The following is a 144,179-nucleotide window of genomic DNA, read 5'->3' on the forward strand; positions in this document are numbered from 1 at the left end:
CAGCTCCCACAGGCCTTCCTTCTGTGGTGTCTCCACCAAAGACAGGAGAGGAATAAAAATGCATCGAATGAAAAGAACTTTCCAGGTGCAAGGAACAAAATCCAGGCAGATTGTAGGCCCGGGCAGGCGAGGCACTAGCTTTTGCAGATGTCCAGGAAGAGCCCACGTTTGACGCTAACTAGTAGAGGGAAAGACACTTCCAACCGTAAAGAGCCAAATGTTGACGTTGGAGGGCTATGAAAACAAACTATCTAATTTATTGGAACATGTTTTTCTAGCAGCTTTGGGCCAAAGCTGCGATTGCCTCCTGCAGGGATGTGTGACCTCATCTTTTCTCCCCCACCCTCTCCAACTGTAACTATAGGGTTTTCCCACTTATAACATAACATATGGTTTGCAGCAGGAAGTGCGAAATCCCAGGAATGAGCAGGGGCTCAGGTTTCAGACTCAGAGGGACTCAGGTGAGCTACAAGGAATGGCCTTTGTTTCCTATGAAAACAGAGTTGAAAACAGTGTTTAGTGACCCCTGGGTTTGGAATGAGGTAATTAATTCTCCAGAAACCCTCTCCAGTTTCCTGGGCAACAAAATCAATGTGTTGTTGATAGAAATACTGGGGATAATAAATTGGTTTAAATTACAGATTTTCTTTTTAAGAGAGATTTCCTCCCTACCAACCAAAAATATAAAACAAAACAACAGAAAGCAAATAAAAAATTCAAACAAAACACACACACACAGAGCACACACATAAGCCTAAGTGTCCCTCTTCACCCTTGACTTAGCCTCGCTCTTTTCCAAAGTTTAAGTTTGGTGCTCTGTGAATATTACTATGTTCTAGAAGTAGGGAAAGTAAAAGGTGGGTCAAATCCCATGAGTAATTATACACGGAACAAGAAAATCTTTAGCTAGTCTTCAGGTCAAAGATTCTCACACTGAGTGGGGTGATGGTAGGGTCAGCATATCAGAATTCCTGGGGGTGTCAGAGGGAGGACACCAGTATGAGATTTTTGTTTATCAAAAAGCATCGAGGATTAAAAAAATAAAACCGACTGAGCAACTGAGTTAGACTGCCTTAGCTTGTTTCCATTTCAAAACCAACTAAGTAAAGTTTTGCTTTTTTTAATGACCAATTTAAGAACAACGTAAATGGTATGTTCTCCTTCGAAATCCTATTGGCAGCACTTTGGGAACTCCTGGCTGAAGTCAAAGCCTGCTTTCCCCTTTCCTTCTCACTATGCAGCGAGGCAGCAAGGATTTCTTCCTGCATGGCCCGAGAACATAGGCTCCAGCTCCAAACCGCCTGGCTTCTACCTTGTTTCTCCCACCTTCAGTATCTCATCGTATTTAAGATGCCATTGATTGTAAAACCTTATCATGACTTTAAGCATCACTAAGAAAGAAAAGAGTTGTCAGTTAAATTCTGAAACAATGCTACTATGCCATCCACTGTGGGGGGGGGAGGGAGTGGAAACAGCATGGTAACACCCACACATTGCAAACTGTGGTTTTAGACAAATGAAAGCAGGCCAAGTCAGGAGAATGATAACAGACCCTCTCGCTCTGCCTTGGCCTCTGGGTGATTCCTTCAAGTATACCCTGGTTCCCACAGAAAAGGGCCTGGCTTATCTGGTAATCGTTCTATTGTGGGAAGAGCTTTTGCATTCATAATGCTCTTGTGGATTATTTTTGCCAAGTTTTTTGTTGCTCTAAGCGCTTCCTGGAGGCACCGCAGCCACAGGAGGATCCTGACCTCTGAGGGATGCCAGGTGGGGTTTGATGCAAACAATCCACGCGGTGCATGGACCAGATGGTTCCACACAGTAAGCATTGTTATTTCATTCACAAAAAGTCAGAAACAAGCTGATTTTGCCATTTCAGTCCTAGCAAATGGCAAAGTGAACAACCGTATCTTGATATGCAGGCCCATATTGATGTAACTTATTTTTGCAAATCGATGAACATTGGTGCAAATGCAAATTTCCAAAGTCATTGCTGCTGAGATGTAGTTGACTCAGAATTAAAACCCGTGAGGGCAAGGCTCCAAGTCCACATATGCTTTCCAGCTTCTTGGAAACTCTTGCATTTTGCTGTTGTCCTTAGACTTCTGTTATCCCTAATTTCCTCCTGAAGTTATTGAAGAAATAGGCATTTGGATGATTAGAATGTGATCTAGCTGGCACTGATTTAAAGGCACATGTCTGTTTTTATACTCAACCAAGTTTGATCAAAAAAAGAAACTGTGTGGGATTTGGCACTGGGGTTTAGGAAGCCTAGCTCCAGAATTTGACAAAAAAACAACACATTGGATTGGGGGTTAGGAAACCCAAGTTCTAGCCTCTCTCTTGACTGACCCAAGGGTCACTCTTCACCGTTGTCTGGTTCTTACATTCTTCATCTATAGGGTCTCTCCTAGCCCTAAATCCCTAAGATGTAAGGAACTCAGGAAACATCTGGCTCTGCTGGGCATCTTTAAACACCAGGTGATGGTTAATTTTATGTGTCAACTGGCCAGGCTATGGTGCCCAGATGTTTGGTCAAACACTAGTCTAGCTGTTGCTCTGAAGGTACTTTGTAGACGTGGTTAACATTTACAATCAGCGGACGTTAAGTAAGGGAGAGTAGCCCCATAATTTGAATGGGCTTCATCCAGCCAGTTGAAAGTCTTAAGAAAGAAGACTGAGGTTTCTTGGAGAAGGAGGAATTCTGCCTCAAGACTATAACATAAAAAGCTCACCTGAGTTTAAATCCTATTGGCCTGCCCTACATATTTTGTACTCAAACCTGCAATACTAGCTCTTACTTGAATTTCCAGCATGCTGGCTTTCCCTATGGATTTCAGAATTGCCAGCCCCACAATCACATGAGCCAAATTTTGAAAATAAGTCTTCTTCCTTCTCTCTCTCTCTCTCTGTCTCTCTCTCTCTCTCTATATATATATATTTTTGTACTGGATCTTTTGCTCTGACTCACCTTGCACTTGACCTCCCTACCTGACCTTCCCAGCTTCTGACTTATTTTTCTACACATGAAGTCACCTCACTCCATATTTCTACATTTTAACCTTGTATTTTTCTCCTAGATGGCCATGATTTAAACTTTCTTTTTGGCCCAGCTGCTGTTTATTTTCCTGAATAAAACTTTCTTTGATCTGCTTCCAACCCTGAGACCTCACAGATTGACCCCAAGAGACCTGGGTAGGTATGACTGAACTCAGTGAGGTACATGCACGACTGTTTGCAGGCTCACGACCTCCCGGGCTCCTGCTTTTTTGTGCTTCAGTGGCTTGTAGCATTCTTGCCCTACATACTTCTGCTTGGAAATCATGTTCTTTACACAGAAATCCCATACTTTTACAAAGGGTTAAAAAGAAACTGGCCTCATTTCCATCTCCTGGGTGTCGTATTTCGTATTCATGTCACAGGAGATATGTGGTTATGGGAGGACATGTTTGTTAATGAAAAGGGAGTGTGTATAATTACTTTTTTGCTTATTTGCAAGGGAGATTTTAAAAAGTAAGTATAGTTGTATGTGTGTGTGTAAAGTTATTTTACAGCAAATATTTGAGGAGCTCTTAGAGATACATGGAGGGAAGTTACTTGGCTAATGCCAAGAATTATTAGAAACACAGGCTTTGCTAATATTGACCCTATTCTAGAAGACTCTTATCACATAGGTGTTTGCCTTCATAAGGGGCCCCTCACAGGAAGCCTACGGCTTATAATGATGTCAATGCATTGCCTGTCTGTCGAGGTCTAAAGGGCTCTATATATGGTCTCTCAGTGTGTTGTATGTTGAAGACATTTAGGTATTTTGCTCTCCTGTGTACTTTAGTGGAGTCAGGCCGAGCTCATGTTATATAACACCACCATCTCACTCTGTAATGAGCAACTTCTGAGGAGGAGGCAGCCGGGAGAACAAAGCCACCTGCCCTTTGCCAACCCCTCCATGCTCTGCCAGTGCACCTGCAGAGCTCCGAGGGCTCAGCCGGGAGGAGACACCGCTTATTATTTTTCTCTGTGTGGATAACACAGGGCCTTCCCAGGACAGGCCAGTCTGAAAAAAATCTCTGCTTTGTTTCTTGGCCAGGTTTTATCCGAGGTCTTCTAGGGGTGAGGGATCATTAAACAGCTGCCTCGCTGAACCCCTGCCTTTCACTTCACCTGCTTTCAGAAATCTGATCGACTCAGACAGAGGCATGAAATATTTAGAGGAAGCTCCCAACGATCAGTGTCTCACCGGCCTGCAGGGTTAAATGGGGGGGAGTGTCACATGTTGGTTACGCCTCAGTAGGACTTGTCTGCAGTTCCAGTCTGACTCGTTGGTGTGCTAAGTCAGAGTATAATTTTGTCACCATTCTTAAGTCTAAGTTAAGCATCCTTCTCTCTGTCATTACCTGTCACTGCTATGGTGGGAGAGATGAACAGTGAGGGCCCTTTCTGTTCGGAAAAACTCAATTCAAATTGGTTTAAGTGAAAAAGGAAATGCGTTAGATGGGCTAGCTAAAAAGCCCAAGGCTAGGATGGCTTCAGGAGGGGCTGGCTTCTTGACTCAAATGAGGTCACCCGGACTTGGTTTCTCTCCATCTCGAGGCTCTGCCTTCTGTTGGATTGGCTTCATTTTCAGACATCCTGTGGTGGCCCCAGCAGTTCCAGACTCCCCCTTGTGGTGGCAAGATGGCTGCAATAGTGCCAGCCTCAGTGTAAAGCAGGGGTCAGCACACTTTCTGTGAAGGGGCCCGATAGGAAATATTTTAGGCATTGTGGGCCGTGCTTCTATTGTAGCTATTCCACTCTGATGTTTGAGTGCAAAAGCAGCCAAAGACCATATGTAAATGAATGGCTGTGTTCCAATAAAACTTTATTTAAAAAATTAGCAATGAGCCTAGTTTTGTCTATGGGCTATAGTTTGAGGATTCCTGGAACTAACTATGTATACAGTTGTTAGAAAGTGGCTTCCCAGCCAGGAACTAATCTCCCAGCTTCCCTTGTAATTGGGTGTGGCTACTATGTGACTGAGTTCCAGTCAATGAAACACGAGTTAAAGTTATGTGGACCATTTTTGGGTCAACTTTTAATAAGCAGGGATGCCCCCTTTCACTCTCTTCACCCTGTGAGACTGGATGCAGATGAGGAAGTTCTAGGAGTGGCAGAGCCACAGGGTAAGGGAGTGTGATTTCCGAGTCACCCTGCAGATGGGGAGTCATCCAACAATCAGGAGCTGCTGCCTTAGACTGTTACATGAGTGGGAAACATTTCTATTTTGCTCAAAACATTACACATTTTGGCTCTGTTTTTAACAGCAGTTTTCCTATCTTAGGTAATACAAAAGTTGGTGTTAGAAAGGGAATGCTAATGTAAAAAACACCTAAAATATGTGGCACTCAGTTGTGCAGTGAGAGACAAGAAAACAGAGTAGGCAGCAAAAATGGTGAGCTGTGTTGCACGGTAGCAAAATATTTGTTATAACGGTGGCCAGCAATCATCTGAAAAGGCAGATCAAGATGGACCGGTAGCTCTAGAGAAAGCCATTAGAAAGAGACAGAATGTTAGTGTGTGTTAGAATTGAGTGTCTTGCTACAAGTTATTACTAGAAAAATAATAAATGACCAGTTTATTATTGGTCAAACTGACAATAAATGACCAGTTTATAAGCAGAAATAAAAGGGAATGAAGAGAACACCCACATTTGGAAAAACCTATTGATTCTGGATCCCCCACAATAAGAAATAAGATGGGAAGAATGTAATTAAAACCCCAGATTTGGAAAAGACTAAATCCCATTAAGAATTCTTAGTTAAATATAGCAGCTCAACCCCTGTAGCAAAAATTAGATTAAATGTGTAGCCTTTCTACTCAAGTCTGTTGTTCAGATCACCTCGAGGTAGTTGCCATTACGTTGAGAGAAAGCTATAGAGACAAGGAAGCAAATAATTTAGGCTTCAGAACTATGTCCACGAAGGAATGTTGGGTGTGGTTACTGGCACTTGGAATACACTAGAAGCAAGTAAATGAGAATCTTACTAAGTTTTTGAGGGAATTGTATTATTAAAGAAATCACAAGCTTAGATGAAATAATCTTTGTTGGTGAAACCTTACCCTTTGGTGCTAAATTTACATGAGCAGAAAGTGGACTATGAAGGCTAGCTATTTAGAATCTTCGAGGAGGGCAATTCCGAAATGGCCAGAAGGGATAATGGACAAGGAAGGATATCCAGAGGGTAGAGTAAGGGGCCCTAGAGAAAAATAGATCATGAATTCCTCCTAGAAAGCAGATTAAAGGACTAAGCAAGGGACTTATCCCCTCTTAGCAGGCAGAGGGTCTTCATTCCATCTAGAGGGTTCCTTCATGCTATTAACCAAGGACTCTGCTTTTCCCATTCTTCCTTTTTCTCAAGAAGAGTGTCATTGCAGTTCAAGTCCCTGTTCCAGACTGTTGAGTGAGTAACGACAACATAACAAATCATATTGTTTTTGAGCAATTATAAAATTTTGTGTACTTGTTACCACACCATAGCCTACTTAATAAAAGAGGGAACATGGTCTCTCTCTGTGTCTACTTAATTCTGTCTCACTCTGAAGACTGGATTTCATTGTTCCTCTGTATGTAACCCAGATGGTAGCTGGAACTTCCCTTTTCCTTGAGTTCTAGGTGAAACTGGAATGAACTCTCAATTCCTTGTCCTATGGGTATCCTTTTCCAAAATAACACTAAATTGGTATAGTGGTATAGTGGATATGTGTTAGAGGGGCAAGATAACTGGTCTTTTAGTTAATAAATTGCTGGACCAATGAGGAGCCACATTCAAACCTAATTGAAAAGCCATTGTATCTTCAAGAACCCCAGATTTAGAGATGGATGTAGTGACTCAGTGGAGCTTTGGGGTGTCTTCTTTGAGAAAGGCATGGTGTAGACTCTCTGTGGTGCAAATGGAAGAAAGGTGCAAATGGACAGCGAGTGTCTGGAAGTGAGAGATTGATAGCTATTTACCAAAAATCCATTTCCTCTTTTTTTTTTTTTTTTAAATGTATTTTTACTGATTTCAGAGAGAGGAAAGGAGGAGAAAAGAGAGGCAGAAACATCAACGATGAGAGAGAATCATCGATCAGCTGCCTCCTGCATGCCCCACACTGGGGATCGAGCCCACAACCCGGGCATGTGCTCTGACCAGGAATCGAACCATGACCTCCTGGTTCATAGGTTGGTGCTCAACCATTGAGCCATGCAGGCCAGGCATTTCCTCTTTTTCTTTTTTTTCTTTTCTTTTTTTTTTTTTTTAAATATATTTTATTGATTTTTTACAGAGAGGAAGGAAGAGTGATAGATAGTCAGAAACATCGATGAGAGAGAAACATCAATCGGCTGCCTCCTGCACACCTCCCACTGGGGATGTGCCCACAACCAAGCTACATGCCCTTGACCGGAATCGAACCTGGGACCCTTCAGTCCGCAGGCTGACGCTCTATCCACTGAGCCAAACCGGTTTTGGCCATTTCCTCTTTTTCTTTAATGCATAGCTAGACCACACTTCCTGGGTTACACAGGCAGTTAGGTGTGGCTATATGCGTGAGTTCTAGCCAATAGAATGTGAGTGAAAGTGATATAGGCCATTTCCAGGCTAAGAAGGTTGTGTGTCCCCTCCTTGCTTCCTTTCCCTTCTGCTGGATATATATGACAATGAGGACCTAAACTCTAGAGGATAGTGTAGCCACAAACTGGAAGGAGCCTGGGTTTCTGAATCATCACATGGAAAAGAGCTGTCTTCAGACTGTTGAGAAAGCAACAACAATATAAAAAATCACATTGTTTTTGAGCAATTATAAAATTTTATGTACTTGTTACCACACCCCAGCATACTTAACACAAGAAGCAGCATGGTTTTTCTCTGTGACTGCTTAACCCCTATCTCAGTCTGAAGACTGGATTTCATTGTTCCTCTCTATGTAACCCAAATGTTAGCTGGAACTTCCCTTTTCCTTGAGTTCTAGGTGAAACTGGAATGAACTCTCAATTCCTTGTCCTATGGGTATCCAAAATTTTTTCCAAGTTATCACTAAATTCCCCATGGGGCTTCTGTTCTTATGGATTCCTTCCACTCTTGAGTTCTTTAGCTCAAATGGTCTCTGTTCTGGTTCACAGTGACAAGACATAAAATTCATACCCTTTTCTGACTTACACACACACACACACATCACATACACCTCTCACTCACACAAATTATGTACAAGCGTAAGAGGTTGTCCTGAGTAATTGGTTGTGGCATTAGAAATTAGAAACCCCGCCTGTGAGTTCTTGTTCTGCACCCTCTTGCCTATGTAACTTAGGCAAGTTACTGGAATCCTCTGTCTCCATTTTCTCCTCTGTAAAGTGAAGGAGGTATTATCATCCTCGTAGGCTGTGGTGAAGTGTAAAATAGCAGACGTGGGAAAGCCCGTATATCATAAGCCCTCTACAAACATTTAGTACATCTGAGTACAAGGAAGTTGCATTTTACACGAGGGTTGCACTTTCTAAGACCTCATGTAAGTGAAAAGCAAACAAATCTCATGACTCAAGACTCCTCCTGGGAAAGGATGGCAGCCACTTATGTTGACCAGCTGGCGAGAGAATAAGCAGAGTTTCCAACTCACTGGGCTCTCAGGTTAAAAAGTTTGCAATTTTGAGCACATTTTTAAAGTATTTGTATTTTCAAAAATGAGTCTTTATTATTACCTTTACATGACCCACTTTTAAATATACTCCAATCAAATTTGCTTAAAATGCACCGAATTCCATGATGAGAGAGAAGAAAATGAAAAGTGCACGTTGTGATGCAGAATGGATGCTTTATGTTCCCGCATTGCATTAGCCTCTGGATTTGCTCAGCATTCACTCTGGAATTTTTAAAATGTCATAACAGCGGGCTTTCAAAATAGTATGCTCGTGCACCCCCACCCCAAGCATGTAATATTGTCAGGATGTTTTATCTGGTGCCATATATCTTGCACATGACAAGTCCATTCCTCCAAACAAACTATCACACACCATCTATAAATCTGGAATCCTGACATTTACCTATGCTATTACCCTCTGACATTTGGATCGGCCTGAGCTGGGCATAATTGGGGGTGATGTTTGTAAGGAATGAAGGAGGATGTCTCTCTTTTCTTCCTGATGGGTCCCCTCTGGGGAAAGTAATGTCAGGAACAGACAAGGCTTAACCCTGCTGGAGAAAGCCCCAGATGCTCACCCCAGGGCACCAGGAGATTAAACAGGCCTGATCTATAAGCATCCCCACTCCAGGGGTGATAACAAGGTCATTCTGTACTTAGGTTTGGCTTATAATAATACATCTGGCATCAATAGAGTTTCTTTCTTTCCAAAGTACTTTCCTACTTATGATCTCATTGGCCCTCCTGGGAGGAGGGAAGGGAGCTGGTTAGGATGAGCAAACCTGAGTTCCTCCTGCTGTGGGGCTGGGCAAATTGCTTCACCTTTCTCAGATTCAGCGTCTCCATCTATAAAATGGTATAATGATTGCTGTAGGGAGCTTAGGGTTGTATCCGTGCAAGTGTGCCTGTGAGTTGAGTGGGGAAGTGCTTTGAGAAATCCACAAAGCTATAGACAGAAATGTGCTGTGATGATAAAAGTCATGTACTCAGTCTGGAAGAAACCTAAGAAATAAATCTAAGAATTACCACAGTAAAGAGGTTTTCACCCTTTATCTTGTGAAGAGCCACAGATGAATTGTGACCATGACAGGAGACACTATTTTAGTAGGCTCAGATTTTTGTTCTCTCACTTCAAGAGTCACCTAAATGTAGGTTGAATGCCATCACTGGTGTTGGCTCTGTCTTCACCTCCTGCTCTCACCCTGAAGAAAGCATAGCAGAATGCAAACGAGAGCGATGTTACTCTAAAGTAACCTTGATTTCGTGCAATTTATTTTGGTTCGATCTATTTTTTAAAAATTGCAAACTGAGGATTCTTATATGTGACAAAACCCTGACCCAAAGTGACGTCAGCAAAAGGTCAAATTTATTGACTTGTGTAAGGAAAAGTACTCCAGTGCTTTCTTAATGAGATGTGTGCAGTTTAACTGGATCAAGGCTTTACATTGCCTGGAGGCCAAAGCATAAGTAATCACCTTTAGGGGTCAGTTCAATTCAACCAATAGTTATTGAGGATTTCTTACTAGCTGTATCTCTCACTGTGCTTTTGGTTGCAAGTAATAGAAAACCCAGTTCCAACAGTCTTAAAATATAAAAGGAATTTCTTGACAAGCCCCAGTGGTAAGATGGCCTTCGGGGGAAGCTTGATCCAGAAGTTCACCAAAGACCCAGTTTCTCCTCTCTTTCTTCTGACGTTCAGGCTGTCTGTTTCACTAGCTGCCTTATGATAACAGGATGACTGCCAGAATGTTCTGAGAGCTTCCTGCTTTCTTATTTACATCCATTGGAGAAAAGCAGTTGTCCATGGAGTTTATAGGTTGAGGCATATTTCCCCCCAGAAAATATCTCTGCACATCTCACTAGTTCAAAATGGATAATGTTCTGCTTATTCCTAAACTGAATGTTGTGGCCAGAAGGATGGGATATGCTGATAAACAAGAAGCTAGGCCTGGCACCATCTTCCCCAGATGCCCTCAGGCTGGGGATGGGGAGGGGCGAGGACCAGGGGTCTTGTCTGAATGAAAACCCATGTACTGTCAACAGAAAGGGGATAATTATAAAAATGCATGTCATTCAGTGCTGGCTTTCTATTAATGAATAGAAAGGTATTGAATATTTGTAAATACAAGGAGAGAATCAAATATCAAGGAGAGAAGATAATTGAAATTTTGGATATGTTGAGTTTCAAGTGCCTGCAGAATATTTGGGCAATACTATTGAGTAGAAAGTTAGAACTAAGGACCCAGTGCTCAGAAAACCAGATTTGGGCTGGAGATAGAGGTATGATAGTTAAGAGATGTGACAGTGGAGGCAAGCTGGTTTAGGGAAAGCACCCAGAGGCAGTGCAGGGTGAGTGAGAAGGAGTCCTGACACCTGCAAAAATGGGAAGAGGAAGGAGGATCGAGGGAGCTGGAGAAAGTGAAGGGAACAGCCTATCAAGAAGGCCTCGGGGAGGAACAGTTCATGAAGGAGGGAGTGGTCATCTCTGAAGCCAAAGTAATAATGTCTGTTTAGGCCAAGTCAGGCCTCAGCAGTCTGTTCAGTTTGGCATCTGGGAGGTCATTGGTGGCCCCTGCACAGGGATGTGATAGGTTGGGGAGTGTCAGTGAGTAAACAGGGGAAATGAGTCATGGAGGAAGTGACAGGGGACCTCACCTTGCAGAGCCTGTCCCTGAAGGTTAAGGGAAGAGAGGGCAGAATTTGGAGGAGAGAGAGAGCTTTTTTCCTGACAGGGCCAGAAAGAGATCAAATACTTTTTGTATTAGGTCATTTAACCTATTGATGTTCCTCTATCTGGACTGGGAGGGCAGGTGTGGGCACAGGAGGTGAGGGCAGGGGTCTACTACAGATGGTGGACCAGAGCATATAGACCCAAATACTTCCTTCTAGACTAGGTAAAAACCCCAGGGCTCCCATCTGTAATGTGCTCAGGTATTCAGGTACTTTCCTGCTCTCCACCCACTCCTGCCCAGGCCAGCCCAGGGGCATCTTCCAGGAGTAGTTTGGGCATCCTGGGTATAAATGGGTATCTCTCCTCCTCTCCACCTCCTACCTCATCCTAAAGGAAGGTATGAGGGCCCCTTCAAACTCCATACAAGAAACTCCCAGAATGCCTAATGTGTAGACTACTTCCTCCAACACCCAGGTTCCCCAAATCCTTTCCCTTTCACTCCTGTCTTCATCTTACAGCTCAACCTTCATCTGTTTCTGTTTCAAAAGCCCTGTTTGACCTGTGGGAGTGTCTGTGCCTTGGGAGGATCCGATGAACATTCTTTATTAGGCTTTAACCCCTTTGTGTCTTTCATCTTCCTGTCTCAATGGACTCACAGCCCCTTCTCCTTTCCATCTATTGCTGATAGTGTCCCTGCTGACTGCCTGTCCCCATGGAAAGCAACCTAGACTTAAGAGCGAGAAGATAAGCTGTGGTGACTGGGCCTGTGCCAAGGTGCCCCCAGCCCACCAGCTCCTCTTTAAGCCTCTGCTGATCAGTCAGCACTTCAGAGAGAAAATCTCAATGAGGGTCTTTCTTTCTTCCTTCCTTTCTTTCTTCCTTTCTTTCTTTCTTCCTCAGCAGATGATATCTTCCCATTGATTTTTAGAAAGAGTGGGAGGGGGAGAGACAGAGAGAGAGAGAGACAAACATTGATGATTGAGCCCTGACCAGGGCCCCGGCCAGGGAGGAGCCTGCAGCCGAGGTACATGCCCTAGACCAGAATCGAACCTAGGACCTTTCAGTCGGTAGGCTGAAGCCCTATCCACTTAGCCAAACCAGCTAGGGCTCAATGAGGGTGTTTCTGAAGCTTGGAGAAGGGAAGGCAGAGTTCAGGGCTTCACAGCAGTGCTACAGAGAATGCCTCTAATTAGCACCCAGAGGCACTCCTGCTCCTTCCAGCCTGCTGCTTTGTAATCACCTCTGTACTCTGCCCTACACCTGGGTATTTACCAGAAGCAAAAGCCACTTCTGGGTACAAGAGGAGGATTCCAGGAAATCCAGGAGGCCTCAGAGGGGTGGAAGTACTTGGGTGGGGCTAAAGCTGTCTTCATAAAGGCATGCTATGGGTTGGCTTCTTTATCAGGGGAGCTATTAGCTTTTCCCCCCAGAATCACACCTCCCTTCCGTATTGGAGCATCAGCTACTTCAGCTTCCAGGCCTTGCAGTCTGTCTGTGCCTGTTCTAAGCAACAATTGATTTCAGCAGGAGTCCAACCTGACCTGTGCCTACACTGTGTACCAATAATGGGCCACAAAGTAGATTTTTCCTACCTTTACCTCCCTTCTTATGCTAACAGCCTAGCTCCAAACATGAGACTTCTCTAAGTGAAATATTGAGGACCAATCACATTTGTATTCAGTTCCTAGAGAAATAAAAATCAAGGCAATACAGGGTGTCAGCATAACCTAGAGCTGTGCTATTCAATATGGTAGCTACTATGCCACATGTGGCTATTCAAATATAAGGTAGGGGAGAAACCAAGATGGCGGCATAGGTAAACACCTAAACTGCTGCCTCGCACAACAATTTCAAAACTACAACTAAAAGACAAAACGGACATCATCCAGAACCACAGGAAGGCTGGCTGAGTGAAAATTCTACAACTAGAAGGAAAGAGAAAAGCACACTGAGACTCACAGGAGCTGCGGAAGGCAGAGGTACAGAGGCACGTGTGCAGAGAGGGCTGGCAACTGAGTACGCGGCTGGCTTTCTCAATTGGGAGGGAGACAAAAGCTCCTGACTGCTCTGAACTCCAGTTCTGGGAGAGACTCTGGGGACCCAGACTCATACGGGGAGAAACTGGAATGTCTGGCAGTGGGCGAAACTCAAGGGCGGCTTTCTCTCAGAGGTGCTTGCAGCAATTACCGCGGGACACTGAGACCCAGGGGCCTTTTAGGGCAGGGCTGATGGGAAGCCATTGCTGTTTGCTCCTCCCTGAAATCCCACCCCACAAAGCCATTGTTGTTTGCTCTGCCCTGACTCCGCCCCATCCAAGCTGAGCGCAGAGGCTTTTGCATATGAATGGCCTGGTCCTTTGAACTCTAAACTTACCTAACAAACTGCAGCTGAGTCAGTGAGACCCAGAACATCCAAAAGAAGGCCCAAGGCCCTGCAACAGCTTGCATTGCTTCACAGCTGGGCCTCATCTGGGCACCTCCAAAACCCAAACAAAGAAGAGGAATCTGCAGATCTCTCTGTAGCTCCTGTTGGGTGGCCTCAGGCAGAGGCTAAATTAGCACCTCCTTGGAGATCCAAGAGCCAGTGTACCCAGGGGTCAGAGTGGGACCATCCAGGTTACAACTCCTCAGATCCATAAGGGACACACTGAGGGGGCAGACTCAGTGAGCACCAAAGCCCCACTGAAGCAAGTCTTGTCTCATAAGGGTGTCTCCAGCACAGAAGTTCTCCCATCGTAGACACAACTGACCTCACAGCCAATTGGCCTGAAGGTCAATTCCTCCCAGTGATACCAACAACAACCAAGGCTTAACTACAAGACTGTGCACACAGCCCACAAAGGGGTGCACCAAGAGTGTCCACCTCAGGTAACTGGGGAGGCTGAGCCACTGGGCCCTATAGGACACCTAGTACACAAAGCCACTCTATCAACTCAGGGAAGCAGCCAAAATACGGAGACAAAGAAACAGGTCACAAATGAAAGAAATGGAGGAAAGCAAATGACTGGATATAGAGTTCAAAACCACGGTTATAAGGTTTTTCAAGAATTTTCTAGAAAAGGCTGATAAATTTAGCGAGACCTTCGAGGATGTGAAAAAGGACCAACTAGAAATTAAGCATACACTGACTGAAATAAAAAATAATATACAGAGATCCAACAGCAGACTAGAGGATCGTAAGAATCAAGTTAAAGATTTGAAATACAAAGAAGCAAAAAACACCCAACCGGAAAAGCAAAAAGCAAAAAGAATCCAAAAATATGAAGATAGTGTAAGGAGCCTCTGGGACAACTTCAAGCATACCAACATCCGAATTATGGGGGTGCCAGAAGAAGAGAGAGAGCAAGATACTGAAAACCTATTTGAAGAAATAATGACAGAAAACTTCCCTCGCCTGGTGAAAGAAATAGACTTATAAGTCCAGGAAGTGCAGAGGACCCCAAACAAAAGGAATCCAAAGAGGACCACACCAAGACACATCGTCTTTAAAATGCCAAGAGCAAAAGACAAAGAGAGAATCTTAAAAGCAGCAAGAGAAAAACAGTTAGTTACCTACAAGGGAGCACCCATACAACTGTCAGCTGATTTCTCAACAGAAACTATGCAGGCCAGAAGGGAGTGTCAAGAAATATTCAAAGTGATGAATAGCAAGAACCTACAACCAAGATTACTCTACCCAGCAAAGCTATCATTCAGAATTGAAGGGCAGATAAAGAGCTTTACAGAGAAGAAAAAGCTAAAGGAGTTCATCACCGCCAAACCAGTATTATATGAAATGCTGAAAGGTATACTGTAAGAAGAGGAAGAAGAAGAAAAAGATAAAGATAAAAATTATGAACAACAAATACATGTCTATCAACAAGTGAATCTAAACATCAAGTGAATAAAAAATCTGATATACAGAATAAACTGGTGAATATAATAGAATCAGGGGCATAGAAAGGGAGTGGACTGACAATTCTCAGGGGGAAAGGGGTGTGGGGGGTGTGGGAAGAGACTGGACAAAAATCGTACACCTATGGATGAGGACAGTGCGGGGGTGGGGGGGGGGTAAGGGCAGAGGGTGGGGTGGGAACCGGGTGGAGGGGAGCTATGGGGGGGAAAAAGAGGAACAATTGTAATAATCTGAACAATAAAGATTTATTTAAAAATACAAAAATATAAAGTAAAAGTAAATAAAATTTAAAATTCATGTTACCAGCCATTCTAGCCATAGTAGGTGCTCTGTAGGCACATGTGGCTAGTGGCCACCATATTGGGCAGTGCAAAATTATTATTTTTGCCCTAGCCAGTTTGGCTCATTGGATAGAGCAGTGGCCTGCGGACTGAAGGGTCCTGGGTTCAATTCTCGTCCAGGGCACATGCCTGGGTAGCAGGTTCCAGCCCCATTGGGGGGTGTGCAGGAGACAGCAGATCAATGATTCTTTCTCATTGATGTTTCTATCTCTCCCTCTCCCTTCCTCTCTGAAATCAATAAAAATATATAAAAAAACAAACCAAATTATTTTAACTTTGCAGAGACTTCTATTGGGCAATGCTGGCCTAGAGCAGTGGTCGGCAAACTGTGGCTCACGAGCCGCGAGCCGAGGCTTGCCGCTCTGTTGACTAATGAGTTTGCCGACCACTGGCCTAGAGTAATAGAGGCCGGCTTCAGAGAATAGGTATGTCTCTGGCAGAATTAGACAGAAGAGGAGGGATGGGTCTTCAGGTGGGAGAAACTGTGACACCATGCAGAGGTTGGAATGGACCTGGCATTCTGGGGCCACACCCAGGAGCAGAGGGTTGGCTAGAGAAGATTATTTCTTTTGAGGAGCTGTGAAAACCATCATCACCAGGCACAGGGAATGAAAGGGAGAAGCCCACCTCTTCTCAGGTACCAACCCCTTATCCTGTCCTTCACACTCATTTTCCTTGTGAGGAGGAGGGATTTCTTACTGGACTTCAGGCTCTTGATTTCAGTGGGTGGCTGCTCGGCATCCTAAGTCCAGTTACCTGCTCTATTTGAAAACACTGCTGGGGATGGACTGAGAAGGGATTCTGGACCGTGACCTCCCTCTTCTTCCAATCGGGATCTCTGGCAAGCTGATCTCTAAACCTCCTTGGCTGAATGGAGAATGGGGAAGAGCCTGGAAGTCAGGCCCACCTGAGTTCAAGTACTGGCTCACTAGCCAAGTGCCCTTAGGCAAGCCATTTAACTCCAAGCCTCAGTTTACCCATCTGCAAAATAGGGGTGATGATAGCGCTGAGCTCACAGGGCAGTTATAAGGGCTCCATGGGCAATGCTTGCAAACGGCTTGGCCTAGTTCAGTGGTCGGCAAACTCATTAGTCAACAGAGCCAAATATCAACAGTACAACGATTGAAATTTCTTTTGAGAGCCAAATTTTTAAACTTAAATTTCTTCTAACGCCACTTCTTCAAAATAGACTCGCCCAGGCTGTGGTATTTTGTGCAAGAGCTACACTCAAGGGGCCAAAGAGCCGCATGTAGCTCGCGAGCCGCGGTTTGCCGACCACTGGCCTAGTTCATAGCAAAACAAATGTTTCCTATTCTTGATATTCCTTACTCTACTGAAGCTGTTTGCAGGGTCACTGCAGTTACTGTTTGTTTCCCCTTAATTAAAAAATTCATGTAATTAGTCAACTTTGCCTTCATGATTTATTTATTTTTGTTTGTTTATTTATTTATTTATTTTTTTAATAAATCTTTATTGTTCAGATTATTACAGGTGTTCCTCTTTTTTTCCCCCTAGCTCCCCTCCACCTGATTCCCCACCCCACCCCATGCCCTTACCCCCCACCACTGTCTTCATCCATAGGTGTAAGCTTTTTGTCCAGTCTCTTCCCGCACCCCTCACACCCCCTCCCCCCTAAGAATTGTCAGTCCACTCCCTTTCTATGTCCCTGATTCTATTATATTCACAAGTCCATTCTGTTCTTCAGATTTTTTATTCACTTGATTTTTAGATTCACTTGTTGGTAGGTATGTATTTGATGTCATTTTGTTGTTCATAATTTTTATCTTTACCTTTTTCTTCTTCTTCCTCTTCTTAAAGAACACCCTTCAGCATTTCATGTAATCCTGGTTTGGTGGTGATGAACTCCTTTAGCTTTTTCTTGTCTGTGAAGCTCTTTATCTGACCTTCAACTCTGAATGATAGCTTTGCTGGGTAGAGTAATCTTGGTTGTAGGTTCTTGCTGTTCATCACTTTGAATATTTCTTGACACTCCCTTCTGGCCTGCATAGTTTCTGCCGAGAAATCAGCTGACAGTCGTATGGGTGCTCCCTTGTAGGTAACTAACCGTATTTCTCTTGCTGCTTTCAAGATTCTCTCTTTGTCTTTTGCCCTTGGCATTTTAATTATGATGTGTCTTGGTGTGGTCCTCTTTGGATTCCTCTTGTATGGGGTTCTGTGTGCTTCCTGAACTTGTAAGTCTATTTTTTTCACCAGGTAGGGAAAGTTTTCTGTCATTATTTCTTCTAATAGGTTTTCAATATTTTGCTCTTTCTCTTCTTCTGGCACCCCAAAAATTCGGATGTTGGTACGCTTAAAGTTGTCCCAGAGGCTCCTTACACTATCTTCATATTTTTGGATTTTTTCTTTTTGTTTTTCTGGTTGGGTGTTTTTTGTTTCCTCATATTTCAGATCTTTGGTTTGATTCTTGGGGTACGTAGATCTACAGTTGAGTTTCTGTATATTCTTTATTTCAGACAGTGTATGCTTAATTTCTGACTGGTCCTTTTCCATTTTTTTGGCATTCTCATTAAGGTCCTGGAAGGTCTCACTAAGCTCCTCAGAGGTCTCATCAAGTTTCTCGGCGGTTTTTAGAAGATTCTTGAGTAACCTTATAAATGTGGTTCTGAACTCTATGTCGTCCATTAGTTTGCTTTCCTGCATTTCTCTCATTCGTGACATGTTTCTTTGTCTTCGCATTTTGCTGCTTCCTTGTGTTGATGGAGTGGCTTTGTGTGGTAGGTGACCTATAGGGGCCAGTAGCTCAGCCTCCCCAATCACCTGAGGTGGACACCTTTGGTACACCCCTTTGTGGGCTGAGTGCAAAGTCTTGGTGTAGTTAAGCCTTGATTGCTGTTGGTACACTGGGTGGAATTGACCTCCAGGCCAATTGGCTGTGAGGACCCGCTGTGTCTACAATGGAAGAACTGCTGCGCTGGAGACACGCTTATGGTGCAGGATTTGTTTCAGTGGGGCTTTGGTGCTCACTGAGTCTGCCTCTTGAATGTATCACTTATGGATGTGAGGAGTTGAAATCTGGTGTCTCACACTGACCACTAGGTACACTGGCTTCTGGATCTCCAATGGGGTGCAGGTCAGCTACTGTCTGAGGCCACCCAGCAGGAGCTACAGCAAGAACTACAGTTTTCTCCTCTTTGCTTGGGGTTTGGAGGTTTTGGAGCTGTCTGACCCAGGCTGCAAGTATGCTAGGTTAAGCTGCGATAGGGCAGGCCATTCATATGCTAAAGCCGCTGCTTGGAGCTTGGGTGGGTTCGTAGATTGTGCAGGGCGGGGTCTCAGGGCGTCACTAGGCTAGGGCATGGCAAACAGCGATGGCTGCCAGTAAGCCGGCTCTGCGGCTCTGCGTCTCCAACCATGTCCCCGCGTCCCCCGCCTCAGCACAATAAACAATTGTTCCTGCGCGCAGCCCTGCAAGCAAGCCTCCCTCACTTTCCGACCCGATGGCAGACAGTTCAGCTTCTCCCCGTAGGAGTTTGGGTCCCCCGCGTCTCCCCAGAAACGAGTTCAGAGTAATTGGGAGCTTGTCTCCCTTCGGGTTGAAAACAGCAACGCTCCCAGTCACCCGTCACCAGCCCGATTCGCGCGTCTCCGTACCTCAGCTTTTCAGCACTTGTGCACCCCTCAGTGCTGTTTGCTCTTTCCTTCTAGTTGTAGAACTTCCACTCAGCCAGCTTTCCCGTGGTTCTGGGTGATAGACGTTTTGTCTTTTAGTTGTAGTTTTGAAATTGTTGTGCGAGGCAGCAGTTTAGGTGTTTACCTACGCCGCCATCTTGGATCTCTCTCTGCCTTCATGATTTATATTCTTTGTGTCTTGTTTAAGAAATTTCTTCCTACACCACAATCTTAAGGATAGTCTCCAGTATTTTCTTCTAAAAATATTTTTAAATAAAATTTTAATTGACGTATAATAATACTTACAGGAAAGTGCATAAGTAATAAGAGTGTAGCTCCATGAATTTTGATTGGGTAACCACTAACCTAACTTGCAATGTGACAGATAGGTTTCTCCTGTTATTGAACTTTATAAAGGAGGATTCAAACAGCATGTACTCTTAGATGTCTGAGCCTTGTTTGTGAGAGTCATTCATGTGCATTTGTTCATTCTCATGGCTTTATACTATTCAATTATGTGGACATACCACAATATATCTATTCTCCTGTTCATGGACATTTGGGTAGTTTCTGATTTGGGGCCACAATGAACAGTGCTGTAGTTGTATGTGCTTTTTAGTGAACATATGTATATATGTGTGTACGTTGGGTGTGCAGACCTAGGAGAGGAATATCTTTGTCAGCAAGAACAGGTCTGGAAGCACATCCAGGCCTCAGTATTACAGATAAGGGTGTTGTGGCCCAGTGGGGATTGTGGTTTGAATCCTTGGGGTCAAACCACAGCTCAGCACTAGGCAGACCCAGATCTCCTAAGAGCCAGGACCCCTTCTCCTTTCAGTTTGTTCTGCTGCTTCTCAGAGAAATCATGTGGATCCCATTTCCTTTAAGCTCCGTGACCCTCCCCTCCAATCCCAACCTTGGAGCACAGTTTTCCAGGAAACCTGCAGCCCCTTAGGGCATTTACAACATGCAAAGGTCCTGAGGCACAAAGGAAGAATGAGGGAGAGGGTTGGACACTTAAGCAGGGCAGCTTAAGGTTTTTAGATTTTTAAAGCCTGTTTCTAGTTGACAGGTCTTGAGAATTGCTCATCATGGCATACCACAAAATCTTTAGCGATTTTGAATCTATTACTTTAAAAAAGAAATGTTACTTAACACCCACATGATTCCAGTTCCACCTAACTTCAAAGAAAGGAAGGGAGAGACCTGGTTGGCGATGAGTTCATACAATAGAAATTTCTGTTTTGTTTTCCTCTCTCTGCATTTAGAAGCAGTGCTTCCTTTGCTCTTACCTCCTTCAGCCTCCCTGCGGCTTCTTTGTGCCAAAGAGCTGGGGAGAGCCATGGGGCCAGGCTGTTTGTACAGCTGTGCTGAACTCCAACCCGAGAGCCTTCCATCCCACTCCTCAGACACTCTGGGCAACTCTGGGGAGGAGGGAAAGGATGTAAATCACGCCCTCCCACATGGGCTCCCGGCTCATTTGTCTCTGAGCCTCACTCAGGGGCCTCTTAAGTGCTGACTGTTACGTAGTGAGCCCAAGCTGCCAGGAAAGGTGACGCTTCAGCATAACAGCAAGGCCTCCCCCATGGGCAAACCTACCCTGGTGTGTACAGGTGTGCCTTGCTTGACACAATGTGGGCATTGACAAAAGCCTAGACTGATGGGACCACACACTGGTCAAGACCACCACCTCATTTTAGGAAGAGGGACGCTGCTTTTCTCATAAGTTTAGTGCACTCCACGCTCTCCGAGGACTCCTCCGGTTTTGACTGTCCTGATTTTATGAAGATGCATAGCCATCCGATTTAAAAAATGCTCTATGGGAGTTCACCAGTATTAATGAACACTTATTGGGTCCTTTCTAGCTCTAGACACAGTGGAAAGTGCTTTTCTTGTGTTCTTTTCTTCCCCCCTCATATATTTTTACTGAATTCAGAGAGGAAGGGAGAGGAAGAGACAGAAATATCAATGATGAGAGAGAATCATTGATTGGCTGCCTCCTGCACGCCCCCTATTAGGGATCCATCCCGCAACCTGGGCATGTGCCCTTGACCAGAATCAAACCTGGGGACCCTTCATTCTGCAGGCCGATGCTCTATCCACTGAGCCAACCCAGGTAGGGCTTGCGTTCCTTTGTTTAGTCTTCATAATAGCCTTTCCAGTCAGGTAGCCTTTTTCCCAATCACCAATTAGCAATTGATTAGAAGAACTTGGTGTGCTGCACAGCCGAGCAAACTAGATGGCACTTTCTGGAAACAAGCCCAGCTCTTTGCACCAGAGGAGGCGAGGGGCCGCTGCTCAGGGGACGGCGTGCTGTTCCCGGACTCTCTGTGGGGACTTGTGCTCTGAGGCAACACACTGTCTTTATTTCTCTTTGAAATCTGTAGAAGCCTCAAAGCACCTGCTGCTAATTTTGTGCACTTAGGCCAAAAGGAGGCCCCAAGGCCTCCTCCTCACTCTACTCGCAGCACTGTGATGTTCCTGTTTGATCACCTCCCCGGCACACCCCACGCCCTCCAAGCCTGCAAAGATCTCAGTTGCCTACCAGGATTTGTCTGTCAGTCTCGTGACTGTCTTTTTCTCTTTTAAACAGGGCCACGTAGAGTGGTAGTACTCCTGCAGACAACAAATGCACCAACACCTCTTCTATTTCTCTATGACCTGAATTGAGTCCTATTCATACACTTCCAAGAACTAGGTAGGTAGCATGAGGGGCGAGGCCCACTGGGTGGGCACTGGGCGGTACTGTGCAACCCCAGCCTGTTTGTTGGAAAGTTTAATCAGGAACCACAGGTCCAATGTGAATAGATTTTTGGAGGTGAAATCACTTCATTGTTATGAGTTGGTAACTGTAAAAAACATCTTAAGATACCATGTAGGATAAGCCTCGGGTACCCAATTCGCAACCTTTGGTCAAGGTTTTCACTTGAGTGGGTTTTGTGGTAGGTGGTATGCCGGGGATCACCTAATTTTTTGCTTGGTGTGTGTAATGATGCAGCCTTTGCCCCAGTGTTGGCTAAGCTGGGTTTGCACAGCTGACTGAGAGACCAGGTTGAACTGACAAAGTGATGAAATCAGAAGACCTGGGTTTCAGTCTTATTCTTTAGCAAACCAGCTGTGTGGCCTTGCTCATGAGAATCTCTCTCTTGCTTTCCTCATTTATAAAGTGAAAGCGCTGGTGAAGAGATCCTTAGGGTTCTTCCAGTTTCAAAATTTCATAAATCTATGGTTTTACTTTATGTGATTGAATTACTTTCTTTTGCTTCTATCCAAAATATCCAGACGAGGTGCTTAGAGACCCAGGCTTACGGTTTCTATGGCAACAAACCTGATTTACTAGAGTAAATGGGACCTTTGGAGTATACTTTTTTTCCAATGGCTTCCTTAAAACAGAGGCTAAGTAAGGGTTCACTCTGAAATGAAGTGCCACTTCACTTCTCCAGTGGATAACATCATTAGGAATTTCATTTAGAATCTGGGGAGAGTTGATGGAGGAAGAAGAACAAATATACTGATAAAGAATGGTAAGAACAGACAAGGCTGTGCAGAAATTGGAAGCCTTATTCACTGCTGGGGGACATCTAAAATAATACAGCCATTTTAGGAACAGTTTGGCAGTTCCTCAAAATATTAAACATAAAGTTATCGTATGACTGAGCAATTTCACTCCTAGGTATATGTTGAAGAGAAATGAAAACATATCCCTACAAAAAAAATCATCCATGAATGTTCATAGCAGCATTACTTTGCTTAAAATTTTATTTATTTATTTACTGGTAAAAAATAAAAAAGTATATATTTCGGGTATGCAATGTGATGTTTTGACATTGTGAAATGATTACCATAATCAAGTTAACATATCCATCACCTCCTAAAGTTACTTTTTTGTGTGTGGTGGGGACACAAGTTTCAAGTATATAATACATTATTAGCTATATTCACCCTGATGCACATTAGGTCTCCAGAACTTATTCAACTTACAACTGGAAGTTTGTACCCTTTGATCAAAATCTCCTCTTTCCCTCAGCCTCTGGTAACCATAATTCTACTTTGTTATTATGATTTGACTTTTTAGAAATTTTATTAAGAATCCACATGTAAGTGAGATCATGTAATAATTGTCTTTCTGCGTCTGGCTTACTTCACTCAGCATAATGTCCTTGAGGTTCATCCATGTTGTCTGAAATGGGAGGAGTTTCTCTTTTTTTTTTTTTTTTAAGGCTGAATGATATTCCATTGTATATACATCACACTTTCTTTATCCATTCACCCATCGATAGGCACTGAGGTTGTAATAAACATGGGCGTGCAGACAGCTTCTCAAGGTGGTGATTTTATTTCCTTTGGGTCTATACCCAGAAGTGGGATTGCTGGATCATATGGTAGTTGTATTTTTAATTTTTGAAGAGCTTCCATATTATTTTTCAAAATGTACCAATTTATATTCCCAACAAGAGTGCAAAAGGGTTCCTTTTTCTCCCCATTTTTGCCAATACTTATTATCTTGTCTTTTTTTTTTAGCCATTATTAGCATGGTTTTAATATCCATCTTAACAGGTGTGAGGTGATATCTCATTATAGTCTTGTTTTGCACTTCCCTGGTGATTAGCAATATTGAGTACTTTTTCTTATACCTGTTGGCATGTGTATGTCTTCTTTGGAAAAATCTCTATACAAGTCCTTTGCCCATTTTGTAATTGGATTATTATTATTATTAATTATTTTGCTATTAAATTGTTTTTTATATATCCAAAATGTCCACTTTAATAGATAAATAAAATTTGGCATATCCATACAATGGAATATTATTCTTCAATCAAAAGGAATGAAGTAATGATACATGCTACAACATAGATGAACCTTGAAAACATTGTGTTAAATGAAAGAAGCCAGACACAAAGTTGACATAGTAAATGTTATTTTATTTATATGAAATGCTCAGAAGAGGCAAGCAACTCTACAGAAACAGAAAACAGACTAGTGGTTGCCTAGGGGTGAAAATGATGGGGGAAATGGGGAGTGATGCTAAAAGATATCAGGTTACTTTTCAGGGTGATGAAAGTGTTCTGAAATTAGATAGTAGTGATGATTGTACAACTCTCAGTGAGTATACTAACAATCATTTACTTGTACACTTTAAATGGGTGAGTTGTATAGTATGTGAATTATATCTCAATAAAGCTGTTTAAAAAGAGAACAAGTAAGAATAAAACAATATTTACACCTGGCCAGAGTGACTCAGTTGGTTGAGCATTGTTCTGTGTACTGAAACATTGCTGGTTCAATTTCTGGTAGGGGCCCTGACTGGTTTGGCTCAGTGGATAGAGCGTTGGCCTGTGGACTGGAAGGTTCCAGGTTCGATTCTGGTCAAGGGCATGTACCTTGGTTGCGGGCACATCCCCAGTGGGGGTGTGCAGGAGGCAGCTGATCGATGTTCCTCTCTCATTGATGTTTCTAACTCTCTATTCCTCTCTGTAAAAAAATCAATAAAATATATTTAAAAAAAACACACAAAACAAAACAAAAAAAAATACAAACAATTCCTGGTAGGGGAACATACCTGGGTTGTGGATTAGATCCCCAGTTACAGAAGGCAACCAACTGATGTTTCTCTCTTTCTCTCTCTCTCTCTAAGCATGTTATCAGGTGAAGATTAAAAAAAAAAAAATAAAACTATTTAAATAGATAGATGAATGAAAAGTTAAACAAAAGTGAGAGAAACAGGTGAAAAGAACGTTATGTGACAAGGTTCAGATACTAATGAGTCTTTTTAGAGATCCACATTTTATTCTCAGCAGGTTAGTAGGCAAATTATGATTAGGGAAAAGGATGATTAACAATCGGAAATTGTGATTTTCATTCTTGGCTATGTTCTAAGCATGAAATTGTTTTTCTGATATTTTTATGTAGTGTTTCAAAGCTCAGGCAGCCTGTTACTCTCTCTCTCTCTCTGTGTGTGTTTTTTAGCTCCATTTGTTTGAGTTTGGCTGGTTTGCGTTAGTAATAAGGATGCATTATGGCAAGGGACACTCATGACATCAGTACCAACAAGGCTGCCAAAATTCTAGAGGCCTTGCCAAACCCCAGTGAGTTACCCCATGCTTTGCAAAATACAAATGGCAAAACAGGAAGAGTGGAGGACTTGATAGTTCATGGTGCTAAGTTTGGGGGATTCTGTGTCAACAATCAATGTTTCTCTTCTCTCTCTCTCTCTCTCTCTCTCTCTCTCTCTCTCTCTCTCTCTCTCTCTCTCTCTCTCTCTCTCTCTTCCTCTCTGTAAGTGTCAAAGGTGAAAAGATCTCGGAAAGAAGTAGTTGATGTAACTCAATGGCAAGGACAATTTCAATGGAGTTGAAATCCAGACCATGCTTTGTCAAATTTTTTAAGAGAAGGAGTCACACCTGGGATGTCTACAAGAGCCTGGCAGGTAAAGTAGAAGTGCCTCCATGGTCAGATGGAGGGCTCCCCGTCCCGTTTCAAGGGGGTAGCCCTTGCTCTATTCATGTTGCTTGTTGCTGCACAGAAGGAAGGACCAGTGTTGCCAAACCAAACTTCTGGTTTTCCAACAGAAGCTGACGATATGGATTTTTAAAATAGCAACCTTTCTTTTTAAATGTTGCTACTTGATTAGAATAAAAAATGCAGAAAGGGAACCCTGGCCAGTGTAGCTCAGCTGGTTGGAGCATTGTCCTGCACAACAAAGGGTGGTGGGTTCAACTCCCAGTCAGGGCACATGCCTGGGTTGTGGGTTTGATCCCTGGTCGGAGTGCATGCTGGAGGCAGCCAATCATTGTCTCTCTCTCTCTCCCTCCCTCTCTCTAAAAATCAATAAAATTTTAAAAAACGCAGAATGGGAGATAATGTTTATAAATTACATATCTTGATGAGGGACTTTCATCTAGAATAAGGAATACTTACAACTCAATAATAAAGATTTTTAATATAGGCAATGAATATGGATAGACATTTCCCCAAAGAAGATATATACATAGCCAATGAGCACATAAAATGAAGCTCAATGTCATTAGTTATCAGGGAAATGCAAATCAAAAACCACAGTGAGGTACCATTTTTATATCCACTAGGGTGGCTAGAGACAAATAGAAAGATAAGTGTTGGTGAGGATATGGAGAAATTGGAACCCTCCTACGTGCTGGTGGGAATGTGACATGGTGTAGCCCCTTTGGAAAAACACGTCAGCGGTTTTCTGAAAGGTTAAACATAGAGTGACCATATGACTCCACATTTCCATGTGTAGATATATGCTCAAGAGAAATGAAAACATGTTTACACAAAAACTTGTACTTGAATGTTCACAGCAGCATTATTCACAATATTCAAAAAGTGGAAGCAATCCAAATGTCCATCAAGTCATGAATGGATAAACATTATATGAATATTATTTGGCAATAAAAAGAAATCAAGTACTGATACATGCTACAACATAGATAAACCTTGAAAACAATGATAAATGAAAGAGGCCAGTCAAAACATGATTCCATTTATATGACATGTCCAGAAGAGGCCAAGCTGTAGAGATATGAGGTTAGAGAAGGAAGAATGGAGGGAAATGGGAAGTGACTGCTAAAGCGTGCAGGTTTCTTTTGGGGGGGATGAAAATGTTTTAAAATTGATTGTGGTGATGGCTGCACAGCCCTGTGAATATATCAAAAATCATTGAATTCCATACTTCAAAGCAGCGATTTTCAACTTTTTCTTTCTTTTTTTTTAAAAAAAATATTTTATTGATTTTTTACAGAGAGGAAGGGAGAGGAATAGAGAGTTAGAAACATCAATCGATCAGCTGCCTCCTGCACACTCCCTACTGGGTATGTGCCCGCAACCAAGGTATATGCCCTTGACCGGAATTGAATCTGGGACCCTTGAGTCCGCAGGCTGATGCTCTATCCACTGAGCCAAACTGGTTAGGGCTGCGGTTGGCAAACTCATTAGTCAACAGAGCCAAATATCAACAGTACAACGATTGAAATTTCTTTTGAGAGCCTAATTTTTTAAACTTAAACTTCTTCTAATGCCACTTCTTCAAAATAGACTCGCCCAGGCCGTGGTATTTTGTGGAAGAGCCACACTCAAGAGGCCAAAGAGCTGCATGTGGCTTGCGAGCCGCAGTTTGCCGACCACTGGGTTAGGGCAACTTTTTCATCTCATGGCACACATAAAGTAGTTACTAAAATTCTGTGGCACACCAATATATATATATATATATATTTTGCCGATCTGACAAAGAAAAGGTATGATTTGGGTTCATTCACACACGATGGCTATTGTGGTGTTGGCTGTTGTCATTTTTAAAATTTATTTGACAATTTAAGGGAAAAGAGGTCAGTGCCCCTGACTAAATAGAAAGGTATTGTGTGTTTTTAAAATTCTTACAGCATACTAGTTGAAAGTCACTGCTTTAAATGGATGAATTGTATGGCATGTGAATTATATAAAGTTTTTACACACACGCAAGAGAAGGAATACAGTGAGGGTCACATAAAACACATATGCCAGGCTGTCAACTTCAAGTTCTCTGATTATGACTTGATCGAATGCATAGCAGGCCTGGGAGAGGCTGGTCAAATGCACTTTTTTAGGAAATCAGTGGAGAGGGTGGTCTGCTGGCCCGAAGTCACTTGCCTCTTTAGTGGCAGGGGTTAGGGTCAGAACTTCTCTCTTGACCTTAACCTCTAGGTCATGCTGCTTCTATCCAAAGCCCAGCTTTTAAGGCATAGCTAGAAAGGGCTTATGAGAAGTCAACATTAGGAACAGCTGGATATATACTCGCTTCCCTTCCCCACATTTTACAAAGAGCTCTCAAAGACTTCCTGAGCAAGGGATAAAATACGGTAAAAGGAATGCACCTTAAAGGAAGAGACAAACAGTGCTTCCCTGAGCCCATTTTCCTATAGCATGGGATGTTTCTGTGTGTTTGAGCCACTTACTCTGTATGTTTCTGATTCATTTACACTTAGCTCATCAGCATGTTGTTTGTGCAAGAACCATTCGTTGTCCAAGAAACCCTCCCGGCCATTTTTTAAAATTTGAACCAGAGAAGTGAACTTTGCCAAGAGTAAATGGAACTCAGATATCAAGAGGTCTGAGTTCAGTTTTCATTGAATACAAAGGGTGAGTGAATTCTGAACTGAGCCAAATGCATTCTCTCACCCTTAATTTACAGTACATTGTTCTGGCAGACTCTACAATCCTGAAATTTGGCCTTTCTTCTCCCATTCCTTTCTAGGGTGTAACCACAAGCCTATCTTTCAGTTAACTTTATAAAAAAAAAATAAGGCCATGTTATAACAATTTATGAGAGCCTCACTCATCACTGTTCCTATAACTATCAATTTTATTAAAACAAATTGAAATCTCTGAAAAGGTTAAAACCCTCCTCTAGAGTTGTAATTTGTTTGCTAGTCTATAAGAATTTCTATTTCACGGTCCTTTCATCTAGGGGTTTATCAAAGGGGATGTTACCCCCTTCTTTGATCAATGGTTAGGCCATCAACCAGTTATCAAATTGAAGATTGGAGGACTATTGCTGGTGTTGCTCAGATTTGGAGGATATAACAGGTCCTTCATTCTATCTTCAAAGGAGAAATGATCAGAGAAATGATTAGTATTTGAGTTTGTTTTAAATAAAAAAGAAAATCTAAAAAACCCAAACCCAACCCCAAAAAAGCATAGCAAAATTAAGATCACCCAAAAACCTGCCAACTCAAGAAAAGCACTGTTAATATTTTGTGGATAATTTTCTTTTTATTTTAAAATTATGTCTATATATAATTATAAAATTACATATCCCATATAATAAAAGCCTAACATGCAAATTGTCCCCTCGGGCAGTTGTTCCCCCAGGAGTCTGACCGCTTGCTGTGATGTGCACTGACCACCAGGGGGCAGCGCAGAACATGCAGGCATCAGCGATGTGGCACTGGCAGTGGGTGGCAGTGAAGGCGCTGCCAGCTCTGATGGGCCCTGAGGACAGTGGGACCGCGGCGGGATGGTGGAGCAGGTGAGTGGGTGGTGCCAGGCCACTGCGGGGTGCCAGATGGGGCTGCAGGGCTGCAAGACTGGGGGCACGAGCTGGGGCCTGATCCCTGCAGGCCACCCCGAGGGACCACCGGTGCATGAATTTGTGCACCAGACCTCTAGTATAATTATAAAGTAGAATATTACATTGTTTTATAATTACTTTTTCCATTTCTTAGTTCATAACTAATGATCAATATTTAAAAGGTTCTATCTACTTCACATATAAAATTCAGTTGCACAGATGAAACAAAGTTAAAATTATTCAATGAGGAGTCTTTTTATTGCAAATAGCAGAAAATCCATGCCACACTGAGTTAAACACAAAAGGAAATTTTTGGCTGACATCTGAAAAGTCCAGTGGGAGATCTAGTTTCAAGCAGGGCAGGATTCAGGGCTAAAATAATATTGTGAGATTTCTGCTTTTGTTCCTCTCTTCTCTATCTTCTGCTGCTTTGGTGCTATTCACATGTTGCATGTGGAGGCAAGAGTTTCAGAGCATCTGCATCCAGGTTCTCACCTGGCAGAGAACAAGGCTCTGTTCCAGCACTCACCGGGAAACTTCATTGCCCTGGTCCAATTGCGACCTCTGAGCCTATCCCTATGGCTTATCACTGGGTCACGCTCCTAGAATCCAAGTGTTTCAGTAAGAGAACACAGACTGAGAATAAAGGAGGGAGGGAAGGAAGAAAGGATGGATCCTCAGAGGGAAATAGGTGGATGGTAACTAGAAGGGTAGTGGATGAATGTTGTGTGGCCAAAATGACAGTTTCACAATTCATACACCTGGACACTTAGAACTCATTTTGTATTGTTTCCTAGGGCTTTCAGAACAAAGTACCACCAATTTGGTGGCTTCAATGGAAATCTATTGTCTCACAGTTTGGAGGCTGCAAGTCCAAGATCAAGGCATTTGCAGGGCTGGTTCTTTCTGAGAGCCATGAAGGAAACTGTTCCATGCCTCTCTCCTAGCTTCTAGTGGTTTGTTGGCATTCCTTGGCTTGTAGATGCATTACCCTGAATTTTGCTTTCACCGTCACTTGGCATTCTCTTTGTGTCCAAATTTCCCCTCCTAATAAGGATACCAGTCATACTGCATGAGGGTCATACTCTAGTATAGTGGTTCTCAACCTTTCTAATGCTGCGACCCTTTAATACAGTTCCTCATGTTGTGGTGACCCCCAACCATAAAATTATTTTCGTTGCTACTTCATAACTGTAATTTTGCTACTGTTAATGAATCGTAATGCAAATATCTGTGTTTTCCGATGGTCTTAGGCTCTACAGCAGCTGTTCTCAACCTGTGGGTCGCGACCCACAGGTTGAGAACTGCTAGCAGGGTCGCCTAAGACCACTGTATTAAAGGGTCGTGGCATTAGAAAGGTTGAGAACCACTGCTCTAGTATGACCTCATCTTAACTCAGTGATTTTCAACCTGTGTTCTGCAAGAATTTTTAAAACATGCAATGCCTGCCCTAACTGGTTTGGCTCAGTGGATAGAGCATTGGCCTGCGGACTGAAGGGTCCCAGGTTCAATTCCGGTCAAGGGCATATACCTTGGTTGTGGGCACATCCCCAGTGGGGGGTGTGCAGGAGGCAGCTGATGGATGTTATTTTCTCATTAATGTTTCTAACTCTCTGTCCCTCTCCCTTCCTCTCTGTAAAAAAATCAATAAAAATATATTTTAAAAAAAATGCAATGCCTGACTATTTAGTCAGGGGCACTGACCTTTTTCCCCTGAGACTGTTAAATAAAAAAATGACAACAGCCAACACAACAATAGCTGTCTGGTGTGAACGAATCAAAATTATAACTATTTTTTTTGTCAGACCAGCAAAAAATATGATAAAATTTTTGGTGTGCCACAGAACTTTAGTAATTAGTTAATGTGTGCCATGAAATGAAGAAGGTTGAAAATCGCCATCTTAACTCATTATATCTGCAACGACCCTATATTCAAACAAGATCACATTTTGAGGTACTGGGGGTTTGGGCTTCAACATATGAACTCTGGGAAGACACAATTCAACCCATGTTTCCACACACTTAGGATTTCTGGCTCCATTTAAAACCTACCCAGTCTGAGTTTGAACGATGAATCTGGTTGCCTCCCTCCTTCCACTATGTGGGCTAGGCTGCATGATGTGACTTTCAGAGTTACTTCCATGTAATTTAGTGATTAAGTGTTCAGGGGCTAGGAATCCATCCCGCTGCCTGAATGTACACCACAGCCCCATCACACACTAGATTGCAGACTTTGGGCAAATGACAGTCTCTTAAAAACCTGTCTCCTCAGCCAGTAAAATAAGGTCAACAGTCCTTCACTCATTGGGTCATTGTGGGCCAGGCGCTCAGTAACTGTTCCACCTCTTCAAACATGTGAGGACTGCAGAGCCACGAGCAGAGCCTAGTGTTCTCAACCTTTAGTGAAAACTCGGCTCACTTTCTCCTTAAGGTTCTGCTGAAAGAAGTTCAAGAGGGGGGAGGGTGCCCTGTTGTCCTGCAAACAGGACTACAAATCTGTTTCAGGGAACACAATTATTTCTCTTTTTCTCCCCTGAAGCCAGATGCTATAAATTCTGAGCAGACTCCTCTAGGCAACGTGATTACGAAATACCTGTTCCCTTTAGGTCCCAGTTATCTATCTCTTTGACTTCTCCTTTTCCCTAGTACAACGTGATCTTTCCCACCATCTCTCAGCTGTGGGCTGGAACCAGTCACTTTATTTACAAGCTCTCTCGTTTTGGCTCCATAAATTTGGGGAAATGGAACAGACATCTGCTGCTTTCCAAGGCACCACATCATTTATTTTTATTTTTTCATACTTGGTCTACAGGGCCGGATTTAGCTTGTCGAAATGCTTGTTGAATAACTATTAGAACTTCAGGCTCTTGAAGACAGCAGAACCTATTTGATTACAGGACTTCACCAAGGTCAAAGCAAAAAAACACACACACACACACACACAAAATCACGGTCACTTTCATTTAGCAAATATTTCTTAAGTGCTGACTCTGTGCCAGGTGCCATTCTAAGCACCAGGGTCATAACAGTGAACAAGAGAGCTACTGTCCCTACCCTTGAGGACTTCACATTCTGGGGATATTCATTCCTACAGAAAATATATGAGAACTTCTACGTATCAGGTATTGTTCACCATTAAACAAAATAGAAACAATCCCTGCACTGATGGCAATGTGTGTGTGTGTGTGTGTGTGTGTGTGTGTGTGTGTGTGTGTGGTATGTAATGGTGGACAGAATGCAATACATATAAATAATTTTTTTTATCATGTAAAAAGGCAGTAAGTGCTATGAAAAAATAGAGCTGAGTAAGGGGACTTAGGAATGTGTGTGTGTGTGGTTTATAATTTTAAATAGGGTGGTCAAGGAGGTCTCATTCATTGAAAAGGTGTTATTGAAGCATCCATCTTATATAAAAACTGCTGTTTGAAATTTTAACCCTGCTATTTTGGCTTTTGTAAATGCTTGCTTGCTTAAATAATAAGGAAAATAAGACTACTCCCACTCCAGAGAGCCCATAAACCTTTCCCAGACGAAGTTATCAGTGCTGGCGCCAGGCCAGGCCTTTGGTTGAAGTCTCAAAGCCCCAGCACATAGGGCTCTTTAAGAACTTGCAAAGGGGACCGGAAAACCCCATATTTGGGAGACAAAGAAGATAAAAATATATAAATAGGGTAACTTCCTCCAAATCGGGGCCCAGAATTTGAAAGACATTTTTCTCTGGGCCCGTGCGTAATAATAATAATACTAATAAATGTAACTCCATCTCTCTAAGCATTGCTTGGTTCTTCTCCAGTTTTTCTGTAACACAGCAGAACAGACTTGAAAGCAAGGTGAGGGAAAGGTAAGGGAGCCTGGGTATTTGGGGGAAGCGCAAGTCCAAAGGCCCTGTGGCATGAGGGTACTCAGCTTTTTCAAGGACAAGCAAGTAGGCTGGTTTCGCTGGAGCAGAGTGAACAAGGTGATGAGTTAGCTGCAGACCAAGTACAGCTTTTAGCCTGAGTGAAATGAGGAACCATCGCCCTAACTGGTTTGGCTCAGTGGATAGAGCATCAGCCTGTGGACTGAAGGGTCCCAGGTTCGATTCCAGTCAAGGGCATGTACCTTGGTTGTGGGCACATCCCAGAAGGGGGTGTGCAGGAGGCAGCTGATCGATGTTTCTAACTCTCTATCCCTCTTCCTTCCTCTCTGTAAAAAATCAATAAAATATTAAAAAAAGAAAAAAAAAAAAAGAAATGAGGAACCATCAGCAAGTGCTAAGCAGCAGAGGGACATGAGGGACATGATCTCAGACTGCACAGGACTGACCTGGCTGCTATGGCTGCTGTGTGTAGGCCAGACTGCAGGTGCCTGGTGGCAGCAGGGAGGCCAGTCATCAATCACCTGGGTGAGGCGGTAGTGACACAGGCCCACAGGTTGGAGGAAGCAGTACAGCTGGGGGTGGTGAGAAGTGGTTGGATTATGGATCTGTTTTGCAGACAGGGCCAACACGATTTTCTGACTGGCTTGATGTAGGGTGTGGAAGAGGAGGAAGGGATGGCTCTAAGATTTTGACCTGAGCATCTGAAAGAATAGAGTAGCCACTGATTGAAATGGCGAAAATGGTTTGGTGGCGCACGTTTTTGGTGCGTAGGGCCAGGAGCACCATTCATATGCGTTAAGTTTGGGGTGCCTATTAGCTAGCCAAGTGGAGTGGACAGCTGGATTTTGAAGCGATCTAGAGAGGTGATTTTGGGGGCAACTCTAAGACCTCAGGATGTGAGACCCTACAGAACTGGCTACGTGTCCCTCTTCTTCACCCTCCTTGGAAGGCGGCTCTTCGTGCTGCAGTCCTTTCAGAGAACAAAGCCCTTCTTTGGGGACTGGTGAGAAAAATTAACAGAAATGACACACCCTCTAACTCGCAACACTACAAAATAAACTGATGAATGGAGTGGATCAGAGAAACTCTGACGGAAGGCGGGGGAAGGGTTGTGGGTGGGAGGTAATCAACCAAAGATCTTGTATGTAAATATTCATAATCCATGGACACTGACAATAGGGTGGTGACGGGTGGGGCGGGGGTGGGGGGCGGGACCGGGCTGGAGGGGGAGAATGGGGGGGAAGGGGACATATGTAATACTTTCAACAATAAATAATTATTAAAAAAAATAGTCTCATTGAATCCCTAGGCCAACCCTCTCCCGCCCCCCCCCCCCCCCCCCCCCCAAAAATGAGGACCATCGGCAAGCGCTAAGCAGTAGAGGGACATGATCTCAGACTGCAAAAGACTGACCTGGCTGCTGTGTGTAGGCTGGACTGCAGGTGCCAGCAGGCTGGACTCAGGGTGGAAACCGCACCGCCCGGACCTGGGTGGTGGGCGGGCCCTGCGGGTGGGCGGGGCCGAGGCGCCCACGCACGCCACAGCCGGGGGCGTGGCCGGCGGGCGCGCGCGCCTAGCAACTCGCGCACCGGCCGTCCTCCCTCCCTCCCTCCCTCCATCCTTTCCGCGGGTGATCAGCTGGTCTGTGCACCCCCTGACGTGGGTCGGGGCACGTCACCGCGAATGGCAGCCTCCAGGAAGGCACCGCGAGTAAGGTGAGGAGACCGCCCAGGAGCCGTAGGGCGTAGGGCGCGCGCGGCTCCCCGGGCCCGGTGCGCGTGTATTCGTTCCGAGGGCAGGGACGCGCTGGGGTAGAGCGGCGGGCGGCCCGCTGCAGGCCGGGGAAGGCCCGGGCTGGCTGGAGCCCCCCTGAGCCAGAGCTGGGGGAGGGCGCCCTGCAGCGGGCAAGTTCCGGGTTGTTTCCGGCGGGGCCGCGGGCACCCCCAGGCAGCCTGAGCCCGAGTCCGGGCCCCTGATGAGTGTGTCTGCTGAGCGGCCGCGTTCGGCCCGAGGGGGCGGTGACTGTGGCCGTCCCGGCCCGCTGGAAGGCCACGCTGTCTCTGGAAGTTGACGCCTCCTGGCTCCTCCGGCGAGTCCCTCCCCTCGCCCATGGGCCCTGGGAATCTAATCGTCAATGTACAACCCAGACAATACTGACACATGCAATTCGCCGGACTGATCTGTCACCTAACAAAGATAGGCAAACGCGGGCTCCTCCCCACCCAATTGGTTGCAGAAGGCTGTGTAAGGCCATACTTTGACATCATCTCCTGGGGACTCCCATCAGTAACATGTCCTGTCTTCTCCCCGGATAAATCCCCAAGTCTCACATTAAATACATTTCAGCATGTAGTGCGCCCCTCCCCCCCCTTCCCCCCTCCTGGCTGCTGCCAGGGTATACTTATCAGAGCAGCTAACAGACAAGGAGACTGAGAGAGAGAGACATGCAGTGTTCACAAAGGCCAGAAGCCAGACTCCCTGGAGATCCACATGGGGTCAGTCAGACATCCTCCAACCTGTTGACATTTGAATGAACACGCTTGGCACTATGGCCAGGCTCACTTGCTGAACACAGATGATGGCGTGTGGTTGTGTTTGTGAGTGGATAGATCACAAGCCGACCTTGACGTGGACGTGGCCTTGCTGCAGCACGTTAGGCATGAGATGTGGCAAACCTGCATGTGGAAGGAGCGGCCTGCAGGTTCCATGCTGAAAATGGGGTCAGGCAAGCTCATAATGAGGAGTCTAGGTCAGGGGTGGGCAAACTTTTTGACTCGAGGGCCACAGTGGGTTCTTAAACTGGACCGGAGGGCCAGAACAAAAGCATGGATGGAGTGTTTGTGTGAACTAATATAAATTCAAAGTAAAGGAGCGGAGGGGAGAGCAAGAGAACCGGATAGAACAGCCGGATCCGGCCCGCGGGCCGTAGTTTGCCCAGGGCTGGTCTAGGTGAAGAGCCTTTGAGGACCAAGGTGGTCTTTGCTGGGTTCACAGAATCACAACATTGGAGGGGCAGAAGGGTCCTTCAACATCAGCTGATAAAAGCTCTTTACCTTACACAAGAGGCCACCAGAGGCTGAGAGAAGGGAGATCATTTTCCCCAGGCACCTCCCCTAGTGGAAGAATTTGAGTGCCACTCAGTGTAAAAGTGAGGCAGTTTAGGTGATGGAAATTGAACTCAAATTGATGTAGTAGAAAGGGGTTGAGCTGGCTTCTGGGGCAGCTGAGTCAGTAGACCAACACTGGCATCAGTCTTCCCTCTCTTTCACATCTCTTGGCTCTGATTTCTTCAGTGTTGACTTTACTGATAGGCAGCTTTTCCTCATGGCAGGTCAGTAGCAGTTCCAGGCTGACAGCCTCCGCAGAAATAGAGCCTTCCTAGAACTTACTGGTTGGAGCAGAAATCTGTCTCCCTGGGCTGATTTGATCCTTTTGACCATCCTAAGCCAGTCATTGTGGCTGGAGGGATGGATTGACCAGATCTGGGTCCCAGAACTTGGTGGGTGACTCATCTCAACTCTGTGGACTGAAACTGGAGAAGAGACATTCTCAAAAGGAAAACTAAGGTGCTCTCATCAAAAGAAGAAGAGATGGATTCTGGGTAGGCAAAGACAACATTACTCACATCTCCACCCTTGAACTTGTTCCATTCTACCGTTGCCTCACCTCATGGGGTATGAGTGAGGATCTTGGTGGTCCTTGTTTTTTTGCCCCATCCTGAGTGATAGATTCTCATCATGGGCTGGGGGAGGGTGGAGAACCTTGCTGGGATTTCTTTAAAAAGAGAGAGGGAGAAAAATGTGCTATAACTGTCCTATGCAAAGTTCTCTGCACCCTTCTTTTCCCTTACCCACCCAGTGGCACTTCATGGTGTCGAGAAGGTGTAGACTGAAGAAGTCTTGGGAAGGGGAACAGCACTGAGTCCAGTTGAGAGTCCTTGCCTCTAGTTCTAGACAGTCTCTGTCACCAAATTGCTGTGAGGCCTTGAGCAAGTTCTTTGATCTAATTTTTGGATATTATGAACAATATTGTTATGGACATTTGTGTACAAGTTTTTATGTGGACTTATGTTTTCAATTTCTACACCTAAGAGTGGAATTGCTGGTTTATAGGAAAACTCTAACTGCTGGAGGAACTCTGGGCTGTTTCCAAACCGACATTCCCACCAGCAATGTTTGAGGGCTCTAATTTTTTCACATCCTTGCCCTTACTTGTTATTGTCTGTTTGTTTTTTAAATTATAATCTTCCTAGTGGATGTGAAGTGGCATCTCATTGTGGTTTTGATTTCATTTCTCAAATGGGTAATGACGTCGAAAATCTTTTCATATGCTTATTGACCATTTGTATATCTGACCAGGGGTCCTCAAACTTTTTAAACAGGGGGCCAGTTCACTGTCCCTCAGACCGTTGGAGGGTCGGACTATAGTTTTAAAAAAAACACTATGAACAAATTCCTATGTGCACTGCAGGCCCGGGACGAGTCGGCTGCTAAGCAGAACAGGCAGCGGCACCTGGCGGGCCAGATAAATGTCCTCGGCGGGCCGCATGTGGCCCGCGGGCCGTAATTTGAGGACCCCTGTTAGACATTGAAATGTCTATTTAGAACCTTCGACTATTTAAAAATTGGGTATTTGCCTTTTTTTTTTCTTGAGTTGTAGTAGTTCTTTATATACACTGTATACTGGACTCTTACCAGATATGTGACTTGAAAATATTTTCTTCTCATTTTATGGATTGTCTTTTCACTTGTGTTCTTTGAAGCATAAAAGTCATTCATTTAACGCTGTCCAGTATATCTTTTTTCTTTTGTTGCTTGTATTTTTGATGTCATATTTGAGAAATCATTGCCTAATCCAAGGTCAGGCAAATTTATGACTGTTTTCTTCTAAGAAAACATTCATGTGTATGACCTATTTTGAGTTCATTTTTGTATATGGTATATATAGTGTGAGCTTTGTTTTTTTGCATGTGGATCTCCAGTTGTCCCAGCATCATTTGTTGAAAGGACTATTTTTCTCTATTGAATGGTTTTGGCACCCTTGACAGTAAATGTGAGGGTTTATTTCTGAACTCTCAATTCTACTTCATTAATCTAGAAGTCTATCTTTATGTCAGTACCACACTATCTTTTTTTTTATATATATATTTTTTATTGATTTCTTTACAGCGAGGAAGGGAGAAGAATAGAGAGTTAGAAACATCGATCAGCTGCCTCCTGCACACCCACTACTGGGGATGTGCCCGCAACCAAGGTACATGCCCTTGACTGGAATCGAACCCGGGACCCTTCAGTCTGCAGGCCAATGCTCTATCCACTGAGCCAAACCAGTCAGGGCACACACTATCTTGATTACTATAGTTTTATTAGCTTTGAAATCATGAAGGTTGACTCCTCCAAATTCATTCTTTTTCAAGATTGTTTTGGCTATTGTGGTTTCCTTGCATTTGCATATTAATTTTAGGATCTACTTGTCAATTTCTGCCCAGAAGCTAGCTGGAATTGATGGGCATTGCATTGACTATAGATAACTTTGTGGAGTATTACCATTTTAACAATGTTAAGTCTTCCAATCCATGAACATAGAATAGTTTTCTATTTATTTAGGTCTCCTTTGATTTCTTTCAACAATGTTCTGTAGTTTTCGGAGTATAGGTTTTGCATATCTTTTGTTTAAGTTTATTCCTAGGTATTTATTGTTTTGATTCTATTGTAAATGAACTTTTAAAAATTTCATTTTTGAATTGTTTATTTCAAGTATGTGTAAATATAATTGACTTTTACATATTGGTTTTGTATCTTGCATTCTAATTTTTTTGTGTAGATTCTTTAGGTTTTTTTATATTCAAGATAATGCCATTTGCAAATAGATAGTTTTACTACTTCTTTTCTAACATGAGTGCCTTTTAACTCAATTTCTTGCCTGATTGACTAGAAATGGCAAGAGTGGACATGTCTGTCTAGTTTCTGATCTAATGGGGAAAGCATTCAGCCTTTTAACAATAGGGATGACGTTAGCTGTGGGTTTTGTAATATTCTTGAACAAGTTGAGGAATTTCTCTTCTAGTTTATTGAGTACTTTTATCATGAGGGGTGTTGGATTTTGTCAAATGCTTTTTCTGTTTCTACTGAGGTTATTATGTAATTTTTGTTCTTTTTCCTTTCTTTTAAAAAATATATTTTTATTGATTTCAGAGAGGAAGAGAGAGGGAGAGAAAGATGGAAACATCAATGAGAGAGAATCATTGATTGGCTGCCTCCTGCATGCCCCCTATTGGGGGTTGATCCCGCAACTCAGGCATGTGCCCTTGACTGGAATCGAACGTGGGACCCTTCAATCTGCAGGCCAATGTTCTATCCACTGAACCAAACCAGCTAGGGCTGTTGTTTTTTCTATTGATGTTTATTTTGTGTTGAACCAATCTTGTGTTCATGGACTAAATTCCACTTGGGTCCTTTTTATATGTTACTAGAGGCCCAGTGCACGAATATTTGTATGGGTGGCATCCCTCGGCCTGGCCTGCAATTGGGGCCAATTGGGGCCTTCTCTCCCAGTCCCCATCGGGGTGATTGGGGCCGGCTAGCCGGTGTGGGGAAGGACTGTGGGAGGTTGGCTAGCCACGGGAGCTCCTGCGTTGAGCATCTGCCCCCTGGTGGTCAGTGTGCATCACAGTGACTGGTTGACCGGTTGTTCGGTCACTTAGGCTTTTATATATATAGATGGGATTCAGTTTGCTAGTATTTTTTGAGGACATTTGCATTTATATTTATAAGAACTATTGAGATGTCTTACTTTTTTTTTTTTTTTTAAATATATTTTATTGATATTTTACAGAGAGGAAGGGAAAGGGATAGAGAGCTAGAAACATCAATGAGAGAGGAACATCGATCAACTGCCTCCTGCACACCCCCACTGGGGATGTACCCGCAACCAAGGTACATGCCCTTGACCGGAATCGAACCCGGGACCCTTCAGTCCGCAGGCCAACGCTCTATCCACTGAGCCAAACCGGTTTCGGCAAGATGTCTTACTTTTGAATGAAAGAATACATGGTTCCCCCAGTAAAGAACATCTCATTCTGGCCATGAAATGACAGTAGCAGCTATCTGAGAGCAGGCCTGGCGTGATTGGTGACAATGTCTGGTCTTCTGGTTCTGGCTGTGTGGTGGAATGAGCGAATGTGAACGCCTTCCCCTCCATTAACACATAAAAATGTGGTAAAATTAGAACAAAATTCCCTTTTAAGTTCATAGCTGAATAGTATCTAAAACCCCGTCTGTAGCCTGTAACAGGCTCCTTGTTGCCTCCCGGATCTTGTCTCCTAACCACTTATTTTCCCATCTCCCAGCACACTGGCCGCCTTGCTTTCCTTCTGGTACAGCAGGCATATGCCTGTCTTAGTGCCTTCACTCTTGCTGTGCTCCATTTCTGAAATGTTCCTCCCCTAGACAATCCACAGGGCTGATCCCTCACTTTTTTTTTTTTTTTTTAGGTCTCTGCTAAAATGTCATCTGCTGGCAAAGAGGCCTTGCCTGACAAACCCATATCAGAGAACTTTCCCCTTATGCCTCTCACCTTCTCTTCTCCTTGCCCCACTTGACTTGTTTCATAGGACACACACTCACTACCTGACACACCGTATTCTTGTTTTGTGTCTGTTGCTTTTCCTCTCCTACCCTTCCCTCTCAGTAACCTCCCTTCCCCCACCCCCATGGAAACCTCTTGAGGTCAGAGATGTATGCTTTGTTCACTATTGTGTCTAGAATAGGGCCTGGATTATAGAAGATTCTCAATAAAATTATTTGTTGATTGAATGGACTTGAAAGAAAAATCCTCAGGTACCAGAAATTTATACTAGTGGAACTTAAAGTCTGAATTTTTGGGGAACTTAGCTGGAACTGAGCCTTGGGGAGGTCATCGGATGCTATAGGCCTTCATTCCAGGGGCCAGGGTGTGAGACTATACCCTTAGGAGACTTGTGTGTGAGTTTCCTAGCTAAGAAGTTAACATGAAAATTAGTCTCAGAAGCAAATGACAGTGACAGAAATGCTTGTACAATCCAGGACACATCTCATTTTCTACTGAAGATAAGCTCTTACTAAAGATTACAAAGCTCACAAGGAATGACCCACCTGGAGGGAGCCAGTAGACCCAACAAACTTGAGAATTACTGTCCCCAGACCATAGTGGAAAGTCTGAAATGAATTATAAAACAAGGGCCCCAAATAATTAAAGCTAAGAGAGGGAATAGAAACCATAGTGAAAGAATAGGACACCATGGGCCTGCCTGGATGGCTCAGTTGGTTGGAGCGTTATCCCTTACACCAAAAGGTTGCATATTTTATTTCCAGTCAGGGCACACACCCAGGTTACAGGTTCAATCCCCGGTTGGGGTACATACGGGAGGCAACCGATGGATGTTTCTCTCTCATATTTCTCTCTCTTCCTCTCTCTCATCAATAAGCATATCCTCGAGTGAGGATAAAGAAAGAAAGAAAAAAAAAGAATAGGGCTCCATGGAGAAAGAACAGGGAAATCTGAAAAAGAACAAGAATTTGTACATGTGACAGTCATTGCAAATAAAGTCTTTTTATCATAGTTAAACAGGTGAGACACAGCTGATGAAAATTCATGAACTATAGGCTAGGCCAGTGGTCGGCAAACTCATTAGTCAACAGAGCCAAATATCAACAGTACAACGATTGAAATTTCTTTTAAGAGCCAAATATTATAAACTTAAACTATATAGGTAGGTACATTGTTATTAACTTAATTAGGGTACTCCTAAGCTGGCCTTTGCTAAAAACTCAAGAGGCTCAAGAGCCGCATGTGGCTCGCGAGCCGCAGTTTGCCCGACCACGGGGCTAGGCCTAATAAGGTTTACTGTCATACTGATGTTTTATCTGCGGTTTTCATTTATTTTATTACTGATCCTGGGGTAAGAGTTCTTTGGACTCACGAAGGAAAATTGCTCAGTCAAGTTGATGGCCTCTCTGACTAAGCCTTGCCACGTTTACTGCGGTCAAAGTCTGCAATATTCTGTTCTTTCTCTTCTTAAGGGCAAGCCACCGCGACTTTCAGCTGAAAAACTTAAGAATAATTGAACCTTACGAGGTGATATATTCAGGAGACCCAGGTATGCACACAGGTAATAATTTTGCCGATTATTAGATGGAACATCTGAAAAGGATTTTTAGTTACCCTTGCCTCAACCTCAAGGTGGGAGAAAGGAGAAGGTAAGGGGTTAATAACGGGTCATGGCTGGGGTTGGGAGGATGTGTATCTGGAACTTAAAAACCCACTTTGTTCCTTGGCTTTCTGGGTAGTTGGTTACTGTTTCTAAGTATTCGCTACTTTTTTTTAGGGCAGTAAGTTAGGGAATGAAAGCGGTGGCATTTCCCATTCCAGGGGTAGTTGTGATAAGTTACTAGTCTAGTTTTTCTAATCTCTAGTGCAATCCTCTATTGGCTGCCTTAGAGATTAGCTTTCAATGTTCATCATGTGATTATGAAATGAGAAAAGTTTGTGATATACACATTATTGTGCTTTATAAATTGAATGTGCATTCAGGAAAATCTTTTTGGAAAAAATTTCTGGAACTATATCTTCTCCCTAGAATTGGTTAGTTGCATTGTTGGGTTGCCAGAAACCTGAATTCTGAAAAGTGACGCATTTCTGTATTTTTAGCCCCCACAAGCCAGTGCTTTTCTATGGACTACCCAGGAGAACCACAATGTTTCCTTTTAGCTGAGTGAAAAAATCAATCCCGAAGTACACAAGAAACCATGACTAATCTCTTTGGAAGATTAGTGCTATAATTGTACTAATCCTTTTTCTTTAAAAATATAGATTACGCAACACATTTTGGGCCATCTTGGGCGGGAGGAGAGGGGAAAAGGGGAAGTAAGGAAAGGGGAAAAGTGATAGAACGATCCAATTTAGAGGTTGAAGAGAACTTTTCTCCTTATTATACATGAAGAAGTAGAGGTTCAGGGGGTTCAGTAGTCTGAGGTTGCAGATCCCAGCTGGAAACCGGAACCCACTTGTTTTGATTCCATTGGTCTTAGAATGCTTTAAGAGAGCCTCTGTTACGATCCCTTAGATAATAGAACGTGGACTTGGGAATTAGATAGATCTGGGTTTTGGTTCCTAATGATCCAGTTGACTTGGGCAAGTATTTAACTCCTGTTTCTTTATCTGAAAAATGGGAATAGTGAAACCTCCCTTGGAGGATTATTGTGAGAATTAACGGCTAATGCCTGCAAATCCCTTGGCCCTTGCTCAGATGCTGGAAGCCCAGCTTCGCATCTGTGTACGTGGTAAGATGCTGAAATTGGAGAAAAGCAGCCCCTTCTATTGTTTTCTAATTTAATTTAATTTTTTATTTTTAGAGTATGTTTATTAAAGTTAGAGACAGTGAAACAAGCAAGGGCTTAGGGTAGAGGAGGCAACAGGAGAGAGCCTAGGCGGGGCTGTGCTGGCGTACTGGAGAGTCAGAGAAAAGGGGCCTTGGAGACAGGTTCAGGGGGTTAGCCAGGAGGAGCTGCTGCTGCCCATTGCTCCCCTGGTTGCAAGTCTCGTGGGGACCCTTAGAGTTTGGCGATGCGTGCCTGTGGGGGAGGGAGAGGAGGGAGGGAAAGGCTAGGGCGTTTTCCTGGGAGGGAGGGAGAGCGAGCATCCCCGTCTATTCTTATAACAAGGCTTGTAGAAATCCCAGCTGGTGCTTCAGATCCAGATTCAAATCCTATTTCTTAAGCTCCTACAATGTACCATATGCTGTGCATGTTGCTTTCACACATGTTGTCATGTTAAATACTTCTAGCCACTCGGTGAGGTTAATGTGGTGTGCTTTTCATGTACTTCCAAGGAGTGAAAAGTCTAGTTTGTGATAAAGGCTGAAGGTTTAGAAACTTATTTCTAAAAGCAGATCCACATACGCAAGAGACTTTTAAATGAGTCATTCATTTAAAAAGCATGATTTAAAAATACCTGGCAGTGTATGGGCTAATGTTACATCATGGACTAGGTTTGTTGCTCTTGGCTTTCCACTTTCCTGCACACCCTGATTAGCTCTTGGCTGCTTCTGACATTTCTGAAAAGTCATGGGATGTGGAATGAACAGATGCTATAATACGGCATCGGCTTAAGATCCTAGCTTTCACGGAAGGTTCATTACTGTTCATTATATTGAGTTTGAGAAGATCACAGATACACAGTTGTGATATCCACCCAGCCATCTTTGAGTGAGCGTATGTGTGTGTTAATGGATTTAGAGGTAATGGAATCAGAGATGAAGATGATGTGGTCCTGCCTTAAGGAGAAGCAGTACATACACCTGTGGCACCATTTATCACATTGCTGTCAGAGTTAGTTAATTGTGCACTCACTTTAAAAATTGCAAGCACATTTACTATGTACCAGGCACTGTTTCTAAATGCTTTATAGAGAGTAACCCATTTAATCCTTATAAAAATTACCCTCTGTGGATCGCCAGCCATGCCTTTCATCTTCTCCATCTTTAAAAAATATGTATTTTTATTGGCTTCAGAGAGAGGAAGGGAGAGGGAGAGATAGAAACATCAATAATGAGAGAGCATCATCAATGGGCTGCCCCCCTGTATGTCCTCTACTGGGGATCAAGCCCAAAACCTGGACATGTGCTCCAACTGGGAATCAAACTGTGGCCTCTTGGTTCATAGGTTGACACTCAACCACTGAGCCACACCAGCCAGGCCTCATCTTCTCCATCTTGAGTGCCTTTTCAACTGCTGCCACCTCAATGGCTGGTTTATTATACCTGTACTAGCTTTGCCCCCTCCTCAGCTCTAGCTGCTCATCCACTCAGTTATTTTCAAGACCATTTGTCCCTGTGGCCACAGCTGTCTCAACACCTTGCTCATTGCATTTACTTGAGTGGTAGCTGCTTCCACGACCACAGCACACACTGCCTCGACCACTGCATGTTGCTGTTGCTGTTGCAGCCTAACTATCAGTTGCAATGTTGGGAGTTTTTTCATTGGGTCTGATGTGAGTGCCCCATGTTGGGCACCAGTTGTGAATGTACCCCCCACGTCCCAAGTGGCTCAGGGTTCAGTTCAGGATTCGGGCTCTGGAGGAGGTCGAACACAAATGAAAGAGACTAGACAAGAAAATATTAATTTGGGAGTTGGGGGCCAGGCGGAAGCCCAAGAGAGGACTCCGCTTTGCTCTGGCCTTGCGATCCCTTTTATTCAGTTTTGGGATTCACCCATATCCCTTAGGCAGGCAATTTCCAGTAACAGGCAAACTATCTTATCAGTAAGGATTTACATGAGACTAAAAGGTGGAAGTTGCTTCAGCTACCTTTGTCTCAACTAAACAGTGGGTGTATGGCTCTGACCCTTGCCAGAGCCTCAAGGTTGACCAGCCTTCCGGGTTCCTTGTCCACACCTCTCTGCTAGTGAAGGCAATGGGCAGCTTCCAACAGTCTGATATAGATGACAAAGAAGTGGCTGCATCTGATCAAGGACACCATGCAAATGTGAAGGGCATGAAGGGTGAGGAGGAAGGAGCAGGGGAAGTATCAAGAGTGGTGATGGGGGCAGGTGGCGTTGTGGAGGGAAGTGGGAAAACGCCACTGCAATAGAGTAAAGCTGATGATGCTGATGGTTTTGAGGAGTAGGAGATGGTGAGGAAGGTCAGGAGGTGGTGGTGAGGAGAGGAATTGTGGTCCCAGGAAGCAGAGGATGTCTTTGGCTGACTCCATTTGCCTTGGATGGTTTACAGTTTGTAATTGAGGATTTTGTGCTTGCCATTGGTTCTGTTGACTTTGCTGATGAAGTTAGTGGCTGATAATGTTGACACATACCACAGTCAACCCTATAAACACCCAGTCAGTGCCATCAAAGTTCTTAAGTCAGAATGTGCCCAAATAGAAGCCAGGTTCTATAAAGAAATTAATGGTCTTGAGAAAGAAAATATATTGGCTTCTATCCTGTATTTGCTTTTTAAAATTCCAGATGCCCAGGCTGTACTCCAGACTAATTAAATCAGAAGTCCCCCAGGTAGTTCTAATATGCAGTCAAGGTTGAAGTACTGGTCCAAAGGAAGTCTACATTTTTTCTTGACTCTAAGAATTAAGTTACTCAGAAGTATGGTTTTGAAATGTGTTAAGTCTATTTCGAAGCTCCTGGAAGGTGTCATAATAACGTTTTCAGATGCTGGCAAGCTGATGAGGTCGCAGTGGGCTTCATTTTGAACTCAGTGGAGGTGTTGACCTATAAACTTAGGTCAGCCCTGGTACTTCTGCTCCCTTTTTCCCAGATAGGTGAGAGATTACAGGCTCAGGACATCAGATGCAAGGAAAGGATGCCCGTCTGAGAAGTACTCAGAAGCAGCTGTAATGCACGGAACATGGACATGTTTGAACTGTGACTAGGACCTTTTTCAGCGGCCGTCTCCTTGAGTACTGTTGTCCTTCGGAGACTCCGGAGGTGGAGCCCGAGGCCTGTGGCTGAAGCTGCCCTGGCTGCAGGTTATGAATGGGGTGCTTGTTCAGTGAGTCCCAAGATCAGTCTAGTACCGCATAGGGGATTCTATTGGAGAAAATCATCTCAACTGATATATGGAAGCCCAAGGTGCTGGTGATGAAGGAGAAAGAAGCAGATGAAAAGTTAAAGAACCAAAAAAGGGTCCATACCTAACCGGGTACAAGCCCCAATGAGTTAGAGCAACAGCCCTGGAGGATGAGCTATGGTGTAGTTGCCTCCGTGTAACTCCGTTACTTGGAGCATTGTGCACCAGCACATTTTTTGTTAAGTAAGACATTTTCTGTTTGTTAAAAAATGGGTTGGCAAAATAAAAAACACCAACAATACCAAGTCCGGCAAGGATATGGAGCAACAGGAATTTTTACTTATTAATGGTGGGAATATAAAATGGTACAGCCAGGTTGAAAGACAGTTTGAGAGTTTCTTATAAAAATAAATATACTATATATATATATATATATATATATATATATATATATATATATATATATATATATTTAAATCCTCATCCCAGGATATTTTCCCATGGACTTTTAGAGAATGGAAGAGAGAGGGAAAGACAAAGGAAAACATCTATGTGAGAGAAACACATCGATTGGTTGCCTCCTGCACGTGCCCTGATCAGGGCCTGGGCCGGGGAGGAACCTGCAACCGAGGTACATGCCCTTGACTGATATCGAACCCGGGACCTTTCTGTCTGCAGGCCAACACTCTATCCACTGAGCCAAACCGGCTAGGGCTAACTATACTCTTTACAGTGATCATGCTCCTTGCTCTTTTCCCAGAGGAGTTGAAAACTATGTTCACACAAAAACCTGCATGTGGATGTTTATGGCAGCTTTGTTCGTAATGGCTGAAACGATGTAATTTTTAATTGTTTGATTGTGTACTGTTGGATGGGAGGTGATTTATTTAACCAGTCATGCATTTTCCCTCCTTATTTTTACTACTATAAACAAAGATAAGCACCTACACCTTTGTGTACTTGTTTAATGATCTCCTTAGCATAAAATCCTAGACATGAAAAAGGTAACTAATCAATTTGGAAATTAGTCTTAGTAGCTCAAGTTTTTTTTGCCACAAGTGGCTGTTTGGAAGTGGTATTTAAGAACTGTAAACTGGAGAGTTTTGGGGCAGCTTTGGTTTTGGTCGAATGGCGGGGTGGTCATTTTGAAGCTGCCTCTGGGAATGGGGCAGAACAAAGCGGGTGCTTCTCTGGGGCTCCGTTTGCGTAGTCATCGAGTTGCACCGGCAGGCTGGCTTTGAAACAAACTCTCCTGTTGTTGCAGACGGCAGAATGCCTCCAAAAGTAACTTCAGAGCTGCTTCGGCAGCTGAGACAAGCCATGAGGAACTTGGAGTATGTGACAGAACCCATCCAGGCCTACATTATCCCGTCGGGGGATGCCCACCAGGTACTGAGTGGAGATGGGTTGGTGGTGATGGAACTCATCAGTCTCTCCTCTCATTTCATTCTTTTCCCCAACGTGTTTATCCGATTCTAGTTGTCAACCCACAACTGAGCATGTCCTCCAGGGCCTGGCATAGGGACCTGTATTCAGTGTGTTCCACTGAATGCTGTTGATTTGGTTCTGGCTTCCTTGTTTCCAGTGAATATAGCCAGCTTTTAATAAATGATGGAAGAATTAGTGGACAAATGAGGGGTAGAAGTCTGGACCTTTCTGCTGCTGACACACTTTACCCACCTCCTCTGTCTCACTCTGTCCCTAGCAGAATTGTTTGTGCTTCCTCCTTTCTCTCCATCCAGATTGTCCTATCCTCTGACAGCCAGAAGAGCATCTGTAAAGTCATTATTGATCTTCACCAGTAGGTGTTAGGGATGATTTTGAGTATCACTCCCTCCTTCCTCCGACCTCCATCTTAATGAAAGCAACTCAGGAAGTGCCATTTAACTCTGAGAAGACTAGCTACTTAAATATAGGAGGGCCCTGGCAGGGTGGCTCAGTTGGTTGAAATATTGTCTCGTACACTAAAAGGTTGCAGGTTTGATTCCCAGTCAGGGCACATACGTAGGTTGTGGGTTTAACCCACCGTTGGGGTATGTACGGGAGGTGACTGATCAATATTTCTCTCACATTGATGTTTCTTTCTCTCTCTCTCTCAAAATAAAATAAAATAAAATAAAAATAAAATAAAATAAAATAAAAAATTAAATGACCTTGGGTGAATATTAAAAAAATAAATATGGGAGAGTTGGATTTGGAGGGGTGGAGACCTCAGGTTATGGGGCTGAAAGGCAGAAGGAAGAAAGGATTCTAGGATCTACTGCTTTCGGTCTTTGAGTCAGCAAATATTTGCATTTCTTTTTGTGGTCATGGTACTATAGGGTTACAAAGATGAATTTAAGATTGAATTCCTGCCCTCACTGTGCTTACGTTTTAGTAGAAAGATACAGTATGGACTGACTTCATAGCTGAGAGCGAATACTAAGCTGACAGGATCAAGGAAGACTTCATGGAGAAAGTACATTTAATTGGAATGTGAACAGGTAGAGTTTAAATGCTTGGAGATAGAGGTATAAGAAGTACCATGGGCAAATCCATGGACGTAGGAGAACATGAGTAATGATAACCTTGAAAAAGAAGGAAAAATAGGGGCTCGGTCAAGGCCACTCATGAGCCACCCATGACTGGTCATGGGGATCCTTGACCACCAGAGTCAGGAGTTTAGGTTTTGTTAGATAATAGGGACCCATTGAAGGTCTTTGAATAAAGGAGTGACTTGATCTGTGAGAGGGAGCAGTGTCTAGTGTGGACTAGAGAAGGGAAACACTGGGAGCTGAGAAACCTGTTAGGAGGCTCTTGCAGGATCCCAGAGGTGGGGTGCAGAGCGCTTGGACGTGGGTCCTGGCTTTAGGAGAAGAGAAGAGGGGGAAAGGGTTCGGAGGAGGAGAATTAGGACAGAGATTGGACCTTCAGGCAAACGGCAGAGGGCATTGGGAAGTTTGGAACCCAAGTGTTCCTTGTGCCACCCACAGAAAGAAATGAGAAGCCGTGAGTTCCTTCTTTGGTTTCTGTGGAGAGACGGGGCATGGTTGGGCGACTGTTAAGTGGGATTCTGGGCCCCTGCCAGGACTGGGAGGACAAGGAGGAAGGGTTGGCTTTGTGTGCGACCTGCCATAGCAGCCTCCTCAGTAATAGTGAGGCCGCTGTTCTTTGTGGCTCTTGTTCCTAATTGTTTCATTTCAGGGTTGATTCAGGGTTGCTGGGATTTCTCCTACGGGTGGGGAAGGGAGAGTGTTGGAGAATGAAGGGGAATCTCAAATTCTGTCTTTTTTGTATCTTCCAAAACACAAACACAGACACCCACACACTGTTCTGTGTTAGAGAGAAAATGCACCCCAAATGCATAGTTACGCAAGGACTTGGCACTCCAGGGGTCTGCTTCTCTGCAACTCTAAGGGTTTTTTCTATGTAAACTCTGAACAGGGTGTGGTATTATTGAGTTTGGGCCCAGCGGGACTTTTACAGTGAAGGGCTGTTCATTCTCTCTGGTAATCTGAAGGCTTTCATGGACCATCTAAGTCAGATGTTGAGATTGGTGGGCACCACTGGCCCCAAACCAGGAGGAGCATTGGTAGGGGCTGGGGTGGTGCCAGCGTGCTTTTGAGAAATCCAAATTCTTCACCCTCCCCATCCTCTTGAGATTGACTTAGTCAAAGGGTCACGTTCTGTCGGGGGTGACTCTGCCAACTGAGTTTTTGGCTATGTTTATGGTTCCTCCTTCTGGAAGACATGAATCAGATTTTCCTAAACTCCTTGGATCCTATTCCCATTCCTCCTGGAGTCGGCTTCCTGTTTTGTTTTGTATTTCTTAAACAGACTCTGCCCTGGGGTAGGGGGTGGTGGTTTTTGTCCCAGAGTGATTTTATCTACTATTAATTAGAGTAATGCCAGCTGTGGTGATACATCTTGAAGTTTCAGTGGAGCTTTATTTCTTGCCCACGTAGCAGTCCCGAGTGGGTGTTCCCTGTTGGTGGGTGACTTTCTTCCACCGGGAAGAAGAATGATTTAGGGATCTAGATTCTTTCCATCCTGTGACACCAACATCCTAGCCGGAGGAAGGGGTAGGAGTGTGGTAAAGACACACCCATGTTTCCTGCCCTGACCCAGACATCACTTCCACTCACATTTCATTGGTGAGAACTAGTCATGTGACACTTCCACCTAAATGCAAGGGGACCTGGGAGGTGAAGTCCAGGATGGGAAGCCCCCTTTCAGCAGCTGTACACTAAGGAAAGGGCAAGAGGCTGTTTTTCCCACATACCTTGACTTGGTTTCATTTAAGAAAGAAGAAGAGGACAAAGACGGGAAGTTACCTAAGTATTTGGGGACAGGTAGCCCTTGTCTCCATGCACAATCTAACCTGGATTGGTGGGTCAGCAGTTTGAAAAGCTCACTCCAAATGTGTGAAGAGTGGCTGTAGGCCAAGCATGTCAAACTCGCAGCCGGTGGGCCGCAGAAACGAGACGTGCGGCCTCGAGTTTGACATGCTTGCTGTAGGCAGTGGTCCACGTAGAGATGATGGAGGCCTGGACTGAGTACTGACATTAGCTATGCAGAGAAGTGGATGGCTTGGAGAAGAAGCCAACAGCCGTGCTGCTGTGCCTTGCTCCTTGCGTGTTACGACCTTTTGCTGCTCTCAGGGGAGAGTGTTCCTGGGCTTTGCCAGCACATGGCTGCGGGAAGAGTAGGAGGCCTGGGCCTAGTGCTTGTCTGGCCTCTGTTGAGCCTGGAGGTGACAGCTTCGGTAGTCTTTCTGGCGGGTTGACCGCTTAGGTCATGTCTAGACATTCTTGCCCCAGACCTCATCTTGATCCCAAACCAAATATGTCCACCTGCTGTTCATACAGGGTGTCCCCCCAAAATGTATACACACTTTAACAGCTGATAGCTCAATTTTGAAAATGAAGTGTATTTTAGTAAACGCTGCTTTTATAATTATTCAAAGTGTGTATACAGTTTTTGGGGAACACCCTGTATATTACCTTCCTTTGGAGAAACCTTCCTCTTGCCTTTGCTGATGAGTACCTCTAGGTAAACCCCCATGGGTGCCCTGTCCCTCCTCTGAGGCTTGCCCAGATAGGGGAGGGGCATCCTCTAGAAACGTGTCCCTGCATGGAGGAGTCCAGCTGGGCCAAGATCAGCAGTACCTTCTCTGCCAGACCTTCGTCAGCATCCTCACTGTGTGTCACAGGTGGGAGAGCCCAAGCCAGTGTCCTGACTGTGTGTCACAGGTGGGAGAGCCCAAGCCAGTGTCCTGACTGTGTGTCACAGGTGGGAGAGCCCCAAGCCAGTGTCCTGACTGTGTGTCACTGGTGGGAGAGCCCCAAGCCAGGGGAACCTTGTTGTTGTCGATAGTGTCCCCGCTGTGTCTTCCCCAGTATGCACTGTGATTTTTAGTGTAAGAATTATTTTTGTTAACTTAGTTATCCCAGTTTTGTTAACTTAGTTATCTTAGATGCCTTCTCACCATTCCGGAAGCAGACATGAGTACTACCTCTTCCACTGCAAATGTGTAGCACTCTTAGGTTTCTGGAGAGTTGTTTTAAACATTAACTTACTGTTCCTCACAGCAGTCCTAGGAGAAGGGTGTGACTTCTCTCTCCACCCATTTTTGCCTTTTTTTTTTTTTTAAGTCTTGCACCAATGATTGCTGGGTTAATAAACAAATGAGGATTCTCCAGTTCATACTGTTGATCACCATTTCTTTCTGTGTCTTTAGTGCTATCTATGAAATGTTCCTTTATGTTTTCGGGATAAAACATGTGCCTGCTGTTGCATTCAGCAATCTGAAATGACCTTCTTGGAAGGAGGAACTGATGCCGAGGGAGGTGATGAGACTCGATGCAGACCACTTAGCTGGGCCGGTAGAGGGCAGGTGTGGCTCAGAGCCCCTTCGTCCTGACATCATGATTCTCTCTGCTGGTTCTTCTAGCATCTCCCTGGGTGGTGGGCTTGTGGCTGGTCTGAGGATGTGCTGTGGCTGCCTTGGTGAAAGGGAAGCTCTCACAGCAGGAGTGGACCAGGAGCACTTTTCCCCCTAACATCATGGGCACCCCCTAAAATGCCTCGGGGTCCAGCCAGAGGCCCCATTTTCCACCCGAAGCATTCTTCACCTTGCCAGGTTCTTTAGCTCAGGAGAAACGGCTAACAGGAGGAGGAGCCGCAGCTCTGGTCTGAAGCGGATCTGGGCCCTGCTGTTGGCCTGGCAGTGGGCAATTTACTTAAAGATTCTGTCTTCGAGCTTCCGTTTTTTTGTTTGCTGTTGGTCTTATCCTGGAGAGTCCTTATGAGGATGAGATGATGTGTCCTACGGGGGCAGCATGACAGAAGGCTTCAGAGTTCAGGCTCTGGAGCTGACAGTCCAGGTTCAAATCCTGCCTCTGCCACTTACTAGATGTGTCAGGCAATTGCTTTAACTCCCTGTGCCCCATTGACTATAGCAGAAGCTGCACACTGTGGCCTCATACCCTCTGCCCAGGACTGAGAACCTCTGACTTTTTTCAGTCCCTGCCCGCTTCCCTTCAGAGGCAAGGGATTGTCTCTGGAGAGGACCTGGGTTAGGACATGACGTTTCATTTGCTAACACCTCCCAGCTGGAGGAAGCGTTTCCCCTCTTTCCCTAACAGGAAGGGACAGGGTCTGTCTGCGTGGGAGTGATTGGTGACGCTACCTGGGAAAAGGGACACACACAGGAAGTGCAGGAACAAGCTCATACCCAGAGAGGTTTAAGTTAGAGAATTGTTGGCACTGGAGACAGAAATCCAGCCTTACTTTTCAGAAAAATAACAGATGCCTAAATGTCAGTGGCGGGAAGGGGGAAGACTCTTGGTTTGTTTTTTGAGTAAGATCTTGGTGAGGAAAGAGCAGTTTTGATCTGTTTCTCTTGATTCACTTTGTTCTCCAGATGAGGAATGAGAGACAAATGGGAAAAGCTTGTTGAGCCCTTCATTAATTAGGGTCTTCTGCATTGTGCACTCATTTTTTTTTTTTTTAATGTTTGGCCTGCCTTCTAAGTTAGCCTGTCTGTCCCTTGAAGCCTGGTGCCAAGGACTCGCCAGCCCGTGTAGTCTCTGTGGGCCTCGCATAGGGCTGAGCTCGGCGGCGCCAGCGTGTGACTGACTGGGGTCCAATTCCTCGTCCTTTTTGTTTTTCAGAGTGAGTACATTGCTCCGTGTGACTGTCGGCGAGCCTTCGTCTCTGGATTTGATGGCTCTGCGGGTGAGTCGCTAAACTCTCTCTCTGTTCTTTCTATACTTTTGTTCGCCTCCCAAAAATAACTGGAACGAGTTTCAGCCTGCGATAAAGCACCAAAAAGAAAATGCAAACCAGACGTTCCCCATCGAGCCCCTGCAGAAATGTGCGAGTTCCCAGCACCCTCCAGCTCTCCGCGGTCCCCTGGAGTGACCCTTTCCTCGGTGCCTTGGCTTTTAGAGTTTTTTACTTAAAAAATGTTTTGGAACTTTTTCTTGAATATAACAGAAATACGGGAAATCATATCAGTTAAACTGAATATACCTGTGCAACTAGCACTGCAAACAATTCATGGGACCCTCACATCTCCCAGCACCCCTGCCTTTGCTTACTGGTCCTGCTTAGTTCTCCAGATGATTGGCTTTTGATTTCTTTCTTTTCACTTTTGGCGTAAATGGCAAAGGTTAATGCTGAGCCTCATTAGTATCCTGCCCTCACTTTCCCAGAGCTGTTGTGCCCTTGAGTTTTAGGGTGTTCCCATTTCAGACTCGCATCCCTAAGCTAGCTAGAGTTGGCAAGAGCTCCTCTCTCCTCGGAGTTGGCCCTTTGCTTCCTTTGATGTAAGTGTTTGTGTTGGTTGGCACTTAGGATTGGCTGACACCTCTGCCGAAAGCCCTGAGCTCTGCCAGGTCTGTGGGAACTGAAGGCAGGTGGAGGTGGGAGGCACACACTCCCACTGAGCCATCACGAACACTCCCAGGGGGTCCGGGGGGCCTCCCACTCCTTCGGGGTGTCTGGTGGAGTGGATCACAGTGATCACTGAGCAGGAACCGTTTCTCTGTCTTGTGGATTATGAGGACATTTTGGCCTTAGATCCCAGTCCGCTGTTCTCCTGGCCTTGACTCATGCCCCACAGGTACCAGGGTCCAGGCAGCCTGGGCTGCCTCCGGGCTGTTTCCTTCAGAGCCTGGCCCACAGCTCGTTCTAAGAGCTTTGCCTTCTCTTGCCTGGAGGCTGCCCCGGAGTGAAAGGCCACCTGCCCACTGGGTGGTGGGGGGTGGCCCGGCTGCACAGGAGCTGGTGCTCACACTGTGCTTGCCCGTCTGTCCTCATTCTGTGCAGCTTTGGGGCAGTTGTCAGAAACCTTTCTCATGTCCTTGTTCCCTTGTTCTAGGCACAGCCATCATCACAGAAGACCATGCAGCCATGTGGACGGATGGGCGCTACTTTCTCCAGGCTGCCAAGCAGATGGACAGCAACTGGACGCTCATGAAGATGGGTGCGTAGACGTGTGGCCATCCTAACCTTAGTTGGCCAGGTCTCCTGGATCTTAACCCTCTTATGGGGTCATGGCCCCTTTTTAGAATCCAAGGTGTGTTGGTCTATTTGGGCTGCCATACAGAATGCCATAGACTAGGTGTCTTCGACAACAGAACTTTATTCTCTCAGTCTGAGGCTGGAAGTCGGAGATCAGGAGGGCAGCGTGGTCAGGGTCTGGTGAGAGCTTTCTTTCTGGTTTGCAGACTTCTCACTGTGTCCTTACATGGCTAGGTCCCTGTCTCCTCTCCCTCCTCAAAGGCCACCACTATTGTTGGATTAGAGCTCCACCCTGGTGACTTCATTTAACCTCCTAAAACCCCTGCCTCCATACACAGTCACATTGGGGGTTAGGCTTCAACATGAGAATTTTGAGGGACACAGTCCAGTGCCTGGCACAAGGGAAACCAAGAAAATAGCATCCTTGTGTGTACATACCTTCGTGTGCACAGTTTTGGAAGGTTCCGGTTCAGGATACTCATTTTAGTGAGCGGAAACTGAGGGAGGGCCAGAGAGGGCAGCTGATTTGCTGCAGATCCCGTGTCTTGCCATGTTCTCGACGATGAACCGTGGCCACTGCTCTTTGCTGCCTCGTGATTCGGAGTCAGATAAAGGTCAGGCGCCGTTGGCAACAGAGGCTAGGAAGCTCTCCCGCTGAGGATCCTGGATTCGCCTCTGGCAGCTCAGCTTTGGAGAAGAGCACAGGGCAGGAGCACAGGTCTGGAACTATCATGGTCAAGTTACTCCACTTTCTAGGGCTTCAGTTTCCTCATCTGTAAAATGGGGTAATAATAGTAAGTACCACATAAAATGGTGAAAATTAAATAATATATGGAAAGCATAGAGTTCAGTGTTTATTGACTAATGTGTGTGTGTGTGTGTGTGTGTGTGTGTGTGTGTGTGTGTGTGTGTATGTGTGTGTGTAAAAACTCTGGTCTCTGGTTTTTCATTGAATTTTCCTTGTCATTAAAGTAGTCTCCAGGAACATGGTTTTAGAGGCTGTACAGAGGTCTCTTTCTCTTGAATTTGTAACTTGGAGAGTAGAGGATAAGGAGGGAAAGGGGGCTGTCAGAAAGAGAAGAGGAGGCAAATACCTGACACTTCTTGTTTGATGTCGGAAGTAAAGAGGAAAGCAGACTCCCAGTTCAGGAAACAGAGGCTGTTGGCACTGAGTTGAGTTGAGGTGACACAAAGATCCAAGCAGCTAGCCTTCTGGGGGTGGGGGTGGTGTGCTTGCATGGGGCCCACACTCTCCATATACATAGATAATGTGCTGTTTATCTTAGGGCGGCCTGAGGAACATTTTTGTCCTGACAATGGATTTATAGATTTATTGTAATTCTCTCTCACTCTCTCAGTCTGTCTCTCTCTGACACACACATGCACATACACACAGGCATTTGGGGCTGTGGGACTATTATAAATGGACAGGCCACTAGGCCTATAAACTGTTAATTGCATGCCTCTGTTAATGGCTCATGCACCCTTAATATGTGTGTATATCTATGTGCTAGTGTTCATCCGTATTTCAAATTTGGGCAAAGATTAATTTCTTTATTTTGTGGAAAAAATAAATACTAATGGAATCTCTCATTTCCTGCTTGCACCCAGTGGATCGCTTGGAGTAACCCTGAGGGAGTGGGCATCTCTCCTTGGGGCCCACAACTCCAGCTGTGAGTTGTGAGAGCACTCTAGGGGTCCGAGGAGCGATACTGTCTGCCCACTCCTTGAAGTGGGGTGTGGTGGCCCCGAGGGATGAGGCCTTGTGCCCTCTAAGCCCCCCTTTAGTTTCTTCTCTGAGACTTCTCTTCCCTAAGCCCCCCTTTCCTCAGGCGACTCTCCTGTGTCGGGAGATTCTGGTGGGTTTGGTTGCTGAGTGATTCATCCTTTGGCTTTACCAAGTATCTGTCCGCTAGGGGAGGACATGACTTCGTCCTGTGAAAGTTATGCTAAAGGCATTAAAGAAACGTCGTTCAAAAGTGGCTTGTTTAGCGGTTTGGAAAAAAATAGGAAAGAATCGAATAGCAAAAGAACAACCCAGTTCCAGCTTCCAGGAAGTTACGTAGAACTTATTCATGAGCTCATTTCCTTTTAAACCTTTGAACTTCCCATCTGTGGTTACAAGGTTATCAGTGCTCAGTAAAGAAACTAGTAAAGATAAGTACTGTTGTAGACTATGTGAACTTTCACTCTAAATATGCCTATATTTTACCAAGTTATGTCTGACTGAAAACGTATACATCCCAAACATAGATGGCTTGGATGAAAGAAAAACTGGGATATCTTGAAGCTTCCTTGGTGTCCTATGGGTAGTCGCTTAGACACAGGAAGGCTGCTTTCTCTGGAGTTGGGAAGTCCCGGGGGGCCCGGTTAAAGACAGTGGTGGCCGTCTTGTGTGTCCCCCTTGGGATCTCAGGAAAGATTTTTTGCTGCTGAGACTCGTGCTTAGCCCTCTAGTCAGGCCTGGTTGTGGGACAGGCCCTGCTCTCCTCAGTGCGGCCCTCCAGATGACGGGAGGGCCCTGGGGCGTGTGTTCCCCTTACCTGGTGTGTGATGTGAGGGGAGCTCCCAGCCCCCAGCCTTCACCCTATCGCCACCCACTTTCTCACCCAGCGACCAGCCTTCGATGAAGAGACTGAGGGCTGGTGAGATGATATTCACTATGACACAGTGTACCTACGACAGTGTTTCCCAGGATGCCACCTTTACCAGGGTTTTCTGAGAATCCTGCTGCTCTCCTTCTCCTCTCTCACCCTTATCTGACGCTTCCCTTACAGACCACCTTACACTTCTCACAGCCTTCCCGCGGTAAGGGAGGGTCAGATTTTGCAGTCCTGCCAGTCCACCTTAAGAGGCGCTCAGTGACAACCCTGTGGTCATGCTCTGTTGGTGGTGAACTGCATCCTTCTGGGTGGGACCTGAGCCTGGGCCCCTGGGACTTGTTTCTCATCAGTTCTTCCCTCTGTAGGTCTGAAGGACACACCAACTCAGGAAGACTGGCTGGTGAGTGTGCTTCCGGAAGGATCCAGGGTTGGTGTGGACCCACTGATCATTCCTACAGGTGAGTGCGCGGGGCCTTCCACTCGGGGGAGGAAGTGGGTGCTAGGTGCCTCTCCGCCCCCCCTTGCTTGCCTGTGGGCTGTGGCATACTTGTGGGCTCAGCATGACTCGATATCGCAGTAAAGGTCACGGTGAGGAGATGAATTCTGGCATCGAGGCCAGGGAAGGCCATTGTGGTGAAGACGTCCTTTTACAGTTCTCATCCCGCACACCCAGCACAGGGCCCCCGGCAGGATCGCCTTTCAGAGGGGGCCGACTCTCCAGGCCCTGCTGCCTGTTCTGGGCATCCTGTTCATGGCTGGGCCGGTGTGCTTCTCCTCAGATTACTGGAAGAAGATGGCCAAGGTCCTGCGAAGCGCTGGTCACCACCTCATTCCTGTCAAGGAGAACCTGGTGGACAAGATCTGGACAGACCGTCCTGAGCGCCCGTGCAAGCCCCTCCTCACTCTGGGCCTGGATTACACAGGTCAGAACTGCCTGTGCCCAGCAGGGCTTCCCACCATCGTCCCCTCCTCCTGTCCCCAGGTCTCCATCCCGGGCCTCTGAGTCAAAGTCAAGGCTGAGCTGATGGGAGTTTTTTGCCCCACCCTGGTCCAGTGGGGCATTTGATAAAAGCAGTAGCTTTCTTTATTTCCACTGTTGCCACCTACTCACCACTTACTTTGTCAGAGTTTATTCTTGCAAAGCGCTTGGGGCAGACTTTGGGTGCCGCTGAGGTGTTTTCTTATTTTGTTTTGTTTCTACACTTAGTAGCTCACTGTCCCTGAAGCTGTCTTATCCTGGTTTCTAGGTGTTACTGCCTTTTCTTCTGGCATTTTGTGGGCTTACCTTCCCAGGCCCCCTGCCCTCCTGTACCTTCTGCTTCCCAGGTTTTGGGGTGTGGGTAGGTTTCTTTGGCCTGTGTAAGAGTGGAGGGTGAGGAGAAGGTTCTGTGAGAGTTTGCAGGGATGAAAGTGTGGGTTTATGGGACAGTGAGGGGCGCAGAGGGGAAGGCCTGGGAGGTGGGGCTGCTGGGGAGAGAGCCTTGCTGCAGACACAGAGACGAGAGGTGGATGGGGGATGTCTGGAATGCAGGCAGATTGCCCAGAGGGGTCCTGGGAAGAAAGCATTACAGCCCGGACTCTCAGCCAAGTTTTAAATCGCATTCCTGTGCTGAGCTTCAAAGCAGCGTTTGGTCATGCGGGCAGCCCCCGCTCTCTCTCCTTGTGATGCCCTTGCTGAGAGTATAGCCAATTGCGGGGGGAGGGGTCCACTGAGTGGCCCAGGTCAGCTAAACATTTTCCATCCGCGTGTTTTGAATTTTTTTCAAAACTGAAGCAGAGGCTCTGGCCTATTGCTTGTGGGAGAGGGGAGAACAAATGTTGCTGGTAAGACTTCTGTTCGGCAAACATTTGAGTGCAGGATACCATACGAGGTGCTGGGTGAATAGGACAGATGCCTATCCTGTGCACAGGTGGCTGTACCCAGAGTTACAAGTGCTGCTTTATGGTGGGTGATGGTGGGGGGGGGGTGTGATTTAATCCTGGGGAGCAGCAGGGAGCCTCTATCCTACAGGGCAGGTGTGATTGGAAGTGATAGTCACATGGAGTCAGGCTGCAGAGAACCCCATGGTCCTAACACTGACAGTGAGCCTTGCTGCTCCAGGAATGTAAGTGGTGGATGGTACTCCCCTGAGTTGAGACTTGATGAGTTCTCTCTTAGGGGAGTGTGTTTTCCATGCTCCCAGGGCTTCCTCTGTTGCACTGATTTTTATACAATAGTGCAACTAATTGCTAGTTTAACTACCTGTCTTCCCTTCTAGACTTGTAAGCCCCATGAGGGCAGGGACTGGGTGTAGCTCAGGGACTGGGGGTGTAGCTCAGAGCTGTGACATCAGGACCAGCACGGGCCCGGCAGATATCTATGCCTGGGAAGTTTGATGCTTCATAGACATTTGCTGGATAAACACATGAATTCGTTTTGCTGGCGAGGTCATCATGGTTCTCGCCGGTCAAATGGCCGGGACAGTCACACCTCTTGTGTAGGGCTTGATTGCAGGTTTCTGCCTGCTCACACCACACGCTCCCTGGGGTGTGGCGCCAGCTGAGAATGTTTGGGACACAGGTCCCCGGGATCAGGGCTGGAGTTGCAAGCCCGTGTGTTTTTTGCAGGCATCTCCTGGAAGGACAAGGTTGCGGACCTTCGGTTGAAAATGGCCGAGAGGAACGTGGTGTGGTTTGTGGTCACCGCCCTGGATGAGATTGCGTGTGAGTGCCGTGTGGGCATGTTGCCTCATCACTCCTTTGGCTCTCTGGGTGGCCAGGGAATACCGAGGAGACTGTGTCACCAAATGCTTATGCATATGCCAAGTCGGATGGAGAAGGAGTTCCCGGGAGTGGGGGAGGGCGGGTAGCCTGGCCCTGAGCGGTGTTTCACCGAGGCTGGTGCTGAGTCTGCTGATGCCGAATCTGCTGATGCCGAATCTGCGGAGGCGCCACCTCTGGCCAGTTTCCCGGGACTGGAGCACCTGTGAGGGAGGACCTGTGTTCCCCACATTGTGTACCTGCCAACATTCATGTCTCTCTACAGGGGGACAAGGGCTGTCATAGGAGACATTTTACTTTATCTGCTTACCCTGTGGTGCCCTAAGTTCTTTACAGTGAGAATATTCTAGAAATATTTCTACCTCAGAAAACTTAGGAACCCAAAAAGTTTTTCGTGAAGCCTTTTGATAGAGTAGCAGTTTCTCAAATTTTAAACCTTGAACGACCCGCATGTAATTATTCAGTACCTTCTGTTATCTCCTTGAACTGAAGGAATCTGTCCTGTCTGCTGTATTCTGACTAGATTTGACCCAGGGTAGCTGCAAAGAGGCACTGCCTTCACTTTTTTTTTCCTCACGAGTGAGAGACCCAATAGTGTCCCATCTTGCCAGTCCCCAGCCCCAAACTTTGTCAACGGTATCAGTGTTTACATCCCCAGTTAACTTAATAACCTCAGCACCTGAGAAGGTAACAGATAAAGCTAATTTCTCCCCTTTGTTACTAAAAAACCACACATTCCCAGTGTGGGAAATGCAGAGCAAGTAGAAAGAAGAAAAAAAAAAATCACCAATAATCTTGTTTCCCAGAGATAATCACTTTGAACATTCTGTGCATATATATAATTTTGTAGCTTGATTTTTTCTAATGTATCAGTATACTGTAAGCATGTAAAAGCATTATTTCAAATGATTATTAGATATCCTAGCATATGGTTATACCACCATTTACTTAACCGTTCCCCTAAGGACGACCGTTGGTTATTTCCAATATCCCCACGATTTTAGTATGATGCTGCCATCAAAATCTTGGTGCATCAAAATTTGGGTCTTAGTTTCCGATAATTTTCTTCCTCTTTCGGGTAGGCTTTTAGTGGTGGTATCACAGACTAGAGAATATGTGCGTGGTGGGGCTTGGACCTACCTTGCCATTTACCTGCCAGAAGGGTTGTACAGGGGCATGTGAGTAGGCCCCTCGTGCCACAGCCTTGCCAGCCCAGGCGCTATCTTTTCTCTCTTTTTTTTCTTAAAGTACTTGTTTAGTCTGCTAGACAAGAACTGTTGCCTCGTTGCTGCACTTTGAGAAGCCGTTCTTTTGAAAATAGAGGCAGCACTTTTTGCACCAGGTCTTGTAGCACTCTGGCCCTCAGGAGAGAAAGCATTAGGCAACGGGAAGCCCAGGGACCAGAGCTGTGCTCTCTGCCTGTCCTTCTAGTTTCTCAGACAGCAGTGACCTCACCAAACCCCCTGACGCTGGCTGTAGGCCGGTCTCTACCCAGGGCTGCAGGGCTAACCCCTGGGTGGGCCGCAGGCTCCGGTTTCATCGTGGGCTCCTCTGACTCATGCTTTTGTTCCTCTGCCGGGAAGCTCCGCCTCCGCGGGGCTCCGTGACCCTGTCCCGAGGGCCTCATCTGGCCGCCCTCCTGGGTGGGTCTCAGTTTTTCACCCTCCGTTGTTTGCCTCGGAAGGGAGACAGTGCTTGGCTCCTTCCCCGTTAGTTGGGAGTGCCAGAGGTTTTCTGCGGTCAGGCCTGGCAGGTCACCACCAGGCGGACCATTGCAACTCTTTGTTTGAAGTGCACTTCTTGTGTTTTCTGACTAATAACTCCTCCATTCCCTCCTTGGGCCAGCGAGGCGGCAGCTTAAGAAACAGTTCTGGCGCCCTCGTTTGGCGGACACGAGCAACTGCAGCCCAGAGGTGGAAGCAGGAAGTGAGGTGCCGGCCTTTCTGAGAGATGCCGCTGAGCCCTTCCACTGCGAGCAAAGCTCTCCCCTCCCCTGCGAGGCACCCCTTCAAATCTCCCCTCAGGCGGATGACAGAGACTTTTTTTTTTTTTTTGGTGTGTGTGTGTGTTTTAGGGCTGTTCAATCTCCGAGGATCAGATGTGGAGCACAATCCGGTATTTTTCTCCTACGCAATCATAGGACTAGAGACAATCAAGTGAGTCTGCCCCACAGCACCTCGGAGCCTGTGTCCCCTTTCTGATTGGGCTCCCCAGTCTCTGCCTCACATTCTGCTCTTCCCCTTCCTGCCCCCTTTTCCCTTCCTCCCCTCTTGCCTTCGTTAACAGCAGGTATTTATTTATATCCTGCCTCTGTCCCAGATGATTTAAAATCTAGGAAAGTCTCCATAGTATTATGGGATATAATAAAAGCGTAATATGCTAATTAGACTGGACAGCCGAACGACCTTCTGGATGTCCTTCCAGAAGAAGCTGGGGCTGCAAGGACATTTGCACGAATTTCGTCTTTATAATTTATAAGGCTGATCCCTGTGAAAAACTCATTCGATAGCTCCCCCGGGCCCTCAGGATATGTGGCCTCTGCTCACCTTTTGGTCTTACACTCTATGTTCCAGACAAAGCCGGGGCTGCGAGGACATTTGCATGAATTTCGTGCTTCGGGCCTCTAGTTATGGGATAAAACAATAAGTAGGCAAGGACATCTGAACAAAACCAAGTGAGGTTAGTTCCCAAAATTCCTGCTGCAAAGTCTTGTTCAGGCCGCCCTGTTCACAATCCTGGGTTCACAGTGCAAATAAACCCAGTCACTTGGGAGGTCAGAATGACGCTGGAAGACCCCTTGAGTCACACCTCCTCAGATCATAGTTGACCTTGTAACGTTGCTTGCGGCCTTCCTGCCATTACTCTTCTGTTGGGATGGCTTTTTGCATGCAGACAACATATTTACTGAGTGGCTTTTATGTGCTAGGGTCTCTATTGGGTGCTGGAGTGAATGAGACAGACCAGGTCCCGGGTTAGAGCTGGAGAGATGAGTGTCTCCTTGGCGGATTTGGGCACATAAGTAGGGACCAGCTGGTTAGTAGGATGGGTACAGGTGTTATAGGAGGAGCCTGAGCTAGACTTGGGGTCAGGAGACTCTTGGGGAGAACAAAGCAGAGAGTAAGGGTTCGTGTGAGTTGGCCAGGTGAATGGTGGTGATCTAAGCATGGGGAACAGCATTTCCGAGCCTCTGGGCAGGAGAGAACACAGTGTGTGTGGAGGACCCAGAGGAGTCAGTGTGGTCGGAACATAGAGTGTAAGGCCAAAAGATGAGCAGAGGCCACATATCCTGAGGGCCCGGGGGAGCTATCAAATGAGTTTTTCACAGGGATCAGCCTTATAAATGATAAGGAATTCTGGCTGTGATAAACAGGATGGGCAGGGAAGGCTGGAGGCAGGGAAACCAGGTAGGAGGCTGAGAGATGCCAGTGGCCTGAATGAAGGCAGTGACTGGGACAGGCTGTAGCTAAAGCTGGACAGATTTGATAGGCATTTAGGCTATTGGTCTAAAGAGCTTAAGGAGGGAAGGAGGGGCATCAAGGAAGACCGTGCCCAGGTCCAGACTTGGGGAATTGGGTGGATGGTGACAGTACACACTGGGACAGTGTACACAGCCCGCAGAGCAGGACATGGGAAAGGAATGGGGAGGAAGGAGAAGCTGCCTGGTGTTGATTGCCAGAGGGCCGAGCCTGTTGCATGTGGGTCTGTGCTCCCATCCATGGGCCCTCCTCTTTCTGTCGCCTCTCCTGTGGCCCCTCTGCAGGCTCTTCATTGACGGTGACCGCATAGACGCCCCCAGCGTGAAGGAGCACCTGCTGCTTGACTTGAGCCTGGAAGCTGAGTACAAAATCCAGGTGCTTCCCTACAAGTCCATCTTGAATGAGCTCAAGGCTCTGTGCACCAGCCTCTCCCCGAAGGAGAAGGTGTGGGTCAGCGACAAGGCCAGCTACGCTGTGAGCGAGGCCATCCCCAAGGTTGGTAGCCCCACTGAAGCCCAGATAAACTCTGCCACTCTCCACAGGCCGGCCCCTTCCCAGTTCTGGCATCGCGTAGCCTTGTCTTTGAAGCAGAGGTCGGTCAGGCAGACCCCCATTACTGGCTGTCGGGTTGGAGGTGTCGTCTCCCTGGATGAGCCCTTCGGGCTGGAGCCATCCAGAGAGTTTCAGGGCCCTTAGAGCCCACCGAGTCCTGTGCTTTCCAGAGTGTGGTACGAAAGACGGTCTTAGTTGGTACACATTAATACTTTGGTTTATTTAAAGGTATCTGCTTTCAAAGTGGTTTAGTGTATACTAGGAAAAATATAACCAGCATGTGATAGTGTGATATAAAAATTATTTCTTAAGACAAAGTTGAGTTTAAGAAACTAAGTTGATTTAAAGATTGTTTAAAGAAAAGCTTTAAGTAGATGTGAGAGCAGGGGGTAGGCTGCCAGGGTAAGAGCTGTGCAGGTGGTGTGAGAAAACGTGAAGTTTGGGGAACATAACTCCACCCCCAGCCCCCCAACATCTTACAAGTAAGGAGACCTGAGGCTCAGAGAAGCTTTGGGAATTGGTGACTTGTCAAAGGTCAAATAGTAGTGGTAGCCCTGCCTTTGACTGAGCTTCTGCTGGGCAATACCTGTCCCTTCATTTTAATTGGGGCCCAGGGCAGGACTGGAGTCCAAACCACCTGAAATGTCACCATTCTGTCCTCCCTGGGCCTCTGGCCGCCAGGTGACCATTGACAAGCCCAGTGATGTCCCCCTTCTTCATTGAGCTTGGGCCATCTGGGGAGAGCCCAGGCCTGGGCCTCTAGACCTGGCTTGTCATCACACCCCTGCCACCGTCACACAGTGAGACACTCAGTTACCCAGAGCTTTTCTTCCTTGACTTAAGTGGGGATCACGCCTGCCTTCTCTGTGTTTGAGAGAGAGAATAACAAGAGTGGAGGGAGCAAAAGCCCTTTGAGAAGCTCTGTGCAAGTGTGAGGTGGTCCTGATCTCCCCTCCCTATAACACAGGCTGGATTCAAACTTGTTCTCAAATGCAGAAGGGTTTTCCCAGCCCTTCAAGGTCAGACCATGAATAGTACTGATGTGTAGCCCCAAACGAGAAGGGGAAGGAACAGGAGTCCTCCCTCGTCAGTCATGTGTGTTCCCAGACATTGGAAAAAGCCTCCTTTGTGCAGCAATAAAGGGGTTATTTCAGTCTAACTTTGGTCCCTTAGGGAACTCTTACCACAACTATGGAAGCTTGAAAAGCAATATCTTGCTGATCTGGCAGCCAGCAGTCTCAAAGAGCTCAGGGGGTAGGTGATAGAAAAGAAATACCTTGTTTGATGTACTTCATCTTTTTTTTTTTTTTTATTTTTTTTATTTTTTTATTTTTTTTTTTTCATCTTTTTTTTTTAAAATATATTTTTAGTGATTTTGGAGAAGAAGGGAGAGGGAGAGAAAGATAGAAACATCAATGATGAGAGAGAATCGTTGATCGGCTGCCTCCCGCATGCCCCACTCTGGGAATCGAGCCCGCAACCCAGGCATGTGCCCGACAGGGAATCGAACTGTGACCTCCTGGTTCATAGGTCAATGCTCAACCACTGAGCCACGCCGGATGGGCTACTTCATCTTTTTTGATGAGCTCAAGCCCCTTTCATTATGCTCAGTCACCAACCAATAGAAACAGGTCTTTTGATCCCAGCTTGGGTGGGTCCTGAGTGGAAGTTCTTCCAGTGGTTTGTGTGAAGTGTGGTGTGCCAGGTGAAGAGGTGGTTGCCTTGGTCTGGGTGAGGGGAGCCAACCTCGATCTCCCATTCTACTGCCCTTTGCCCCTAGGAGCATCGCTGCTGTATGCCTTACACCCCCATCTGCATTGCCAAAGCTGTGAAGAATTCTGCCGAATCAGACGGCATGAGGCGAGCTCATGTGAGTAAGGCAGCCTGTGCAGAAGAGGGGATGTGTGGTGGTCCGAAGGCCCAGCTCCTCACCTGCTCTGTGGCCTTGAGCTTGGCACAAGGTTGGAACCTCTCTGAGCCTTCTAGAGTTAATGAGAGAATGAAATAAAGCACTTGGTGGGCTAGATCTTGACAAACTATAACATACAACACAAAAAGAGATATTGATGGTGATAGTTTAGATGATGGTGATGATTACAAAGATGAAAATGAAGAAGGCGAAGCCTCTTAAAGGGCCCAGATTGTGTTTCAAAACCAGCGGAGGGTCTAGAAAGATTTGGGGCCCAGAGATAGCTTTTGGCAGTGGCCTGTCTTTTTTGGTCCCTATAGGATAGGAGTGAACCTGCTGAGGGAGCTGCGTGTGCTCTGAGGGGGGGCCTTCCTCGCTGTACCTGAACTGCTGGACAGCAGAGCAGCCTGTCCCTGATAGGGGACTGCCGCAGACTTGTCGCAGGAAATGCATGTCGAGCCCCAACTGCTGATGGTTTGTGCTCTGCAGATACAGCCCTCTCTGTATCATGTTAGGACTAGGTTCTGAAACTGCTGTTTGATTTTCAGTAATACTTTAAAAACGTCTTTATTGTTTGCACAGATTAAAGATGCTGTTGCCCTCTGTGAACTCTTTAACTGGCTGGAGAAAGAGGTTGGTTCTTTAGTCTTTGTTTAATAAATGGATACAGATTGTCCAGGAATTAATATGTGTGATTTTGACCAAGGCACCTTCAGTGCTCTGGTGTTCACGGTGTCTAAGATCTGGATCTGATTTTAGTCCTCTCTTAATAGTTTTATTTTTCTTTCTGGAAATTTGCTTTGTGTGTGTTTAAAAATTCTTTGTTTTATTTTTTACTGATTTCAGAGAAGAAGGGAGAGGGAGAGAGAGATAGAAACATCAATGATAAGAGAGAATTATTAATCAACTGCCTCCTGCACACCCCATACTGGGGATCAAGCCTGCAACCCAGGCATGTGCCCCAACCGGGAATTGAACATGACCTCCTGTTTCATAGGTTGATGCTCAACCACTTAGCCATACCAGCTGGGCTAAAAATTAGTTAATTATAGAAAATAGTAACAAGGATAAAGAAATAGTACAAGGATAAACAGAGAGGATCCTTTGGGGGTTAAGGAATTCTCTTATAATTGTAACTAAGTGGGATTTCATTGTAAGAAAAACTAGAGGCCTGGTGCACGAATTCATGCACGGGTGTGGGGGGTCCCTAGGCCTGGCTGGCGATCGGAGCTGATGGGAGGGGGTTGGGGGAAGGCCGGCCGGCCTGGGGGAGGGACTGTGGGATGTTGGCTGTGGGAGCATACTGACCACCAGGGGGCAGCTCCCGCATTGAGTGTCTTCCCCCTGGTGGTCAGTGCGCGTCATAGCAACTGGTCGACTGGTTGTTCGGTCATTCGGTCACTTAGGCTTTTATATATATATATGTATATGTATATGTATATGTATATGTATATGTATATATATATGACTCTCATGATAATAAGTAAACTGATCATATTAAGAGAAAAACATCTTTGTGTACTTTAAAAAAACATTTTTATTGATTTCAGAGAGAAAGGGAGAGGAAAAGAGAGATAGAAACATCAATGATGAGAGAGAATCATTGATCAGCTGCCTCCTGCACTCCCACCACTGGGGATTGAGCCCTCAATCTGACTGGGAGTCGAACTGTGACCTCCTGGTTCATAGGTGATGCTTAATCACTGAGCCAAGCTGGCCGGGCTCTTTGTGTACATTTTGAACATCAATTTAAGCCATTAAACTTTTTATGTTAATTCCTGCCCTTTCATTCCCTGTGGTTGACAGGAGGGTAGTTTCTTTGTGCTATTATTACATAATATCAGATTCCCTTTAAATATTAAAAGTAACTTAAATTGGCCACCAGTGTGACTATTTTTCTCTCCGCTGGCTATTGTTCATCTGTGTAAACCATTTTTTCATTGTAAACCATTTTCACACAATTCTCAGTATGCAAATAAGATTTTGTTTTGTTTATTTTATTTACTTGGCATAATAGTGTGAGCATTTTCCATGTGCTTTGAGGCTTTTAAGCAATGATTTAAATGGAGACTGCATTTAGTGGCTAGACTGATTTAATTGCCCATTCCGCCTATTTTCAGATGTTTAGATTGTTTTGATTTTTTTTTTTGCTATTGTCAGTAACCCTGTAATAATATCATCATACTTATCTCTATTATTTATTTTAGATGACTTTCTTAGGAGGGGATGCTTTAGAATTTGTTAAATTTAGATGTATTAAGTTTTGGGAGGTGCTGGATGTAATCCTGAGGTATAAAATAGTGAGTGGAAAAACTAGGTAGAAACCCTTCACCTTGGATAGCTTTGGTGAGAGCCTTTGGAAATTCCCTCCTTGTTAAAGATGAGACCTAATCTGCGTCCTATGCATTGGAGAGTTGGGACATGGGAGCTGAGGAAAAAGTAAGCTTTCAGTATACCTACCCGCTTTAATGTGGAGGAGACACATGAATGGTCACTTCCTCGTTAGGTGCCCAAAGGTGGCGTGACGGAGATCTCAGCTGCCGACAAGGCGGAGGAATTTCGCAGGTAAGGGTCTGTTGAGGATCCCGGGAACCTTGTGCTCATCTCCCTGGCGAGTTAAATGAGGCTGGGAGGGCCTGATTCTCTGCACAGTAACAAACTGCCCCTCTGCTCCGTGTGTCTTTCTGCTCCAGGCAACAGGCTGACTTTGTGGACCTGAGCTTCCCAACGATTTCCAGTACGGGACCCAACGGTGCCATCATTCACTACGCGTAAGGCCGCCGAGGAGCCCGCTGCTCGGCTTTGCGGCTGCTCCTGCACCGGGGCTGAGCAGGGGAGGCCCCATGCCCACCCCTGTGTGTTCGGGGACACTGTTCCTCTATGGGCAGTAAGACCTTAAGGTCTTACTTTCTCTAAATCCCCCAGTCTCTGCCTCTGGGAACCTCCTCTTAGGCTCAGATGTATGGTTGACGTTCTCCACGGGGTAGTCAAACGGTTGTCCCTCCCTCTTTGAGGCGGCAGAAGCTGTGTTCAGAGCCCTTGAGTCTTGATGATTAGAATTTTTTAGTGTGTGTGTGTGTTTTCCCTATAATAGCAGCTTTCCCTGATGCACTAGTCCTAAAAAACTCCATACTAAAAAAGCTTATCACTATGTTGTGGAACACCCTCTTATGGATGGGGAAATAATCAGCACCTCCTTCTCCCTCTCTGTGGGCTTGAAGCCTGGCACCCCAGCATTTGGGGATTTTACCAGGAGACCCGCAAGAGCCCATGGACCGAGAGCTGAGCATCCCTGCCAGACAAGAGGGGTGCTGCTAGGTTCACTGTGCTGCACTTGGGCACAGGTTCCCCACCCCCTTTTGATCATTCCTTTTTGCGTTTGGTCTTGGGGCAGATTCTGAAGCTGTGTGTGGGAGCTAGTCACAGATGTGATCACACAGTTCTCTCGCACGAATGCCTCTGTTCCAACATACAAATGTCCAAGGACTCCAGCTTCTGTCTTATGTTTCACTTAGGTGATAAATTTCTTGGCTGGACACTATCCTAGAATTTCCAGATAATTAACACATTAAACATTTCAGAGCAAGGGCAGGGATTTGGTTTTCCTCCTTCATTGCCAAGGAGGGGGTAGTGCTTGGAAATAAAGGAGCACCTCTCTCAGCTGCGGGGCGGAGCCCTGGACTGCTCCCATCCCTTTTTAGCATCTCTCAGGGCAGTGACATTGTGTGGAAAAAGGCACGAGGAAATGAGATCACTTTTTAAAAATACCTCATGCTCCTTTGAAAAAAGTACTCTGGCATAAGAGCATCACGATCCATCCCTTTTCACAACAAAAATCCCTTGTAGTTTTTCTCCCAAATGGAGCCATTCACCTGCCTGTCTGGTGATCTGAGAGGCAAGTGGGGAGGCACCTGATGGGGTGCCTTGAGGGAGGGACATGGAGCCTGCGACAGGGGCACACACCCAGAGATAAGTGACTCTAGGTTGCTCTCTGCCTGGTTTTCAAGACTCTAGTTTTGCCCTGTTGTGTCTATTGATAATTATTTTTATAGCTTTTACAATTATCTCACGAATACCTATTTTGTTCCAGACACAAATGGAGATAGGCATAAAGAAGTATTTTATTCTTCCTTTTCTTAGCTCTTTCTCTAGTTGGGGAGATAGGCTGACTGGGTCTTTAAATAGTGGAAGTTTAATATTCGTTGGAATAATTAAGTTATTGGGCAACTTACTTTTAAAATATCATTTCAGACTTACATAAGTTGTAAGAATAGTATGAAATGTGCCCTCCTCCTGAACTTAGCAAGTGAATACATTTGTGGAATAACTCATTTTTTATTTACTTCGTAGGCCGGTCCCTGAGACGAACAGGAACTTGTCACTTGATGAGGTGTACCTCATTGACTCAGGTGCTCAATACAAGTAAGTGAACTGGGGCTGTTCCCTTAACTAGACAAAGTGTGAATGCAAGGGTGGCCCAACGTGTAGAACTCCACTCTGTTGAGTCAAGGCATTTGAGTAAGGGGACGAGCCAGTCTCCAGCCGAGAGCTCAGCTGGTCATCCCATTCTGCACTGGCCGTTAATTCTTTCCCATGTCTTGTCCTGTTTTTCACCCCTCGTTGACATAGCCCAGTTGTGACTCTTGTCCACAAAAGACTGTTTGACAGAAACAGTAAGCCCTTGGCCGGAAGTTGTTAAATACTAAATAAATAACTGAAAGTGAGCTTTCAGAACCACTGCAAAGTCTTCTGCCCCCACCCATGAACTTCCTGCTGTCTCCCTGGCCTTGCTGCGGTCCAGGGCCTTGTGAAGTGAGGGCATGACTTTGAATGAATGAATGAGAAATGAAGGGTATCCCTGAGTTTCTGAATTCCCTTCTTCATGTCTTGCTAGTTTCATCGTCATCCCCTAGAATAGTTTCTCAGAGGAGAACCCAAAATTGGGTTGGGTCTTGATGTGGAACCCATGAGAAGGAGCTGGAGTAGGTGTTGTCTGCAGTAAGAGAGTAGGAGCAAGGCCTTTTCATGGTCCATTCCCCACTGCCACCGGGACTGGGGCTGATGGAGAACCTCATTAAATGAGCTCAGCCAAGTACATGGAGACCACAGCCTAGCCTTGGGTGTCAGTAATAGCAGCCTAGCACTTAGGGCATGGGATGTAAACTCTGGTTTGCCTTTACATTTTAGCAGGACTCAGGAAGTTATCCTTTCTGTGTCAGGGCTGTGGATTAGGATGTTAAAAGAGACGCATTTGGGTATTTTTACGTCCAGCAAACTTTCTCTCCTGATAAGAGGAATTGGAGTTTGGCTGTCATTTGCTAGAAACAGGCTCCTGTTTACTTTGTTTCCCTGCCTTTTCTTCATAATTCCCGCAGTGCTGTCTCCCACGAAACAGTCCTTCTGTTGTAGACCAAGAGCATGTGAGTCAGGGCCTGAGTTCGCTCCCACTGCATTGGGCCATCCTTGCATTCCCACTTTGTCTCATTTTATTTTGGATAACAACCTTATTGAGACATAATTCACACACCACACAATTAACTCACTTAAAGTGTACAATCCATGGTGGTTAGTGTATTCACCGAGTTATGTAACCATCATCTCAGTCAATTTTTTAGAACATTTTCATCACCCCAAAAAGAAATCCCATTCCCATTCCCATTCCCATTCCCATTCCCATTCCAGACTCTTCCCATTTTGCCCTCCCCAGGGAACCACTGCTGTGCTTTCTGTCTCTGTGTGTTTGCCTATTCTGGACAGTTCATATAAATGGAATTATATGGACTTCTCTGTGTGGCTTCTATCATTAGCATAATGTCTTCAAGGTTCATCCATGTTGTAGCATGTGTCAATATTTTATTCTTTTTAGTTGCTGAATAATATTCCATTGTGTGAACACAGCACATTTTGTTTATTCATTTGCCAGTTGATGAACATTTAGGTTGTTTCTACCTTTTGGACATTGTAAACAATGCTGCTATGAACACTTGAGTATAGGTTTTTGGGCAGATATATGTTTTCATTTCTCTTGGGTATTTACTGAGGTGTGGAATTGCCGGGTCATAGGGTAACTCAAGGTTTAACCTTTGAAGGAACTGGAAACTGTTTTTCAAAGTGGCTGCACTATTTTACAAGTTCACCAGCAATACATGAGGGTTCTAATTTCTCCACACCCTTGCCTGTCTCATATGTGAGCAAAAGCTTATTTTGACTGAAAACTAACTTGCCCTTTTCTTTTGGAAAGAGATGGAACCACAGATGTGACTCGGACAATGCATTTTGGGACCCCTACGGCCTATGAGAAGGTAAGGTGGAGCAGAAAACCCGACAGGCCCTCTCTGTTTTCTTAAGAAGAGCATTGTTTTTATGAAAAGGGATTGTATAAGTAAGTAAAAATTATGTGTGGGATAGTAAAATAGCCCGTTAATGTGGAGTCAGGCTTATCTGCTTTATGACATCCAGTTAATTAATCATTAGAGAACTTTTAAAAGCATTCTGTCTGCTAAGGTCAAAGCAGCTCAGATTCAAGTTTAAATGGCTTTGGCCTCGAGTCAGGAAATCTCTTTGGGGATGGGAGTGGGTTACTGAAATCCATGCTTTTTATAAACAGTATCTAGATTTTGTCAAGTTCAGTGTTTCTGTGTCTGGGCTCATCTCTCTAGGCTCTGCAGTGGCACACACTGCTCAGGTTCTGGTCTGTCCATCAGGAGAGGAGGAAGCAGCTGTGAGGTAGACAGAGGTATACCAGGAATCTGGAGACTGAACTTCAGGTCCTGTCTGCTGCCTGTTGGCTCCGTGACCTGGAATGAAGCACTTAGACCATCCATAGACACGGGGATAAAAGCACCCGCCTCCAAGGCTGGCCGGGAAGGTTCCATGAGCTGAGCAAGTTCCTGGTCCCAGTCACTGCTCAATGCATGTTGGCTGAGTCTCTGCGTGAATCTCACAGGGGAGCCCCTCAGGAAGTTTATCCCGGGAAGGAGGGTTTTCTGTGATGCACTGGGGCAGGTTTCATAGTTTTGGTCCCTTGCCTTGCCTCTCTGTAGGCACGAGCACCCGAGAAGAGTTTGACCTTGGGTGTGACTCTCTTTGTGCTGCAGGAAGAGCCCCAGACCAGACTGAGGAGTGTGGGGTTGAGTCCTGACTCGGCACCTTAGTGGCAAGTCTCTGACCTTCCAAACAGCCCTCTTCTTATCCAGGCACTAGGGATAACCCCGGGTATAGCAGGTGGTAGGGAGCCCAGAAGTTGAGGCAGGATTGCCTGGTTGAGGCCAGATGCTACCACTTTGGAACTGCATGGCCCGGCCTGCTACCTCTGGTCTCCGTGGAGTGCGGGTGACAGTAGTGCCCAGGCATAAGCTGTGGGATGAAACGTTGTGTTTAGCATCGTGCCCAGCACAGAGGAGTAGCTCGGTAATGTTAGCTCATGTCCTCAGCACTGGTTACTTTTCCAGTCTTCCCGAGGCTCAGATGACATTGAGGGTGTCCGAATGCTCATGATAAGGGGAAGACCTGGGGGGCCATCTCTCCCATAGTTCTTTGCTGAATTTAATTCCAAGAGTTTCTGGAAAATTGGTTCCAAGGCTAACCTTTTTTCCACCAGACTTTTTTTTTTTTTTTTTTTTTTTTTACTCTGATCTTCTGTGTGGTATTGCTGACAAATCTTCAGAGGCAAGGCTTTCTGAAGTACTAGAAAACCACAGGATTGCGTGCCCGTGCCTGCTCTGCAACATGCCCCCCTGGCTTTTCTTTGGCAGGAATGCTTCACGTATGTCCTCAAGGGTCACATAGCTGTGAGCGCAGCCATTTTCCCAACGGGAACCAAAGGTAGGTGGTTCCTTCTGTCACATGGCAGCCTTTTCCCATCCAGGCATCAAACATGTCTGAGTGGAAGAAAAGAAGGCCTTCTCTCTCAGTGTCAGCCCCCAGCCCACTTCTGGCCCGGCCAGAGCACGGGGTGGGGTGCTGCACTGAGTGAGTCTCTTGCACCCACCGACTGAGTTCAGAGGGCCTCCCAGGAAGTAGGCATGGGATTGGCCTGGTGTCAGTTGTGTGCCTCACTCCTGACCATGAATGGTGTTGGGTGACAATGGATGGTGTTGGGTGACAATGAATAGTGTTGGGTGACAATGGATGGTATTGGATGACAGTGAATGGTGTTGGGTGACAATGGATGGTGTTGGATGACAATGGATGGTGTTGGGTGACAGTGGATGGTGTTGGGTAACAGTGGATGGTGTTGGGTGACAGTGGATGGTGTTGGGTGACAATGGATGGTGTTGGGTGACAATGAATAGTGTTGGGTGACAATGGATGGTATTGGGTGACAATGAATAGTGTTGGGTGACAATGAATAGTGTTGGGTGACAATGAATGGTGTTAGGTGACAATGGATGGTGTTGGGTGACACGGGCTGCTGGCTTCCAGGAAAGGGCAGCAGGGCATGAGCCTCAGGGCCAGTGGACATCCGTGCAGCCTCCTGCCTGCCCTTCAGCTCTGGGCCAGTGCGTTCTTTCAGGACGGGCGTGTTGGGGTTTATCTTACTGGGCCCCTGACTTCAGATATGTACCTCCGTGCTGAGGACTGGTGGGCGGGGCACTGAGTGGGGAATGCACAAGACCTGGGCCTTGAATCTGCTTAGGCTGGGCTCGCGCTCGTCTCCCTGGGGGTCGGTTTCCTCATCTGTCCTGCCTGCCTGCTTGCTTGAGTCTAGTTAGAATATCATCTTTGTAAGTCTAAAACCTCAGGGTCCCGGAGCTGGGAAGGGAATGTCCACGTTATCTAGTGCAGCTCTTTTTTTTCTTTTTAAAATATATTTTTATTGATTTCAGAGAGGAAGGGAGAGAGAGAGGGAGAGAAAGATCAGTGATGAGAGAATCATCAATTGGTTGCCTCTTGCACACCCCCACAGGGGATTGAGCCTGCAACCCGTGCATGTGCCATGACTGGGAATCGAACTGTGACCTCCTGGTTCATAGGTTGATGCTCAACCACTGAGCCACATCAGCCAGGCTCTAGTGCTGCCCTCACCAGCTGTGGGCTGCCACCCCCTCACCAGCTGTGGGCTGCCATCCCCTCACCAGCATCCCGGACAGATCCTCCAGCTTCAGACTGTGCTGCCTGGCTGGGGAGCTGCCCTCCTCACGGGCTCTGATCGTTAGTTCTTCCCTGTGCTGGGCTGGAATCTGAACCCTCTGATAACTTTTATCCCTGGTTTCTGTTTCACCTTTTGGAGCCAAACATAACAAGCCTCTTCGCTAAAATGTTTTGCGAATTGAAAAGTGCTGTGCAGTTACCAAGTGGTTCTTCATGTGTCTTTCAGGCCACCTTCTCGACTCCTTTGCCCGCTCAGCGTTGTGGGATTCGGGCTTGGATTACCTGCACGGGACCGGACATGGCGTTGGGTCTTTCCTGAACGTTCACGAGGGTCCCTGTGGCATCAGTTATAAAACGTTTTCTGACGAGCCGCTGGAGGCGGGCATGATTGTCACTGATGGTAGGCGGCCCTCACCTAGGATGCGAGCACGGATCGTCCAGTCTCCTGAAGGCTCTTTGTTGTTTCTTATATTTTAATTATTTTAAACTAAACTGGAAATAATTTCCCCTTGTCATCTTGAATTAAACACCTTTTACGATTATAAAAGTAATACACGTTCAGTGTAGAAAAAGTGAGACATTGGAACAGTCTGAAGAAAAAGAAATCATTTGTAATCTGACCACCCAAGGGAAGCAGGACTTAATATTTCGACATGTTAGCTTTTGGTCTTTTGTATATGTACATATTTAAAAAATATATATTTTTATTAATTTCATAGAGGAAGAAAGAGAGAGAGAGACAGAAACATCAATGATGAGAGCGAATCATCCATCGGCTGTCTCTTGCATGCCCCACATTGGGGATGGAGCCTGCAACTGGGCATGTGCTCTGACCAGGAATCAAACCATGACCTCCTGGTTCATAGGTCGATGCTCAACCACTGAGCCATGCAGGCTGGGCTCTGCTTTCTTTTCTTTTCTTTTTTTTTAAAAAATGTATTTTATTGATATTTTACAGAGTGGAAGGGAGAGGGATAGAGAGTTAGAAACATTGATGAGAGAGAAACATTGATCAGCTGCCTCCTGCACACCCCCCACTGGGGATGTGCCCGCAACCAAGGCACATGCCTCTGACCGGAATCAAACCTGGGACCCTTCAGTCCGCAGGCCAGCACTCTATCCACTAAGCCAGACCAGCCAGGGCTGGGCTCTGCTTTCTTAATATACTAGTGGCCTGGTGCACAAAATTCGTGTACATTATAAGGGGATTAATTAGAGGAAATAATTTAATATTGCTATTTGCCCTTTCTCTATAATAGAAGTGTCAGAGATAAAAGAAAATTAGTAAAATGTATATGAAAACCTTCCTCCTGTCAGAGACTGGGGCTCACCGCAGGACCCAGAGTGAAGTTCCCGCCCACTCACATGTGTCTCAAAATCGCATGAGACCCAGATCCAGCCGGCGCCGCCCCATTGTGCTAGATCCAGACCTGGCCAGTCCCACCCTTGTCAAGCCCTGCTGGGCAGGGGGCATAGCCTCAGGTCCCCTGGCCTGGTGCCAGGATGGGGGGACATGGCCTGAGATCCCCTGTCAAGCCCTGCTGGGTGGGTGGCATGGCCTGAGGTCCCCCGTCAAGCCCTGCCAGGTGGGGGGCGCAGCCTGAGGTCCCCGTCAACCCCTGCCGGGTGGGGGGCATGGCCTGAGGTCCCGCCAAGCCCTGCCGGGTGGGGGGGGGGCGAGGCCTGAGGTCCCCTGTCAAGCCCCATGGGGGTGGGGAAGGGCATAGCCTCAGGTCCCTGCTGATTGCTCGGTAAGGCTCCTTAAGGGAACTTGGCCTTAGCTGTGGGTACAGCCATCTTTGTGACGGAGTGATGGTCAATTAGTATATTCCCTCTTTATTAGATAGGATTGCCTATTGCCATATCATCACCAAGTTCTTGTGAATGTATTTGAATGCCTGCATCATTATGCTTCTCACATATGCATTGGGATTTAGTTGGTGGCTCCCCAGTTACTGTCCTCCCTACCCTGCAGCCAGTTTTCAGGAACCTCAAAACCTTTCAGTACCTCAGGAACTTATTAGAAGGGGCCGCCTGGGAGAAGAGGCATCTCTGGGCTCTCGTGTCGGGTTGAGTGGGCCCTTCACCTGTTTTACACCCTGTTTGGGGTGGGCAGGCCTCTGTGTGCCTCTCCCTCCTGGATCGCTGCTCATTTGGGCTTTGGTTTGCTTCAGAGCCAGGGTACTATGAAGACGGGGCCTTTGGAATTCGCATTGAGAATGTGGTTCTGGTGGTTCCTGTGAAGACCAAGGTGAGTAATGTATTTACTTTTAAAATTTCCATATTCCTTAAATGGGGAGGACGGAGACTTTTATGCTTGGAGCTTCCTTTCCCTGATATCGGTGACTTTCCTGGGACTCACCCTCTGCAAAGCCGGAAGGAAAATCCTTAATGAACTGGGACCTGGGAATGGGATCGGTGGAGTCTCCGGCAGGCCCCTGCTTGGCGTGATTTGTGGCTGTGAGTTTACTAGAGGCAGCATCTTGTCATGAAGTCTCCTCTGCTGGGTTGATGCTTGTTTAAAGGCCCCTCTCAGACCCTGAATCAGTTTCCAGGCCCGGAGAGTATTTTTCACTAAAGCCCTGGGGGATTTTTCTCAGGTAAAGCCGAGGCACATGGATGGGGCCCAGGGGCAGGCCGAGGGGCAGGTGTGGTGCCCTCGGGAAGACAGATGTTCACCTTCTCCCCCATCAGCATCACCAACAGGTCACGGGGAGCTTTACCTAGAAGACCTGTTTGCTCCTTCTCCATTGGTGACTGTGGGGATTGAACAGGTGGAGGGGAGTGGCTTCCATGCCTCCGGTGAGGCTGACTGCAGGGGCCTGCTCTCAGGGCCTGCTCTCAGCTTCCACGTGGAAGTCCCTGTCCATGAAAGTGGCTGCTCGCCTCCCTCCCAAAGACCTGCCTAGGACAGAGACCAGTGTGCTAGGGCGCCCTGGCTGTTCCATATCTCTCAGAGTGGGCACACCTGTTATCTCTGGCCTGGCTGGGTCAAGGCTGGCCACATATTTGACCATTTAACAAATGATTTGGGGAATTATACCCCAGCAGAGTCTTGAGAACCGAACCCAGGGAAGCCCCTGAGCCCAGACGCCCCCACTCCCTTGGCCCCACTCCCCTGCCGTCACAGAGGACAGTGATCTGTGGCCCTGCTGCTGGGAGGCTTGGTGGCCTCAGCTGTGTCCATCGTGCCTGCCATGCCTGTCCACTACACCTGGCTCCGAGGGCTGGCCACGCTGGTGGTGCTGACCTCACGGTGGTGCCTGGTGGTAAAGGAGTCAAAACTTCTGTTTCCGCCCTATCCGGTTTGGCTCAGTGGATAGAGCGTCGGCCTGCGGACCGAAGGGTCCCAGGTTCGATTCTGGGTCAAGGGCATGTACCTTGGTTGCGGGCCCATCCCCAGTGAGGGGTGTGCAGGAGGCAGCTGATTGATGTTTCTCTCTCATCGATGTTTCTAACTCTCTATCCCTCAAAAATATATTTCAAAAAACAAACAAAAAAAACTTTCGTTTCCTTCCTTATCCCACAGTATAACTTCAGCAACCGGGGAAGCCTGACCTTTGAACCTCTAACTTTGGTCCCGATACAGACCAAGATGATAGATGTGGATTCTCTTACAGACAAAGAGGTAACGAGGGAGTCCTGGGGAGGGCAGCGTGGGGGCGGGGGAGAGCTACCTCATACACTTTTCTGCATTCTCACTTTTTAAGTCCGACGTCTGGGCCAGCTGAGTCTGCTAATCCCGGGTCTCCTGAGCACAAGGTGCTTTTCTTGTAGTTGCTGGGCCTCTGGGTGGAGATAGTCCTCCTGCCCCCATTGTGGGGCTGTAGGTTCCCAGGTGGAAGCCTGCCTTGTGCCGTTGTATTCCAGGAGGGCAGGAGCCATGGCTGCCTGAGCAAACGTGGGCCACGTGTCTTCCCTACAGAAAGCCCAACGGTGGTGGGGCCTGTGGGCTGTTGCACACAGCAGGTTGTTTTCTTGTGCCGCGTGAAGCGTTAAGGAAATGAGAAGCAACTCTGTTACCATCCGCCTAAATTTCACACAGAGAGGTGGTGCCTGTTCTCCCGGACCCTCCGGGCTTGTGGCGCCCTTCACAGAGCAGGAGCCCAGGGGTGTCACCTATCGAGCTCACAGGGTTGCATGCCTTGAAGCCCCTTCAAATCTTAGGGTGGCTCCCAGGCTCATGAGGCCAGGGAAGTGGCAGGCCCAGGACCCTGGAGTAAGGCTGAGGGATCAGGCAGGTGATCAAGGTCAGAGCAGAGACAAGGGTGAAAAATGGGGCAGGAGCAACCAACAAAACAGTTCCCAGGCCAGGGAGACAAGCCAGGACACACATTCTAGAACAAGGCAGGTGGTCAGAAGTGCCGTCAAAAAGCAAGTGACTGGCGGGAGCCAAAGGCAGGACAGGCATAGTGGCTCCTGGAGAAATAAGACATTTTTGCGACCAAGGCAGCCACTGGCCTCATCCCAGGGCCTTTGAGTGTCTCTGGAGGCAGGAACACGTTCTCCGTGGGCCTGCCTGGGCCTGGTGCTTGCCTCCGTGGGCCTGTGGCAGGGATCCTCCCAGCTAGACGCCTTTCCTGCCTTCTTTGGCTCACAGATGGGTGACAGAGGAAGGTTACCCACTTTTGCTTAGCTTTCCTCGCTGTGTGGGCACCTCTGCTTGACCATTGGTGCCTTCGTTCAACCAAACATTCCCACTCACAGGACTTAAGCGGGCCCTGCTGATGCAGGTTATTCAGCTTGTAGACGATGCAGAACTGAAAGCACCTGTGAGCAGCCCAGGGCCAGGTGGGTCTCTTCAGCTGGAAGGCCTGCCACGGTCCAGGGCTTTTCTCCAGCTCCCGTGGTGGATGACTTAGGTCAGTGGTCGGCGAACTCATTAGTCAACAAAGCCAAATATCAACAGCACGACGATTGAAATTTCTTTTGAGAGCCAAATTTTTTAAACTTAAACTTCTAATGCCACTTCTTCAAAACAGACTCGCCCAGGCCATGGTATTTTGTGGAAGAGCCACACTCAAGGGGCCAAAGAGCCGCATGTGGCTCGCGAGCTGCCATTTGCCGACCACTGACTTAGGTGAAAGGGGACGAGAACACATAGAGGGCACAGGAGCCACCCTGCTTAGAGGCTTCTACCCCATTGGCACCTATCTCTTGTGGTGGCCCTTAGGCACAGCTGCTGGGGTCTTGGCTAGGGACCCTCCAGGAGTAAGTCACTGTGTGTCGAAAGCCCCAGATTTATCAAGAGGTAAATGGGAAAGGAACCCTTTTGCTAAAAGAGAAAATGTGCTCTGCTTGATATGTTAAATACTGTTGTCCACAGTTATTTGTGGGAAATGCTTATGATCTTAAGGTTAGAAGATATCCAATAAAAACTAATTGGACAAAAGAATAGTTCGGTGATCTGGGTGTTCAAGGTGTAGTTCGAAGGCACAGTAAAACTCCCCAACAAGATTCTCTTCACTGGGTGATGAAAATACCTGGTTGTGGCCTTTCACTCTCTCCCCGACAGATGGTCTTCCTTGTCACTTTGTGGAGTTTGGGGGTCGGGTCAGCATTCCCATCAATTGTCACCAGATGGCAGCAGCGGACTTTGGTTGGATGTGAACATGGGCAGCTGCAGACTGTCAGGGCCTTTGGGAGGTTGCTCAGGTGCCTTCCTCCTCCTTCCCCATCCCACAGGGCCTTGGGGGTTCCGCTGTGGTCCACGGCTGCGTTCCACGGCTGCGTTCCGCTGTGGCCTTCATTGTTGAGCTGTTTGGGCGGCAGGCTGCCATGTAGCCCTGCGTGGCCCTGCTGCAGACACAGCATTCACTTTCTTTTGACTCTACCTCCTTCCCCAACTCCCAGCAGGGCCTGCAGGCTCTTTATCAGTGGGAATCAGAGCCCTCGATGGGCCCAGGCAAGCTGGTAACATCACCCCATCTGTCTGCCCTTGGGCCTTGAAGACTTGTGTGCCCATCTTGACCCCTTAGCCAGGCTTTGGTACCTGGTCCAGAATGCAGACTTCAAAGCCCATGAGTTTGTAACAACACTGCCTCCCCAGTAGCTCTTGGCTCCTACAGCAACCACGCCCGTGATGGTGCCAGTTTGCCAGCCTTGCTGCAGCTGGGTGTCCAGGCAGGCCCACTTTATGGGCAGTGAAGGGAGTGGGTTGTTGTCCTCAAGGTAGAAACTTCACTCCAACCTTCATCCCCTAAGCTCCACCCACACAAGGGGGCCATCTCACCCTTTTACAGCTGCTGGACTTTCACTGTCAGACCCAGTGATCAGCCTCACCAGGCACCAAGTCCTGTCTACCTCCTTTTTTTTTAAAGGTAAGTTTAAGCAGATCACTTTTTTTAAAAAAAATATACATTTTATTGATTTTTTTTTTACAGAGAGGAAGGGAGAGGGAGAGAGAGTTAGAAACATCGATGAGAGAGAAACATCCATCAGCTGCCTCCTGCACACCCCCTACTGGGGATGTGCCCACAACCAAGGTACATGCCCTTGACTGGAATCGAACCTGGGACCCTTCAGTCTGCAGGCCAACGCTCTATCCACTGAGCCAAACCGTTTAGAGATACCTCCTTTTTTTTTTTAATCTCTTATCTCCTGACTAGAGGCCTAGTGCATGAAATTCGTGCAAGGGGTGTGTGTTCCTCAGCCCAGCCTGCACCCTCTCCAATCTGGGATCCCTTGGGATGCCCAACTGCCCGTTTAGGCCCGATCCTACCTAAACAGGCAGTCAGACATCCCTCTCACAATCCAGGACTGCTGGCTCCCAACTGCTCGCCTGCCTGCTTTCCTGATTGCCCCTAACCACTTCTGCCTGCCAGCCTGATCACCCCTAACCACTCCCCTGCCAGCCTGATTGATGCCTATCTGCTCCCCTGCCAGCCTGTTTGCCCCTAACTGCCCTCCCCTGTAGGCCTGGTCACCCCTAAGTGCCCTCCCCTGCAGGCCTTGTCCCCCGTAACTGCTCTTCCCTGCAGGCCTGGGTCCCCCCCAACTGCCCTTCCCTGCAGGCCCAGTCACCCCACAACTTCCCTCCTCTGCCAGCCTGGTCACCCCTAACTGCCCTCCCCTGCAGGCTTGATCGCCCCCAACTGCCCTCCCTTGCATGCCTGGTCCCTCCCAACTGCCCTCCCCTGCGGACCTGATCGCTTACAACTGCCCTCCCTTGCAGGCCTGGTCCCTCCCAACTGCCCTCTCCTGCTGGCTATCTTGTGTCCACATGGGGGCAGCCATCTTGTGTGTTGTAGTTGGTCAATTTGCACATTACTCTTTTATTAGATAGAATAGAGGCCTGGTACATGGGTGGGGGCCAGCTGGTTTGCCCTGAAGGGTGTCCCGGATCAGGGTGGGGGTTCCCTTGGGGCGTGGGGCGGCCTGGGCGAGGGGCCGGTGGTGGTTTGTAGGCCGGCGACCCAGCAGAGGCCCTGGTTTCTGGGATTTATTTATCTTCTATGATTGAAACTTTGTAGCCTTGAATGGAGCCAAGCCTCCTGCTTGCTCTGCGGCTGCAGCCATTTTTGTTGGGATTTATTTATCTTCTATAATTGAAACTTTGTAGCCTTGAGTGGAGGCCTGGGCCTGCCAGGGTGTGCAGAAAGCTTGGCTTCCTCCATCGCCGGGGAAACCCAAGCCTCCTGCTCACTCTGTGGCCACAGCTATCTTGGTTGGGTTAATTTGCATACTCGCTCCTGATTGGCTGGTGGGCGTGGCTTGTGGGTGTAGTGGAGTGATGGTTAATTTGCATACTATTTTATTAGATAGGATGTGGCGGCCACAGGAGAGTCTGGCAGTCAAGGTCACTCGCTGCCCCGCCCTGCAGTCCCACAGTCCTGGGCCACACAAGGCCCACATCCTAGTTCAGTGGTCGGCAAACCGTGGCTCGTGAGCCACATGCGGCTCTTTGGCCCCTTCAGAATGGCTCTTCCACAAAATACCACGGCCTGGGCGAGTCTATTTTGAAGAAGTGGTGTTAGAAGAAGTTTAAGTTTAAAAAATTTGGCTCTCTAAAGAAATTTCAATCATTGTACTGTTGATATTTGGCTCTGTTGACTAATGAGTTTGCTGACCACTCTTCTAGTTGATTCAGCTTTGTCAGTGGATGCAGGATAGGAAGTGAGCATGTGGGCAGGCCAGCCTCACATGTGTCTCTTAGTAGGCGTCTTCATAGCAGTCCAGGGACTATTTTCCATGTCCTCTTTCTCCTCAGCACCTCAGATAACTCAGGTGTAGGGGAATAAGGCCCCTTGGGTGGGTGCAGCCTCCTCCCTCTTCTAATGGCCTGTGAGTTTGGTTCCCAGGGTCCTGTTTGCAAGTTACTCTGCACTTAGGGAAGCCTGAAGGCATTGCTTGCCATTAGGTGTTTAGGGTTTCCTCCTAGTCACTGCCAGTCCACGTGTAGTAGACTGTTTCGGGAGCATTTTCACCATAAGCAATGTGGCCTTGTCCCGTCTATTTCCAGAGAAACAGAACACAGGGAGTCACCTCTCCGTGAGCAGGGGGAGAGTTTTATTCTCGTTGGTGCGCTCAGCACGTGGGCCCCTCACACTCTGCCTGTGCAGTCTTTGGTAAAGGAGACGATGAACACACTGTGTCCGTTTGTCTTTCCTTCTCTCTAGTGTGACTGGCTCAACAACTACCACCAGACCTGCAGGGACGTGATCGGGAAGGAGCTGCAGAAACAGGGCCGCCAGGAAGCGCTCGAGTGGCTCATTAGAGAGACTCAGCCCATCTCCAAGCAGCACTAACACCTGCCCGGTGTTCGTTTCGAAAACGCTCTGGGGAAAGGAAGACACTGGGCAGCCCCTGCCATCTTCCCCCTTTCCTCTCCTCCTTTCTTACCTCTCCTTTTTACTTTTAGACATTTGAGAAGAACGGATAATCTTCTTATCCTCTTTGATATTTTCTTGCAAACACTTGATCTTTTATGATTTTTTAAAAAATTGGCAAGAACGAGCCAAGAATAAACTTGCTGCACCCGAGGCCGGGTCCCCTCAAAGCTGCGCGCTCCACCCGGGAGCTGCGGAGCAGCTGCAGCGAGTTCTCAGCTGGCAATGGGGAAGCAGAGTGCTCTGTGATGGCCAAGTTCCAGGTGCTAGTCCATTACCCATGATCACCTTGATGCTCACGAGATGCTATTTATGACCAGTGAATAAAAAGCCCAACAGTGCTTTGTCTCAGCTGTCTCTTTCCTCGCGGCGCTGGCCGCCCTGCATGTCAGGCGAGCTCGTCTCCAGGACCGGTGGCCTTTGGAACAGACATTGTCTAGACTGAAGGCCGCCTTTGGGGTGAGGAACTTGGGCTCCCTGCACATTGTTTGGCTCAGTGGTAAGCCTCTTTTTCTTAGAAAAACTAATATTTTGGTGAGTGTTTTTATTATCAGTTTTTCTTTCTGATTTTAAAATGTCATTAATATGCAAAAATTAAATGTTTGAAAGCATTGGAGCCTTGGAGCCTAGCCTAGCCTTGGAGCCTTGAAGCCTAACCTTGGACCCTAGCCTCGGGGCCTAGCCTCACCTATAGCACCGCAGTTCTCAAGATCTTATTACTTGTAGACAACGGGGCTTCTCTTGACTTGCACACGTGGGGCAAGCTCGAAGGGCTGGCAGAGCTAATGTCCCTGTGACCTCAGACCCATGGTCGGCAAACTGCGGCTCGCGAGCCACATGCAGCTCTTTGGCCCCTTGAGTGTGGCTCTTCCACAAAATACCATGGCTTGGGTGAGTCTATTTTGAAGAAGTGGCGTTAGAAGAAGTTTAAGTTTAAAAAATTTGGCTCTCAAAAGAAATTTCAATCGTACTGTTGATATTTGGCTCTGTTGACTAATGAGTTTGCCGACCACTGCCTCAGACCATCATGGCTGGGGATGGGGAAACTGACTTCCTCACTCCCTGGCGGGGATGTCTGAGGTGTGGGCCATACTGCCTCCTGCAGTTTTCCCATGGGGTAGAGCCCTAGTTGCCCACTATGATAACTTGTTTAATAACACACCCTTTATTTTCTTTCTTTCTGTGTCTCACTTTCTTTTCTCCTACCATTGTTTCCTGAGGCCATCCCCCAATAAACTGTTTACATGCACATCCTTGTTTTAGGCTGTGCTTCTTTAGGGCCCAACTTAAGATGGACCCATAGAGCCACTAATTATAAATTACATACAGTTAATATATATGCTATGTAGTTAATATATAAATATGTATATGTTATATTTAATAGCATATGCTATATATCTTTGCCAGTTTCTTTCTTTATATTCAGTATTCAGTAACATATAGAGTGTGCCTACATATAAAAGAATATAGATACACACATATCCCTTGTACAAAAAGTGGGTTATTCTGTACATATGCAATTTGCTTTTTTAACTTGGCAATATAGCTAGGTTATTTTTCCATATTGTTACATAGAGATCTAGTTCTTTTTCATGACTGTAGACCAGTGGTCAGCAAACTCCGGCTCGCAAGCCACATGCGGCTCTTTGGCCCCTTGAGTGTGGCTCTTCCACAAAATACCACGGCCTGGGCGAGTCTATTTTGAAGAAGTGGCGTTAGAAGAAGATTAAGTTTAAAAAATTTGGCTCTCAAAAGAAATTTCAATCATTGTACTGTTGATATTTGGCTCTGTTGACTAATGAGTTTGCCGGCCACTGCTGTAGTCTATTCCACTGTATGGCTATGTTCTTTTTTTAAACTAGTCTAATTCAATCCTAAACCACTTCTTTGATTTGGATAGCTTTGGCTTGTCCATTCACCAAAGCATGGTTGGCAGTGTCTGTTACTTTCCCCAAATACCAGAGCGGGAAATATATTTACCTTTCAGAACCAGGTGGCAGCAGAGGAAATTTTACTGCCGTTGGTAGGGTGAGCACCGAAAGACAATCTTGCCAACCTTTCACCAACCCTCCTTTCTTCTTTTCTCTCAAGGATCATTGATTCCAGCTTGCTCTGTGGAAGGAAGCAAGAGAACACGGCTAGTTCTCAGGTTATGTTTGTCATGTGGCCTCACAATAATAGGATATATTTTGACCCGCCAAGGATCAATTCTTGAATGCTTTTGATTCACACTTGCTCACATTTCTAATATGTGAGACACTTGTCTTTTTGAAATTGTGGCTTCGTTGAGATATAACTCACATACCATGCAATTCACCAATTTAGATGAGACATATTAATTCTGGTGTTTCTTCGTCTCCCCAGAAGGTGTCATGCTGCTTTTGCATGGTATTTATCACATCTGTAAGCCAACCTCTATTTTGTCATGATTGACTGGTGGTCTGTTTTCCATTAGACAGGGAACTCTATGGGTGTAAGAGGCTATATTCTCACAATGTCATCTCTAGCACCTAGCACAATAAAGTCTCACAAATAATTTTCTGCTTATTTAACAAATATTGATTGAGCACCCAATGAACTGATTCTAGTGACTGTTATACAGTGTGGGAAAGGAAAGCAAGAGCCCCAAAGAGGATGGTTGTGGAATTGCTGGCGAGAGGAGAGTTGCAGGGGCAACATGATTTAAAGAGGCAAATGAATGGCATATAGAAGTTATGAGACAGTTCCTCAGTCTCCGGCAAAGAAAGGCTCTTGGCAGGTCACACTTCAACTCACATCTACTGCCAGGTGCTTGTGGTTCCCAGGATTACAGACTCACTGATACAGTCAGCACTTTCTGGGGGACATCAAAATGGTCGCAGGGGGTTGTTATGAGCTCTGGGAAATTCAGCTGAGATTTTTTATTTCATTTAGCAACACTGCACTTAGACGTAGCCCTTCATGTGGTGGCTCTACCATGTCAGGACCAGCAGGAAGAGTGTCACCTCCTCAGAAATGGGTCAGCCACAGGGCAGAATGTGCAGGACTGAGCCACAGCCTCGGTGTGTTTACATCATCTCAGGCATGTCTGGAGAACACCATGTTTCAAAGTGAAAATCAAATTCTGGAGATGAAGGACTCCTTTTTTTTTTTTTTTTTTTTTTTAAAGGAAAGTTTGCTTGCACAGTCGGAGTCTCTGCATTCAGAATTCACTGAGTGGTAGAATGAATAAAACTACATGCTCTGCCTTAGGCATTGATTGCGCCATAAATACTTCACGGCTTAAACGTGCCGTGATCAGGTGTGTGTTCAGTAGTCAACTGAGTGAGGGTTGAGAGCAACGAAATGAAGGCATTTTCTTTCAGTTCAGCATTTCCACCTGGAGGCTTTAAAAATATGCCACAAAGAAGATTCGCTCTCCCAGGCTAGGGTGCTGGTGATGCCAGAGTTGAGCAATGGGAAAGATAATCCTGAGTCTTGCAAGGTCATTGGTGCCTCCACTTTTTTTCTAGGAGAAAATCCCCTACAAATGCTCATGGAGGTACTAGTCTATCTTGCAAATTTGTTTGGGCAGCAAATATTATTACTCCAAAAGCCAGTTTTCAAATAATTGGTGAATAAAGATTGAAAAAGAGGTTTAAAGTTGATGTGGGCTTGAGATCAAATGAACAAACAAATTACGTTTCACAAGTTTTATTGTGCACTTACCACGTATTGAGCCATTTCATCTCAAATTTGAGATAAAGATTAGGGGTTCCTGGCACCCCAGAGATCAAGATTGGTTTGAATCCCTAAATCCATGTTCTGTGACAGTTCACATTCCTCTTAAAGGAGTGCACCACTTTAGACGGAAACAAGGCCGAGTTCAGGAATAGTCACAGTGTTGGAGAGAAGTAAAGTGTACAGAAGAGAAAGAGGAAAGTGTTTAGAGGAGAGAGAGGAGTACTTCAGCTCAAAGAATCAGAGTCGGCTTTTTAGAACCATGGAGATGTGTTTACATGACAGAAGAGGAAACAATTATGGACCAAGGAAACAGTGGAAGGACAGGGCGGCAGGAAGGTGTGGACAGGTGCAGGGAAGAATCGGAGAGTGTAGCACTGAGGAGTCGTGAGGATTAGCCTGGAAAGGCAAGAGAAGAATAGGTTACTAGGGGGGACATTGGACGTTAAGGATTTTGCCTTAAAACATCATCTGTGGAGATATTATCCACATGCCCTATAACATAAGGACTTGTTATCCCAACACTAATGACATTTACGTACAATGATTTGAGAAACTTTTCAATTCTTTTGAGTATATACCCAGGAGTAGGGCAAACTCCAGTCTTGATGCTGTTACAGTTTGGTCCCAAATCCAAATCCTTCCTGAAGAACTCAAAAGCACCCTTCTCCTGTTTTGTGTGAATGTTCCCTTTATTTGTTTTAAACATATTTTTATTGATTTCAGAGAGGAAGGGAGAGGGAGAGAGAGCTAGAAACATCAATGATGAGAGAGAATCATTGATCGGCTGTCTCCTGCACGCCTCACACTGGGGATTGAGCCTGCAACCCGGGCATATGCTCTGATGAGGAATCTAACCATGACCTCCTGGTTCATAGGTTGATGCTCAACCATTGAGCCACATAGGCCGGGTGTGAATGTTCCCTTTAAATAGGTCTTGTATTCTCTTTGCTGAAAGGCAGTGAGGGATAAAGGACCCATGATTAGAAGCCAGAAGATGCGACCTGGGACCATATCTAGCAACTCGTTAGCTAATTGTATGTCCTTCAGCTTAATTAAACCTCAACTTACTCCACTACCCACTTCATTCCTTCCAAGGTTGTCATTAGCACCAAGACAACTGGTGTTTTGGAAAGTATTTTCCAAATATTAATGATTGTCCCACATAGGTCCTTAACATTTCAGGTCAGAAAGGACTTTTTGGAGATGAACTGCTATACAGATCTCACTACAGCCCAGAGAGGTGGGCTATTTAGGGGCTGAATTTGGGGTAAACTCCACATCTTCTGACTCTGAGGTCTGGGCCCTTTCAACCTCCCCAAGTCTGACCTTCTGAGCTCAATCAAATCCTTTATCCTTTCTTCTCTTACTGGGGAAAAACAGCAATAAAAACTGTACCTTGGAGTCATTCATTGAGTCAGTCTTCTTTCTTGAATTTCCTTCTCAGGTGTAGGGGAAATCCAGTCCTTCCCCAGCCCCCCTGCTCAGTATCATTGGGAAATCTCTTATTTGTATTCCTGTCGGCGCCACATTTAATGCACCAAAGCCCGTGTTTGAAGCAATAACCAGCCTGAAGTTTATGAAATAGATTGATATCGGCTTCATGAAACTCAGGCAAGAGCAATATCTTTCCTATATCTGGCCATGCCTTTAACTCTAGGAACCTTCATACTCGGTGGCCACTGAAAAATGAAATAACAATAATAATAACAACAATAATAAAAAACGACAATCTTCCAAGAACCACAGTTTTGAGTAATGTTGTCTTTAATTTTTTTTATTGATTTAATGACAAGGGGAGATTAGACTTAGTACTTCCTTCAGTTTCCAAGTACATTTTCACTTTTAAAGGAAAGATCATAGTGTGTAACTGAAAGGTGGTTTTGTTCATCACCTGGCTTATTTATGTGTTTCGGGCTTGGGCAGCTGAAAGGTATGACCAGGGCCACTCTGTTTCCTCTCCAGGAAAGTAAAAATCAGGAGGTGGGATGAAGACGTACTTTCTTTATCAAATAAAACATTCTGAAAAGTAAGTCAGCTTTATACCTGTTCTTCCAGAAGGTCATTCCTTCTCACAGGGTGAGCTAACTATTTGCACAGAGAAAACACAAGTGTTTGTAGTAAGTATAGGATTTGACATTTATGATCCAACATGATTTGGCTCCATTCAGACTTCCCATTCTTATCTCCTGGTACTTATCAAACCTGGTGAATCGGACACTTGCCGTTTACCATGTGATTATTTTCTATTTTACCTTTATTCAATCAGACAGCCTCTGCCCCTTAATTGGAGAGTTTAATCTACTTACCTTTAGTTGGGTTTTAGTTCACCATACTGCTGTTTGTTTTTCTGTTTGGGCCATGAGTTCTTTTTTCCTTCTCCCCTCCTTCCCTGCATTCTTTAAGAGTAACAGACTTTTTTTTTTTTTTTAGCATGTTATTTTATCGCCTCTAATGGATGTTTTAAATCCCTTGCTAATAATTCCATCACCCCTTTCATTTCTGTATCTGTTTCTATTGACTGATTTCTCTCTTGAATTTGGGTCACGTTTTCGTGTTTTTCCACATATCTGGAAAGTTTTGATTGTATGCTGGATGCCGTGGTGTGATTATCTGTATTTCATTATCTTCCTGAATAGAAGTGTTAAGTTTTTGTTTTGGCAGGCACTTTATTTACCTGTGGATCCTTTCAAGGCTTGTTGTATGCACAGAGTGAAAAAGGGTTAGAAAAATATCGTGATTTAAAGTTAGAAAAATATCCAGGGGCCAAAACACTGCCAGTAAGGAGTCTGGATTTTATTATAAGTAAGTAAAAAGCCATTTGAAAATTTTCAACTAGAGAATAACATAATCTGATTTATTCTTTTAAAAAGATTGCTTCATTTTTTTTTTTTTTTTGGTTCAGTTAAAAATATACTTATTTAAGACTCATTAAGAGGCAGGGCATGTGGAAGGCATTGGAAACAAGACCATGAATGAATATATAGGACATCCTTGCCCTCAAAGAGCTCACAGCCGGATTGGGGCTATTATGTGTCAATGTCATGAGGGAGGAGAGCTCGGGAAGTACTGGGAGACAGAGCTGGTGCCTCAGCAATGGTGTCCTAGGGGCGGTTAACCTCAGCTGCTCTTAAAAAATGATAGAACTTATCCAGAGAAAAGAGGACAGGCAGAACACCTTGATGGAAAGTATGGAGACGTGAAAGAGTGTGTGTGGAGAAACAAAGAGTTGAGTTTTGCTGAGAGTGAAGTGCAAAGTTTTATTTGTCCTCTTCTTCCTCTGCCTTGAATGTGCTTTCCATCCCAACCTGAGCTCATGTGCATATGCCTTCACCCATTCTTCAAGGTTTAATTCAAACACCACCTCCTCCATGAGGCATTTCCTGGTGCCCACAGAGAAGTGATTAATGCCTTCAGCAATGGTGTTTCTGTTATCTCATATCTAATCATCCATATCCAATGTACCTGTGTTTCAGCTACAGAGTCCAACAGGGATTGACTCATACATAGTAAATGCTCCACAAATATTTATTGATGAACACCTTCAGTAAATCTGCCAGGATGCTGATCTCTCAGTTTATTACCAATCCCACCATCTTTATTGGGACTCATATGTCTTTTCTCCACATTGGGCTTATCTGTTCAAATAGTTTGCCCAAATCCCAGGCAGCCACACCTCTGTTTGCACCACACCGTGTTCACTGACCTATTTCAGTTTAAGCAATGAGGCATTTATTTACTTTTTTCTCCATCTTCTTGTATCAAATATCTGGTGCTTTGAATCTTAAACCTGAAAGAGCTCTTAAAAATCACCTCGCTCACTGAATTCCAAATTCAGCTGCACATTAAAGTCATGTGGGAGAATTAAAAAACAATAATAACTCCATGCCTGGGATCCACTCTCCAGAGATTCTGATTTAATTGGCCTCAGTAGAAACCTGGACATTCTATTTTTAAAAAACTCTCCCCAGGTGATTCTAATGTATAAACCAGGAATTACAACGATTGGCCTAAGGCAAGTTCCATATACACTGGCCAGATTATTATGATCTCTGAATGCATAATAATCTGGCCACTGTGTGTGTGTGTGTGTGTGTGTGTGTGTGTGTGTGTGTGTGTCCCGGTGCGTGCATGGGTGGGGTCTGGCCAGCCTGACCAGGGGGAGGGGACATGGGCAGTTGTCTGGCCTGCCTGCTGGTCGAACTCCTGGTCAAGGGGACAATTTGCATATTAGCCTTTTATTATATAGGATATAAACTAAGTGGCCAGATTATTATGTGTTCAGAGATCATTATAATCTGGCCACTCAATGTATATATGAAAACGAGAGGGAGAGAGAGAAACATCAATAATGAGAGAGAATCACTGATCGGCTGCCTTCTGCACGCCCCCTACTGGGGCAAGTTCCTTATATTTTACTTGACAAAACATTACCTATTACAAGGGAAGAAGCTCAAGTTCAGAGAGGTCAAGTGACTTGTCTGAGGGTCACACAAAAGACCCAATTTATAGCAAATCTGCACCTAGGACCAAAGTCTCCTTTCTATATGCTGCTCTTTTGACTCACCCAACTGCTTTCTTCTCACGTTATTGACTGACCAGCAGTCAGTGCTCTTTGGACCTCCCCTCACCACTTCTTGTGACGGAATGAACTCACATTTTCTGGAGCCTGATGGGCTCAGGTTTGAGGGAGAGCATTTGTTTTCATGACTGTGCCCAAGTCCATGACAGAGAAGCTCTCATTTGTCCAAATATGATCATCATTTGAGCATAATTTCATTGGAAAACTTTTACAAGGACCAACTTGTACTGGATTGTCTCACTCTCAGGATTGTTGTGAGGATTGAATGAGATAACACAGAAAAAGCATATAGCGTTGTGCCTGTGACGGAGTATGCTTAGTAATCAGGAACAATCAGCAACGTTATTATCGTCATTATTACTAATCAGTGCTGTATCACATGCCTAATTAAGAGCGATGCTGATTTACAGTGGGTGTGGGGAATGGCATGTGCTTCAGTGTCTATGAGTGACTATACCAGGCACTTCATATACAGTTTCCTTAGCCTTTCTATGACCTCTTCTGTGGGTATAATTACCTCTAGTTGACATATGAATAAACTGAAGCTCAGAGCATCAGGGTATATTGCTCAGTCTTACTTATAAAGGATGGAGATAGGGTTGGGTCCCAGTCTGGGGCTGGTCCTAAAGCTTAGGTGCTTTTGTCCTCAACTGACCACCTCTTCTTGTCACAGCATTTTGCAGATGGGGTCATGGAAAGGTAAGGCTTTTATATAACACTAGAGGAGGGGGCCCTCAGCCCAGCCTGCCCCCTCACAGTCTGGGAGCCCTCAGGGGCAGGAGGTGACCCAGCAATTGGGAAGGCGACGCCCCATCACACCTCTGCTGCTGCCACTGCCAGTAGCGCAAGCCTCGGCTGGCCCTGGTTACCTGAGCCTCGGGTGGCCCTGGGCAGCTGGGCAGCCACCATCTGAGACTTGCCTGCATCTCAGGCCAGTCCTGGGTGGCTGGGGGGCTGAGGGGACTGGGCACTGCCATCTTTGAGGGCGTGGCAGTCAATTAGCATATTCCCTCCTTATTGGCTGTGGGCGCTGCCATCTTTGCAATGGCATGAGGGTCAATTAGCATATTCCCTCTTTATTAGATAGGATTCCTGACCTTTTCAGGTCAACTTCACAAGAGGCAACAGTCACGACGTTCCTTAAAATGGGCGTTTCCGATGTTCCCGCTCCACCTGTCACAGCCCCATAACATAAGCATGCCTGTTGATCAGGTTGGTCCCATGGTCTTTGCCTACCCATTCTAGTCCTGTCTCTTTGCCTGTGGTCATGCTACTCTCACCATCTGTGACACTTTTTTTTTTATTGGGGTTGGGGGTGAAGTGATATATAGGTTCTGCTGTTGTTTAACAACAGCAAGGCTTGGGGTTAAGGATGGTTGTCTCCCCACAGCGTCTTTCTCCCCAGGGGTAAGTGGCCAGGCTCTCCCTAACACACTGAGCTTCCTGAATGGAATGCTGCCTGACCAATTGCCCTCCCCACGGGTGCTCCCAGCAAATCACCTCCATTATTCTTGATTCAAAACTGCATCTCTTTGGACAAGCCATCTCTATACACTGGCAAATTGCAATAGTTATGATCATAGGAATAACATCACAAGAACAATCAAATGCTATTGAAATAAAAATGCACCCATTTAGGCTAGGCTTCAGCTACTGTAATGTGCCTTTAAGTTTATGCACATTTATGATTTATGATAAAGTCGATGTCCTTTGTGATTCCCTGGAAGCTGTGATAAATTGCCTTCTACAATCTGGTTCTGTCTCACAGTTTCTCTCCCCTTCCCCCACCCTCACGTTTGAAAGGGATAGAAACCACCCCATTTGCTACAATCTGAGCCTACGCATAAGTAAAGCAAGGAGAGCATCATGCTGAACTACTAACTGATTATTCTTCTCAACCCACTTTTCACTGGCAGGACTAGCATGGGCTTGTGTAAATAACCTCCCTGCAGCGATCAGTTCAGTACTGGGTCCCTTATTACTTCCCTGAGGCTGGCTGGAGACTACATACCCTGTCCCATGTCAGTTGATCTCATTCGGCTGCTCTGGTAATTTTCGGACTCTCAAGCAGCCTATGGCTGCCAATGATCTTCTCCACAGAAACACACAACCTGGTTGGTAGTGGGCACCAAAAGATTTTTAAAAAATTTATTTTTATTGTTGAAAGTATTACAGATGTCTCCTTTGTGTTCTTTTTCCCATTGTCCCCTTCCTCTCCATACCCGCCCCTCTCAAGCCTTCACCACAATATTGTCTGTGTCCATGGGCTATGCATATCTATACTAATAAAAGGGTAATATGCTAATTAGGGCAGATGTCTTCCAAACGTCCATCTGGACAAAGCCACAGCAGCTGTGAGGCCCGGGGCTCACGGTAGCCGTGGGCTCAGGCAGCTGCGAGGCCTGGGGTTCAGGCAGCTGTGAGCCCCAGCGGCTGCGAGGCCCAGGGCTCAGGCCTCACTGCTGCCATGGCTGGCAGTGGCAGCAGCAGCGGGGTGATGAGGGTGGTGCCTTCCCCTGATCAGCCAGGTTGCCTCCCATGGAAGGAGGCCAGACTGCGGCTTAGGCCTGCTTCCCGGGGGGAGTGGGCCCAAGCCATCAGTAGGACATCCCCTGAGGGCTCCCAGACTGTGAGAGGGGGCAGGCTGGGCTGAGGGACACCCCCCACCAGTGCACGAATTTTCATGCACCGGGCCTCTGTATACATATAAGTTACCTGGTTAATCTCCTCCCCCGACCCCCAACTCCCTACCCATACCTTCCCTCTGAAATTCATCATTCTTTTCCATGGTTCTATGTCTCTGGATCTATTTTGATCATCAATTTATTTTGTTCATATGAGTTCCACATATGAGTGATACTTACCTTTCTCTGACTAACTTATTTTGAAAATACTTCTTTTTGAAGGGATCATATTTGAAGCATATCAAGGACACTGGGTTTACTTCTATTGTGTTTCAATGGCTTGGGGAGAGTTGTTGCAAGTGGATTTAGAACTCTCTCTTCTTACCCCTTAGTACCACCAGGAGGTGACCACACATTGGGAAGATTTGCTTTGCTCTTCCAGATCCATTTTAAATTCCATCTTCCTGAGGTGGAATTCCTCTCTCCATCTCCATAGTTACCTTGGCACACTTGACCTGTCTGAGCACTTGATTCAGCCTGCCAGGTACTAGGATTACTTAGGTTCATGTATCTTTTCTCTATTCCATGTTGACATCTTAAGAGGAGGAAGAGTGTCACAGTTATCCCCTGCATGTGTGTTAGAGGTTCAGTAAAACCTGAGCAGATTAAATTGTTAAAGGCAAAAAGCAGTCGATTATATCTCAATAAAGCAGGGAGGGAAAAGTCAAATACCAGACAAGAAGATGGATTGTATTCAGGATATTGCAATAAAAAGAGTGCCCCATATCTGAAGATCAGAATGTCTCCACAGTGTGGTTTTGGGGAAACTTTTAAGGGAGGGGAAGGAGAGTAATAAATTGCAGATGAGCTTAGTTACAGTTGGGGTTGTTTTGCAAGCAGGACAAGTCTCAGTTAGTTATTGGACCAGGACATGTTCTTCTCTGTGGTTAGCTACATTTCGGGGGGACAAACAATTCTAATCTCAGCTAATCAACCAGGAGACAAAGGACAGGAAGGTTGGAGGGACTGTGATCAGCCTTGTCAACAGGTTCAGACAGAAGGGGAAATGTCTGTGTTTGGTCTGGTTGAAGGTAAATAAGGGAGCCACCCCCATGTCTTAGGAGGGTCAGGAGAAAGAGTGGACTTTGAGTTTATCTAAGTCACATGGGAAGAATAGATTTTTTTGTGGTGAACTGTGTAGTGAAACAGAAAATGTTGGGGGAATTTCTTAATTGGCCCTGTTTTCTGGGAGCACAGAGCTCAAGTAAAGTTCAATATTGTCAAACCGAATGAAAGCATATGTAGAATAGTCTCCTCAAGTGTGAATATCCTGCTATGTCCTTGTCCCTCTCTCACTGAGCATCTCTCTCTCTCTCTGTATACATATCTATAATAATAAAAGCGTAATATGCTAATTAGACTGGGCATCTTTCCGGACGACCTTCTGGATGAAGCTGGGGCTGAGGGAAGCCTGGGTCCCGGGTGCCAGAGGGAAGCCAGTGCCAGCAGCCGGGGAAAGGAAGGCCTACTCTTGCACGAATTTCGTGCATTGGGCCTCTAGTATATACATACTAGTTTATGTTCTTTCTCTGTATATACACATATATAGAAACTCAATGGGTTCCTTTCCAGCTTGAAAAGATCTATAACTCTGATTGGTCTATGTTGCTATGAAGATCAACCTAGGAAACTAGACCTTTTTTCTGAGTTTGTTAGTGGTGGTATATCGGGGCAATTTATGTAGCAAGTAACAGAAAAACCAACCAAACAAAAAAAAGAAAGCTCCATCCAACCATGCCAGCCAGATAGGAACCCATAGAGCTGTGAAGTCTAGGGCTACTGTTGGCTTCAGGTACAGCGTGGGCCACTGATTAACACACCATTTTTAGTAATATGTCCTGTCTATCTGCATGTGTGGTTTTTTGATCTGGCATTATAGAGTATATACTCTGCATCTAAAAAACACCATCTGTTTCTAGGTTGAGGTTCCCAAAAGCATCGAGAAGAGCAGCATGGTAGAGTGTGAAGAAGCCAGGGTTTTGGAGACAGATCCACCCTTGCTATCTCTGTGTCATTCATGAAGCAAAGTATTTCCCATTTTTTGAGCTTTAGATGCTTCATTTGGAAAATGGACTTAATACACAAATTAAAGAACAGAGAGTAGATATTTGTGAAAAGCTTATAAAATAGAGGTACTCTATGCATGAGTTACTATTGGATTACCACATCATGGTAGATTTTTTTTTAATTGACATTTTGGGTGAAAGTCAAAGATATGATTATCTAATGAAGCCAATATAAAATACCACAATCTTTCCTTGGACCCTAGGGTGCTAGGTAGTAAGGACAGTGATCTGCCCTGATATAGCAATGCTTATAGTTCACATATTTTGAGTTTAAAAAGATTTCTGCAATGCCCTGCAAAGTTGTAATAGAAAAAAAAAGGACTTCATAGAAATTGCCATAAACATGTAATGGGAAAACAGATGCTATTTTGCTGGGACAGGGGACGGGGGTGGGGGGAGACACACAACTTTGCTTATTGATGGATGAAAACTATATGCAGACACTGACACTACAGCAAGCTATATATAAAAGAACTTTTTAATTTTTTTAATCCTCACCTGAGGATATTTTTCCATAGATTTTTAGAGTGGAAGAGAGAGGGAAATATTGATGTGAGAGAAACACATCAATTGGTTGCCTCCTTCACAAGCCCCAACCAGGGCCCAGGCCAGGGAGGAGCATGCAAACAAGGTACATACCCTTGACCGGAATCAAACCCGGGACCCTTCAGTCTGCAGGCCAACACTCTATCCACTGAGCCAAACCTGCTAGGGCTATAACAGAATTTTTTTTTTTTTTTTACCATGAAATGCTAGCAGGACTTAGTCTCCTGTTTCCAGAGAATTTCTCCTTTGATCATAGATTCAAGAGCAGGCAGAGAATGAGAACCCTGCATTGATTTTTCTCTCCTGGGCCCAGGGTATTTCTTAGATGAAGAAGGGAATCTTTAATCTTCCCCTCCTCTGCTTTTGTTCTAGTTCCTAATGAATTTGGCCATAGGAAAGCAGTTACTCTTGCTGTCGGTGGCTAGAACTGATTTCAGTACAAGTTAGAGAATTCAGCCTAGAGAAAAAGTAAGACGAGGAGAGAAAAATCCCATTAGGGATCATTGTCTTCATTCCAATATGGCAGAGACAGGGGTCTTTCCCTTGGAAGTCATTCTACCATGTAATGGAGCTGATTCTTGGGAAGTTCTTGGCATGTTATTGTGTACAATTTCTTCATAGATTTCTCTTTATTTACTTACTAGAGGCCCAGCGGGGGGGCGGGGAGGGGGTTGACCCTCAGCCCAGCCTGCACCCTCTCCAATCTGGGACCCCTTGAGGGATGTCCAACCGCCTGTTTAGGCCCGATGCCACTGGGATCAGGACTAAATGGGCAGTTGAACATCCCTCTCACAATGCAGGACAGCTGGCTCCCAAATGCTCACCTGCCTCTGCCTGATTGCCCCTAACCGCTTCTGCCTGTCAGCCTGATCACCCCCTAACCACTCCCCTGCCAGCCTGATCAACGCCTAACTGCTCCCTGGCTGGCCCGATTGCCCCTAATTGCCCTCCCCTGCCAGTCTGGTCACCCCTAACTGTCCTCCCCTGCAGGCCTGGTCACCCCTAACTGCCCTCCCCTGCCAGTCTGGTCACCCCTAACTGTCCTCCCCTGCCAGTCTGGTCACCCCTAACTGTCCTCCCCTGCAGGCCTGGGTACCCCCCTACTGCCCTCCCTTGATGGCCTGGTCTGCCCAAACTGCCCTTCTCTGCCGGCCTGGTCACCTCCAACTGCCCTCCTGTGCTGGCCTGGTCACCCCTAACTGTCCACAACTGCCCTCCCCTGCAGGCCATCTTGTGGCGGCCATCTTGTGTCCACATGGGGCAGCCATCTCATGTCTTGGAGTGATGGTCAATTTGCATATTACTCTTTTATTAGATAGGATATTTCATAAATCAATAGGAATTTAAAAAGAGAAAAGCAAGTAGTTAGGATAGACAGGGTGAAGAGTAGGTACTGGCTGGAATGAGGATGGACAGGAAATAGGCTGTGGCAGGATCTGCTCAACGAGAGGACCAGCCAGGGGAAAATGACCCTCAAAATGAATCTGAGGAGGCTGCAACGGTCCAGATCAACAGGGAAGTGCCTCCTTAATTTTGTGAATTTCCTTCTTTATTTCCCTTCTGAGCTGAAGTGTGTCTCAAAATGTTGATTTCCATAATCTCTATGGTTTTGGTTGATTTTTAGGTTGTTCCCTTCAAATTGATATTTAATCTATTTCAAACTTCATAGTTGTCCTTGTTAACCTGAATAACCCAAGTTTTTTTTTGTTTTGTTGTTGTTGTTTTTAATGTATATTTTTATTGATTTCAGAGCAGAAGGGAGAGGGAGAGGGGTAGAAACATCAATGAGAGAGAATCATTGATGGGTTGCCTCCTACATGCCCCCTATTGGGGATTGAGCCAGTAGCTCAGGCAAGTGCCCCGAGAGGGAATCTGACTGTGACCTGCTTCATAGATCAATGCTCAACCACCGAGCCAGACCGTTTGGGCCAACCCAAGTTTTTAACACCAGTCCTGGGAGCACTGGGGAGCAGGGCTGAGGCGGGCAGCTTCACTCTCCTCCACCTTGTAACCTAGCTGTTGTTTTTCCCACAGACCCTTTTCCCTGGTTCACAGTCCCATGCTGCCCCATTGGTGGACTCTGGTCTACAAAGTAGATTTCTGAAGGAAACACAAGAGGGCAGCCACGGAGCACACAAGAGGGCTCTTCTGTCTCCAGAGCCCAAACAGGAGGAGACTCACCCCACTACACCTCCTATGGGGGCAGCGAAGAGCAGGGATACCAGTGGACGTGGGGAGGATAAGGGCCTCCATGACATTCTCTGTCTATAAAAAGACGTACACAAATTGGAGAGATATTCAAAGAACTATTTCTTTATATCAGCCAGAGATCAGCATGATTTAAACACTCATTGCTAAGTTTTTAATAATTACTGAACCACAAATCCAACTGTTTACTGCATCCCAGGGACTCACTATGGTTCTTGGAATAAAATTCAAAATTGTCCATGTGAGCTACAAACCCTTGCTGATCTGGTCCTTGTTTGCCTCTCCAGTCCCACATCTGGTCAGTCTTGCCTGTATTCTAGCCACAGTGACCGTCATCCATTTCCTCAAATCCATCACTTCCACTGTGCGAATGGGCTTTCAGATGCTGCTGCCCTCTCAGTCTCCTGCCCTTCCTCTATCAGGGGTCCTCAAACTTTTTAAACAGGGGGCCAGTTCACTGTCCCTCAGACCGTTGGAGGGCCGGACTATAGTTTAAAAAAAAAAACTATGAACAAATTCCTATGCGCACTGCGGGCCCTGGACGAGTCGGCTGCTAAGCAAGACAGGCAGCGGCACCCGGCAGGCCGAATAAATGTCCTCAGCGGGCTGCATGTGGCCCGCGGGTCGTAGTTTGAGGACCCCTGCATCCCCACTCTCCTCTCATACCATTTCTTAATCCCCCAGTCTTCAGGGAAAACTTCTGAACACAGGTCCCTGTCATGGGCTCTCAGGACTTTGCCTCCACAGCAGATATAATGAGACACATAGTCACACAGGCACACATGTGTGTCCACTCCATTGGACTGTAAACTTTGCTCCCTACAACATCCAATGCTTTGGGCACATTGGAAACTTGCTCCTTTCTGTAGGAAAAATGACTGTTGTAGGTATAACCCAAGCTCAGAGAAGGCCTGTTTATAGCAAGGTGTGAGACCTACCTGGGAAGGGCCAGAGAGTGACCACCAGGATTCAAGACCTATGGGTGGTGGTTCTAAGTCAGTGGTTGGCAAACTCATTAGTCAACAGAGCCAAATATCAACAGTACAACGATTGAAATTTCTTTTGAGAGCCAAATTTTTTAAACTTAAACTTCCTCTAATGCCACTTATTCAAAATAGACTCGCCCTGGCTGTGGTATTTTGTGGAAAAGCCACACTCAAGGGGTCAAAGAGCTGCATGTGGCTCTCAAGCCGCAGTTTGCCGACCACGGTTCTAAGTGATTAGAACAATTGACACCAACAGATTAAACTGAGCAGAGGAAGCCTCTTCCATCTGGAAACTAGTTTGTTGCCAGTTTAAGTCATGAAAGCAGCACTCCGAGGCTCTCACAGATACCCTGTGGTCCGTTCCCAGATTTATTAAACGCATGCTCAGAAACACACCCCTCTATGCACCTCAGACATTCTCACAAAGTAATTGCCAATCTCCTCAGTATTTTGTTTCCTTTCCTGTTGTGCTTTCCCTGGCTTTCTTTTCTTCTTCTTCTTCTTCTTTTTTTTTTTATCCCGCCTTAACTTGTTAACTCACTGAGAAGGGAACATACATTTGTTTCTTCACAGCAGCCAGTGCACTGTTAAATAACACAATAGTACTTAAGGATAACAACCACAGCATATGTCTTGGGAAAATTAAAAGGCTTTTAGAGAACCTTTTTATTTTTCTTATATTGTGGGTAGCTCACTGGGATATTTAAGTCCAAGTTAAATGTGTATTAGAAGAGTGAAGAGATTCACTGGTATTACATACATAAGCACAAATCATCAATTATCCAGAAGATGTATCATTCAACGACATGAGTAAAGGCAACTGGTGGATAGAAAGCCCAGTGGTTGCTGGAGTCACTGAAGCACATGAGTAAAATAGTCATTTTGGGAGAAAAGAGACTGGTTAGGAAATGTGATCGTGAAGAAATGAGAGTGAACAGTGTTCACCGAGAGGAAGACAGAGGGCCTGAAAAGTGGGCAAGTGGAACCATGATAGCCATCACCGTCATCATCTTGTGCTAAGAGTGAGCTGGCAAATAGCTTCCCATACAGGCTTGGCCGGCGCTAGGAACACAGGGCAGGGGCACAGAAGCAGAGCTCAGTTTCCCATTTCCCCCTAAGTTCTGAGTAGGAATGCAGAGAGGTTAGTAGGGGATAACACTGTAATGGCCCAAACTGAACTATTAAGGTTAAGCAAAGGGAACAAAACAAACACAAACATCATAGACAACCATATGGTGATAACCAGAAGGTGGTGGGGGTGGTGGGGGGAAATAGAAGAAGGTAATGGGGGGATAAATGGTGATGGGAGGAGAGGTGACTTGGGGTGGTGAACATACAACATAATACACAGATGATGTATTATAGAATTGTACAGTTGAAACCTATATGATTTTATTAACCAATGTCACCCCAATAAATCCAATTTAAAAGAGACCCCCTGGCCCAAGAGGAGGTGATCAGGAAGGTGGAGAAAGTCAGGCCTTCATCTCCTAAGTAAAGTCCTCCTTCACCTCCACCCCAGGCATCTCTTCTCAGCTAGACTCCTCCTGCTCTCACTGCTGTTTCACTCTCCAGGCCTTGAGGTTGGATGTTTCTAGTGGTCTGTATCCTTAGTGCATCTGTATCCTTAGTGTGTCTGTATCCTTCGTGCGGAGCTGCCTTGTCACTCCAGTGAGATCAAGGAGACCAGGGTCCTCTTCTGCCTCTGTCTTGGCCACCTCAGTGCATGGTATGGATATGGTTTCTGTATACACCTTACATTTGAAAACAGTCTCGTTTTGAATCCAAGTCACACATGGAGAAATCTTTGGTCCTAAGGCTGACCTCCCAACTGGACAGCTCTGTGTTTGCAGGCTTGGTTGCTTGTTGCAACATATTTTCGTGAAACATCAAAGAAACCACAGCATGCCTCTCTTGGAATCAGCTACAGCAGTGGAGTTTTCTTTACTTTTTATTCTCTCAATGCTACAGTTGTTTGAACAAACACTGGTTATTGATAATGCAGGTGGCCCAGCTTCATCCCATGTTATGTGCCTTAATTAGCTTCCCTCTGGGTCATGTTTTTGGTCTCCTGCTGGGGGTTCCTGAATGCAGGACCAGGTGGGTGGTCTGGGAGGACTCTGGTGTTTCCTGACTGAACTCCTCAGAGATCATTGCTTTAAGTGTTTTTGAGCTCTGTAGAATTGTTTTGCTCCCGGTGCTCTCTGAAAGACACTGTGCCTATTCCGTTTTCTGCTAATTTAAAAACTTAGATGCATGATCTAGAGCTAAGATAAAGCAGGAAGAGAATCAGATTCTTTCCCATTTTTTTAAAATCCCCACCAGAGGATATGTTTATTGATTTTTGAGAGAAGAAAAAGAGAAAGAGATCCATGTGAGAGAGAAACCATGATCAGTTGTTGCCTCCCTTATGTGCTGTGACCGGGAATCAAACCCACAGTCTGGGTATGGGCCCTGACAGGGAATCAAACCCGCAACCTTTTGGTGTCCAAGATGGCACGCCAACCAAGTGAGCCACCCGGCCAGGGCCCCCATATTTTTTAGAAGCGAAACTAACTAAGAAAAAATTGTGATGTCTTCAATTTTATGTCTGGTAGAATAACAGAGTGGAAGATGGTCTAGAATAGATTTTACTCTGTGCTTTAAACCCAGTCATCTCAACTTTTGTGGTCACTGCTTTTTCATCTATAAAGTTAAAGGATTACATGAAATGGACCAATTCTAAGGCCCCTTTTGGTTCTAACATTCTAGGGAAATATGCTACACAAACCTCAAAGGCTTTTGGAGAAATGGAACTGTTCTAATCCAATGGTGGATTTTAACTTGATTAATATAAGGTCACTAGAAACTGCAAAGACACGAGGAGATGTCCTTCATTTTTCCTATGAAAAGGAGCTCACCCATGGGTTTTCTGTGTGTAATGTTTTAACACAAGTCAAGTAAAAGAGAAAATGACAGAAGAGACAAAAAAAGGGACTTACACTATGTAGTAAGCACAAATGATTTTATTATAATTTTCACAGTAACTCTATAAGGTAGACATTATTATTTCCATTAGACAGATGAGAAAACTGAGGCCTAGAAGGGTTCAATAAGGCTAAGTCAATTGCTCAAGAACTGTTCTAGTCCAATGGTGGATTTTAATTTGACTAATATAAGGATCTGATACACAATAAGTTGTGTATCTCGAATTCATCCAACTTTTTTGATTCCAAAGTTTCTATAGCAAACAAAACAAAATACTACAAGAACAAATGCCATCCCTCCAACTTGGACTTATTACCAACATTAATGCAAGTGATTCTACAAGGAATTCTGAGTTATGGGCATGAGGAGAGGAGTTGCCTCATTTTTGTAGTAGGGAAGAGATGGTCTTTTAAGAGCCTTTTCCAAATCTCCATGGCACATCCATCTCATTACTGCTATAGAACATGTCTGTCCAATCAGACCATATCATTATCATCATCGTCATCACCATCATCACCCTCATGGCCAAATGTGAAGTATGAGCACAAGTTTCCCACAACCCATACTCTGAAGATCACCCTCCTTTGCTATGTAGGCAAATGTAGATACAATGGCTGGGGCTGGACCATATGAAGGATGATGCATGATTTTGGTCTTAGAAACATCATGCTCTTCTTAAGTAGTTGAGAATATTTGATTTCAAGGAACAGGAAACCACTTAAGCAGTGTAAAACAAAAATGGAAATCCGTCACAAAGATGGGGAAGAGGGACTCATAGACACAAAGCAACACAGCTGAGCCTCTGGAATGAGCTGGAATGAGGAACGTGCACAGTGACAGGAATCCAGGGGACCCTCTCTGTGCCTCTCATGTGTGTGCTTTGTTCTGTTCCTCGGCTGCATGTGTCCGCATCGGCAGATGGGCTCTCTTTGCAGACAGTCACGTGGCAGAAAAGATCTGGGTCTGGTCCACAGGGGTAACTTCTAGTCTTCATCCCCATGAAAAGAATTCTCATTGGTCTAGTTTGGGACCGATGCTGTGTTAATTATAGCATTGGTCCCAATTCTTTACTGCCTTTCCAAAGAATTATCTAAAATCATTGCATGGCCTCTTGGAGGACAGATGGCATTGAGGGAACTGTTACAGGGTATCGGAAGAATGTTGTGTACTGGTAAACTTTTTGTAAGAGGATCGCCTGTGGTAATCTGGAAAACAGGGAGTGTTCCTGAGCATTGAGTTAGCCAGTTGTAGAGCAGAACTTGACCATGTGTGCTGGTTGCTATTAGCTTTATTTTGGTCAAGTAGTGAAGAAAGAGATGAGCTCAGGAAAGAAGGTTTGCAAACAGATTCACATAGACACCGAGAGCCTGGAGTGCCTGGGACTTTCAGGGATGGAAAATGAAATTGCTTTTAACCATTTCAAAGTGTGGCACAGCCTTAGGGCTGAGGCCAAATCCAGAGCGGTGTCACTAAGATCAGATATCAGAGCAGGTAAATGTCACAGCCTCTGTTAACGTTTTTGAAAAGACTAAGGTATTACTGACTAAATCCTTTTATCCAGACAGAAGTGTTGTTAGAAATATTTAAAACGTGGTCCCACCTACACCCTAAGTAGCAGATGTGACTGGTGCCCAACCTGGAGTACCTCGGCCAGGGTGGTGCCCTCAATGCCCTGCTGCTGCAGGTGTTGGCTGCTAATGGCTCACACCTGTAACTCATCTCCACATGACTGTCCTTGGCTGACCAGAGCTATCCTGAACTCCCTGCAGCCTATAGCCTATGTCCTATCATCTGGTGGCCTTTCCATAAATAATTCCCAATGATCCCAAATGTAAAATAAGAAGGCAGAGCTTAAAATGGAAACCTAGATCAGCTCTAGAAATTCAATCATCAGTGACTGGAAAAGGGACTCCGTTTTATATATTTATTGAACATATGATAATATCTAAGAAAGACAGTCCCACAGCATTTAAGCAACATTCTTCATGTGATGCAGATAAAAATAATACCTGAATCACAGGCATCATCCTTTCTTCCATTTCCCCCCTGGCACTTTTGTTGAAGTTTGAATGAGAATAGGGAAAGTGCAGAATATTACCTTACACAGAAAACTTATTACAAAGCCAGCTCACAAAGCCTCGGTGACTATAACAAAAGGCAACTGATATGAATAGCAAGCAAGGAGAGGCATTATTATCCAAAATATCTTGACAGGTGAGTGCAGCTGACCTTTTGATGCAGAAATTGTAGGAGGGGACGCAGCCTCTTGAAAGAATGTGCTGCTCTCTTCCACCGCAGGCAGTGGCTCTCTTTAGCTCTAATTGTGTTGCAGGTTCTCTGGCTCTGTCACCACCTGTCTCCTAGGAGCAACCGATGTGAAGAAAGACCACTGCTCCCAGGAGCTGGTGGAGCAGGGGCTGTGCAGGGCCTTCCCAATCTGGTCCCCAGTCCAAGCTGTCTAGCCTCCTATCTCATGACTCTCCCTGTCCCTGGATAATATTTTTACTCCTATCTTGGTTTATTTCCTCATGAGCAATGAATGCACTACTACATCATGTCATTCATTCATTTTCTCTGTGGTCAAATCATTGTTCAGGGTCAAAGATACCTAATTTAGCTCTTTAAGTGGAACCAAGTGATCCGTCTTCTGGGCTCTGTTGGAATGTTGCCTACCACTTACAGCCTTTTTGATGACTTTGCATTACATACAGGATAACATCCAAAATCTCTTCTGTGGCTTGCAGTGTCCTGAATAATCAACTCTGGCTTCTTTTTCATGCATCATCTCATGATATTCGCCCATATCTCACAAGTATCTAGCCACACTGGCTTCTTCCAATTCCTCAAAAGCTCGAAGACTCGGGACCTTTGTCTATCCCATTCTTTCAATCTAGAACAAGTTTCTCCCTGTTGCTCATTTGTCCTATTTTAATTGCTCCTCCTGATAGCTTAGTGACACTTAGATGCAGCCTTGCAGGGTGATGGGAGTGTGTACTGCACAGGCAGAATGCCGGGACTCCTACCGCTTACAACATTTGACCTTGGGAAATTTGCTTAACCTCTCTAGGCATTAGTTTCCTCATCTATATCATGGAAATAATAATGGCAAGTACCTCAGAGGGTTGTTAAAAGGCTTAAACAGATAACCTGAGGAAGGCTGGGGAAATGGCTGTGGTGGCATAGTTTTGTAATTTCTTCAAGTACACCCATAAAACTAAACAGAGCAGTTAGGTAGGAAAACACACACCAACTTCCGCAAATCGGTAGTCGACATCTACCAACAAGCCAGTTGACAAAGTATGGTCATAAACCCTAAATAGAGGCGCATGGGGCCAGACTGTGCTGGGATGGGAACGGCATCCACACTGTGGGGGAGAAAGCAAAGGAAAGCCAAGGGCGTTGACGTGGCCTCGGCCTCCCAAACAAGCCGACAGGAACCCATGGGAGCCCGAGAGAACAACTCCAGAGCAGTTGCTGAAAAAGGGAGCTGTTTTCCGGGCTCCACTGGTCTGTGAGCAAGTGCTGAGCTCTGAATGGGCCTGGTTGGTAAGTCAGGGCCCCAGGAATTCTCAACACGAACCAGACAAAACCCCCTTCCAAGACAAGGCCGCACAGTGAGTAGAAACTGCGGGGACTAGGAGCCAAGGCGAGCAGCCCGGGGTCAATAGAGACACAGAAAACAGAAAGTTCGGATGAAAGAAGAGACCAGAACTAGGAGAGTTTCAGAAAAGGGACACGACACATTGTGACTGTTTCAAAGGAACAGCAGAAGAGGGAGCTCCAGAGCCATGACATCAGGAAGAAAACAACCAAATTCCATGTAAAAACAAAAAGATTGAGACCAAAATCCATAAAAAGATGTTAAAAATACAAAAGTGAATAACATTCCTCTGGGCAACTGAGGTGCGCAGGGAGGGACATGCATCCAAAGCCAACAGGAACATATTCTCGAGTGCTGGAGAGGGCCTCCCTGGGAGGGGATGGCGGAGAGAGTCGTGGGGGGCCCTAGTCCTCTCCCTCCTGGAGAACCTTGCACACCAAGCTGGGGTGCCACACCGGCCAAAGGCTCAGCTCCTCGGAACTAAGCAGTGGTTACCATCCGAGGGATCCCCGAGCAGAAGGCATGATTTTCCACGCATGATGGACCCAGGACTCTGGACTAGAGCATCGAGCACAGGAGCCAAGCAGAGTTGGGCCGAGTGAGAAGTCACACAGAGCAACAAGCAGAAGTGATGAGGGAAGATGCTCACAAAAGGCTTTGGAGCCTTTCCGGTGCCCATTTGATGGTCAGTGTGTAGGCAGCCCTCAGGCACATCAGGCTGGTTTAAAGTGACAGAGTGTGCGGCAACATCCCCGGTGGACTAGTGCCTCCAAAGGGAGAAGCAGAGCAACACCACCAGCATAGCAAAGTGGGGGTGGGGGTAGGGGCGTGGAGGAAGGGGCGTGGAACGTGTAAACTGGGTGAGCCTGAAGTGGAGGCATCTGCCTCCGTAAATCTACTCTGAGCACCGTCTCCTCCCTTCCCATCTCACCTACCCTGTCTCCCACTTTATCAGTTACACAACCTCGTTGTGACTGTCAGTCCTCCAACTATAACTTTCCCTGTTCTCCCTGCTCTCAGTCTTCCTTTCCCTTCTCACTTAGTTTAGGTTCCATGGCTCCATATATTCACTCACTTGCCAACACCGATGTCGGCCCCTCTCTCCACTGTATTCACGTAGCAACCCTGACTCCGTAGGTCAATAACTGCCCAATATCTTTTCCCAGCTCTGACCTTTTCCTAGCAATTCCATCTGCTCTCTTGACATTTCCGCTTGGGCAACTAAGAGACTTTAATTTTAACTCACTGAAACAACGCCGATTCCCCTCACTTGCCGACTTCCATCCGGTCTTCCTCCTGTCTATAAACGGGGCTGCGTTTACTAGTTACTTGGCACAAAAACCAGTTCTGTGCTTTCCCTCAAACACTGTATTCAACCTATGAACACATCCTTGGTGTCGTCTTCCCAAATGTGCACTAAATCCACTTACATCTCTGCACCTCCACTAACTACCCCTAGCACAATCCCACCATCTCTCCCTAGCATAATAGTTTTCCAACTGATCTCCCTGCTTCTAAGGTTGCCTCCGACCTCGTCCATTTCTGCACAGTAGCTGGAGTAATCATTTACAATGTCAATCAGATCTTGGCACATCACTGCTTAAAACCCTCTAGAGTTTCCTGATTGTCTTTAGAGTAAAATCCTGAATTAAACTTTCATGGGCCAAACTCATTGGCCTTTCTGACCTACTCATCCCCCCTTCCCACTATACCCAGCCACACTGGTCCTGTTTAGGTAGCTGGACACTGTCAAGGGCCTTTAGGACAGAGAAAGAATGAATCATGCGGGCTGTGGAGGAGTGGTGCATGGGGCTGGGGAGCCTCTGGCAGGGAGGCCTGCCCTTGTTGGGCGGGCAGGGAGGATTTCCCTGAAAAAGTGACAATTGTGCTGTGATATAAAGACTAAGCTTGGTTAATAACGATGTGAAGAGCTGTGGACGAGAGCTCTGGAGAAAAAGACAAATGTGTGCAAAGGCCCTGGGGCTGATGATGTGGTCGGGTGTTTGAAGAGTGGACCAAGTGTTGCAAGTGGTAGGATATAATTCAAAGACCTGAGCAGAGGCTTGACCCTTCAATGTCTTACAGGCTACAGCAAGGCTGATTTCGCTGGGGTCCAGGCTACTCACAAGGCTGGCTGTTAACTAATATCTCACCCTTAGCAAGTCATTCTTTTAAACTTAGGGCTTGGTCCCAGTACATATGTGAAAGCACAGAGGGGAAAACTTGCACTGACATCTTGGTGTAAACGATATCTCTGCAAGCAGATGGCATTAGGGGAGGAGTGGAAGCTTCCTCTTTTGGGAGCCCTGAGTGCAAGAAACAATACTGGGGGACACTTCTCTGCTCAGGCCCTAGAGGCTCTTATGGTGATGCCTCAGCGGGAGCAGGAGGGGGAAACATCTCCAAGTGTCTCCTCGTGGCCAAACCTCCCTCCTTTCCAGAGGGCAAGGGGCCCACTGACAGGACCTGTGGGTGGGGACGCAGTGGTCCCAGGGCTGCCAGTGTGATAGGAAAGGTCTGCCGAGCTGCCCTGCTGTCTGGGTTTTTCCATTTTCCACACATAACAGGAGACGGGAAACTGGTATCCCTTATTGCTCCTGAGCATTTGCAAATGAGATTGGTATTAGATTTGGGCCAAGAGAGCTGGACGGCTGAGCAATACAGACCCCGTTTGACTCTAGGTTGCAGCTTCCTCTGTCGTCCTGGGCTCTTTCGTTAGCACATACTCACTTTTTCCTTCTTTGGTTACTTCTGACCTTCTCTCGCTCTCTTGTTTTCCCTTCTGTCTCCAACTTGCACTTTGTTCTTATTTGCAAGTGGATTACATGAGCCAGTGCTCACTGTACGTCTTCAATCTCAAATCTTATTTTGGTCCCATGTCTAAGACTTGCTGACTCACACATACTTCCCCATCACCTGCAGAAATAGCAGAAATCTCCTTTCAGGGCAGACCTGATAAAGTATGGACTCTTCTTCCTCTCCTGTTTTCCCCTGTTATAAACCTGTTTTCCAAACCCCAGCTCCTTTATAGGTTTAAAGCCTCTCAGACAATGACAGCATTCCTGTCTGTGCCCTGAAAACCAATGGAGAGAGAAGTAGTACCAGGTGTTCTTGGCCCGGACCCTCCACCCAGCTTAGTGGGAGGGGCTCAAAGGAGTCTGGAGGCCAATAGCTCCCTTTAATGGGCAGGATGTGTTTTCTAGTGATTGATCACTTTCTCCACAAATTATGGCTACACATCTCTGCGGAGGCCAGTAACTTATTGAGAGGCCTTGTAAGTAGTAAATCCCCTCTCTCTTCATTCTCTGGGCAGTAATGACATGGTTCAAGTCACAGAGAAATATGGGGTTGTCCTTTGTAGGGATGGCACTTTCTTAAAAGCAAGATTTCACTTGTTGAAGCCTCAGCAGGAAAACCTTGGGGGAAGATCAGCAGCTTCTGGGCAGCCTTGCTTTCCTCAGATCTCACTTAGCAAGGAGGCCTCGCTGAGAGCAGGGCACCGATTTGAATGGATCAAAATGCATGGCTTTTGTTGTTGTTGTTATTATCTTTTGGCAAAAGAACATCTATTTGTGGGCTGATACACACACACACACACACACACACACACACACACACACACACACACACACACAGAGTCTCAGAGGGAAAGGAATGCCTTCTACCCCACCCCCACTCCCACCCAGAGAAGGAACGAACCATTGAAGAGAAAGGCCAAGGCTTGAAGGCCCCTGTTCCATCTACAGAGCAACATGCAAATTTCCCCTTAAAGATCCATACGACCAATCTCATTCGTTTTCCTTATCAAGTCCTCCTCTCCCCTCTGGGCCAGTCTAGATTTTAGACAAAAGATGTGCAGATGCCCAAAGCCAGGAATTTAAGGTCTCCCATGCATGGGTGACCACATCTCATACTTGGGCACAGTCCCTCTACACCTCTCCAGGCCACAGTCCTTGAAGCCCATCAGTCAGTCAAAGACAAGTACCATATGATTCCACTCATATGTGGAATTTAATGAACAAACTGAACCACCAAGCAAAATAGAGACAGACCCATAGGGAGCAGGCCGACAGCTTGGAGCTGGGGTGGGGGGTAGGGGTGTGTAGAGGAATTGAGCAAAAAAGAAAAAAAAGGAGAGAGAACATGGACATGGAAAACATTGTGGTGATTTCAGGGGAGGGGAGCAGGGTGGATGGAGGTGGAAAGGGCATATAGAGGATAAATGGTGATGGAAAAAAGTTATTATTAGATAAAGATTAGACTTGATGAGTGGTTCAAAATTTAGAGTTGCACCTCAATCACTTGGCTTAAAAAAATTGAAAAGAAAAAGAAGAAAAAAAGGGAAAAAATTATCTAGGCCCCAGCTATAGTTCAATTTAGATCCAGTCTGACATTTGTATTTTCAAAGCAGCTTCCTAGATGAGTTGACTACAAATCAATGAAAGGGTAAGAACAATTCATTTAGTCTGAGATTCTGTGATGCTAAAGGTGAGTATGGGCTGTTTGGAGAAAACATTGTAGATCATTTATTCTCAGCAGAAAGATGGTGCCCTAAAGGGGCAAACATTACTTCTTTCAAGAGGTGGATGGTAAAAAAAAACCTTTACTCTTTTAATGAATAGATAGAAATATAATACATAGACATATAATACATCTCTGATATTAAATTTTCACTGGAGGAGGACCATTAGGAAAAATTGTCAAAAAGGGCTCCTTTGGGGGATGATAATGAAAAAAAATTTGAGAAACACTGTTGTAAAGGAGTAGGTCTGATCTTAACATTAAAGATACAAAATTTCCATCTTCCTTTCTACTTAAGTATCTCATACTGATGCTACTCTTTAGTGGTGAGTAGGAAAAACAGACTTAACTGGTAGTCCAGAGATACAAGAAAAAAAGCTTGAAAGACATTTGAAGTTATATGTGGGCGAAGATTTTAAGAAGACCTTTCATATTTCAGAGTTTTGTCCTTTTTTTTAAAGCTTGATATATATATATATATTTACTCTTTTTGCCAACTAGATTGCTGTCTGTGTGGTCTAGAAAACAGGAAAACAGAAGAAGTGGCAGAAATTTGGGCACCAGTGATGTAGGAAATGCTCATTAATTAGGACTGAATTGACTAGTTTCCAAACAGCTTAGCGACAATATACTTGGCGTTTTCTATTTCCACCAAAGTCTCTCACACTCAGCATTTCGAATGAGACATTATGGGTATCTCTCCTGTAGATTTATTGCTTTTCCTGCAAGAACATCTACCTCCTTAAATGCTGGGCAGAGGGAACTTAGGCTGTGATACAAGTGTGCCTGCCTGGCAAGGATCATGGCAAAGATAAAGAATCGGGTGCCAGTCATGTTGCTCTCTGGAAACCACTCTGTAAGACGATGCTTCATGTCAGGATATAAACTTGGAATTTTCACATTGCACACATTTACTTTTAGAAAGAATGGTTCCATCCCTCTCTTCCCATGCCTAAAATAAATATATACACAAACACACACACACACATATATACTAATATATATTTATATTATTGATTTCAGAGAGGAAGGGAGAGGGCGAGAGAGATAGAAACATCAATGATGAGAGAGAATCATTGATTGGATGCCTCCTGCACACCTCCTATATGGGATCAAGCCTGCAACCTGGGCATGTGCCCTTGACCAGAATCGAACCCGTCTGTAGGCTGATGCTCTATCCACTGAGCCAAACCAGCTAGGGCTGGGAGTCTCTGTCTTTCTTTATTTGTACATTGGGGAGATAAATTGATTTTAAAAATGAATCAAGTCTATAGGAAGAAATATAATAGTAATGTTATGATTAATGATGCTAATGGTAGCTGTTCTTGCTTAATATAAAGTAGGCACTATACTAAGTACTTTCACACATTAACCTTACTTAGCCCTCAAAATTCTGTTAGCTATTATGCTCTCAGATTCATATATAAAGATTATAAACTCAGAGTAATGACTTGCTGAGAATGAACGAATGAATCAGGGGAAGGCCATGAAGTCAACACCACGAGAATCAACATCCTTGAACTTCTCTCTGTACTTCCTACTGTGTGCAATCCAGAAAACTGAAGTTCGATGGTCGCCCAAGCAAATCATAATATTTCCCTTCTGTTAAACTCGTGTGGCTCCACTCACTCTGGCCTTTTCCATCATCACTCTGCTTACGTAGTTTATGTAGATGTTTTTAGACTATATTTCATCCCTAGGAAAGATTTGCATGGCTCAGCTCGTGCTGGGTAGTAAGGAATACAGAGAGGACAAAAGATACGATTCTGTCCTGATGTTTCTAAATGGTAAAACCACAACATGACACGTATGGATCTCACATTGAATTCCAGCTCACATTGAATTTTACTCTCACAGGGAGGAGAGAAGAGGTGATCTAAAAGTCAAGAGCAGGACTCTAAGAGGGCAATGTCAGCAATGTGGGCAGAGATATAATCAGCACTTTTACATCCTAACTCATAGCCAAGGAAGCTATCAGCAGCCAGACACTGAAAACCCTCAAAGAAGTCACCCAACTGAGAAAGCAAGCTAAGGCCGCTTAATGGTCCAGCAGAATAACAGCAAATAAGACTAATGAAGCTTGAGAATACCTTCTTGGCTTTTTGCTGAGGGAGCCATTGGAGATGTTTTACCATTACAATAATTTTGCAGTTGTACTGTGGATGTCTTCACAGTAGTGTTCCGTACCCCTAGAAATATCCTTGCATTTTTCTGGACACCTTTCAATCTCTGGGTTGCACTGTGGTATGTCCAGGGAGGAGAGGGACTCAGATGTCACTCCTAAGAATGACTTAGGCTTAAAAGTTTAATTTCCAATGCTATGTTTCTCCAACATAAATCATGTTGTTCCAATGAGAGCACTAGTTACATATCCTTTCAAACATGTTTTCCCAACTAATGATCCTATGTGGCTTAAAATTACACTGACAAACAGCAATGACAGTGGATTTTAAACGAATGATACAATCCATGGATTATTTCCTCTAAATAGCGCAGAGATGTGAATGAATGAATCCTACATCATTGTGGGAAGCCATTTCCCTCAACGGATTCTACCTGATGGAATCTCAATGCATTTCAGATCAAGTAAAAGCCCTTCAATTGAAATAAGACTGAAACTGGCTCTGGAGCAAAACCTAAACCCTGAGGGGAGACAGCTGTGAATATATTTGGAACCTTCAGCTTTCCAGGAGCTTTTGTGTTGCAAATGTCTCTCTTTGGTGCTGAGCAACTTATTGTGCAAAGGAATCTAATGACTTAGGTGGCTTGCAGCAATTCTTTCCAAGTTGCATCCCCCTTAATGCGGGTTGGCTTTCTTAATGGGTCACCAAACCGCAATCTCTTAGCCATATTCCTCCCAGAGGTTTATTTCTTTCTCATCTACACTATGTCGTAGACTTACAGATGTTCATCAGGAAACCAAGGCACTTTAACAAACCCAATGGCGGCTCCTGGGATGTTGTAATTGGAAGAAAAGAGATGCATCCCAGCCCAGACAAGTTAAAAAAATAATGTAATACTGTTTGCTTTTTGCTTCTGTTTCTATCATGCCAGTACTCTGGTGTGTAAGTGATTATGTGGTGTGTGTGTGTGTGTGTGTGTGTGTGTGTGTGTGTGTGTGTGATGTGTGTGTGTGTGTGTGTGTGTAATGGAGATCTTTTTTCCCAACCTGGGGCAGATCTTAAGGAGGCCATCCTGTTTATCTTTGCTTAACTGTTCATTTTGCTTATCTTGTTTCTGGGTCTTCTTGGAGCAAAATGATAAAAAAAAAATAAACAAAAAAACAAAAAACCCCACACCATTCTGAGTTATTTGAAACTCAAGGAATGCAAATGAATTATACAAAATCAAGAACCTAATCTACACTGTGTTAAATTCTAGGGCAAGTGTTTGAATGCTCTTTTACACTGTGGTGAAGACATTCTACCTGGCATCGTGGTGCTGTCATCAGGATGGTGATAGTCCCTTCAAAGAGACCACAGGCACCTATGGACAGAGGTCATAGGTCACTGTCCCTTACACAGGGGGTGAGTACATAATGGTTTATGTTTTACACATGGCAGCATGGCTTTCATTCCTATAAACTTAGGTCAGCTGAAAGGGGTGTTAGGTGATATGGCTGCTTTTAACCATCTGATGCACAAACAGACCAACCACCCAACCAGACTGTACCCAGTGCTTCATTCCATCGTATATTCCAAGGGAAGGTAAAGCCTTGCTCTTTTATTTTGAGCTTTCTATGCTTCATGTTTCTTGCATTCCCCACTCTGATTTCCTTGCAGCATCGATGCCACCGTGGACAGAGGACAGGCATGATTTTTATAAAGTATTTCTGAACAAGGAGGACTCACGGTTCACTAATCCTGCATAGAGCAGGCAGCTCTCCCCAACTCGCATCCTACTCAGAGGGGAAAGCAACAACCCTCCCTGGTTGCCTCTGAATGAAAAATCAGCTTATTTCAGAATCATCTCTAAACTTCAAATCGAAATGGACGTTTAAGTGAGAGCCACTGCCTCTGTGAGTTATTGCCAGCGATTTAGCACCATTAACGTTCACTGATGGAAGGTTGGAGGTTCTGTGCTGGGGGCATAAGGAGAGCCAGGTTCTTGTCCCAGCTCTTTCACTAACTGTTAGACTTTGCTATTTAACCCATCTGGGTCCTAGTGTACCATCTGAACAATGTCAGGATTAGATTTAACTCTCCCGTACAGGCTCTGAAGCTGTAATGCATAAATTAATACATATGTGCATATCATTAAAGCATTTAGAATCATGGATGTGGATAATGTTAGTAATATTTAGCTATCATTTTTTTTTGGTTCCAGATGTCTAATAGGTATTTAATGCAAGAGTAATATTAATTCTACCGTAAACTACTTCTGGGTTTTCCATATGCCATTTAATGATATTGGGCATCTTTGGAATTATGACTCAACTAATATGTGTGTGTATCAGTCCCTATTTAGTTGACTGGTTATTACTGTCATTAGCATCATGCAGTTTGTAAACAAAGGAGTTGCAAGTTATTCCCTCTTTTGGTTATGATAATATACTGCCCCATTCTTCTTTCTTGCTCAGTGTCTGGTATCATGCAATGACCAGTAACACTAATCCCCTACCCGGTCCCCACATAAGATTGTAACAAGGACACCTTGGTCCTATTGTGACGGAGAGCACAGGGTCTAGTCTAAACCAACATGCTCTTATATAAAGCACTCTGGAGGAGAAACAGCTTCAAAGTGCTCTTCAAACACAAGGCATTAGAATGACTGATGAATGTAGCCCCTATCATTGTTACATCTTGAGGCAAAGAGTTGTGCCACTTATATTGAAAAAGAAGCACAACACGGCATGAAATCACCCCCTGTGCGGAGCTGCAGCCATTGTAAAAAGTGTCTGGAACAGCCCAGGCCGGGGTGGGGGCACTTGGCTGGAAGAAGAGCCAGGAAGCCAGTGCAGGATTGGTGTCCTGTGCTCGTGGAGCTGGGCCTGTCGCACTCCCATGATCTTCCGCATCTTTGGCCACATGCAGTGGAGACAGGGTGTGTGTGCCATTTTGCCTCAAACTGTGTCTTCCTTTTAGATACAGATTCCTTCACTGTGGAATGCTTACACTGTTGTCTAAATTTCCCTGTCTCTTCATCTCGTCTAGATGGTAAACCTTTGAGGTCACTGACCACCACTTTGATTTTTTTTTTCACATGGAGAATTTGCTCAGTTAACAGCTTGAAGTTCTGTCTTGGTCCACTCCTGGGTCTTATCTTCTAGAGATAAGGACCAGGGCTCTCTTGTTTGCTGCTATATCTCCAGTGTCCAGTGTAGGTGGGTGCTCAGGAGATAGCTGGTGAATGGGTGAACAGAAGGAGGCATCATTGAGATCATTCTTCTTGCTACATGGCCACAGACAGCCTACACTTCTTCCCCTGTGCCAGCCTCTTCCCATAGACAGTGATGCTGAGCTGATACAGGGGAAAACCCCCCCAAAACTGTGGATAGGTCCATACAAGTCCATTCCTCTCATTAGACAACAAACTCCCAAGGTCAGGTGAATGTCCCAAATTATTAGAGCTCCCATTCTCATCATATGAACACAGTTAATTTCTGGGCTGAGACAAGCCTTGGAGTCTGTCCATGTGGGCAGAAGTAAAGCACAATTTTAACATAGGAATTGACTAGGAGTCACGCTGATCTCTGCAAAATTGTGATATTGGAAATCTGGTTTTTGGTTACTATTCCCCCAACCGATAGCCTAGGAGTCCCCAGCACCCTAGATATTTCCAGCATGATGCCCGTAAGTGCCAGGTACCAATTTATGATTTCGATGTGCCCTCTATCAAAGCATCAAAGCTCGGCTGGGCCCAACGTTTCATCTTCAGCTGTTGTAGATGACAGATCTGGAGTGTATGTTCCCACTGAGTCATTTGTAGCTGATCAAAGTTTCCTATTTCACTTCTCTGAGGGGTATTTGACTTTAATATTTACGGGTTTCCGATAGAGTTTTCAGAGGAATATTTTAGTATTTTAGTGAGGGGGATAGGAGAGAATCCATATTGCATAGGAATTTATTATCTTTCATTGCAAACTGCCCTGTATACACACACACACACACACACACACACACACGCACACGCACACGCACACGCACACAAACATTCGCATACAAACACAGGAATCCCAGCCATAGAGCTTAACATATCCCATCTAATCTCATAGCAGTCATTTCTGTCTTATTTGTGCCAGGAAGATCCAGTCTTTTAGCCCAACTCCTATAAATAAAATAATTTCTTTCCTGCACAGACTTCAGACTGTAAACATTTTAATGCTGATAATATATAATGAAATAATTGTTTAAGTAGGAATATATTTATCAGTACTAAATAGTTATTATATTTAGACCATGTAAATGGCCTTTTAAAGAGGGAAATAAAAAGATGTTGTTACGAATTTTACTGGATCAAATGAAAATCTTAAATTTTATTGAGAGGAATAAAGGGCCCTTGTTGGAATTGGTTTTATGGGCCTCTATGCCTATTTTGAAATAGAGGCAGGCAATGAATTCGAGATAAATACAAATCTGGCTGGGTCCTCACTAATTTCGAGCCCTTGTGTGGCTTGAAGTTGGGTTTGGGTTAATATGAAGTTGGTACCTATCTTACCTCTTGCCCCCTCTTTCCATATCACCTCCAGCTTCACAGCTGGTTATTGGTGGTTTGCTTATCTCCATCTCCACATCAATTCTAGTCACCACCACCCTGGTCTCCTGTCAGGACTAGTCCAACAGCCTCCTGGTCAGTTTCCTCATCTGTTCTTATCCACCAACTCATTCTCCACTTTGAGGTTCCATCAGAGGAAGAGTTCTTCCAAGGTTCTTCAATGACTGTCTGAGGGCTTTAGGATAAAATTCCATGTAATTACCATGGCAGTGAGTTGGACATTGTTAATATTCACACTATCCTGAGAACAATTGGTCTTCCTTGTCTAATGGCTGGAGCACATGCTGGGCCACCAATCTCCCTCTCAAAATGCCAATGGAAAAGCTTAATACATTTAGAGCAACAGAGCTAAACATGAAAGGCTAATGTGTGTCAAGTCAGTATTGCGCAGCGAATGTTAATTCCATCACATAGTCCTTAAAGGTGCTTAAACACAGGATGGTGCTCACCTGGATAGTCAGGTTAGTGATGAAAGTGAGGGCAGATGCCCTCCCTGGGTTTCCTTCTGAAAACATTTGTTTTGTATTTTATCCATAGATGACCTAGTTATTTCTTGAATATCCCTAGAGTCTGCTAAAGGTGTCACTGGTTCTATAAAAACACATTACTATGAACAATAACAAAATGATCACAAATCAAGCAATTCTACAATGGAGATGGCACATTTCAAGCAAAGAAAACTTTAATAGCCCTTATTGTAATGATCTTTTATGATTTACTATTTCAGTTACTGCTATTTTTGTTAATAATAGTGACTTTTAAAGTGTGGGTATAGCACTTTGTAGTTTAAAAGAGCCTTTGCATACACTATTAAACTATATTAGATTCTCACAATCATATAAATTGTGGGAGTCAGCAAATTTTTTTCCATAAAGGCGAAATAGTAATATGCTGGCCTTGGGGGTCATATGGTCTCTGTATTAGCTATTACTCAGCACTGCCATTGTAGCATGAAAACAGTCATCGACAGTGGGAAAATGGATGGGCATGCCAACAAGACTTTATTTACACAAACAAGGGAACCTAGATTTGGCTTGTGGGCTATAGTTAGATCATGAAGGATTTATCATCCTTCCGTTTGCAGCTGTGGAGGCTCAGGCCAAAGGTTAAATGATTTTCCCAAGGCCATACAGTAAACTGGTGGAAGAACAAGGATGTGGCCCCATGCCAGCTAACTCTGTCTGGTCATCCCTCTACTGAACTGTGATGGCCAACTTACAAGTAAAGGGTAGCCCTGGGGCATCATGCCCTGTGATAGGAAGGGCATGCCACTGCAAGTGTGCAGACCTGGGCTCTGGCCCTAGACCAGCTCCTATTTAGCTGTATGACCTTAATCAGTTCAACCCCCTTAGCTTCAGTCAATTCATCTAAAAAAACAAACCAAGAAGATTGAATGCCCTCTGGCTTTTAAATGCTGTGTTCTTTGGATGAGAGATGGGGCAGGAATATTTTATTCTGAGGTATTTAAATTGATTTGTTATTACAAAATTTGCAGTATTTATATTGAAGTTATTGCTAACCAACTAACATATTTATTGAGCCCATTATGCTGTGAAAAGATGGAAAAAATGTATGACATAGTTTTTTAAATACTGAATATTTAGGAAGAAAAGCAATTTCTAGCACTTACAGAAAACGAGTAAATAATCAGTGTGTGAGAAACATTGCTTGGTAGAGATGGTAGGTTCCTTTGGATTTCTGAGGACAGACGTCGGCGAGAGCAGGAGCTGCCAGAAAGCCACATAGGAAGGCTAGATGGTGTCTGGGTTTAGAGGATGGATAGTGGAATGGTGATGAAGACAAGGGCAGGTGTGAAGACCTATGTATAGAAGCTGCTCATGTGTGTCGCAGTAGGTCTATGGGTTTGATTAGGCTAGATGGTATGCCTTGGAGAAACGTGGGAAGTATTGATTTTGTATAGCTTTGTCATTAGTTGGAATATAGCACCATTAAAAAAAATACAGCACAAAAAATTACAGCTTTGCCATTTTTTTACAGACTGGGCTTTGCTCAAATGAGTGTACATCCAGAAGGTCGTGTGGATTTCATCCCATTTTGAGCCTCATAGTGAGGCACCTCTCATGGAGCAGCTGAACATTCATGATCATTGACTCAGGTCTCTTATCTCAAATTCCCCAGAAGAAAACTGAGCAGTGGAGTGATGAGGGGAGGGCTTCATTTGTCCTATTCCTAAAATCCTAAAATAGGAAAGAGGCTTTTTTTTTCAATCCCTTCTATCTCATTTTTTCAAACAGGGAGGCGATTTCGAAGGGGTACTTTAGCAAAGAAGGCCAATCCTCTGCAGTCGCCAAAGGTATGTGACTTGCAAGATGTAGAGTAGTCTGCTTTATTAACCTATGTGTTTCACCACAAAGGTCTATGATTTGGATGTCCCTAATTTTCCCCACCTGGCTTCTGAGGCGACCCACAGAGAATCGACTGGAAAACATAACTGGAGTGTTATACTGTGGAGGGTGCCATCATCATCCCCCAAAGGGAAAGGGTTTAGGAACCTTGAAGGTAAAAGCCTGGGGCATATCTGCCATGTCCATTTCATCAGCACATTATACAGATAAAGGGATGCAGCATTGCCCTGTGGTCCCCAGGGGGGAAGCTAACATTTCTTGGCCACTTTCTAAAGACTAATCATTGTCGTAGGCTTAATTATTTAAAATATATTTTTATTGATTTCAGAGAGGAAGGGAGAGGGAGAGTGAGATAGAAATATCCACAATGAGAGAGAATCATTGATTGGCTGCCTTCTGCACACCCCATATTGGGGATTGAGCCCGCAACCTGGGCATGTGCCCTGACCGGGAATCAAAGCGTGACCTCCTGGTTCATAGGTCAGTGCTCAACCACTGAGCCACACCATCTGGGGATCCTAGGTTTTATTTTCCACACCTTATTCCTTTCAGTCCTGATAATCGTCTTATATTTCTATCCTCACTGTCTTGCTGTGGAAGGAAGCTGGGTCTTACTGAGGCTAACTTGCTCAAGTGTATGCACAGGTGACAAGCTGCACAGTATGCGTTTGAAAGAGGACAGTTTCATTCCTGGAATTTCAGGATTCATCACTAAGGTAATTCAAAAGTGTGCTGGAAACCTTCAGGTTATGACAAACTTATGCTAATGAATTTATCTCTGAGACAAGCAGAGAGGCAGAGAAACACACCCTCAAGGTCATGGATGGATTCCTGGTTGCTATAGAGATAATGCAAGAGTGAGAGATGTGCTGGAGGAGAGAGATGGGGCAACCTCACAGGGTTAGCACTCTGATGTTCAGAAAACAAAGGCTTGGCTGATTGCATCAGGATGCTCAGTCCTCTCTCCCTCTACTGCACAGTTGTTACTGTGCAGGTATAACTGCGCATCATGGAAAAGCCAGGCCCCAGTTGAAGCCACCCCCAATGCTACCATCTCACCCAGCCTCTGCATCCCCCTGATGTGTTTCTCAAGATTTCACTTAAGTCTCTTCTTCAGAGATGCCCGGTTATCAGTTGGCAGGTCATGTGTCGTTGGGCCCTGAGCTGGAAGACTTCTTCCAGGGCCCACTGAGTCCCTCTAACTGCAAAGGCTCTATGCAACCTGAGATAAATTGGGGATGAGGTGCCATTGGAAGAAACAAGAAAAGTTTAAACCTAGGAGGTGGTCAAAATTAAACGCCCTTTAATATATTATTACTTGTTTCAATCTAGAGTTAAACATTAGGTAATGGGAGCAGTGTATTTATAGATAAGTTGTTGATCTCTATAATCCTCAGTTGCCTCATATATAAAACTAGAGGCCTGATGCATGAAGATTCATGCAAGAATGGGCCTTCCTTCCCCTGGCTGCTGGCACTGCCTTCGCTTTGGCCAGAGCTGCCTTTCCACCTTCCCATGCTGCTCAGAGGCCTGGAGCGGCTGGGTGGTGCAGAATGCCTGCATCCCGCCCCGCCCCCTGCTGCTCAGTGCCTGCGTATGCAAATTAACCCACCATCTTTGTTGGGTTAATTTGCATACTCCTGATTGGCTGGTGGGTGTTGTGAAGGTATGGTCAATTAGCATGTTACTCTTTTATTAAGTAGACTAGAGGCCCGGTGCATGAAATTTGTGCACAGAGTCGTGTCCCTCAGCCCAGCCTGCACCCTCTCCAATCTGGGACCCCGAGAGGGATGTCCCATTTAGGCCCGATCCTGGAGGATCGGGCCTAAACGGGCAGTCGGACATCCCTCTCACAATCCAGGACTGCTGGCTCCCAACTGCTTGCCTGCCTGCCTTCCTGATTGCCTCTAACCGCTTCTGCCTGCCAGCTTGATCATCCACTAACCACTCCTTGCCAGCTTGATTGATGCCTAACTGCTCCCCTGCGAGCCTGATTGCCCATAACTGCCCTCCCCTGCAGGCCTGGTCACCCCTAACTGGCCTCCCCTGTAGGCCTTGTCCCCCTCAACTTCTCTCCCCTGCAGGCCTGGGTCCCCCCCAACTGCCCTTCCCTGCAGGCCCAGTCGCCCCCAACTTCCCTCCTCTGCTGGCCTGGTCACCCCTAACTGCCCTCCCCTGCAGGCTTGATCTCCTCCAACTGCCCTCCCTTGCAGGCCTGGTCCCTCTCAACTGCCCTCCCCTGCTGGCTATCTTGTGGTGGCCATCTGTGTTTATATGGGGGCAGCCATCTTTGACCACATGGGGGCAGCCATCTTGTGTGTTGGAGTGACAGTCAATTTGCACACTACTCTTTCATTAGATAGGATAGAGGCCTGGTGCATGGGTGGGGGCCAGCTGGTTTGCCCTGAAAGGTGTCCCAGATCAGGGTGGGGGTTCCCTTGGGGTGTGGGGCGGCCTGGGCGAGGGGCCTATGGTGATTTGCAGGCTGGCCATGCCCCCTGGCGACCCAAGCAGAGGCCCTGGTATCTGGGATTTATTTATCTTCTATAATTGAAACTTTGTAGCCTTGAGTGGAGGCCTGGGCCAGCCAGGGTGTGCGGAAAGCTTGGCATTCTCCATTGCTAGGGAAACCCAAGCCTCCTGCTAGTTCCGTGGCCACAGCCATCTTGGTTGGGTTAATTTGCATACTCGCTCCTGATTGGCTGGTGGGCATGGCTTGTGGTTGTAGCAGAGTGATGGTTAATTTGCATATTACTCTTTTATTAGATAGGATGAGAATATGAACGATCCACCTCATTTTTTTAGAGGATCAAATGAGAAAATGCTTACCATTTGGCATGTACTTAATTGGTAGCTATTGCTAGGAACCAGGGCAGTGTAGTGGTTACAGTAGCTGTGACTCATAGGAGCTGTGTGACCATAGCCACGTTACTTTGTGGTTCAGTCCTCACATCTGTAAAACGGGACTAATGATATTACCCACCATGTGGTAGTCAAGGGAATTAAACTAGGTAGTCTGTGTAAGGCACCAAGAACATCACAGGGTGCATGGTGAGCACTCAGTTAACCCAATTGTCACCATCATCACATTAAAAATCAATAAGCTTCAGCCCAAAGACTAAAGTCTTCGCAATAAAAAGACCTTTTATTTAAATTTGAAAGTGAAGGATGAGACTATTATTGCTGGATAGGAAAAGTCTCCTTTCCAAAGAAAAGTCACAGCATGCGCTGCTGCTGACTGGCTTCCAGATTCCTGGGAGTGCCTCTTGATTTGGCTCTTCCCCCTTCTCTCTGATCCCCTATGTTGATGATGCCACCTGGAGCAATCACACAAAATTCCTCCAGCGGCGAGAGGGCTCTCTGTTTATGGCATTTAATGTACTGATTATATTCGGCTTTGAAAAAAGATGTATAAGTTTCTAAATTATTAATTTTTTCCAAAGTGATCTCTGATGGCAGAAGTAATATCTGTGTGAAGTATTAACTGAGTTTTAAGAAAGAAGCTGAATAACTTGACAGTGTTAAAATTGCACTGTCAAAGATTCCCTTTTCTCTGAGCCATCTCTATCCTGGCTTCAGTTGCACAGGCTGTCACGAGGATGGTGGATTTATTTTTCCTAAAATTGCAACATGGTAGCCAGTGTTATTAGGAACTATAGCTGTGACGCCTGCTTTTCGGAAGGGTGCAAAATCCTTAGCATTGCTTCTGCATGCGCGACTAGCAGAATGGCTCGCAACGAAAAGATCAGAGGAAAACAGATTTTATGGATCTCAGGGGTGCTGCTTAGATGTTTAAAAATATATAATAACCAGTGATTCATTCATTGGTGAGAAGACAGGAAGCGTCCTCCTTGCAGGGAATAGAAATTTGACCTCTCTTGTGTAATTTTCTGCGTTTGCATTCTCATGCATTAAATATATAGAGCATGCATTATTCACCCTTTAAAGCTATTTCACCATCTGTATGTGGCTTCCCCTTATAACCTCAGAAATTTCACACGTAATTCATTAGAGTTAGATAATGAGTTAGAGTCAGGAGGGTAGAGTCAGTCCTGGCATTTCTCCTTCAATCTGTCACCTGTTTCCTGTAAGGCAGTGTGGTTGATCTGCTCCTCAAAATGTTCATTGATGTTCAGTGTCATGTACTGAACGACTTACTTGTTTCGTGCTAGATCCTGGGGGCTATCCTTAGGAAACATAAGATATTTCTCAGGGTAGCTTAGAAGAGCATTGGAGAATTAAGGCTTGCATTTATGAAAAGTTAGAGGACAAAACAAAATGATGTACTATCAGGTGTGAATGGAATATAATTAGATGCATCAGTGAGTGGACAGAGAGCTGAGCAACAGAGAGCACAGACTTCTGCACCAGCTCAACCACTAACTAGCTGTGTGACCTTGGCAGCTATGGGTGATGATACCAAGGACAGCAACCCCAGTCTGTGTACAGGGAAGGCCTCTGCAAGGAAATAATATTTCAGTTGAAACTTCATGGGTAAATAGGCATTTTGCCTTTACACAGGATGCTGCATGTCTTATTCTCCAATTGTAAGTATATCTGGCCTCACTTTAAAAAAAATCTGTATTCATAATTTTTAGGTAGTACAATTGACTCCTTATTATGAACAACTAGAGGCCCGGTGCACGGATATATGCACCAGTGGGGTCCCTCGGCCTAGCCTGCACCCTTTCGCAATCCAGGACCCCTTGGGAGATGTCAGATAGCTGGTTTCAGCCCGATCCCCACAGGCCCGATCCAGACAGGAGGGAGCCTGATCCTGTGCATTGAGCATCTGTCCCCTGGTGGTCGACCAGTCGTTTGGTCATTCAGTGGTTTGGTCGCTTAGGCTTTTATATATATAGATGGTGAAATCAGTATGCCTCATCCTCCTCTCAACTTGCCTCTTTCCCAATTATCTCCTGGTTATAGTGGATTATAAATTTTCTACCTTTGAAGATTTAAGTATTAAATATGGTTGAGTAACAATATCCATGGGCCTCTTATGTTTTTTTTTAATGTTTTCTATCAGCTTTTGTTTAGAACAATCTTTTTAAGGATGTTTATATAGAAAACAACCTTGGAAAATATAGTATTTCTGCCTCCCCTCCCCCAGCCCCTCACCCTCCCCAGAGCAGAGGGAAGATTTGTTTGCGGCCCAAGATAATAAAGATGATGTCTTTCTTTGGGGGCAAAGGTTGGGTAGGTTTGCTAATAGACTCCTTATAAAAGTTTGGGGTGTCCCCAACTCTGGGCTCCTCAGCTGATATGCAGATGCACTGCAGACTCACTGGGCATGCAGCATTAACCAGGCTGCTCTGCGTGGTCCCTGTTGGACCTGGGGACAAGGGAGCTGATGTAAGCGCGAAGCTCATGCTGCTTTGCCTCTGACCCAGGAATCTTGTGTTTTCTGTAAGCATCAATGAATAACTTATTAGCTTGCAGGCAGTGTAAAATCTCAGACTCTTCACGGTTCTTGACCTATATTCCTTTATTTGGCTCTTGTTTTTAATTTTCTGTTATCAGTTGGCTAGAGCTGAGAGGAGAGGATGAAGGTGTGATTAGAGCAGCTAAAACTTCAACAAGGCTGACCAGATCTTCCACCTTCACAAGGACTGTGGCACAAATGTATTTTCTACTCCTGAAATAGCACGGACCATCTCTCAAAACCACCCGCCCTGTTACTAGAGGTTTAAAAACCACAATTCAAGCAATTTCTAGGAAGGAAGGCCAGTGAGGATGGCAATGTTAATTCAGAGAGGAGAAGAGAATTCACCTGGCCCAACCTCCCCATTTTATAGATGTGAAACTTGGAAAAAGTTATCTTACCTTTCTGGTCTGAGCCACATTGTTTATTTGTTGCTACGTATGAGAAAGACACCAGATCTCTTCATTGCTGGTCTAGTCCCCGACACAATGGTTAAAGACCTTATTCTCACGAGTCAGATACACCTGGGTTTGAAATTTGTCTCTCACTCTTGATGTTAGCTGTGTGATCTTAGTAGTCATATAATTTCCATTGTGAAGATTTATAAACTGAAGTTCAGAGCAGTTGGATTATCTGAACCATTTCATGGCATTGCTGTAATGAATAAATGAGATCATCATGCAAACCTTTGGCCCAGTGCATGGGACACACAGCACGTGGCACTTGATAAGTGGGGACCACCATCAATATTACGATTAGCACTTTATTCTTATTACTACCATGGCACCAGCTGCCCTTCTTTAGTCTAATAGGCATCAATAACCAGCCTTGAACAGTTCTTCCTTGTATTTCCTTCATAAGCACACTCAAGAGCCTGTTTTCTCGGCTTTATTTCTGTTTGAGCCACGTTTGCTCCTTTTACAAAATCTCTCGCATTCTCTCCCCTCCCTCCTGAGCCTCTGTGATGCCGGGGGGTGGGGGTGGGGGTGGGGGGAGAGTGGGGGAAGGGTTACCTCTGCTCATTAGATGCTAAAATACTGCCACCAAAAAGTGACAAATGACAGTTTGCAATCTTTTACCACCCTAGAGCTCAAGCACTAACAGAACAAGGAGCTCTAGGAAAGCAAGGTTTGGGGGATAATGATATGTCTGCTTCTGGCAGGATGCTAAGTGGCAGGATTCAGTGAGTTAACAAGGAAGGAGGCAGCTTGAGTTAATGAAACAAAGTATTTATTAACATAGATCCGTCACCATTGCTTGTCATGTAAGACAGTGGATCTGTTACTGGTGAATGCACCTGTATTAACAGAAACATTTGTTCATAGGAAACGTTACCCAGAGTAGCGATTTTGTTAATAAAGATAGGTTGTCAAACGTTTTCTTCTCATCCTTGGAACCCTTCCAAGCAGTTTCCCGATCTAGCCAAAAAAAGCAAATGTGGGCCACGGCCTTCTTGGGAATTTATTCCCCGAAATGATTTGAAAAATGCAGTATGTCCACCTGTATTTCAGAACCAGGGTGGATGCTGGGAGCTGAGCCCTGGGGATTCCCCTTTGACAACTGAAGGTCTGAGGTCCCATGCTTTTGTGAAGTAGGAAATGGAGATGTAGAAACCCGGGACGGTCAGAGCCACAGCTGTGCACACTGTAGGGGCAAGTTCTCCGCATGCCCACCCTGCATCTCCCCTCCTCTTCATAGCCAAAGCTCTCTGGAGTTTTCTCTCCCCTCTCCCTCTCTTCTCTCCCTACTCCCATTCGGCTACTGCCCCTTCACTCAACTCTGATTGTCCACACTCATGATCTCCACGTTGGGAAACAAATGAACATTTTTCAGTCATCCTCTCACTTGACCCATGAATTTTCCACTAGTGACCAATTTCTGCTCCTCTTTTTTTTTTTTAACTTCTTTTCAGGTTCATCTTCCTATAACCTCAGCCCTTAAGTGCTGGTTACCCTTTAAGGGTCAGCCCGGAGGCCCATTATTTTCTCACACTTTTCATACATGTGCTCTGAAGATCTCACAACACCAGTGGCTTATATTGCCATCTGTGTGCTGGGGACTCACACACCTGCCATCTGAGTTGTGGAATTTCTCACTGTGCCATCCACTGATACCTCCACAGGATGTCTCAGTGGCACTGCAAACTCAAAATGCCCAGATTCAAATGCCAATCTTCTTCCCTAGCCATGGGCTCCCTCCAACTCCCCTACCCAATTCCTATTTCATGAGTCAGGGACTTAGACATTCTTTTCAACCGCTGTCTCTTCTTGTACTTCAAGTCCTATTTATCAGAATGTCTCATCTATTCTAGTTCTCAACTATAGCTCAAATATCTCCATCTCAGTCCATCACCAGACCCTGGCACATACTGGGCATATAGAAGCACTCAACGAATATTTGGCGAGTGAATGAATGCCCACCAATGGCACTCTAGTCCAGGCTACTGTAGTGTCTGGCCAGGATAGCTGCCAGAGGTCCCTAATACGGGTTTTACTAATCTATGTTCCCCCCAATCTAAACGGTGTTTCATATTATGACCAAAGGGATCTAGCCAAAAAAAGCAAATGTGATCACATCATCTCTTTTCCAAGCTTAACACACTTCACTGGTTTCTTATTGCTCCTGGGATAAAATAGACGTTTATAACATGACTTGTAAGGGCCTATTTCTTTTCCCACTGGCTGTCTCTCTGGCCTCATTTCACACCCCACTCCACCTTCCCTCTTTGCTTCAAGCACACTGACCCCATTTCATGTCCCTCACACTGGCCATGCTCCATCCTGGCACGGGAACTTCTACCTGATCCACTTTTTTTTCTCTCTTTCCCAATATTTCTTAGTTAACTGGTACTCATCCTCCAGATCCTAGCTCACATGTCACATCCTCAGGGCAACCCTCCTCAACCTCCCATCACACCACAGTAATAATTTCATTTTAAAAAATATGTGTAATTGATGAATATCTGTCTCCTTCAAGAGCATAAGCTCCATGATGACAGGAACAGCATGTGGCTATATTCTTGGAACCCTGCACAGTTGGTGTTCAGTACTATTTGTTCGATACAGTGAATAACTGGAAACTAGGAAGCCTGGACGGGTCCTGGCTCTGCCTTGGCTGGCTGCATGGCCTTGGAGATAAAGGACTTGCATGGATCAAAGAAATTCTGTCCTTCGTTGTTGAAATTTACTTGTACAAAGCAAAATCCTGTCCACTGGGGGATCCGATCCATTCATTGATCAATCCCTTAAGCAGAGGTCACAGTTTTTAGAAGCTTGGGTCCAGGCAACTGACAGCACTCAATTGCTTCAATCTAGTTTCTGAAATTCCCTCCATCAGCAGTGGTCAATGCCCCAGGGTGCAGACTTTCCCTGACTGAGCTCTGTGCTGGGAACCTGCTCAGAGAGGGACAGTGGCTTGTGCTCTGGGGCCGCAGAGACGCAGAGAGTGCCACTGCTCTCACCCTGGGATGCCCAGAGCTTGTTCCGGCTGCTCTATGGATGGAAACACCATAGGAGCCTGTTGCTTCCTTCTTTTGACCCCCTTTGTAACACTTGCAGAACCAGTGGGTCCATAAGTTAACATCACTGAGGGCTGCTAGAAACAATGCATTTTCACATGCTTTTTCATATTTTACCTTCATGACAACTTTGACTTACAGGCATTGTTCTTATTCTCATTTTTTAATTTTAGAAACAAATTTAGAGATGGCAAGTAGCCCTTATCCTCTAGTAAGGCTGGTTTCAAACCAGGCTTTTCTCACTCCAAAACTAGTGATTTTTCTACTACGTGATTTAAATGACTTATGCTACGTTTCCATGTTGTTATGGACTGAATTGTGTCCTTCCAAAATTCATATGTTGAAGCCCTAACCTTTAATGTGACTATATTTGGAGAAAGGGCTTTTAAGGAGATAATTAAGGTGGAATGAGGTCATAAGGTTGGGATCTTAATGCAATATTGCTGGCACTCTTATAAGATGAAAAGATAGAGATCTTTCTCTCTCTACTCAAGTTCAGAGGAAAGGCCAGTAAGAAGGTAGCCATCTGCAAGCTAGGAAGAGAGCCTTCATCATTTACCAACCCTGATGGCACCTTGATTTTGGACTTCCAGCTTCTGGAGGTGTGAGAAAATAATGTCTGTTAAGTCACTAGAGAGGGTTAAGGGGGGAAAATAGGGACATATATAATACTTTCAATAATAAAGATTAAAAAATACTCAATGCAATATATACAGATCATGTATCATAGAAATGTTCCCTTGAAACCTATAATGTTATTAATCAACATCACCACAATAAAATTAATTAAAGGAAAAATAAAAATACCCTTTATTTTTTAAGAATAGTTTTAGACTTAGAACCGTGGTCGGCAAACTGTGGCTCGCGAGCCACATGCGGCTCTTTGGCCCCTTGAGTGTGGCTCTTCCACAAAATACCACAGCCTGGGTGAGTCTATTTTGAAGAAGTGGTGTTAGAAGAAGTTTAAGTTTAAAAAATTTGGCTCTCAAAAGAAATTTCAGTCGTTGTACTGTTGATATTTGGCTCTGTTGACTAATGAGTTTGCCGACCACTGACTTAGAAAAACATTCAAAGATAGTGCAGATACTTTTCAAATACCCCATATCCAATTTCCCATATTAATAACATCTTACATTAGTATGGTACATTTGTCGCAACTAACTAACCAATATCGATAACTATTATTAACTAGATGCCATACCTTATTCAGATTTCCTTCCTTTTTACCTTTTATCCTTTTTTTCCTGTTTCATGATCCCTGAGGATGTTACATTGCATTTGCTTGTCATGTCTCCATCGGCTGGACAGTTTTTCTCAGACTTTGATGACCTTGACACCTTTGAGGAGTCAAGGAATTTTGTAGGGTGACCCACAGTTGGAATTTATCTGATGTTTCTCCCATGATTTGCCAGGTTTCTCTACTGGAAAGTTACCCTTTTCCCTCTTTCCACCCTGTACTTTTGGGAGGGAATCACTGTGCAGCCCACCCTTAAGCCGTGAGAAACCTGTTGAGTCTGTGAGGGTGGAGTGGTTTGTGTCTGTAAGATGAATTCCACTTCACTGCAGGACCGCTCTCTACGTGAGAAGCCTGGAGTGAGTCCTCTGGAAACCAAAGACTCCCCTTATTCAGGGAAGAGCCGAGGCTCTCAGAAAAGTGTTGCCTAAGTATCAAGAGTTTAGATTTTCTTTTTGGAGTGGGAGGGAGCTCATACGTCTCCTTCATAATAGTTCAACAGTGGGCTCAATCTGATGCATGTGGTTCTTTATTTTAAATGGTGAGTGTCAGTTTTGTTTTCGGGTCAACACATCCCCCCCACCTTTAAAATGCTGTCTTTATGTTGGCTTTTTGATTCGCACGCTAACTAGTGGATGTGGTCAACTTTCTATTTTGGATTCTGTCCAAGGGGAAAGGAAGGATAAATGAAGCCAGTTAGACACCTACTGTGTTGCTTCCTGACACATGCTCTCCTCCTGTCATCGGAAATTCATCACAGGCCAGGACATAGGTCAGAGATGCTGGGCCGGGGTCGGGGGTGTTATAAACAAACCGTGCAAATGGGGACTTTTCTTAATGACAGGAGGTTTGTCTTTTATCAGATTTGTTTGTGGTGGAAGAAGGATAACTGAGAAAAGAGTTCCGCAAAATGATCATTTTTGAGTGATTGTGCAAATGCATAAAATCTAAATACACCGGCAGCTCATACTTCAAAATAGAAAAGTATTTTAGTTTCCGTTTAAAAAAAAAAATGAAACATTGCTGCCATACAAGCAGGATTTCTATGAAAATGAGCCACCTTTTCTGTCGTCACTGGGAGGGAAATGAGGACGCATTATAAACATCTCAAGTGGTCTTAGTAATGGCTCCAGGCCTGCTCAATTTCATTCCCACACTCAACTCATCAACCCGAGTCTTCCCTTACCTTTATTTAAAAAATATTTGTAGGCATTTGTTAGTGTAGGCTAAACAAAGTAGAAAATACTGCCTATTCTGCCTAAAGTCATAAAGGAGTTAATAGTTATTTGCTATAAAAATGCAGTAAATTCCTTGCCCCACAAAGAGAGGGCCTACAAGAGAAAGTGAAGCCTTATTGAATTTTTGAAAGTTATTAAGAGAGTAGATATTAACAGTTCTCACCACATAAAAAGAAAATGAAATGATGTGAGGTGACGGATGTGTTAACTGAACTTATTGTGATATTCATTTTGCAATATATACATATATCAAACCATTGCATTATACACCTTAAACTTACACAGTGTTATAAGTCAATTATCTATATACACTGAGTGGCCAGATTATTATGATCTCTGAATGCATAATTGGCACTCAGTGTATATCCTATAATAAAAGGCTAATATGCAAATTGTCCCCTCGACCAGGAGTTCAACCTTGACCAGCAGGCAGGCCAGCCAACCGCCCATGTCCCCTCCCCCTGGCCAGGCTGGCCGGACCCCACCCATGCACAAATTCATGCACCAGGCCTCAAATATATATGGATTATGTATATTATATTCATTAAGTGGCCAGATTATTGTGTGTTCAGAGATCATAATAAACTGGCCACTCAATGAATATAAAAGCCTAAGTGACCAAATGACCGAACGACTGATCGACCTGTCGCTGTGACATGCACTGACCACCAGGGGGCAGACGCTCAATGCAGGAGCTGCCCCCTGGTGGTCAGTGTACTCCCAGAGTGGGAATGCTGCTCAGCTGACTGATCTGTCCTGGCAGCTCACTAGCCAGGAGGCAGCCACTCATTCCCTCAGTAGTCCTGCAGTCCAATTTCCAGAGAACGGGCCAGGCACCAATGGACTGGCGCCTCCGGCATGATCCTGACAGCACCACCGGCCTCCTGGAAGTCAGCCTCGGGCATTGCAGCTGCTTCCCCTCCCTAGACACTCTTCAAGGAAGAAATAATATAAAAGCGGCCTCCAGGTAGCTCCCTACAACTGGTGCGAACGTCAGCGAGATGGATCCGGATCCCAGGCCAGCCAGGGCATCCTACCACCTGCCCGGAGAGACAATCACGTCCTGGGCCCCCCTACTCCTCTCAGGATGGGCATCAGATTCAGGGCTCATGGCTGGCGAGGGCCGCTATGGTGGCACGAGCCTCTCCCGATCAGGACTGACTGGGCGCGAGCCTGAAGCAGGCACAGTGGGCCAGAATGAGTGGGAGCAGCAGGCAGGAGCAGCAAGCGGTGTTGGACTGCTGGTTTTTGGCCCAATCCCCACAGACCACGCCGAGGGACCCCACCTGTGCACGTATTTGTGCACCGTGCCTCTAGTATCTCAATAAGGCTGGAATTATTAAAGATTAGAAAATGGAGGCACTAGGAGGTTAACTGAACTACCTCCTAATAATTCATAGTATCTATCTCCTATCACCTAGTAGGAGGCATCCTTTTAACAATAAAACTTTCTACTTATCTATATATATAAGACCTTAATATTCAAATAGACCGAACAGTGGAACAACTGAACAACTGGTTGCTATGACATGTGCTGACCAGCAGGGGATGCGCACAGAACATGGAGAGCATTGGCCACAGCAGGATGGTGGGAGCAGGTGTCATCGGTGCGAGCCTTTGGTGATTACTGAAAATTCTTTGCTCCTATGTGCCGCAGTCCCGCTGGGCTCTCGCACCTGCTGCCGGAGCCTGGCGCCGGCCCTGATCGCTCAGCGCTGGCAGCAGGTGCGAGCGTCATCTACCGACCTTGATAGCCTCTGAGGGCTTTTCCACTTTCCCCTGCTCCTAAGGGGCTACCGGGGCAGCAGCCACTACTTGCACCTACTGACGGCACCAGCCGCGCTCACACCCGCTTTTGGCACTGGCCCCAATCACTCTGCGCTGTCAGCGGGTGCAAATGGGGCCGGTGCTGTCAGTGCATGGGACCGGCAGGGGTGGAAGCGGGGCTGCCAGCAGACGGGACCAGGGGCTGCAGTGGGAGGGGCTGGGTGGGGGTGCAGAGGATGGGCCGAGACCTGCCCCTGTGCCGACCATGCAGCCCACAGTTCCTTTCAAGGTGCACGAATTAGTGCACTGGGCCCCTAGTATATGCAGAAGTCTCAAGCCAGGGTTCTCTAGAGCTTTTACTGATCTGCAAAGGCTTTTTCTTTTTTTAAATATGGATCAGAATTTTTTAATATATATTTTTATCAATTTCAGAGAGTAAGGAAGAAGGAGAGATAGAAACATTAGTGATGAGAATCATTGATTGGCTGCCTCCTGCATGCCCCCTACTGGGGATCGAGCCCGCAACCCAACATGTGCCCTTGACCGGAATCAAACCTGGGACCATTCAGTCTGCAGGTCGACACTCTATCTACTGAGCCAAACTGGCTAGGGATGGATCAGAATTTTTAAAGTCAAAAGATTTTATATAAAACTATGTATTTAATACTTCTCTTGAAATATCGGAACTCTTGGTCTTCTTGGCCTGCATTGCTACATAGCAACGATGGGATTGACCTCCTGGTGCCTTTAGGTGGGGCTCACACTCTCCACATCGCCTGCTTGACCTCTATAGCTGCTAAACTGAACTAAAACTGAATGCAGCAGTTGTGATAATAACCGAAATCCTGTGCCAAGGGAAGGAAGACGTGAAAAGTAAGGAGGGCCAAAGCCAGAGATCTACCTGTCTCCACTTATCTTTCTAACTCGTCCTTAGGAAACCACTTCCTGGCTCTGTAAACCTAAGCCGTTCCTCTGCAGTAATCCACGCTTGTAGCAGGATTCACCTGCAAAGCTTAGCTTCCTAAAACACTGCTGTTGAAGTAGCACCTGGCAGTCTCATTCATCTTAAGTAAGACTAAGGCATAGGCTCACACCCTCTTTCTTGACTGCATTGAATTATTGAATTGTTCTTACGTTCAATCCCAGATCACTTGGAAAATCCATACAAGACCAATGTATGTTCTTTTTTTCTCTCCAAAATGGAACATTAGAAAAATCAAGTTTTCCCTTTCTCTTTCTATCGCTTAACCAGGTCCAATGGTTCATTTGTATTGCTTTACACCAAACTGGAACCCAGGAAGTTCATGTATGTGCTGGGCCGACTGATCCCTTTCTTGCTCTTTTTTTTTTTAGCTACCCAACTTTCATTTTCCTTTCTTTTAGTAAAGAGTAATTCCATTTCCCTTTGGAGATCCCCAGCTGCTCTACTTACAGATAGATGTTTCTTTTTTTTTTAAATTTTAATTTTTAATGATTTGGTATCTGTATACATTGCAAAATTATTGCCACACAAGTTTAATTAACATTCATCACAATACAGTTACAAATTATTTTTCTTGTGATGAAAACTTTTAATATTTTCTCACTTGGCAACTTTCAAATATATAATATGATTTGGCAACTAGAGTGACCATGCTGTACATTACATCCCCCAAACTTATTCACCTTATAACTGGAAGTTGGTATCTTTTGACCACCTTCTCCCATTTTCCCTACCCCAACCTTGCATCTCTGGCAACCACCAATCTATTCTCTGTATCTGTGAATTCAGTGTTTGTTTTTTTTTTAAGAGTTCACAAGTAAGTGAGATTATACTGTATTTGTCTTTCTGTGTGACTTATTTCACTTCGTACATTGCCCTCAAGATCCATGTTGTCTCAAATGACAGGATTTCATCTCTATAACAACTTCCTTATCCGTTTACCCATCGATGGACACTTAAGTTGTTCCCATATCTCAGCTACTGACAATGATGCTGCAATGAATATGGGAGTGCAGATATCTTTTTAAGGTAATGATTTTGTTTCCTTTAAAAAAAATACCTCAGAGTGGAATTGTTGGATTGTATGGTAGTTCTATTTATAATATTTTGAGGAATTTCTATACTGTTTCCAGAGTAGCTACACCAGTTTACATTCCCACCAACAGTGCACAATGGTTTCTTTTTCTCCACATTACCACTACTTGTTATTTATTGTCTTTTTTATAATAGCCACTCTAATAAGCACAAGATGATATCTCATTGTGGTTTTGATTTGCATTTCCCTGGTGATTTGTGATGTTGAGCACCTTTTCATGTACCTGTTGGTCATCTGCATGTCTTCTTTGGAATAATGTCTATTTAGAACCTCTGCCCATTTTTTACATTAGATTGTTTTTTTTTCTATTAAGTTGTATGAGTTTTTACATATCTTAGATGTGAATCCCATATCAGATATATGATTTGCAAATGTTTTCTCCCATTTGGTAGGTTGTCTTTTCATTTTGTTGATGGTCCCCTTTGCTGTGCAGAAGCTTTTTAGTTTGATGGAGTCCCACGTGCTTATTTTTGCTTCAGTTTCCTTTCCTTTTGGTGTCAAATCAGAGAGTGAGCTTTGCATGAGGCTGAGCCCATCTTCTGCTCCAGAGGTGGGCATGGACCCTGGGCTTGAGCCAGTGAGCACACACCATTCCCTTGGCCACACACCTACAGGCAGGAATAGTCACAGAACCAACATGAAGCAATGAGAACTAATCTTAGTACTTGCCTGGGGTGGCCAGGAAAGAGGCGTGTTATTTCTTTTCTCCGGGAATAAACAGAGGCTGCCTGGAAGTCCTGCAGCCATTGTGTCAAGATGAGAAAGGGGGCAACCCAGAGAAGAGAAAAGCCAGGATGTCATTTGACTCCTGAGTCAAGCCACCTGGGGAGATGAATGTTGCCCTTAGACTTTTTATTATCATGAGAGAATGAAGTCTTGTCATCTTTAAGCCGTTTATGATTTGGTTGCAGGCTGAATTCTTGTAAGTCAAAAGCATTTGCTTCTTCTTGACGTTAATGACCACTTTAGAAATACTGCCTCTTTGTTTTATGTTGATTCTCAGTGGATCAATATAGTTACATTTTAGTTCTCCGCTCTTTTAAGCTCCCTCAGATTCTTCTCTACCTAACATCTATAATAATCTATCATAAAAAAAGCATAATATGCTAATTAGACCGGACGTCCTTCTGGACGACCTTCCGGACAAAGCTGGGGCTGTGAGGGCAGAGCCCCTTGCACAAATTTCGTGCATTGGTCCTCTAGTACTATTAATAAACATGCAGATGAATGAAGAAAGCTGCCCATTTAGAGAACCTCACGGTTAGATCCCTTTGTTAGTCAGGGCATCCCCCTGTAAATTATTAACTACCTTCCACTGTGACAGCTTTGGAGACTCTGTTTTCCATCTGCTTGAGCAGGAACCACTCCTAACACTTGCCCATGTCTGAGCTCTGTTGGGCGATGGTCTCCTTCTTCAGTCCATTCCCCCTGTTTTCATCTCCTTAGGATGGCTAATGGCTTCTCGCCCATTGAGGTCCCCTTTTCCTTGTATTTAAGAACTGTGTTTTTGAAAATATAATTTTGGGAATGCTAAGGGCCTTGGAATAGAAGAGAGAGGCTGTAGTTTATGTTCACTTTTTGGGATTGAATCAAACATCTCAAATGCCTTCATCAAATGGTTCCATCTTTTTTAGTTCAAATTTCGAAGATGGCGATTTTACTCAGTTCGTGTTTGCCTCTGTAATGACTTAATTGCTTTCTTATAAAAAGCCTACTGTATGGTTGTTTTTTTCCCCTTCCAGCAATTTTCCTCACTGCTAGAAATAGGTTGTCATCTTTTTTATTATGATCCAGTGTCCTGATTCATGAGCTCCTTTGGAATGGGGTTCCTAGGGAATATGCTTTAAAATAAACCAGAGATAAATGAACAGAGAGAAGTGAGATACATCATAAATTATAAACACAAATGAGTTCCATAAAATATTTACTTGTAGTGAAGGAAGACTTGGTGCTATCCGAGCATGAAGAAATGGGGTTAGCTCCCCACTGCATCCTGACTTCCTGTAGCATGCCACAGTTTTGCATTTTTATTGAAAGGTCCTATCATTGGGAACGAATAGGGACCTAAACGTTTTTGTTCTCTACTTGTCCCTGTTATGCTCCTTGGCACTAATAGCCTCTGGGAGCTATGTCTACAGCATTCCCAGTTTTGACCACTTGCCTACAACCCTGCAGGTGCAGGTTTAGGAATAACCACAGCAATCCTCTAGAATACTTTTGGAGCTTGGATGAGGCAGTGCATGAGAAGCGAGTCACCAGGATTGAGTCATGACAGCTGGGAGGCTGGTGTGAAGGAGCCCGTCATGCAGCTACCTGACCATCCGGCACTCACATTTCAGTTAGGGCCAGTTCCCTACCTCTGGAGCTGCACAGTGCAGGGGTTGAGAGCACTGACTCAGACGGCCTGACCTGGGTTGCCCGCTCCACCCTCCCCAGGTCTGTAATCATGGGCATGGTACTCAACTGCTCTACGTCTGTTTCCTCTTCTGTAAAAGGGAGATAATAACAGTGCTTAGTTCACAGGACTATTGTGAAAATTACTAAGAAAAATACACATAAAGCGCTTAGAATAGTGCCTGGCTCACTGTTTATACTAAAATACTAAGATTAATTTCAAGATTGTGGGTTTGCAAAATTCTCTAATTATAATCGCTCAAGAATATCCCACATAGTTCAATGCCAGCATAGTAACAACAGGACTCTCCCTGACACCAGGCTCCGTGAGGTTTGATCTCGGTTTTGGGTTATAAACACTGACTTGCCCCTTGGCCACTTTTGAAGGATACAGGGATAGGAACCATCTGACATGTGTCCTGATATGTTTCCTTCCGTTGCCCATGGCAGTCCTCATGAATCAGCCCCAGTACTCTCTTCAACTGAGCCCACACCAGACGGCAGAATTCTTTTCAACACAGAGCCTGGGCAGCACTGTTAACTGGAGTCAGCTCACGAGAGGTAACCTGTTTGTCATCCTTATTGTAGAAACCCAATGTCATGCTGTTTCTGCCCTTCAGGAAGGAAACTGAAGGGAGGAGGGGCTAAGGCAGTCAGGAAGAGGACAAAGGGTGACATGTTCCCGCAGCATCTGCTATGCCATTCCCTGCCATTCTTCATTATCCCAGCATGATGATTTGCAAGAATATAAAACAAGCTAATTTTGAAAATTTGTCAATGCAACATCTCAAATAATATAATATCCAGATTTATACAAGAGCTGCTATACAAGTGACAGTAGAATTTTTCTGTGCAACTGGGCCAGGGGACGGAGGGGTTGGGTGGCCGTGGTGAGGAGTAGATATTATACAGAATGTCAGTTGACAGTTTGCTTTATGTGTGGAGAAATATTCTTGCATTCATTATTTCAGTTATGGGAAGGCTGATAAACTCTCAATGCAGAAATGATAGAAAAGTTTATTAATGGATGCATTATTTACTTTTGTAGCATTGTGGTCCGGGCCAACATATTTGTGCATGGCCTTTGATTAGAAAAAAATTTTGAGCCAAAATAAAATTAGAATGCATTAAGGGATGAAGAGGAAGTATGGGATGAGCGATGCAAGAGTCTCCATTGGCCTAATGTTTAGTGCAACACAGTGGATGGTGTTATTTCCCTAACTGGTTTCATTTAGCTTTTCCTGTGCCCAGCACTGACACCTTGACCCCATCTCACTTGACCTGATGTATAAGTGGGCACCTCTGTGGGAAGCACTGATAGTCCTTTGAATAGTGGAAAAGCTAGGTGGGTCTCCTGCAGTTTGGGGCCCTGCTTGTAGCTCTTGTTTCATTTCCCTTTAGTGGGTCTCCTCACTGGCACTGGCTCACCGATGTAGAGGAGTGGACTGGTCACTGTGACCCTGACCCTCTGGCTATAGTGGACTGGCTGCTCCTTGGTTCAAGCTGCGTTAATCACTTTTTGTCTCCTAGCAATTTAGTATTGGAAGTTAGAGATTTGTACAGAGCATCTTTGCCTGTGTGGATACTTGTAAAATAACATATCAGAGTTAGGGAGTCACTATCTTGGACTCAGTAGCATTTAAGAGATATTGACAGAGAGAGAGAGAGAGAGAGAGAGAGAGAGAGAGAGAGAGAGAGAGAGAGAGAGGAGGACAGAGGCAGAAGCAGAGGGAAATAGAGATAAGAAACAAAGAAATATGTTTCTTCATATTTTTGTTTGCCAGACCTAGTGCCTTTCTGAGGATAGGCTGCATTCTGGGTCAGTGAGACAGGTTAGGTGAAGCTGGCTACAGGGAACCATAGCCTACGAAGGCCACTATTTGCTAATTCTCACCTTTTTATGACAATTGAGTTGGTGGATCTTAAAATACCAGCCTTCACATCATAATCACATTCCCAAGTGAAAGCTATTCCTCACACCCTGATTAACAAGTCAGTGCCTGGACGGCCACATGCAGAAGAATGAGGCTGAGCCACTATTTCACACCATACACTAGAATCAAATAAAAGTGGGTTAGAGCTTTGAATATAAGACTTAAAACCATAAAACTCCTAGAAGAAAATATAGGTGCCAAGCTCTTTGACGTTGGTGTTGGCTTTTTTTTTGTGTGTGTGTGTGTGCCTTTTTTGGGGTGTTTTGTTTGTTTGTTTGTTTTGAGTAACACCTTCTCCCAGCTTCCGCACATTCCTGTCTCTGCAAGCTGGCATTCTGTGGTACTTCGTCCCCCTTCTTTCCCTTTCAACTCTGTAGATCTGTATTTCACCCCGATTTCACCAGACACCTGCCCAGTCCTGCACATGCTCTAAGTCTTCCTGCCACCTGCATGTCCCTGCCTGTCACGCCTCTCCCTGTATTCATTCATTCCTGCTCTTGAGATCTCTCATTGGCCCCCTCTTCCTTATGCATTATGGGCAGGAGAAGGACATTACCCATTCTGGGTTTGTGTCTTTCTCTAAATGACATACCTCCAAACCCTATAATCTGTGAAGAGAAGAAATCTTTGGGATTTCACTGGAAGGAATCTCATCCCAAGGGAGAATCTTTCTGAGCAGACCATCATCATCACCCTTTCTAAAGTGTGGCCTGGCCAGAAGGCTGCCCTGCTTCAGCCTATTGCCTCTTCTGTGCATGGTCCAGACTGCAGCAGATGTTCAGGACAGCTGACCATCACTGATTCTTGTTAAGAATCATCTACATTTTTTCACCTCCAATGTGCTTACTCTCCTCCAGACTCTTGAACTGGCTCAGATGGTTCCAGTGCCTATAGCTTTTATCAGGGATCCATTCTGGCCAAACTTAAGCTTTGGTAGCTCCAAGTCTTCTCCATTTTTCCATGTATTCCTGAGGGCAGAGCTGCCATCGACAGGGACCCCACCATTGTTCACCCAATCTTTCCCATCTGGGTGATTTCTGAAAACCTCCTTATCAAAGCCTATGGGGGTATTCTCAGCTCATATAATAAAATAATAAAAAAATAACATAATATAATAAAAAGTCTTAGCTACAATAAAGATTTTTTATAAGGAATCTTATTTATGTTTTTATGGTTTCTGAAGCTCTTTAATTATAGCCTACACAGAACTCAAGATCTGTCATGAATGATAAAGGACCATTTTCATTACCTTAAATTTACTTCCCTTCCCACCCAATATACTAACCTTTATTACTGGAAGTTATGGCTGTTAGAAGCCAGAGCTAAAGAACAAAGTTTACTTCTATTTAAGAGGTGAAGGCAGGCAAGTTGATGCTCTGTGTATGAGAGAAGGATGAGGAATAGAGAGTGTGTCATTTGGTGGTTCCATAAAAAATACATCATGTTCCTTTTAGAAGATAATTTTCTAGGAGTATTTGCCTAGTTTAGTTAGATGTTTCTTTCTGAGGCAGAAAATGAGGGGAAAGAAAAGAGAGGAAAATGGATTGGCTGACAGATGATGAAGTGATGGAGAAATCGAAGAGATGAGCGGGTTATAGACCAGGAAGACAGCTGGTCTCTCTAAAGCAGTAGGATGTGAAATGTCTTCTAAAAAAGAAAAAGAAAACAGATGGTTTGAGTTAAATAAATGATGTTCAGTTACTGCAAAGTATAATTCTCCAATGTCTCCATTGAGAAAGATAAAACAGTGCTCATTTTGGATGCTTAATAATAAACGTTTTTACCTTTTGTAAAGATCTCAAAGTCCCTCCCTCAGCTTAGTTAGACTTTGAACCTTCTCTTTCATGAGGTTAAAAGCATAACTTTTATTGATTGGATAGGAAAGTCAAAGGAGTTGCCCCTCATAAAATAATGCAGGACAAGGGACTAATTCAGTAATTTCTCCGGTCCCTCTGGTGGAGGGCCCCTGCCTATGACTTGTGATTTTACATTTTGTTCCATATACTGTATATTCTTCCATTTTGTGTTAATCAGGATTGTGTTGTTTATAAGTATCAAAAACCTAAGTCTGACTTACCTAATCAAAGCAAGAAAGCAACAAAACAAAACGGGGAAGGCCAACGACTGCCTTCAGGTTAGGCTGGATCCAGGCATTCTAACAACACCATCAGGTCAATCTATCTCTGAGCATTGGCTATGGGGGACTTGCTTGGATTATTCTCTGCCGAGCTCTCTCTCCTGCTAGTGGCAAGCTGATCTCCAGAGCTGTAGCCATAAATGGTCCTTAACATTCACAATCCTCTAGAACAGTGGTTCTCAACCTTTCTAATGCCACAACCCTTTAATACAGTTCCTCATGTTGTGGTGACCCCCAACCATAAAATTATTTTCGTTGCTACTTCATAACTGTAATTTTGCTACTGTTAATGAATTGTAATGTAAATATCTGTGTTTTCCGATGGTCTTAGGCTCTATAGCAGCGGTTCTCAACCTGTGGGTCGCGACTCACAAGTTGAGAACCGCCAGCAGGGTTGCCTAAGACCATCAGAGAACACAGATATTTACATTATGATTCATAACAGTAGCAAAATTACAGTTATGAAGTAGCAACAAAAATAATTTTATGGTTGGGGGTCACCACAACATGAAGAACTGTATTAAAGGGTCACGGCAATAGAAAGGTTGAGAACCACTGCTCTAGAAGGAAGGTCCATCTGCAGGAAGAATTCTGTTTGGCTGACTGGCATGTATTCTCACTTGCCATACTTGAATCACATGGAGAAGGGGCAGGAGGTTTCCATTAGGAAGGAACAGACCAAAAGTATAACAGATGCCAACTGTCTGTAGAGTTTCCACAGATTAGACACTTTGTTCCATCTTATCCTCCCAACAGCCATGTCTGATCAGAGTGCAAATTGGAAGATGTGTAGTGCGGATTTCTGTTTTCCACAGGAGGTGCCTGTTCTTATGTTGTGTCCTTGCCTGAAAGCACCTGCCCCTCAGTTTGCCTTTATGATACCTGACACCCTCTCCCTGACCTCTTAACCTCCCATAACAGTTCAACAATTCACATCATGTGGTCTTCTCTAAAATGTCCTGTGTCTTAGTCTCCGTTTCCCATCCTTCCTCATACAGAGCCAAGGCCATAGGAAAATATTCAAAAGCACAAAACATATGCAAGCAGCTGAGCACATGCAAGTTCTTCCCAGAAGTCCTGATGCTTCTGGTCTAGGAAGTCTTTGTAAATTAGCACACACAGAAA

The 144,179-nt window shown here is 45.3% G+C and overlaps 1 protein-coding gene across 7 annotated transcripts; it reads left to right on the forward strand.

Moving 5' to 3' along the window:
- The first annotated feature begins 34,647 nt into the window (after window positions 1–34,647).
- On the forward strand, window positions 34,648–85,640 carry XPNPEP1 (X-prolyl aminopeptidase 1). Of its 7 annotated transcripts, none has more exons than XM_080641218.1 (21): window positions 34,656–34,822; window positions 42,167–42,243; window positions 47,926–48,050; window positions 53,816–53,879; window positions 55,027–55,131; window positions 58,138–58,230; window positions 58,552–58,695; window positions 60,380–60,475; window positions 62,607–62,688; window positions 64,293–64,503; window positions 66,341–66,430; window positions 67,052–67,102; window positions 68,976–69,034; window positions 69,163–69,240; window positions 70,820–70,891; window positions 72,711–72,771; window positions 74,224–74,293; window positions 75,789–75,962; window positions 77,737–77,813; window positions 79,092–79,190; window positions 84,181–85,640. In XM_080641218.1, exons 1-21 carry the CDS (start codon window positions 34,791–34,793, stop codon window positions 84,307–84,309), a joined length of 1,989 nt encoding a protein of 662 aa, XP_080497344.1. In that variant the 5' UTR covers window positions 34,656–34,790; the 3' UTR covers window positions 84,310–85,640. The 7 variants fall into 7 exon arrangements, with proteins under 7 accessions (XP_080497347.1, XP_080497344.1, XP_080497343.1 ...); XM_080641217.1 differs by having other exon boundaries at window positions 34,661–34,822; window positions 42,167–42,255; XM_080641221.1 differs by lacking the exon at window positions 47,926–48,050 and having other exon boundaries at window positions 34,648–34,822.
- Window positions 85,641–144,179: the final 58,539 nt, after the last annotated feature.

The sequence above is a fragment of the Plecotus auritus genome (assembly GCF_963455305.1).
Source record: "Plecotus auritus genome assembly, chromosome: 9".
In the NCBI taxonomy this organism is placed as follows: domain Eukaryota; kingdom Metazoa; phylum Chordata; class Mammalia; order Chiroptera; family Vespertilionidae; genus Plecotus; species Plecotus auritus.

What these genes read in the sequence shown, in the direction of transcription:
- XPNPEP1 (XM_080641217.1), top strand. Translation starts at nt 34,791, where the DNA reads ATGGCAGCCTCCAGGAAGGCACCGCGAGTAAG. An exon ending in AGACCCAGGTATGCACACAG is followed by an intron (nt 42,256 to 47,925) that starts GTAATAATTTTG and finishes CTGTTGTTGCAG; the next exon opens with ACGGCAGAATGCCTCCAAAA. An exon ending in GACTCAGGTGCTCAATACAA is followed by an intron (nt 70,892 to 72,710) that starts GTAAGTGAACTG and finishes TCTTTTGGAAAG; the next exon opens with AGATGGAACCACAGATGTGA.